The sequence below is a fragment of the Stegodyphus dumicola genome, chromosome 8, assembly GCF_044657685.1.
Source record: "Stegodyphus dumicola isolate Sdum_Otavi_A_Nest chromosome 8, ASM4465768v1".
Lineage (NCBI taxonomy): Eukaryota > Metazoa > Arthropoda > Arachnida > Araneae > Eresidae > Stegodyphus > Stegodyphus dumicola.
The window spans coordinates 167,195,582-167,339,760 of NC_140775.1; the positions used below are offsets into that span (position 1 = coordinate 167,195,582).

The following is a 144,179-nucleotide window of genomic DNA, read 5'->3' on the forward strand; positions in this document are numbered from 1 at the left end:
GAAGCTGGTAGCAGCGAGACTGGATCCGAGTTGCTCTTTGCCATACCACCAGGTCGGTTATTGATATTGAAATGAGAAGCTGGTAGCAGCGAGACTGGATCCGAGTTGCTCTTTGCCATACCACCAGGTCGGTTATTGATATTGAAATGAAAGTAATAAGAACGTGGCTTAAAAATTTATCCTCGGCTTTTTGCTTTCATTTAATATGTTCCCGTTCTTACTTCACAAGCACGAATACTTTGCATCCTCTATAGTTACGAGCAGCAGTATTTCTCATATGTTTTTAGTTTACTGCCCGCTTTTAGAAAATATTGAATGGTCAACGCCTTCCTGAGAACCCACATCTAAATTTTTTACAAAAATATAAAAGAAAATATAACATTAAAAAAAATCTGTGATGCTTCGGATTTTAGCGGTGATTCAAAAAGATCTGTTAGATTTTTTACGCTCTCGCTGCATTCGAATACTACCAATCTGCTGTTGGACTCATCCCTGCTAACCTTTTTTTTTTTTTTTTTTTTTTTTTTCTTCCGTCTTTCTACGAGCTTTCGTAGCTTTAATTATTAAGCATCTTTTTTTTTCACTTAAACCATATACAATTCAATAGTAAATCACAAAAATTTTCAAAAGCAGTATAGCAGCATATGTTTAGAATCCCCGATGCAGTGTTGAGTATTGGCATACATTTTATATTTTTTCATTTTCTCTGTTTATCATATCAGTTCAGTTTTCTTATTAAGAAGTGTTACAATATTTTTTTGTCTGTTTGTTAAAGTTTTGCATTAACCTTAATTATTAAATATAATGTTCTTCATACTTATGCCACATAAAATTCAATTAAACTGCAAAATCACAAAAAATTTAAATACAGCATATCTTTAGAATTTCCGACAGACGGTCTCGGAAATAAAAATTTTTCATTCCGTTTAATGTTACCATGCTTGTTTTGAAATAGTTGATCCTGTTAATATGAATTCCTGAAGGTTTTACAAAATAAGAAATAAAAAATAAACAAATAACTAAACTGAAAAAAAAAATCTAAAAGCTTTTATATTTTATATTAAGCCCAAAGGGGCGTTTTTTAACATTATGTATGTTACCTTTATTTATTAAACAGTATATATCTATGCACAGGGTATCGTTCTTAATTAATATTACGTGTCGCTGTTCCTTGTGAAGTTCTAGTCATGTTGAACTATAAAATTCAACTTACGGTTGAAAGATAGTTCATAAAACACTGTGTATCTACAAACATACTGTGTGTATAAAATGTGCAGTGATTTTAAACAGATGTAAACACTTTTATTGAACTTGCTCGTTGTTATCAAATCTTTCGGAGACAAATTTTAATTCTTATAATCGTGAAGATTTCAAATTGTAAATATACATATATGCATCTTTGATGATCACACTTCATAATCCAGTAATTACAAATAATATCCTTCCCTTTCTCCTCAGTTGCGAGATTGGGTTTAATATATACGTAGATAATTTTTACCCTTTGCTTTCTGCGTTCGTCGACAGTCTTCGAAGAATATCAGTATTTCAAAGCAGAAAAAGAATCATTTTACCTCTGTAGATATCAGCTCTAAACGATATATTCCTGAAAAAGCAGAGTAAGGGAAGATTGTTTTACTGCCATATAAACATCTTTTTCACTGCCCACCAATATCATCAGGCAATAGTTACCAGGCATCAATAGTTATCATCAATAGTTATCAGGCAGCCCCGATATCTCTTAGAGATTTATTCAGCCATCTGGGACTCCTCCAGCCAACGTTCTGCTCTTGTTTCCCCTTGTAAGTTTGGAAGAGAAAACAAGGTATTTTCCAAACTAACAACATTTATCTTGTTAATTTAGAAGCGTACCCCACTTGGTACTTTTCGTAACTGAAGTCTCTGGTTACTAATGGACAAACAGATACACGTATTGCTTTATTTTTTTAATACTCCGATTTTGTTGAAGGAAAGACCTTAAGATTTTCATCACTTCGTACTACTGCATCGCGTATACTAACTGCAAGTAATGAAGCTTTCAGCGGAAACGTGTGTTGACCTCAGACCTACAGCCGTGAGTAAAAAAAAAAAAATCTCTTCATTTGCATTTCGTCGTGTTGAGTGACGGAACAAAACGCAGCTATCTAAACTGAGTGCAGACGACAATGTTGCCGCCAAATGTAAATTTGGAGTCTGTTTTCTGTCACTGCTTTTAACAAGGAGGAGGAAATATGAAAGCAAGCATTAGAACTCGTATCTCACGAAGCTAACCATTTTTCTGAAGCCAATGCACGTGAGTTCGCGTGTTTTAACGCTATAAGACTACTCGTAAATATATTTTTAAATCTAACTATTTCAATTTACCTAATAGAAGATATGGCATGGAAGTTATCTCGCTAAAGCAGAGATCTTTGGCGTGATATTTCTATGATAAATATATCTTACATTCACATTAATTTAATTTAAATGTGTAAAGAAAATTATGAAGCTAGAATGTTCCTTATACGAATGAATTCAGTTAAATGCAGTTCAACTAGAAGTAATAATACGAAATAGTAAATTCTTCTGGTTCATAGTATTTCCCTTCGGATACATTGTTAATGCTTAAAACCGAAAGCGCAAAAGAAAAAAATCTTTAAAACAGCGGTTTTCACAGTATCCACAGGTGCTCCATGAAAATACAATAAATAAAAATTCATAACATTGAGAAACAAATAAAATTTGTGCTATTTTATTTATTAAATATCATATTCTTCGCACTTAAAACATAAAATTCAAATCAACAGCAATATTTCAAAGTAATTTTAAAATGATCATAGGTTTAGAATTTCCGATACATAGCCTCGCGCGCTGGAGATAAAAATGCTTTTTTTTCGTGCAGTGTTGCCACTGCCCGCTTTGAAATCGTTGAGTCTTTTAATCAAAAATTCGTTGTGTTATTCGAGTGTAGGGAAATATGAAATCGATAATAAAACAAATTTCAGTTTTTAAATTCAGGCTTTCAGATGCCCATATTTAGTTGAAGATTACGTTATTCAAAATTTGATGGCTGTAGGTACCGTTGTTTTATTACAATGCGAGAAAAATACATATATGCAAATATATGTATGTATGTTTCTCCAGGGCAATGATCAATGCTCAATAATGTATGTATGTTTCTCCATTGCAATGATCAATGCTTAATCTCCAGGCCGATGATCACTGCTTGGCTTGTGGGAAGTACGGAAATGCAGCTCATTTTATGGAAGAGTATGTAAATTGACCGAGAGTAAGATAACGAAATTTGGAAAAATAAATGAACAGAATGTAATTGAAAAAAGAAAATTCTTGAATAGCTATGCAACAGAAATTATGAGGATTCTGAATGAAAACAAGACTATCATAGAAATAGGATATTATATTGTTGTGTGCGTACGGGTTCGTTATGAAATGAATGCATAAGTCCGATTAAAAATGAACAAAAATTTATTATTATCACAACAAAAATGCTTAAATTTTCTCAAATTATCATGCAGTATTACAATATCTCACAGTAGTTATCTTTTAACTACTCAAATGTCCAATAGAACGTAATTCAAAACAGCTAAAAAAAGCTAATCCGCGAATTCGCTACAATTAACAAGAGCAGTTTTCTAAACAACAACAAACTAAGCAACTACCACGAACTGAGATGTTTTCCTCCTTTTATAAGATTTTAAAAATCATGCGCTAGAATTTTCTAGTACTTTTTCGAAATCAAAAAGAGATATTTATTTATTTAATGCACGCGCTCTTGTATTTTCAATTTTCCGCCTTAGCTTTCTTTTAATATTCGTCACGCGCTGCACTGCGCGAGAAATAAAACCATTTAATTTATAATTGAACTAACATTAGCTTTTTAAATACCAAATTCGTAACACTGCCCCCTTCACAAGGACTGCTAGTCCCGGGCAGTACAGTCCCTGGATTGACTGTACAGTCCCTGGATTGATCCTTCACTTACAACTGTGGCATAAATGCATTAATAAGCATTACATTACAATAACAAACAACATGAACAATAAATTCAATAAATAAAACAAATCAAATGCTATCAAATACAAATCAAATACTAAATACACATTTAGAAACAAAAAGGACCATAGTCTTACACTATTTACAATTATTTACATTATGTACTATGGCCATAGTAATGAGCTAACCTGTCGTAATGAACGACTTTAGGTTTAGAGTTCGAAGACTTACGAATCCGAACCACGACGTCATTCAGCCTGTTCAGGACTGTGTACGGACCATCCCAAGGTGACTGTAATTTTGGACAAAGTCCTTTAGGTCGAGTCGAATTCCGCAACCAGACCACATCTCTCGTGGAACTGATGTTCAGTAGCTCTTGTGTCGTAGCGGGTCTTCATCTTCTCCGTCGCCAAGTTGACTCGCTCTTGTGCAAAGTAGTGCATCGCTTCAAACCGGGCCTGGAGATCTTGAATACATTCCTCAGGCGATGAAGGAGCATCCGGAGGGCAACCAAACAAGAGATCACAAGGCAGACGAAGGTCACAACCGAAGAGCATCTGTCATGGGGAATAGCCGGTAGTCTCGTGGACAGCACTGCGGTAAGCCAGTAAAAACAGTGGTGATTTCTTGTCCCAATCCTGTTGGTTTCTGGAAACCACTAATGAGAGGTTATTAAGGATGGTTCGATTGAAGCTCTCTACCATGCCGTCCGACTGGGGATGCAATGGCGTCGTTTGAGTTTTGTCAATGCCGAGTATTTTGCATAGTTCTTTGATTACTGCAGAGGCAAAATTCCTTCCCTGATCGGAATGTAACTGAAGACGCACTCCGAACCTGGAAATCCAGTGCTGTATAATTACCTCAGCTACTGTGACATCCTCTTGATCAGGAATAGGATAAGCCGCAGGCCACTTGGTGAAGTAATCAAAGACAACGAGTATGTATTTGTTGCCATCAGCAGTTAGTGGCAGAGGTCCCAGAATGTCAAAGGCGATACTTTCAAAAGGCGCCCCTACGTTGTAACGTTGCAGCTTGCCTCGGCTGCGTCTCCTCGGTCCTTTCCGACCTGCACAGGCATCGTAAAATCGGCACCACTTTTGCACGTCATCCTTTGCATTATTCCAGTAAAAGCGCTCACGAACTCTCTGCAAGGTCTTCATTATTCCAAAGTGATCTCCTGCAGGGCTGCTAATTAATTCTTTAATGACATCAGGAATGCGGGATCTTGGAAGTATAAGTTGCCATCGGAACGTCTTCCCATCATCCGATTCGAATTTCTGGTATAACACGCCGTTTCTAATGTGAAGTGAATCCCAGAGTGCCCAGTATTGTTTTGTTGTAGGACTACAGATAGAAATGTCCTGCCAGGTAGGTTTTCTGTTTGATTACTCCATTTAGTCAATTATGGGTTTAATATCGCGGTCTTCCAGCTGGTCTTTCCTGACTTCATCATCACTCAACGGTTCTCGATCAGCCGATGTTGATGTTGTAATTTGTCTTGCGACCGGAGTCAGCAGCTCGTATTTCGCTTCCACCCTGGAACAATATCGGCAGCTTTCTTGGCAAGGTCTTATAGACAGGGCGTCGGCGTTTCCGTGTGATGATCCCTTACGATGACGGATAGTGATGTCATATTCTTGGAGTCTCTGTATCCACCTGGCTAGTTGACCCTCAGGATTCTTGAAATTTAAAAGCCAGGTCAATGATGCATGATCGGTGCGGAGCAGGAATTTTCTGCCGTATAGATAGTGATGGAACTGTTCTACAGCTTTGACTATGGCAAGCAACTCTTTCCTGGTGACACAATAATTCCTCTCCGGTTTAGACAGGCACTTGCTCCAGTACGCCACTACACGTTCTTGGCCGTCTATTTCTTGGGACAAAACAGCACCGACACTTTCATTGCTCGCGTCCGTGTCGAGAATAAATGGTCTGTCGAGCTGAGGATAAGTCAGGATTGGAACAGATGTTAAAGCTTCCTTTAAGTTGTTAAATGCATCTTCGCATTCTTTTGTCCACAAGAACTTTTGGTTGCTCTCTGTCAGCTTGTGAAGGGGACTTGCGATGGAAGAAAAGTCCTTCACGAATCTCCTATAGTAGGTGCAAAGCCCTAGGAAACTTCTCAATTGATGGATAGTTTCGGGACGTTTCCAGGATTTAACAGCTGACACCTTTTCAGGATCCGTGCACACACCTTCTGCAGAGATGACATGTCCCAGGTAAGTCACTTCCTTTCGGAACAATTTGCATTTAGCGGGACTCAGCTTCAGATTGGCTTCTGTCTGTTTTTGAAGCACCTTTCTAAGATTTTCTAGATGTTCTTCAAAACTCTTTCCAACGATGATGATGTCGTCCAGGTATATCAGACAGGCTTCGTAGGAAAGACTTTTCAAAACAGTCTCCATGAGGCGTTCGAATGCTGCCGGCGCATTACACAGTCCAAACTGCATCACCTTGAATTGACGAAGTAAAAGCCGTCTTTTCTCGGTCATCAGGATGTATTTCTACCTGCGAATACCGGGAGAGGGGCTTGAGACGCCGTGCGTGAAGGTTGGATCTGTGCGGCTCCGCTTTCTGGATTAATTACAACGGAAGGAATCAACTTAGATGCTAAATGTTATTGCACTGGATAGCCTAAGTCATCCTGCATACGCAGATACCAGTTCGAAGTTTCTACGTGCTCTGGTTGATTAATTATGAGGAAATTAAGTTATTAAACACGAGAGTTCCATTGTTATCGTATACGGCAGTTTTAGAACGACCATCGAGCAGCCTCCGCCGCCCGCCGCGGCAAGTGTCTTACATCGTTGGAAAGCCCTTGTACTAAGGATTACAGATATATAAGTTTCAAGACGGACTGACAATTAGAGCCAGAGATATGAATTTTTAAAAATATTCATTTTCGACCACGAGGCTGTGCATGCCCTCTGACCTTTCGCCAACGCCAACGGTCGTGAAGATTGCAGCTACCCCACGTGGAGTGAGATTCGCATCGCGATAAGGGAAAGGAATACGCTGGACTGAACCATTGTTTAATTAGCCATCGCAAATGATCTAATTACGATAATTGGTTAGAGACAACGGCATCGTTCCAGTCATTAGGAGTGCTACCCAAGTTTCTAAAATTGGTGAAAATCGGGTGATTAGTACGAAAGATATCACTTTCTCCCATTTTATTTGGATTTTGAACTTTGACGAGCGAAAGGAAACATCCGTCCAGATACCAATTAATTAAGACGAGTGATTACGCTGGTTCTACAGCGAAGTGTTGTTCCTGTGCCGAGTCTACGGAATTGTGCTGGTTCTTCCCTCTTAACAGGACTCTGGTTTTTGATATGCGGATGTCTACACCCATTATTACACTATTTAATTAGTGCTCACGCTATTTCATCTGTGAAGTGTGTGTTGGTGCCGCAATTACAGATTAGTGCTTCAGTGAAAATAACAGCTAACATTGGATTACTTTTTAAACACAAATGAAAAACAGAGATAATTAGCGCCCAAGGTATCTGAAAACTTTAACGTTGCTGATTTTTGGTTTTAAAGTTACAAAATTATTGAAGGTTTCAAGTCGTCGAAGAAATATATGTTGTGTACAATTATTGGATTACGCAGTTACAACAGCAATACTACTACAGAAGAAGCACAGATGAAATTTTAGCAGCCAAGGTAGGCGCTTAGCATTAATTAAGATCATATTTAACTTTTTTTAAAGTTCAGTTAATTAACTGTCTTTTTTACATGGACGCTATTATCTAAATAATAGGCCAGTTACCTTTTACCAGTTCATTCAAGTGTTGTTCACTTTTTGTTGAATTTCAAGTGTTTTATTGTCATATATTGCATAAATAATTTTTCATTGATACTTTTTGTCACATATGTTACTCACTGATTTATGGTCACAATTTGACTTTCATATTATTGACACATATTGTATTTTGATTTTCATTGATATTTCTTGTTGCATATTGACACACACTGATTTCATTGACACATTTTCACGTTCATGTCACATATCGAACACATACAACAATTAGAATAAGTGTGTAAGATAGGCTTTTATTGCAAGTGTAGATATAGCAAATTAATAGCATAAACGTGTATAATTTGCATATAGTGAACAGCGCAAGTGAATAGTGAGCCCATAGGGCAAGCGAATAGTGCATAATAACAGTGTAAGTGAATGGTGCATACTTATAGTGCAATTACATAGTGTGCATATAGTGATCAGTGCAAGTGAAGTGCATATTTATAGTGTCAGTGAATAGTGTGCTTACAGCGAATAGTGCAAGGTGAGATCGTGTATATAGTGAACAGCGCAAGTCATTAGCGCGTATTAATAGTGCAAGTGAAAAGTGTGCATTTGGTGAATAGTGCAAGTGATTAGTAATCAAGGCTTATGTGAGTAGTGCAAGTGTGCATATTATCAGCAAACAGTATACATGTGAATTGTGTATAAGTATTTAGTGTCACAGCAAAGCGTATTTTTGTGCATATAGTGTTCTCAAGTATAAACCCGTGCAAAACCAGTATATGTTCAGTGATAAACAGTATCTACTCAGTGTTATCAATAGTGCATATTCAGGATAACGCTACTTCGTGAAATACTTCAGTGATCATAGTGAAAATTAGTGCTTCACTCTTAGTGATTGGTGACATAGTTCTGAAGATCCCTGTAAGTTGTGATTCCTCGTGCATATCACACAGCCGGGATACACTTTGACATGTTGCGGCATTCTACCATTCCGGAAAACGCAGAAGCATCACCTTCCCAAGGAGCTTTTGATCCGGTGGCCTTACTTGACTCAGATCTTGCACAGAAAGCAAAAATATCTGCCTTAGCACAAGAAATACAAAAGATCTCAAATACTTACAGAGCAGGACGATATCTATTACCACAAGATCTCATAGATCGTCTGCAAAAATCTCTAGAAGTGCTACAAGGCTTAGCACTCGCGGGGCCAGAGTTTTGACAGAAACCGGCTTGTACTGAGGTAGGCACAAATACTTCAACCATTGTGTGTTGTACTGCGGTTCACACCCCTCCACCTCCTACGCACCAGCCTGTCACTGAGCAAATAGTACCACAGGCTCCGTTACCAATCCATCGTTTGCGGAGGTTCTTCTCAGATCCAGTATACCAAGCATTGTAATTAAATCTAAGTCCAAGAAGCCAACCGGTGATCTTAGACGGGAGTTGCAAAGCAAAGTCCCTATTACAAATATTCCAGTAACAGTCCAGAAAATCCAACCGACACCACAAGGAGGCTTGGAGGTCTTCTGCCAAACGACAGAGGAAATAAACCAGTTACAAGAACATCTGCAGAAAGCGGACATTGATATAGATATTAAATAGAGACAGCGCCGTCGACCACGAATTGCCATTCACAATGTCTCGGAGGGAACGAAGCCAGAGGATCTTATATCAGAGCTCAGTACAACGGCTGGCACCTCAGCAAAGCACTTCCAACCACTCTTCCTACTGCGGGAAAGACGGCCCAAAAACGTCAAGTGGGTCATTGAATGTACCGCAGAAGGATTTGCTGCTGTTATCAACATCAGGCGAATTTTGACTGGCTGGCAATCACACGCCATTACCGAATTCTTCGGCATACGTCGATGTTACAGATGCCAACGATTTGGCCACAACCAAGATGGGTGTCGATCCACAAAAATTTTCTGCGGATACTGCATACCAAAGAATCTGGAACACATCATACCAAAGAATGCACCGCCGAGCACCCCAATTGTATCAATTGTGGAGATTCCAACAGCAGATTTGGAACGCGATACAACTTTAACCACCCAGCCTATGCCCCAGAATGCGCCATATATCAACGGGAAATTGATACCATCCGCAGCATAACCGATTATTAGGGAACAACGACCTAATTCAACTTCTACTGATGCATAACATTTCCTTGATCAATAAAGAACTAATTATAAGAGTGGACCCAATAAAATTTTTACAGATAAACCTACAGCGTGCACGGGCAGCAGTCGCTCAGACGATACAGTACGCAATTGAAAATAAGATAGACATTATCCTTGGCCAAGAACCGTACACTAGAGAAGAAGAAGAAGTAAGAAGTTTTGGGCATTCTCCGTATCGAGAACTCAATCTCATTCCGGGTCCACTCCCCCTTCGGGCACATCATGGTGGTTCAACCTCCACTATTACCCTCCAGGAGAGCAGCGCACCGCCTGGGACGCACCCGGGGCGGCACCGGTCGTCTAATGCACCTACCAGTCGCTTGGGCGAGCCCGTCGCAGCGGGACATTACCCAGCGACCCCGGGGGAGACCCCCGGGTTACTAGAACCACGCCGCGCTAGGACGTGCCAGACTCCGAGGCCGGCCAATAAGTGTCCTTTCCCAGAGCCTTCAGAACCACCAAGTTCATAAATTTTATACCCCCGTGGCCGAGACTGCCTAGGTACAGATCCTAACCAGTAGCTTCGCAGAGTTCTCTACGTCGACCCCCGGGGGGTACACTAGAGAAGGGGCAGCAGTCGAATTCTCAATGCAATGGACGGTTTATCAGAAACCAAGTCATGACCATCCGCCCAGAGCGCTAATTGTATGTTGCAATCCGGACTGGTCTCCAACAGTAGCAGCACTGGAGCGAGATAACGTGGCAATACTATTCAAGATCCATTCGATGTCAATCCTCCTAACATCCAACTATTCTCCACCCACGGCAGATATAGAACCATCTACAAGATTTCTAAATAGAATTATGCAGCAATTCAGAATGCCAGACAAGATTTTCGCAGGGGATTTTAATTCCCACAACACAGCTTGGGGATACCGCACAACTGACGTCAAAGGCCAAGAATTGGAGGATTTTATATCTACCAACAACTTGATTCTTCAGAACACCACGGATGCACCGCCAACTTCTGATAGATCATTCGCAAAGGGGTGGCCAGATCTAACACTGACTACTCCACACACTGCACTCTACCTACAAAACTGGAAGGTCGAAGAAGATGAAAGTCTGAGCGACCACAAGTTCATCACCTTTTCACTCGAGAAACAGACCATTGTCTCAAAGATACGACGCTATAATCTTCCAGGACGGAAGATTAAAACATTTTCTAAGAAAATAAAAGACCAGCTAACACATTTAGACCAGACGCTACAGCAACTGACCACAACATCTGAACTGGAAGAATTCACGATAAAATTGCAAACGGTAATTCAGAACACATGCAATGAATGCTTACCTCTACGAAAGCCCAAGAAACTTCAGGGACTAAACTGGTGGTCTAGCACACTTAGAACCCAACAATCAAAATGCCGGGCACTCCGAAGGAGACTTAAAAATGAACGAAGGCTGGGAATTCAGTCAAATACCTTGACTGTCTTCCGACAGGAGAGGGCCGCGTACAAGCGCATGATAATTCAAGCGAAAATTGCATCTTGGCGAGACTTCTGCACTCAAACCAAAGAGATGTACGGTATCCATCACAAAATAGCCACAGCAAAAATCTTTAAACCGTCTCAACTACAAGTTCCCTCAACCCAGACCACCGTGGAGAGTCACACAGCAGATACTATTTGGGCTATCCTTAATACGGTATTTTGCCAGGACGACGCACAGCTTGACAAGAGTTGCAAGCTAACATACGTTCGGACACCACTATTCCAGAAACCGATGCAGATCGAGATATTACAACAGCAGAGCTGAAGCATATAATACACAACCTCCCAAAGAAAAAAGCTCCCGGCCCAGACGGCGTCGACTATGTAATAGCCAAAACAATAATCCTAGCTCACCCAATGTTTTTTGTAGTCTTCTTCAACAAACTGTTACATACGGGTACCTTGCCAAAGCCATATAAAATTGGACAGGTTATCCTTTTTCTTAAGAAAAATAGGAACCCTGACGATATGACTGCCTATCGGCCCATCTGCCTACTGTCGGCAATGGGCAAAGTACTGGAAAGGATAATAATGAACAGACTACAATACCATCTGCAAAAGAATGAATTCCTGAGTCCCAGACAATACGGATTTCGACCAGGAACCTCAACGATACATGCACTAACTAACATCAGAGATGCAATACTAGAAAATCGGAATAGCGGCCACCATACAGCAATGGTCAGCATAGATTTAAAGAGTGCTTTCGACACTCTATGGTGGCCGGCTATTTAAAGTGCACTTAGAAAGTCAAACTGTCCTAGTAACATCTATAATATCGTTTACCACTACCTAAAGGACAGGAGACTCCTAGCCGCCCATAATGCTGGAATCCTGGACATTGAACAAACGAGAGGTTGCCCGCAGGGGTCGTGCGCCGGGCCGCATTTGTGGAACTTAACTTTCAATGAAGTACTCTCCGCCACATGGCCGGCGCACACCCAAATCTACTCTTATGCTGACGATGCCACAATGATTGTCAAGGGCCGCACCAGGGAAGAGCTACAGTCGCATTGCGATGAAGTATGCCATCTCTTCTATGTTAGATGCACAAATCTAAAACTACAAATAGCGGACCACAAATCCAAAATCCTCCTGATCCCAAAGAAAGGCGGTTCACTCGAAAGACGCCCCACTATCAAATTAAACAGCCAAAGAATTAAAATAGTTAATAATTTAAAATACCTGGGTGTAACGTTTGACACAAAAAATGACCTGGATCCCCCACATTCAAGATCTTAAGCTACGCACCTATGCCATAGCCAAGCAAATGCGGCAGTTCTGCGGACACAATTGGGGACTAAACCCCCACATTCAAAAAGTATTGTATACAGCAGTAGTCGAGAAAATTGCAACATACGCGGCAGCTGTTTGGTCCCACCCAATGCAGGGTAGGAAGATCAAACATCTACATGCAATACAACGACTCTTCGCGTTGGGTATAACTCGTGCCTACCGCACAACTTCATCAGACGCGCTCAATGTTCTCGCAGGCTTTCTTCCACTTCACATCCGTGTCGAAGAGGAGGCTGCCAGACAAAATGTGCTGCAACTCAAAAAACCAATTACTTTTGACGAGGATTATTATCATCCGGAAGAATACGAGGGCACCAATAGACCACTACATGTGCACCCAGCAAGAAAAGGTGTGGGAGTCAAGGTTACCATCAATCCCATCATGACAAACCCTCATAAGTTTTATAACATCTTCACTGACGGATCTGAAATCGACGAAAATGGGGGGAACGCATACGTTGTTATGCGACAGGATGCAATTCATGCACAATGGAAGGCTCAATTACGGCCGCATAATAGCGTTTTTCAGGGAGAAGCGGTAGCGATTGCTGAAGCAGTTAACTACCTGCTCTCCCATGACATTCAAAACGCTACCATTAAAACCGACAGTTTATCGTCCTTACATGCGATAATGAACCCTAACCACGCCTCAAGAATTATACAGGATATCCAGGAAAGCCTGCGCCAAAGCAATAGGCACATTAAACTGGAGTGGATAAAGGCACATGTAGGCCATCTCGGCAACGAGATGGCGGATCTACTCGCTAAAGAAGCGGCACTAGGGCCGACAGACATACAAATTGAAATACCACGGCCGGTGTCATTACTAAAGAAATCACTGCGACTTAAAGCAATCGGCCTATGGCAGCAGGAATGGGACAGCAGCACCACTGGCAGACGTGTACATTACCATATCAGCTATGTGGACACAGCACGGAATGTCGCCAACACACAGCTGATAAGGTATGTCACGGGTCATGGACCCTTTCCGGTATATTTCCAAAGATTTGGACTTTGGCACACAGACCAGTTTACATGTGGTCACCTCGGCTCCCCGGAGCACTATCTAACAACATGTCCATTAACAGAGGGACACCACATCCGTATACCGACCGCCAACAGGCAGGCCTTTGGCAAGTTCCTAATCAAACAGCGGCATTTAGTTCTGAAAATCGGACGCATAATGAACAAACTAGTAGAACTGAACACTGACTTATGTCAAAACTAGCACACCGCGCAGACAAACTTGCCTCAAAAGCCTTAGAAACTGCACACACAGAGGTGCATGTAGATAATCTAACATACAAAACACTCCAGCCTATATAATAATAAGGAATATAATAAGGAATATCTGTTGTCACAGCGATGTTGTAGCAATGTAATTTTTACAACCGCAATTTATTTATTCCTCTTTTTAATGTATATAATATACATTTAATGTCAAACTGAATGCATCTTATAAATGTCAATGTTTGTACCGTGAATATTAATACTCCCTTTTTGCATAAATGTATATATGCTTAGTGTATGTCAATATAAATTTTATTTGCAGCGCAACTATGTGACAGTGTCATAATGTTTTAAATAACCACTACTTGCTATCTCCCGTTAAATGTACATTAAATGCTTTGCATTTGTACGTGCTAAATATGATATATAATTGTCTTAGCATTTATACCTGTAAGTCTGATATGTGGCCTAAGCAGCATTGCATAGGTAATATCATATCTTAGTAGTGTATCACAACTAATCCTATTAATATTTGTCTGTATCTGTTGTTATACTGTATATATTTATAATAATGAACTTCAATTGTCATAGAGACGATGTGACAATGTAATAGTAATAGCCTGTATCTGTTGCTATAACTGTATATGTTTATAATCAAGGTACAGTATTATTCCCTCCCCTATGCTGAGCTAATTAGTGTTATAAATATGAATGTTGTAATGTCATAATCATTGTCCACTTTCCTCTGTCTGTTTTAATTACCGCTAGATATTTGCAATGCAGTAATGTATGTCCTAATGCGCAGATGTATATGGCGCAGCTTTTATGTGAATCTATCATACCATACACGAATATGTCATTGTCTTATGTATATCTACAGGCCAACTGTACCTTAACCCATAATTTATATGTATTACCGATAAGTATTGTATGTAGTGCACTCCTTAATACCAATGTCAAATATGTATGTAATCTCCCATTATTCTAATAGCCAAACTCTAGATAAAGGTGGACGTGACGCTGTACCAATTAACCCAATGGTAAAGGGATGGTGCCCACGTCCCCCGTCGCATATCGCATACCTGCCAATACCCACTCTTTAAATCAAGTGTTGAGAACCACTTGCTTCCAGAAAGAGTGTCTAGAATGTCGTCAATTCTAGGAAGAGGGTAACAGTCTTTCTTCGTAACCTCATTCAACCGGCGATAGTGAACGCAAAATCTTGTTGAGCCATCTTTCTGACTAGGACGATGGGAGATGCCCATGGACTTACTGAAGGCTCTATGACATCGCCTTATTCCATATCTTTTAACAGTGTTCGCACTTCTTCCTGTTTAGCAAACGGTAGACGTCTTGGATGTTGCTTGATGATCGCCGGTATCTATTCTATGTTGTGTCAAACTAGTTCGACCCACGTCAGAAGACGAGCGGGAGAAAACAACTTGAAGATCTTTAATGACGCGATTGGCAGCATTCTTCTCTTCATCGCTTAATTGCGCATTCTGAAGTAACACTGATGTAATGCTTTCTGAAAACACGGATTCTTGGATATTACTCTCTTTCAACGCTGGTTACTGGAGTACATGCAGCAACCACTTCACCTTTCTTAATAACTCTCGCCTTCTCAGTTACATTGGCGACTCTCATCAGCAACTATAGAAAATTGGGATAACCGTTCTGGATAGGTCGACGAGTGTTGAGGCTACTAGTACTCCTCTTGGGCTATTACAGTTATTGGGATATTCTAAGATGCCGTAGCGGGAATTTCTATTTTCGGCTATGGATCCAGGAAGTAAAAACTCAGTTCTTGCGGGTAATGTGATATCGTCTTGAGCTATAATTTTGTGGATAGATTTCACTCCATCATTAGTTCCGAATAGGGCTATGTCCTCATATGCAAAATGCAATTCGTTATTTTTAAAGTCCAGGGAAAAATTTTATTTCCTTAGAAAGTCCAATCCGAGTATGCAAGAATCAGTGATCTCTGCTACATATGCCGTGTGATGGTAAGCGGCACTTCCAAACATGATGTTAACGTTTACTTTTCCGTCGATGTTGATCTTCTCACCGGACACACTCTGGAGGGTAACGCAGGGCTGCGTCCAGATAAGTTTGCTTCCCAGTTGTTGAGCCAAATCTTTTCGGATGATGGTAACGTTGGCTCCTGTATCTATCGTCATATTGCAGGGAATTCCATTAATATATCCTATTATGAAAAGTCCATTACTGCCGCCTCTCACTGCAGAAATCTGAAGCGCTGTAAACTGGGGCTTTTCTTATTCTGGCAACCTCTGCCCCGCGAGATGGCCACTAATTAGTTTCCCTGCTGTTTGTTAGGAGCGGTCTTAACATCCGTACCTTGGGGTGTTCTGCAGTTTCGTCGTATGTGTCCTTCAGCACCGCAGTTCCAGCACTTAACGGTCGGTTTCTTATCACCAATATTCCGTCTCAAGGCGTTCAGTTGTCTGGTTAAATCGTCTAGACGAGCGGTGACTTGATCCCCTGGCTCTTGGACTTGAGCAGCTCTGACTGGGTGGCGGTCTCGAAGAGTGGCTTGCTGGGCTGCCTCGAATTTCATGGCGTACACTAAAGCGCTTTTCAAATCTTTAACATCCGCCATTCCCAGTGCTTTCTGTATTTCAGGGTCCCGGATGCCATCGATGAAATATTGCAGCGACAGAATTTCCCTCGTTTCTCCCTGGCACTCCGTAAAGGCGAGGTGGGACAGCCTTTCGACATCCGTGGCGAGTTCCTGGAGTGATTCGGAGGGCTTCTGTTGACGGGATTTTAATTGAAGCCTGCTGTAGTCTTTTAAACATTTCTCGCCAAAGCGCAGCTCCAATGCGCCGGATAGAGCTTCGAAGTCAAGTCTTTGGTTTTCGAGAAGCGTCTGCAGTATATCCGCTGCGTCTGCTCGCAGAGAAGTGGCGCGATCACAGGCCTTAGCTTGGGAATCCCATCTATTCGCATCGGCAACTATAGAAAATTGGGTCTTATACACTTGCCAGGATGTCTTCCCATCATATGTGGATAACTTCAGAGGTGGACGAGCAAGCATCGGTAAGAATTTGAAATCATCACTCCTGTTCCCTGCCCACGCTACGAATTTCTTTAAAGTATCAATTTCTTTGGCAACTGCAGAAACTCTCTCATCAATTTGTTGTTCGATTTGTTGTTTAACGGAACAAACTCTTCCTTGTATTTCTTCTTTGACTGAATAAACTCTGTAACCTATTTGTTGTTCCACGGCCGAATCTCTGTCTTCTATTTGCTCGACTTTATTTTCGACAGCTCCTATTCTATCTTCCATAGCCTCAAATTTACTTTATATTACGCAGGTTATTTCCCTTTTCATTTCGTCTTGACCTGCTTCAATCTTTTCTTGTACAGCTTTTATGTCTTCTTTAAAAGTTACTTGACCAGCTTCCAACTTTTCGTGAACGGCTTCCATTTCCTTTTTAACGGATTCTTCCATCTTTTTATGACCAGCTTCCATCTTTTTCTGACCAGCTTCCATCTTTTTCTGACCAGATTTCATCTCATCTTTCATTTCTTCTTTAAATGCAGGAAAGGCTGATATCAGCTGTCTTAACTGCTCTTCCATCGCTCTTGTAATTGGCATTCAAACCCCACCGCTGCCACCAAAAATGGTTGCGTGCGTACGGGTTCGTTATGAAATGAATGCACAAGTCCGATTAAAAATGAACAAAAATTTATTATTATCACAACAATAACGCTTAAATTTTCTCAAATTATCATTCAGTATTACAATATCTCACAGTAGTTATCTTTTAACTACTCAAATATCCAATAGAACGTAATTCAAAACAGCTAAAGAAAGCTAATCCGCGAATTCGCTACAATCAACAAGAGCAGTTTTCTAAACAACAACAAACTAAGCAACTACTACGAACTGAGATGTTTTCCTCCTTTTATAAGATTTTAAAAATCACGCGCTAGAATTTTCTAGTACTTTCTCGAAATCAAAAAGAGATATTTATTTATTTAATGCACGCTCTCTTGTATTTTCAATTTTCCGGCTTAGCTTTCTTTTAATATTCGTCACGCGCTGCACTGCGCGAGAAATAAAACCATTTAATTTATAATTGAACTAACATTAGCTTTTTAAATAGCAAATTCGTAACAATATTTTTTAATTTTCCTTTTGTTTACGAGTTTATGTGTTGGGTGAGTGAGTTATGTGTCGTCTTATTATTTTTTTTTCTAATCGATTATGCTTATGATTTTCCTTATTTTGTATTGTGTGAGTGTATTTTTAAAGATACACAATCTGTGTTTTAATCTTTTGCCTTTATCTTTTAACTGTATTTTTGTTTGTCTGCGTCGGGTGTGCTGCGTTAATAATGTATGTATGTATGTATGTATGTATTTTAATTATGGCAAAGCACACTAGGGCTATCTACCTAAGAGGAGGGATGCCTTTCGTGGAGGAATTTCTAAGGGAAACTGGCTCGTATACACGTTACACATGGGGAAAACCACGAAAACGCCCATGCAGCCAGCCCGTTAATAATGAAGCCGACTATTATCGGCCCGGAGGGTTGCAGCTCACTCGTAAAGTAAACTAAACTAAACATACATGCAAATTCTTCATTGTTACTTTCTTTAAATGTTACACAGGGCTCTAATATTTGGTGGCAACAGTTTGAAAATAAACCGAGTTTTATAGTGAACCAATGCAAAACGCCAAAACGAAATAAATAGCCCTTCTGGGCTAATGCCATTTGGTCTAATAAGAAATAAAGAGTAGAAACTCAGAAAGAAGTAAAAAGTAAGTTCTAAAAGGAAACTGAAAAGTTGAATTTTGAATCGACTGTAGTAGACATCCGCCGTTGCACCCGTTGTTAGTAAAACATCCAATGTAATCGCATAGCTTATTAAAGCAAAACTTAAAAATAAATATTGTATCTTGTCCCAGCCGTTTTTTAGAGTAAACACATTTCAAAAGGAAATTTTATCTAACACTTAAAAGTTTCAAAGCGAAAGAAAATCATCACTGTCTATGGGCTGCGTTTAAATATAATCAGCTGTTGATTGATACTGGAAGAGATTCGGTTAGTTCGGCCGTTTTTGTATGCAGTGGGTAAAGATAGTTTTCCCTGCTCTCAAACTTAATTGTTCAGAAGAGCTCGGTATTCGAATGTAGAGACTAACCATCTCTCAGTTGTTCCTCCCATAACATTAGCTTATTATTAACTAACAGTCGTGCCGTCGTATGGCATTACAGTTCTCTTGTATGTTTTACTAGTAACTTCATTTAAGATTTTACTGCAATAGTCTGATTCAAATTTGTGAAAGCACTTTTGTGATACATGAAAAATTTTAAAATGAAATACATAAACATTTTAATTCTGTATTTGAAATATGCAGATGAACTTGATCGAAAAAGTTGTTCCCTTAGAAGATGCCAGTGTGGAGCATGCTCTGCACTCTCAACGAGACAGATTTACATCAGTCATTGACTGTTGCCTTCACATTGTTTTATTTCCGAATAGTCTATGTTCCTTATCTTTCACGACGTTATGTTTTCAAGAACTTAATATCTAGAGGTAAGCTTACCCCAGCTATTTCTGTGAGTAAAACGAAATGAAGCATTATACCCCCATTTCACAGTAGAATATTATTCAAATTAAAAAAAAAAAAGACCTAAAAGGTTTCAGATTTTATACCAAAGGGGTGTTTTTGTAACATTTTGTGTGTTACCTTTATTTATTAAATATCATGTTCTTCACACTTAATCCATAAAATTCAATTCAAGAGCAATATCGCAAAATAATTTTAAAATAAGAATATCTTTGGAATTTCCGATACACAGGCTCGCACGCTGGAGATAACTTTTTTTTTTCTGTGCAACGTTGCCATTGCTCGCTTTGAATGGACCCTGGAGTTGGTTAATCAAAAATTCGTCAAAGGTTTGCAAAATATGAAATCGATAATAAAACAAATTCCAAATTTCAAATTTGGTTTTCCACATGCCCATATTCGCAGTAGGATTACCTCATTCAAAACTCGATGGATCTATGTACCGTTTTTTTATGGCAATGCGAGAAAGATACATACATTTATGTAGATTTTTCATTATTTCATTTGTTCAAATATAATTCAGGACTCTAACATTTGGTGGCAACAGTTTGAAAAGGAAACCGGACATTTATAGTGAACAAACGCAAAATCGCAAAATGAAAACAATAGTCCTTCAGGGACAAAGTTCCTTTGGACTAATAAAAATCTTTCAGATTTTATATTACTCACAAAGGGACGTTTTGTTCATTTACATACACATTCACGTTTCGAGAGCATTTTGGCTAATAACCCTTTCGGCTAAAATATATAAACACAGCATATCATATCTTCAAAATTTCCGCTGGATAGTTTCAATTTGTAATATATCCGTAATACAATACGTAATATAAAACTTCAAATGGCTTATAGCAATAAAATTATTTGAACAATGTGTCTAACGTAACTAAATTATAAATTATTAATCTACGTATAGTAAATTAATTATTTTATGTTTTAAATGAAAGCTTATTTTTAAAAAATCTTTTTCAGAAATTTATTACTATTTCTTTAATCTCAATGGCAGGTTAGCAATGAAATTACTTAATTGAAAATCGTTTTTCAAACACGACTAATAATTATTTTATTAGTCGTTTCTGTTACGTGAAACAATCGGAAAATTTTCACATTGTATTGCCATCCACAGAGATTGTGTATGCAAAGTTGTGAGCTCGATAGCTTATCAGGGAATAGTTTAAGAATGGATAGCAGCATTTTGCCCATAGTGATAAATACCATGAAGGAATCAAGCCAAATCATACAAAAACACGGCTAGTTTTAAAAAAAAAATTCTAGAAAATTGCGTATTTAATGTTTTCTTGTAATACTTTTTTGAAAGAGGGTGAGGAAGTTTTATAATATTTCAAATGTCAAATATTTATAACAGATGCTTTTTTTTATATTAAAATGTTAAATTCTTTAAATTGTGATAGAACATTGCAGGCAAATTAAGAAAATGAATTCTTAAAAAAATGCTTCCTTGAAAAATGTAATAAACTTCTGAAATGAGAAAAAAATCTGAAATGTTTCAGATTTTAAATCACGACCAAAGAGGCGTTTTTTTAGCATTATTAAGGGACTTCTCTTGCCTTATTAGCATGGCTTCATGGTGTAGTGCATGCTCGACGCGAGAGGTTTGTGTTTCGGGTCCCGGCGAGGGCATGCATAGGACATTGCTCATTTTTCATGTCTTCTGCTTTCAAAATACCTAATGTCTCTTCAAAGTATTATTATGTATAATTTAAAACTGCAATTGGATAAATTATTTAAAAGAAAATTCTGAAGTTTTCTTGAGAATAGTTAACCATAATTATCAACCATAAATGATATATGGTTGATAATTTTTACATCATGATCATATATTGCATAAAAATTTTTACATAGTTGTTTTACATAATAATAATAATTTTTGCCTAATAATCTAAATTGGTTTACCTAATAATCTAAATAATGATAGATTTCGAATTTTACTTAAAATCTACGCCAATTTATGTCAGCTTTTACGACCTCTTTTTGCCTAATAGATAAAACGTGGCCTCCGGAGCTGAGGAGTGTCAGTTCCAGTCCTACAAGGGACGGTGTTCTGACGGAGTTTGGTTTTTTAAAAAATAAACTGTAGAGAATTTATCGTAAGGTTCAAAACAACACAGATTCTTATTCGTTTTGTTGAACATGACGATTGAAAACCGGTTTTTTTGTTGAGTTCATAACAATGAGGGAACGTGCTGAAAACGAATTTCAACAGATACTGTATGTTTCAGGTTCGGGCAATTTGTCCTTCCTATCGTGACAAACCGAATTCACTGAATTTTGTCCCTTGGACTGCTTTCCCCCCCTTTTCTGTTCCTTTTGCTTGCTTTCCTTTTTTTCCACACGAAATTAGTATTTATATTTCAATGATTACAAATCTGGTTTTTGTCTTCCAGCCGGTACTATGTGCATTATCTTTCTTAAATAACCAGCCTTTGGCACAATCTATAAGATAACGTGTGTAAAGTCTTTTTAGCTGACGCATGACTAGCAAAACAATGCTAGTATAAGGCTGGTTTTTTTATCTAATTAAAAAAAATTAGTAAGTTCTTAGTTTTAAACAACTGGTGACCAGTAAATAATTGAGTAAAAATTGAGGTAAACTATTATTTATATCGAAAGGAAGCTAACCATAAGCTGTGACATTTAAACTAAGACAAAATCCAATCTTAGAGTCTGAAGCACATTTTATAGACTATTTCTAGACATTATAATGGTTTCATGGTTTTTCCTTTATACAAATTGTACCCAAGCCAAAGATTTAATCTTTAAGTAAAGAGTAAAGAACACTGGCAAGACCACAGGCAAGAGAGATTTCGAAGCAGGAGAGATAAAAAATGAGCAGTACTCTCGCCAGGACTCGAACCACCGACCTCTCGAATACGCGTCGAGCGTGCTGACCACTACACCACGAAGGCATGCTAAGAAGGCATGAGAAATACCTTATAAGCTGTGTAAAATAGCAAGAAGTAAAACATATCAAATATCAATAGCTAACATTACACTCCCCAAAGACATTTTTACAGAAGAATATCCAGCTGAAAATGTAAGAGCTGTTATGATCAATAAAAAATTAGGCATAGTGTTTCTTAAATATTCTACAACAGACGTCCAACCAACATGGTGGATTGTGTTAGTGACGAGTTCTAAGCATGTCTGGATAATGAACTTCAAAAAGCGAAATTAGCTATCCTATCCAAACATAAAATTGTTGCGTGCGTAAGGGTTCGTTACGAAATGAATGCACAAGTCCGATGAAAAATTAACAAAAAATTATTATAATCACAAAAAATATGCTTAAATTTCCTCAAATATTCGTGCAGTATTACAATATATCACAGTAGTTATCTTTTAACTGCTCAAACGTTCAATAGAATTTAATTCAAAACAGCTGAAGAAAGCTAATCCGCGAATTCACTACTATCAACAAGAGCAGTTTTTTAAACAAACTCTTAGAACAACAACAAACTAACTAAATACTAAAAAGAGAGGTTTTCATCCTTTTATAAGATTTTTAAATCGCGTGCGAGAATTTTCTGGCACTTTCTCGAAATCAAAAAGACATATTTATTTCTTTAATGTTAAATGCACGTGCTCTTGTATTTTTAATTTTACGACTTAGCTTTCTTCTTTTAATATTCGTCACGCGCTGCACTGCGCGGGAAATAAAACCATTTAATTTACAATTGAACTAACATTAGCTTTTTAAATACCAAATTCGTAACACTGCCCCCTTCCCAAGGGCTGCACGTCCCGGGAGCACAATCCCTGAACAGGAAGCCAAACTTACAATTGTGGCATAAATGCAATAATAAGCATTACATTACAGTAATAAACAACATGAACAAAAAATCACTTGCCGAGTAAAAAATATGTTTTTTACTCTTGTTAGTAGCACTTTTAAAAGGTTTGTCATAATAATTTTTAATTTTTTGAAATTGAACGTATTTAAACTCACGTTTAGATTTACGAATTAGTTTCCCGTATAATGCAAGTTCTCTCTTGCATTCAATTTTTCTCTTAATTCTTTCTTCGCAATTAAGACCCCTGACCTGAGATCTGGATCTAGGAGCACGGACTCTCCTACGAGTACGAGCCAGTCTGTCACTCCACCAAGTGGCTAAAGATTTATTTTTCTTCTTAGATTTTAAAAGTTTTTCATATTTGAAGACAAAAACTCTTCCAGATCAAAAACAAAGTTATATAAGTCTTTTTTAGAGTCAGTATTTCCAAAAAGATGTATGAATTTTCTAATTTCTTTTTTCAGTTTATTACAAAAGGAACGAATTCGCTTTCTATCAGCCGAAAAAACAGTCATCAGAACTCAAAATTTCGATTTTTCTAATATCAGTCAAAATAAAACGATGATCGCTGTTTGATTCTGCATCAATAATATCAAGCTGAATGTGAAACTGATTCAAGGAGGAGGATTCGATTACAAGATCGGTCCACGCCTGTATACACACATGTATGTATGTACTCGCATAAGCCAAAAACGAGGAGATACACAGCGTTATATATATATACATTTCAGTTTATTACAATATATATATATATATATATTTGAATTTAACAAATATTCTCTATTCGTCTAAAGCTAATAATAAAATATTAAAATAAAATTTATTATTGCTGCGAACTAATTTACAATATCATTTAAATTCTAAGAGCATATGTAAATTAAGTGCATATATCTAAAACCATGAAAAAAAGTTTTTTCATGGTTTTAGATATATTTCATGGTTTTATATTTTTTCATGGTTTTAGATACGTGCACTTAAGTTACATATACTCTTAGAATTTAAATGATATTGTAAGTTAGTTCGCAGCAATAATAAATTTTATTTTTATATTTTATTTTTGCAATTAAAATTTTCTTAATTAAATTTTAATTTTATTTTAGTTTTACACGAATAGAAAATAGTAATTAAATTCAAATGTCATTTCTTGCAGCAATGGCGTAAGAGAATTATTTAAATTTAACTTTACTGTATTCTTGTTGAAACAATATATATATGTACTACACCTACTCTATTACTCAGCTCAGTGAGCTCACTTTTTTTAATTCTTGAACGTTTTAAATTGCACATGTATTTCTTTAAAAATGATTGAATTATGCTCTTCTTATCTTCGGGTTCAGGTTTTTATACCTTTGCAGAAATGTTTGTTTTAGTTCTGGTTTCATCAACAGATGGTTCCAGCAGCTCATCTACTATCCAGGCTTTCTTATCTAATCATTATATGTCATCTCGCTTATTTGCGCTTTTGCAGCTGAGGATGATAGTTCGGTAAAAATATCGAAACTTTTTCTGTGAAAATTTAAAAATATAACGCTGATTTTTGTTGTTTGATTTCTAAATTAATATTTGTTCGGCGTGTTACTGTATTTTAATTATATTTAAAGAAACCAAATAATGAAGAATCTGCATAAATGTATGTATGTTCCTCGCACTGTGATAAAACAACGGTAACTAGAGCCATCAAATTTTGAATAACATAATCTTCCAACGAATATGGACATCTGGAACTCCTAATTTGGAATTTATTTTATTATCTCGTTCATATATTTTCTAAAGCTTTAACGAATTTTAGATTAACAAACTGAACGATTTAAAAGCAAACAATGATAACACTGTGAGAAAAAAATTATAATCTAGTGTGCAAGATTGCATATCGGAAATTATAAAGATATGCTCTTTTAAATATTTTGTGATATTGCTATTGAATTCAATTTTATGGTTTAAGTGCTAAGAACATGATTTTTAATATTTAAAGGTAACACAAAAATGTGTTAAAAAGGCCCCTTCGGACGTAATATAAAATCTGAATACTTTCAGATTTATCTCTTTTTTTTTTTTTTTTTTTTTTAAATTTTATTTTGAATGTTATGTTCCAGATAGTAAAACATTGTGGTCTTAACAAAATCTAGTTTTAAGGGCTATTCCTTTTATTTGAGGTTTATGTAACACATCTACAACTGTGATGAGTTTTATTAAGCTAAATCTTAAATACTGAGAGTATATTTAGATTTCTGAAAAGGACATCCTTAATTTCATAACGGAATTAAACAGTAGGGACTGTAAAGTATGGCAGTGGGAAGTACCAAAATTTTCCTATGGACTGAGAAGTCACCAGTTATATTGGAAGAAATTAATGTATCATTGCCCCAACTTTACAGGACGAGGAATTAGCAATATTTCCTATTAAGAAAGAAATTTAATATAAAAACTACATCTAAATGCCGGACAAAATGTAGCATAAGCATAATTATAGATAAGAAACTGATGAACACAGCAAACTATAGATTAGATATTGATGAACTTAAGGTAGCGAGCTTGAAAACTAATCTAAAATACGACTTGCCACTACACGATTTATATGAGTGAAAAAAAAAAAAAAACATTTTTAAGGAGGAGACGATATATTGGAGCTGATATATTTACTTAAAAAGAATTTTCATATTTAACAAAAGCATTGTTACGCTTATACTAAAGGATGAGTTCCTCGATGTCTTTACGAAAAAAATGTACATGTTCATTCTAGGTGAATCTACTAATATTTCTGGGCAAAATACATTAGTGTACTTTGTCTCATTCTTCAGAGTGAATATAAATATATATGTATGTATATGTATATTTGGATACAGAATTGTATCACAAAATCTTGAACTTGTAAACTACAAAAAAGAGAATAAAGAATAATAAATAAAAATGCGCTTAATTTATCTTGCATGGTTAATCCATGAGCTATAAAGGCCTGTCCACACGAGGACGCTCCCGACGTACTTGACGTAACTTTTTTGACGCCGGCGTAAATTCGCAGGACGCAGAAGACGTAAAACTGAGTACGCTCCTGTTCAGCTTTTTCGCCCGCGACGCGCGCGTATAGCCAATAGCCGACCGAGTTCTTATCACGTGTCATAATCAGAAAACCTTCTTGCTTACCCGTTTCAATATGGCATCAGAGCCACACAGAGATGAGTTTTTGCTTAGAAATATAACTGTATACAGCAATAAAATAATCAGTATTGTTCACGCCATCTTCAGATTTCTCAAACCGTACATATTAGTGTACATTTAAAATTTTTATTAAAGGGAAAAACTGTATACTTATAAAGCAATGATCCAACCAGTATATCCATATGCTTCACCTATTTATAACACCGTAAGTAATAGGAACCTAAATAAATTACAATTTCTACGAAATCAAAGTTTCTGCCTTACAAAATTCTCCTTAATTATTATAAATATTGGCTATAATATTATAAATACACCAAAAACTAACTTCAGCAATATAATAACTTCTAAAATAAAGCAGTTGACTGTGAAAGAGTATTCAATAAAATACAATTACGAAATTTTGGAGGAAAGTTACAATTTGTCTCATACAGCAATCATTTATTGAAGTTTAATTAAATTACCTTTGCAGCGACTTCTACTTGTTACATTATTTTTCACAAACACTGCTATCACAGATAGCTGAGTGGTCAGCGCGCTGCTCTAGTGGCGGAGGAGTGGAAAGGTGGCAAGTTCGTACCTCACCCGTAGGCGGTATAATTCAGTTAGCTTTTCTCATTTTGAAACGTGTTTCTTATATTTAATCATGAATCATTATATTCTTATTTTACCTATTATTATTGTTTTCATTTCTTATTTTATTCATTATCATTATTGTTTTTAATTTAGTTTAAAAATGTGCAGTGCAAATAGAAATCCTTATGTAAAAATATATCAGCATCTCTTTATCATATATCATCTATAAATTCTCTCTTTATTTTTACTTTATTGCATATTTTATCATGCACATAATTTCTCATAAACTGTCCAAAGTTTGAACCTCATTCTAAATTCAAAAATAAATAAAAAGAAAAACAAAAGACCGAGGGAGAGCGAGTTAAAAAATATGAAATTGGTTTTATTATATGGTGGATGGTGTATATAAAGAGAATTAAGTAATTTAATTCTCTTTATATACTGTATTCCAAACAAATTTTATAAATCCTAATTTTCATACGATATAGAATCTGCAAGTCTGTCAAACAGGTCGATACTCATCCTGAAGGAATTAAAAAACAAATAATATACCCCCTCCCCCCAAAAAAATGAAGTCAATTCCTACTTAGGTCCACAAAGAAAAGTTTTAAAATACAAAAATAAATAAATAAATAAATAAAAATACAAACATAATTTTTTTAATTAAAAATTAAAAAAATTTTAATATGTGAAAAAGCTGTATTAAATTCAAGTGTCATTCACTGCAAGTTTAAAAAATTGTATTTGAACTTGAGTGGATGAATAAAAAGCATTTTATGTACTGAAAATTTGAACAAGATATAGGGAGAGTGTGAGCTAACAGTAGGAATTTAATAATTCCAGATATTCCTTTCGCAAACAAGGCAGTAAAAAAAAAAAAAAAAAAAAAAAAAAAAATCTCTTTGAACAGGTCGCTCTAAATAAATCTTTCGGACCCATTCTTGCCATTTTTTGCGGTTTTGCCTCTGCTTAATAATTGCACATAATAGTAAAGTTTCAGCTACAAAAAAAAAAAAAAAAAAAAAAAAAAAAAAATCATCTGATTCGGACAACTTGCCGCAAACATGCAGAAGAACAGCGAAGTAATAAGATACAGCTCTGTTGACGCTATATCACAGCGTCACGTGATTTTTGCGCAAAATAATTCTATTGGTTAAACGCAGTCTTCGCAAGCATACTCGTTTGGACGCTTTTACGCTGGTAACGTAACAGCGCGTTCGTCAGCTACGTTTCGAGCGTACTCGTGTGGACGGGCCTTAAGACGTATATCCTGTAGCCCTCTGGAGTTGCGTACTTAGCATATCACTCTGATACAGTAGCGGCTCTAGGGGAACAATAACACGGAACAGGTTCCTACGGCTAGAAAGGGCAGCCCATGCTGTCCCGGACGGTAGTGGCTTAGCCATTCGAGTGGAGTAGCGCGAATGCCAGGAACGCGGTGTTTATAGTTTGCTTCCCGCCTTAGTGGCCTCCGAGATCCGAGGTCAAAGAATACATAGACTTTCTTTGCCGAGGTGAGGAAAAGCACCGGTGGCTGGATTCTACCTTGAATGTTAAAAGGGAGAGTAGTTCTTAAAGTCTATGTTGCGTGTTTGAGGACCCCGTAGCGTACCAAGTGATTTTGTATTATCTTTCTTTTTACGCCTTTTTCGGACAACATTTTTCGATTTTTCCTCCCGCCTAACTCGGAGGTTTTCGCAGGATGTCAACTTATTTGCATTTAGTTGCAGGAAAGGTTAAGCATGATTTGATTGATATCTCATCAATGTGACAAGTACAGGGTGCATCAATTCTCACGTATGCGTTCCAGATTACTTTCCCAGCTACAATCGGGTACTGGAAGTTTAGTCACGGTAATTCCATCGATAAAATCAAAAGAAATTTAAGTAGATATTAAAAATTAGGAGCCTGGGGATCGAGACAGCACGTTGAGAGGCAGCTCCAAGTAGCTATGCGTCTGGTATAGAAAACACCAGTTGCAACATTCAGCCAGTCCATTGCACTGTTAATGTAGCATACGGTTTTGCTTCTTACGATCTGTCGTCTTGGCCAAAGAACCCATAGTTATCGATCGGCATAAAAAAAGATTTCAGTTACAATTTAACCACACTGGATAATTATGATAAAATTTTGTTTTGTTACTTCATTCTACGAAGTAAAAAGGAAGTGTTGTAATCGCGAAAAATTTCGGGCATCATATTTCAATGAAAATATACATTTTGACCGCTATCGAATGCAACTTAACGATGTTTTCGCGTGACATCCATACGTAAGGATAGAATAAAAGACTCTTTTCCACTAAAAACATTATAAAATTGATTTAAAATGAATTCTGAGAAGATCTTTTTTGTGGCGTCTGTAGGTAGGAATGTATTTCGCATAACTCAAAAACGAGTAGACTCAGAACGTTGAAATTTTGTATATAGGACTCCTATAACATGTAGATGCGCACCTCCTATTTTGGTTGCAATCGCCTGCACCAAAAGCATATATATATATATATATATATATATAATTGAAACAGAAATTATAAAGCTAACAAGTAATGAGACGTAAGACCTATTTGGTCTTAAATTTTTTTTTGCGCATAATGCTGCAAAAAGATATGAAATAATAGTAGGTAGAAACATTGCAGCGATCTTGCTAAAAAGTTACCAGGAGCTGTAGCTCCACGAAATAGTTCAACGCTGTATTACTAAAATATGAACTAAGAAGAAATTTTTTTAAAAAAATTAAAAACTGAAAAAAAAAAACTGTAAACACGCGAAAAAAACTGTTAAAATTAATGTTGGAAGAAATGCGAATGCACGAAAAAATTAATCTGACCGTTGTGAAATGTGAAAAGTTAATACACATAAAAAATAGATTGACGGAAAAAAATATCAAAACATAAAATGCAACAATTAAAATGAAAACATAAATTGCAAAAATACAAAAATACAATTAAATTAACCCACTCGTACCCTCAACCAGGCTTTTCAAGGGAAAAATGACTGAGTGTCGAACTAGGCTAAATACCATTACGCGTTTCGCCGAAACAGACCATTGAAGCTCTTGTTTGATGCGAAAAAAAATTTTTTAATATGAAACATGAATAGTGCCGAATAAATCTTTTTTAGAGTTTCACTGCTCTGTTCCTTTTTCCCGACGCGTCCGCTGAAAAACACATTAGGGTGTTAAAATATAAATGCAACTCCGAGCAATGTAAAATTAAAATCAAAATAAAATAAATAGCGGTCTGCTATTAGTCAAAAAAAATTACAACAACGTACGGGCTGGTCCTGCATAGCTTAAAGAAGATAGTGAAAGAAAGAGAATAGTATAAAGAGAATGGTACTGTAATCAAATTAATATGCAATTAAATTAGCAAGAGAACATACGTCGTTGGGTCTTATTAGGACCAAAAAACACAGACAAAAGAAATGAAAAAAACTGACCTAGGAGGTGCCGTCCTTTGCATCGCGAAAGATTTGAAAAGGGTGCAAATCCCCTCCGTGTCCTACCAACCTTCCTTCTCGTCGTGTGACGTAGGTGGGTGAAACAATCAAATCTACATAGGCCAATGGGCTGAGATTGTAGTTTTGGCGGGAACTCCTGTCCCCCCTTTTTTATAGAGGGTGTGACAGACGCGAAAAGACACGGAAAGAATACAAAATGGCGTCAGTCAAGTTGTTAGAAGAACAAAACTGCTACAAATAAGTGAAAATGGCTAATTCAGCTAAAATTACTTATTTTGGGCCACAAAAGAAAGAGGAAATTGGAAAAAAGTCATTTGTTAATAAAAAGTCGTCATTCTTCAAGTTAGAGGGCGGTCAAACTACTATGAAAAATGAAAAGGCCCGATTTGTTAATAATAGTAGAATTTGGCCATCTAAGCAATTTAAAACTATTAAAACAATAGTATTAAGTTAGTGCCAAAATAAGTATAAGTATAGTGCCAAAATCTTTGGAGGAAAGAAAATGTATTTACGAGAATAATCTGTACATTTATACAATTTTTACATTAGATTATCTGAATCAGCCATCCACTTTATACCGTCCCATTGGGCTTTAAGCATAAAATTTCATTATCCAAAACAAATAATCAAAAATTGGTAAGGCTAATGCCAGCTTTTTTAAGGTATTTTTAATTATTTTATGAGGAATTCGGTTATTTTTCAAAATTGTGACGAAGTAAAGTATTTCTTCTTGTAAGTGTTCTGTAGTATTACATATTCTTTTTATTCTAAGTAGCTGTGAAAAAAATTGTATTAATGATGATTCTTTTGGAAATATTAGAATTCCAGTTGGTTAACTTCAGTGTAGAAAAAGTGAATTCTCTCCTCTTGTCGTAGACTTTAATAAAATTGTAATCAATAATATTTAGGTCAAGGTATACTACATTATTTTGCACTGTATTTGTATTATTTAGTTTTAAGCAAGTTGGGTAGATATTAGCAGCTTCTATTTTGTTATGGTTGTTAAAGGCTATGATATCATCAATGGAAGGATATATGTGTTGGTAAAATTTATGTTCTTCTTTATTTAGTGAACAGACAAAGGTCAATTCTTTTGTGAAAAGGAATAATTCACACACAGCGCTTAAAAAATTTCCTCCCATTGGGATCCCTTGAATTTGTTTGAAGATGCTATTGTTAAAGAGAATAAAATTATTGAAAAGCACGCTCGAAAGAAAAAGTTGCCATTTTTCGGTATCAATTATTGTCGAAATCTGTGGATATATATTTATATATATTATTTATATATATAGCCACTCTCTTACTCGGCTCGGTGAGCTCAATTTTTTTTATTCCTGAATGTTTTAAATTGTGCAAAGATTTCCTTTAAAAATTATTGAATTCTGTTGTTCCTATTTTCGATTAAGATTTTTATACCTCATAGTTAATCTGCATGCAATAATTGCAGAATTATCAGAAATTTAAAAGTTGTTTAAATGCAGCTAAGCCTAATTGTTGTTCTCCGTAGCAGCGGTATTTGTTTACATTTGAAGCTTAGCAGAATAGTGAATTAAGTTTCTGCGTCTTTAGTGTCTTTTTGCGGAGTGGGACCAAAATTAAACTTTCATTTTTATGCACCTAAAAATCTGACTTTTTGCCTGTTGGCCGAATTGCTGGTTTCTGCGTAGAAACTGTTATTTTAATTGTAAAAAAACTTTTTTGATTGTTTGAAATGTATTTGGTATATTATTTTTTTTCTCTCTATTTTTCAATTCTTAATAAAGATATTTTGAGGTTTTATATATTTTTGCCATGCGGAGAACTCAGAACAGAATTAATTGAATGAGAAATATGCCTCTAATGAAATTCGAGGAAATAAGTTTAAAGGAAATGCAGGAAAATGTGCATATAATTTAATATTCCGTTCTAAATTAACAATAATTTAGTTTTTAGGTGAGCCTAAGCCTAATTTTTGTTTAATATTTGTTTTGTTTGTTTAATATTTGAGCATGTGGTCATAGCAGCCACATTTGTTTACATTTGAAACTTTGGAGAATAGTGGATTTGTTGAAAATCTAGAGAAACTAAGCTTAGCAACAACAAACTAATATCTTCTTTTAGTATTGCTTGAATTGAATTGAATTGCATTGATTTATGCTTAATTCATTCTGGAATTATCATTTAAGTTATTAGCTTGTTTTTGATAAAAAAAACTGTAGTTTTAATTGTAAAAAATTTTTTCTCAATTGTTTTAAATGTACTTAGTGTTTTATGTTTTTTCTATATCTTTCAATTTTTAATGAAAATATTTTGAACGTTTATGTATTTTTGCCTTGGCTTGAGAACTGAATTAATTAATAGTGCATGGCCACTAGGTAAGCGGCCCTGAATTGTCAGTGAAACTGTTTCTTTTTTATATAATTTTATATAATTATTATAGTACATGAATAGAGCATGTGGTCATTCTTCAGATGATACAATCTTTGTTCACCCTGAGTTATAAATGAATGAGATATAACGCTGTTAAGTGAACCAAGCGCCGAATTGTCACTATGGTAAATATAGTGAACGTTAAAAGTGCATTTATTCTATTTTGGTTTATCCGCTATCGACGAAGTAAATTTAATTCAAAACTCGTTAATTGTTAATTCAATATGTTTAAATGAAATGCATGAAAGTTGCGTAGGAAGTCATGTGGTGTACACGCCAGATTTTTTTCTTACATACGAATGAAATCTTCCAAGTACAGTGCGTTAAAATGTAAAATATCTTTCAAATTAAATTGACTCTAAAATCAAGTTTTTTCTAAAAGCTGAGCTTCATCGTTTTCCATATCCCCCTTTATGCTGATTCATTTTCGTTGTTTATACCGTTAAATAACTAAATCGCCCTTTCATATAATTCAATATTCATTCAAAGTAATATGGATTTATCAGGGCTATTTTCATCTCAAAACATAGATGGAACTAAATATATATTTGTAATAATAAAATTCTATAGTCAAGAATACACTTAAAAATTTAACTGTATGTTCTTTTCATTTTTAATGGCGACGGTCTCTTATTTGAAAGTACGTGGAATTAAATCCACAGCTCCGTAGTCAAGTTGTTTTTCCTGCCTTTTCTACACGTACAGTTATAGAATGTTCTGGAGGTATTTAAAGCGAACTGGATTGGCTGACGAGGCTGATGTCATTTCTTGGAAGCTCCGCCTTTCCAGAGGCTATAAAAGAACTCGCGAAAGAATATCGGGGCTTTTTCTTTAATGTAACAATGCAGTAAACTTCATACAAAATGTTATTAGTAATTCTTTTTTATTTACTCCGGAGATATCACCGGCTATCTTTAACAGAGTTATTAAACGCATCCTCACTAAAAATAAAATTCAATTAAAATAAAATTCAAATTAGTCATTTTGATGACATAATTGTTTACTTTTCTTCCAAAGAACAACATCTAAAGCATTTGAGTGAATTTTTTGAAATATTTATTGAAGAAGGTATTAAATTGAACCAAAGTAAATGTGTCTTTGCGAAAGATAAAATCAATTTTCTAGGTTATGAAATTAGAAAGGGTAAAGTTACCCCAGATAACCAAAATATTGAAAGTATTAAAAATTTGAAATATCCAAGTAATGTAAAAGAACTACAAAGAGTGTTAGGCAGTGTAAATGTTTATCATAGATTCATACCTAATTATGCTAAATTAAGATCTCTAAATAAATTATTGGAAAAAGATGTACCATGGCATTGGGATGATCAATGTCAAACTGCGTTTGATGAACTGAAAAATGTTCTTATTTCAGAACCAGTCTTGCAATTGTATGATCCAAATAAACCTTGTCATGTTTTTGTTGATGCATGACAGATTGCTGTGGGAGCTGTTTTGAAGCAGCCAGATGAAAGTAATATATTACACCCAGTTTCCTACCATTCTAGAGCTTTAAAAGATTACGAAAAAAATTATGCAATTACAGAACTTGAATGTGTAGCTATTGTTGATGCATTAGATAAATTTTATTACTATCTTCACGGTCAGAAATTTACAATCCATACCGAACATGCAGCCATTGTTTGACTTAAAAATGTTAAGAATTTAAGAGGCAGATTATTCCGTTGGTCACTCCGACTGAGTATGTTTGATTACGAAGTTCAATATCAAAAAGGCTCTACAAACGTTGAAGCTGATATGCTTTCTAGACAACCTGTTTCTCACCAACTCCAGCATTCTGTGTATTTACTTAATCGTGATGAAATTATACAACAGCAAAAAAGTGACAATATGTGTGATAAAAAATATGTAGAAATAAATGATTTGATGGTAATTAAGAAGAAAAAAGGTTATAAAATTGTGGTACCAAAATCGTTAAGATTAAAACTATTAACTGAAAGTCATGAAAAATTCGGACATCCAGGTATTCATGCTATGTTAAATTTAATCACTCCACAATATTATTGGCCCTACATTAGTAAAGATATTGGAAATTTCGTGAAACATTGCTATGTTTGTCAAATTAATAAAAAGAAAAAAACCAAAAAATTTGGACTTATGCAAGTAGTACCCCCAACTGATAAACATTTTGAATGTCTTTCTATTGATACAGTCGGTGGTTTTAATTATTATAATTCTACAAAAAAATATTTACATCTTGTGATCGATCATGCCACAAGATATGCCTGGGCTTTTCCATCTAAAAGTGCAACTACAGAAACTTATGCTAATATTTTGAAACAAATTTTCCAAATTCAAGTCCCCGAAAAAGTCCTTAGTGACCGCAATGCCGCATTCACCTGCAATAGATTCAAAAAATTTCTTAGAAATTATAATGTAAAACAACTTCTACCTACTGCCCCTCCCCCCCCAGACAAATGGGAAAGTAGAGCGTGTGAACCAAACCCTAGTAACCCGTTTAAGATGTAAAGTAAATTCTACATCATCGAAAATTCCATGAACGAAAATTTTGGATCAAGTTATTAGTGAATATTATAATTCTCCTCATTCGGTAACTAAATTCACCCCTGCATAACTTTTACTCGGAAAACTTCCTTTCGATTCTTCCCTAGATCAAAATACTTAACCTCCGGTTGGCACAGCGAGAAAATTAGCTAAAGAGAGAACTATTGAATATCATAAAAAGAATAAAAGTCGTTATGACACAAAATTTGCAGATGTGGATTTTCAACCTGGTGATCTAGTTTTGTTTGATGAATTTGAATTTCCGAATACACGTAAATTGACAGCTCCCTATTCTGGACCATACCAAATTGTCAAAACATTATCTGAGGGTAATTATGAAATTGATAAAAAGAATTACCACACAAAGAAATCTACTGATATTTTCCATGTTGCCAGACTACGACACTACCAAGACCCAGAAAATTTTAAACTTCATCACCAATAGGTAGACACACCTTTTGGTAAACGCTCAACTGAGGTTGCTACTAAAGGTAATCAGAGCACCTCTAATTATTTAATGACTAATTTTCTGTGTGTTGTTTTGTAAATTTGTATTTATTTTGTATTTATGTGTTAATTTTTTGGCAACGACATTAATGGTAATTATAAAATACTATTGTATTTGAAAATTGTGCTGAACGACAATGCAGTATATGACATAATTGTCATTGTCGATAGTAAAAGGTAAAATACGAGTAAAATTATTGTGTAAAATGATTATTATCAAAATAAGTGTTTTATATGAATAAGTAGTCAAAATGAAATACTGTAAACAAACTAAAAGTCAAAAGAAAATGTTAAGAAATTAGTCAAGTATTGCAATTGTCAATGATATGAAGAAAAAAATAGAGGAATACCTCACCTCAAATAGAAATTAAAGCCACGGCGAACTGGAAATGAAAGATTTGTAAAATACGAACTGCTCTAAAGTTTTGCAGCAATCCTGGATCCAGAACTGAAACTGTTCTCGAGAAATGTGTTCCCAATACTGCATGCATGATGTTATTTTTCTTTATTTTCCATAAATGTCAATATATTAAGGTATATTATTTACAATTTCATATATTGATATTATTATTGACTGTGTTATAGTGAGAGTGTCTATTTAAGATTAATATTATTATAACTCGAATTCTGGATGCGAGTTTGGAATCATTTTTTGGAAGCTCCGCCCTTTCGAGAGGCTATGAAAGGACTCGCGCAAGAATATCGGGGCTTTTCTAATGTAACAATGCAGTAAACTTCATACAAAAGTTATTAGTAATTCTTTTTATTTACTCCGGAGATATGAATTTTGTAACTGCTATTTCTCTTGAATAATAATAAATGGATCCTGTTTTTTAAACTTATCGTTTGATTATTTAAGCTACGACTAAAGCTGATACATCACATATACATATATATATATATTAAGTGCATATATGAAGATTGTATAATACCGAAATGTTCCATCATTTAATATTATGGATTTTGTTTTCTCACGTTCAGAGATAATAAAAAATCATACTGATGAAGATTCAAACAACTCATGCAACATTAAAAAGAAAATTTTAAATCATGCAATGTATTTATTTATTTCTGAATAAATGTTACACGTTCAGAAAATATTAAATTTTAACACACTTTGCTTCAAGCTAACGCATAAAGTGAGTTAGAAACAATATTTGAGGCTGAAGTTACAGAACTCAAATCAATTGGACCAATATTTGACGAATTCAAGATATGCACAAGGGCTGACAAAACTTCTAACAGAACCTGGACGAGCACTTCACATCCGGAAAGATCTGAAGACGAAGAACGAACTTGAGACGACAGACTTGAAATAACTGAAGACAATGCGTTAGCATTGAATGCACCACCAGAAGCAAGAGCAGAAGCTGCAGAAGAAACTCGGGACGAAGATGGAGCCGATGACAATCGCGAAATAGTCGAATATACAGTTGAACTAACAGAACTACTAGCAGCAGAAGATGCAGTAGCAGCACTAGTTCCGTATCCTCTGCGGCCGTAACCTCCTGAACCGAAAGCAGAAGCAGCAGCAGATGCTAGAGCAGCAGCATCGGTAATGAAGTCAGAGCCTCGTCCTCTTGCACCAGATCCTGCTCCAGTAGCAGACGCAGCAGCAGATCCACCAGAACCAGCTCTGTATCCATCACCTAATCCGCGTCCTCCATAGCCTGACAAAGTAAAACATATTTTAACATAAATACATGAACGCATTAATCGGGATGTAAAAAATAGGGAATAAGTTCGCAACTTTTACATTCATACGATTTAGCATTCAGGACTGGCTACAATTATGTCCTGAGTATATGTCCAGGCATGCAATGCTATTGAAGTCATAAAATATAAATCCTTTTCCAGGGGGCTGGGACATATATGTCCTGCACGTTCACTACTTTAAATGTGTCTCAAGAAATTTCATTAAGCTATGGAGATTTAAAATTTACTCCTTATAATGGATTAGCAAGTGCAAGACCCTGTCTATTTGTTTATCTGTTCCTTTCATTTAAAATAAGTGACTAAATGGCCATAATACGTTCGAAATTGGCCCCTATAGCCCACGGGAAAAGGTTAGATATTTTTCGTTTGCGTTTCATATTACTTCAGACAACCCAGAAATATATAACAGAGATAGAGATAAAATAAAGAAACGCGAAAAAAATACTAAAAAAGTCATAGATATGTTCAAATAAGGTCATTAGTTTCGAAAAGGCGCACCTTGATTTAGCAACTAAGAGAAATTGTCGTAAGCAGTTTCAGATGAAAATTCCTTGATAGCAGATTTCATTCGACGATTATTATGACCATTCAGAAGCATCCAGATAATTTAACTAGCGTTTTCAATGAAAAATTTATTCCATTTGAATTACAAAGAAAGTGTTTTAAATTTGAAGTTTAACTATTTTGACAAAAATTAATAGAAAGACCTTGTCTGATAATGCATAAGATAAACGTTTTAACTCCAAAGATAAAGGGGATAGGTGATTTGAAAAGTTTAAGGAAGCAGGTTTATTTAAAATTTTCGAAAATATTCATGGAGTTTCTGAAAGCTTCGAATGGTGAGTACAGAGGTAAAACCATAAACTAACATGACAATTGATCATTAGTTACCTGATTAAATACATACATAGCATGTTATGCAACAGAGCATGTATGTAGCATGTATATGTATATATATAAATATACCCTGTTACATAATATACCATATACATACAAACATATATATGCATTAAAGGTAACAAATAAGATATTTAGAACAAAATCCATAAAAACGGAAAAGAAATACAATAGTAGTAATCGTAAGTAAAGCTCGAAATTAAGTCATATGTAACTTCAGATTAACTAAACCTGCAATCCAATAATATGATATGTATAAATGAATTATTATACAGCTACATTTACAGAAACCCATTGAGATATTCTTCCAACGAAGTAATTTAAAGTTTGAGAGGAAAATTTTACATATAATTTCTCAGTTCGAAATTTACCAAAACAAAATGGCATCTAAAAAATTCAATAAATACGTGAGATATATTAGCAAAAGTAATAAGACACAAGCGACAAACTAAAATAACAAAAACAAGAGATCTGAAAAATTGTTTAATCTATTATAGCTTATCCGAAAGAAACGTAAATAAGAAGATATTTAAATTAAGGGTAAAGTAGAATAAATCTGTATGCGAGGAAGTTGAAAAAAAAATTTGAGATGTTAATATGGTGGTCAGTGTTTCCCGCTTATACCTAACGTATACCTTCGTGAAATTCTCGATGCCAAACAAACACCAAACTTCAAAATCAAGAACTAATTATTCTCACAAATGTCCAATTAAGTTTTCTACCTCACTCTGTTCCAGAGCTTTTAGAAAGGATAAAAATAATTAACCACTAAGAAAAGGAGTCTCTGATATTAAAGTGATCGAAATAAAGATGCGTGTTATGAAACGTATAATGGCATAGACATATTAACATCAGTTAACTATCTTTTAATACGACAGGTAGTTTGAAACTACTCGCTAATTCATGAAATCGATTAAGCAGGATATTCTAAAACTAATTACATCTGACTTGAGGGTCCCTGCAAAGGCATAACGCAGTTGCAGTAAAATACTCGGCTGTATTTGTATACAAGTTCAAAATAAACGGACAGTTTTGAAAAATAAATTATTTAGCTATTTACTTAGGCAAAAATTGCACTAGAGGAGGGAAAGACACCTACATTAGATTATTAAAACTAAAAAGTTAAATCTTTTCTGGACAAGGAAAAACGTCAGGGAATATATACAAGTGACGCAGTGCCAAAATTGTTTGAGATTCGGACACTCAAAAAAGTTTTGTAAAGAAGACCAATGTTGTCATAAATGCGGGAAAACAGAGCACTTTATAAGCGACTGCCCCTCCAAAAAGGATAGATGTAGAAATTGTAAGAAAGCAAACCAAGACTACGGTCTTAAATTAGATTATAAACATAACAGTAGAGATAATGAATGTCCTAGTAAACAAAGAGAATTAGAGATAATTAGAAGAAAAATAAACTATGGATAAGTTCCTAATAACGCAAATCAATCTACAGCACTCGAGGGGTTGAAGTTTACAGTTAAAAACGGACTTAGAAGAAAAAGAGCAAGTATTTATAGCTTGCATACAGGAGCCATTCCTTATAAAAGATAAACTATGCGGCTTCCCACAAAAATATAGACTCTATTATAAAGATAAGGGAGCAAAAAGTGCGATAATCATAACAAATCCAAAAGTTCCAGCCTTAGAATTTTATACGTCCGAAGAAATAGTGGCGGTTAAAATAGACGGGGAAATTCCATTTCTCATAATATCAGTCTATTGACCCCTGCGCAACGATTTAGACCCAATATTAACAGAATTAGAGAACAGGATAAATGTAACAAATTTATCGATAGTGATATGCGGTGACTTTAATGCGAAGAACACACTATGGGGTCCCAATCAAACACACCCAAGAGGCCAAAGATTAGGGGACTTTATAGCCGTGACAGGCTCGCCAGTCATCAATCAAGCAGACAGCTCTCCCACCTTCTCAGGGGCGAGAGGCAACTCGTGGATAGATGTAACACTGCTAATCCAGAAGAGTCAACTACACATAGAGAATTGGGAGGTTGACGCCAGGGAAACACTGAGCGACCACCAAGCAATAAACTTCCAAATTCAAAACCAGTTCCCGAACACAGGGCCTACAAGGCGAATGAAACTAAAAGCCACAAATTGGCTGTTTCTTAAAAGGGACATCACACAAATATCAGAGGACATTAAAGTGACAGATGAAGAGGAGGAGTTAAATTCTCAAATTCAATTAACATCTTTAAAACTCAAAGATGCCTATCAAAACAATGTTAAGTGCCCCGCTAGTAATACCCAAAATACCCAGCGTAAAACCAGAGGAGGTACAAAGACCTGGTGGTCACCACACCTCACGGAGCTAAGACGTAAAGTCAGACGCTTCAGGATAATATTTCAAAGATCCAGAGGTCAGGACAGGAAGAATAAGAGACAGGACTATAAAAGGGTAGCGGCGCAATATAAGAAACAAATATTCATAGAGAAAGTAAAATCATGGGATAATTACTGAGAATATTTGAAGATATCATCCCCCTTTGGGACATACTTCAGCATAGCCAAAGGTAAGGCTTATAACCCTCATCTGGTAAAATATCCAGCAGGTCTAAAATGGATCCGCAAGGGTATAAAACTTATAGTCGATAATAATACAACTTTTGTAAAGGATATCATGGCAGCATGATACCCTCATCCAATGTCTGATCTACGACTCATGTATTCTCATTAGCACTGTATATATGTAAATATTTAACTTAACGTATTCTTATCTTTGTATTTTTGAAAATAGTAATAATAAAGTTAAAAGTAAAATTAAGAGGATCTTGATTTCGATCCTCAAATAAAACTATTTGCTGGTGAGATCAATACTCCCGACAAATCTTCCAGTCACTGAGACGCACTATCGTGCTGAGCTATGGAGATTTCGCCGCAAAGGCCCTCCAAGATACGATGTTCAGCCGTAAGGCATATAACTACATGACGGCACCCACAAAGACTAAGTACCAAAAGAGCCAATTCAACTAAGCACAAACGGGTTGCAGCACACTTCCGCCTGATACGGAGGGGAAAAAACAAAGTGTTCACGTGGATTCAAAACCATTTACGGGCAATAACGACCGGTCCGCTCAAACCTCTTCCTCCCGCCTAATACGGAGGAAGTCTCCCCCGACAGAGGGGGAGAAAACAGGTTTCCCATAGTTGCGTTAATTCGCAGGAGTGGGTAGTAAAAATAATTAATTAATACCTCCAGCGGCAGCCGCGGCCGCAGCAGCGGCGGCGGCAGCGGCAGCAGCTCCTTCGCCTTGTCCTCCAGCTCCACGGCCTGCTCCAGCAGCAGAGGCAGCAGCGGCACCGCCAGCAACCTCTCCACCTCTGCCTCCGTAACCACCTCGTCCAGCAGCGGCTGCAGCTGCAGTAGCGGCAGCAGCAGCAGCAGCTCCAGCGCCTCTTCCTTCACCGCCTGCACCACGTCCTGCTCCACCGGCAGATGCAGCAGCAGAAGCACCGCCCTCACCTCCGTAGCCACGACCGTATCCTCTGCCTCCATATCCTTTAAAAGACACGAAGATTTTATTTAAGGGTCAAGCATCGTAAGTAAACATACTAAAACTTAATAATTCGAAGAAGAATCATTTCGAAATTTTTCCTGACAGTTAAAATAGGAGACGAACAATTGTTCCAAAACAGTATTATCAATTTTGTGTCTTTCGGCCATAAAATCACATCATGTTCGGATACCTAATAAGAGTTTTTTTTTCGTGCGTGACATTCTCGTAAAAGTTAACCAAACTTGTTTTGGTTATTTGAATGTTAAATAGTAAGTAGGGATTGACGTTAAATAAACCTTCCGATTACCTAAACGTTCAAGATAGTTAAGAAATATCATATGTTAGTTACAAAGAATCTCTACACAGGTATAAATTAATATGTTATGTATAAATGTTTTATTTAGACAGCTGCATCCACCACAAATAAAAGCTTTAATCTTGGAAAAACTTAATAGTAAGTTAATATTTAAAAAAATAGGAAGTTTTGAGATCGAAATTTTAAAATATACCTCCTTAATTCGAATTATATGGAAAATAAGTATCTTACCAAATACTTCACTTCTTAGTTTTTAACAAACTATTCAAAGTAAGATGATAGAGAAGCTTAGAATTGAAATAATCAGAAAAGGAGATCTAACGGTAAACGTAATATATTATATTTTATACGAAAGGAAAAAGAACAGGAAGATATTTAAAATGAACGGTAATGTAGATTAAATTAATATACCAGGAAGATAATAAATATTTCAGATTCTAATCTGGTTGGACATAAATAACATTTATATGAAAGACCTATCTGTGTCAATTTCATGGCGTTAAGTCAAACAGCAAGCCTTAAAATCCGAACTAATTATTCGAACAGATGTCCAATTACGTGTTCTTCCTCAGGCTTGTTCTAATGTGTATAAAAGGGATCAAATTATTTCAACTCTAGTTGTAAGCGTTCCAGACATCAAAATAGTAGAAACAAACGTGCATTTTATGAAATTCTTAATTACCTAGTCAAATGAAGGGTAACTATATGTTGTTACTCTACGTAGTTTGAAACATCTTTCAAATTCACAAAACAGATTGAGCTGCGTATCCTGACAGAGGTTAGAGTTTAACTGATTTGAGTCTCGCTGCAGAGGTATAAATTATTTGCACTAAATTCCTCACTTGCGTTCTATATACTGTTAACATCACGTAATATTCAGCAGACAATTCGTACAAGTTAAACACTTCCATAAAAAAAAGGAGTATTTAGAAGTCGAAATTATTTATCGATTTACTGAGGCAGAAATTGCACTCGAGCAGGAATGATAGCTAAATATTAAAAATTTCGACGATAAAAATTACTTTAAAACTTATTCAGAAATGTTTTTAAAATTAAAATTTATTTCAGCGTCTATTGCGTACACACATCAATAGAGTTTGAATGTTTATTGGACATTGTTGCGGTTCCGATTGAGCACTAAGAAACCAGAAGGTGATTTCAATAATCGCAATCAGTTGCAAATTAAGCTAACAAAACGATGATGCCGTTTATTAAGCTCTTCCGGCTAGATAGGAATTACTGTCGGGTAAAGCAATTAGTACAGGAATTAGGGCTTTGCGTAAAGCGCTTTTAATAAGGTAGAACTCAAAGCAGGCTTATGTTTAAAATTCCGCATGGTTTTAAGTGAAATAAGGAGGAACTAAATACCTTCAGCGGCAGCCGCAGCAGCAGCAGCAGCGGCGGCGGCAGCTGCAGCAGCTCCTTCACCTTCACCTCCAGCTCCACGTCCTGCTCCAGCAGTAGAGGCAGCAGCGGCACCGCCAGCACCCTCTCCACCTCTGCCTCCGTAACCACCTCGTCCAGCAGCGGCTGCAGCAGCAGCAGCGGCAGCGGCAGCAGCAGCTCCAGCGTCTCTTCCTTCACCGCCCATACCACGTCCTGCTCCACCGGCAGATGCAGCAGCAGAAGCACCGCCCTCACCTCCGTAGCCACGACCGTATCCTCTGCCTCCATACCCTTTAAAAGACACGAAGATTTTATTTTAGGGTCAAACAACGTTAGTAAACATACTAAACCTTATTCATAATTCGACGAACAATCGTTTCGATATTGTCCTGACACTTAATTAAGGAAACGGTCAATTGTTAAAAATCAGTATTATGAAATTTGAGTTTTTCGGCCATAAAATCACATCATGTTGGGATACCTAAGAAAAGTTTATTTTTCATGCGTGTCATTCTCGTAAAAGTTAATTTAACTTGCTTTGCGGATTTGATCGTTAAATAGTAAGTATGGGATTGACGTTAAATAACACTTCCGAGTACCTAAACGTACAAGATACTTAAGAAATATCATATGGTTAGGGACAAAGAATGTCTACAGTAATATCAATTAATATGTTATGTATAAATGTTTTATTTGACAGCTGCATCCACCATAAATAAAAGTTTTAATCTCCGAAGAAATTAAGGCAATATTTAAAAAGAAAAAAATAGGAAGTTTTGAGATCGATGTTTTAAAATATACCTCCTTAATTCGAATTATATGGAAAATAAGGATCTTACCAAATACTTCACTTCTTATTTTTTAACAAACTATTCAAAGTAATATGATAGAGAAGCTTAGAATTGAAAAAATCAGAAAAGGAGATCTAACGGTAAACGTAATATATTATATTTTATCCGAAAGGAAAAAGAACAGGAAGATATTTAAAATGAACGGTAATGTAGATTAAATTAATATACCAGGAAGATAATAAATATTTCAGATACTAATCTGGTTGGACATAAATAACATTTATATGAAAGACCTATCTGTGTCAATTTCATGGCGTTAAGTCAAACAGCAAGCCTTAAAATCCGAACTAATTATTCGAACAGATGTCCAATTACGTGTTCTTCCTCAGGCTTGTTCTAATGTGTATAAAAGGGATCAAAATATTTCAACTCTAGTTATAAGCGTTCCGGACATCAAAATAGTAGAAACAAACGTGCATTTTATGAAATTCTTAATTACCTAGTCAAATTAAGGGTAACTATATGTTGTTTCTCTACGCAGTTTGAAACATCTTTCAAATTCACAAAACAGATTGAGCTGCGTATCCTGACAAAGGTTAGAGTTTAACTGATTTGAGTCTCGCTGCAGAGGTATAAATTATTTGCACTAAATTCCTCACTTGCGTTCTATATACTGTTAAGATCACGTAATATTCAGCAGACAATTCGTACAAGTTAAACACTTCCATAAAAAAAACGGAGTATTTAGAAGTCGAAATTATTTATCGATTTACTGAGGCAGAAACTGCACTCGAGCAGGAATGATAGCTAAATATTAAAAATTTGGACGATAAAAATTACTTTAAAACATATTCAGAAATGTTTTTAAAAATAAAATTTATTTCAACGTCTATTGCGTACACACATCAATAGAGTTTGACTGTTTTTTGGACAGTGTTGCGGTTCCAAGTGACCACTAAGAAACCAAGAGGTGATTTCAATAATCGCAATCAGTTGCAAATTAAGCTAACAAAACGATGATGCCGTTTAGGAAGCTCTTCAGGCTAGATAGGAATTACTGTAGGGTAAAGTAATTAGTACAGGAATTAGGGTTTTGCGTAAAGCGCTAAGGTAGAACTCAAAGCAGGCTTATGTTTAAAATTCCGCATGGTTTTAAGTGAAATAGGGCGGAACTAAATACCTCCAGCGGCAGCAGCAGCAGCAGCAGCGGCGGCGGCAGCGGCAGCAGCTCCTTCGCCTTGTCCTCCAGCTCCACGTCCTGCTCCAGCAGCAGAGGCAGCTGCGGCACCTCCAGCACCCTCTCCACCTCTGCCTCCGTAACCACCTCGTCCAGCAGCGGCTGCAGCAGCAGCTGCGGCAGCGGCAGCAGCAGCTCCAGCGTCTCGTCCTTCACCGCCCATACCACGTCCTGCTCCACCAGCAGATGCAGCAGCAGAAGCGCCGCCCTCTCTTCCGTAGCCACGACCGTATCCTCTGCCACCATACCCTTTAAAAGACACGAAGCTTTTATTTAAGGGTCAAACAACGTTAGTAAAGATACTAAACCTTATTTATATTTCTACGAACAATCGTTTCAAAATTGTTCTGACAGTTAAGTTGGGAAACTGTCAATTTTTCGAAAACAGTGTTATCAACTTTGTTTTTTTCGGCCATAAAATCACACAATGTTGAAATACCTAATAAAAGTTTGTTTTTCGTACAGTAATATCAATTCATATGTTATGTATAAATGTTTTATTAGACAGCGGCATCCACCATAAAAAAAAGCTTTAATCTCGCAACAAATTAAGGTAATATTTAAAAAAAAATAGGAAGTTTTGAGTTCGAAATTTTAAATTATACCTCCTTAATTCGAATTATATGGAAAATAAGGATCTTACCAAATACTTCACTTCTTAGTTTTTAACAAACTATTCAAAGTAATATGATAGAGAAGCTTAGAATTGAAATAATCAGAAAAGGAGATGTAACGGTAAATGTAATATATTATATTTTATCCGAAAGGAAAAAGAACAGGAAGATATTTAAAATTAATGGTAATGTAGACTAAATTAATATACCAGGAAGATAATAAATATTTCAGATTCTAATCTGGTTGGACATAAATAACATTTATATGAAAGACCTATCTGTGTCAATTTCATGGCGTTAAGTCAAACAGCAAGCCTTAAAATCCGAACTAATTATTCGAACAGATGTCCAATTACGTGTTCTTCCTCAGGCTTGTTCTAATGTGTATAAAAGGGATCAAAATATTTCAACTCTAGTTATAAGCGTTCCGGACATCAAAATAGTAGAAACAAACGTGCATTTTATGAAATTCTTAATTACCTAGTCAAATTAAGGGTAACTATATGTTGTTTCTCTACGCAGTTTGAAACATCTTTCAAATTCACAAAACAGATTGAGCTGCGTATCCTGACAGAGGTTAGAGTTTAACTGATTTGAGTCTCGCTGCAGAGGTATAAATTATTGCACTAAATTCCTCACTTGCGTTCTATATACTGTTAAGATCACGTAATATTCAGCAGACAATTCGTACAAGTTAAACACTTCCATAAAAAAACGGAGTATTTAGAAGTCGAAATTATTTATCGATTTACTGAGGCAGAAACTGCACTCGAGCAGGAATGATAGCTAAATATTAAAAATTTGGACGATAAAAATTACTTTAAAACATATTCAGAAATGTTTTTAAAAATAAAATTTATTTCAACGTCTATTGCGTACACACATCAATAGAGTTTGAATGTTTATTGGCCAGTGTTGCGGTTCCGATTGACCACTAAGAAACCAGAAGGTGATTTCAATAATCGCAATCAGTTGCAAATTAAGCTAACAAAACGATGATGCCGTTTATTAAGCTCTTCCGGCTAGATAGGAATTACTGTCGGGTAAAGCAATTAGTACAGGAATTAGGGCTTTGCGTAAAGCGCTTTTAATAAGGTAGAACTCAAAGCAGGCTTATGTTTAAAATTCCGCATGATTTTAAGTGAAATAAGGAGGAACTAAATACCTTCAGCGGCAGCCGCTGCTGCAGCAGCGGCGGCGGCAGCTGCAGCAGCTCCTTCACCTTCACCTCCAGCTCCACGTCCTGCTCCAGCAGTAGAGGCAGCAGCGGCACCGCCAGCACCCTCTCCACCTCTGCCTCCGTAACCACCTCGTCCAGCAGAGGCTGCAGCAGCAGCAGCGGCAGCAGCAGCTCCAGCGTCTCTTCCTTCACCGCCCATACCACGTCCTGCTCCACCGGCAGATGCAGCAGCAGAAGCACCGCCCTCACCTCCGTAGCCACGACCGTATCCTCTGCCTCCATACCCTTTAAAAGACACGAAGATTTTATTTTAGGGTCAAACAACGTTAGTAAACATACTAAACCTTATTCATAATTCGACGAACAATCATTTCGATATTGTCCTGACACTTAATTAAGGAAACGGTCAATTGTTAAAAATCAGTATTATGAAATTTGAGTTTTTCGGCCATAAAATCACATCATGTTGGGATACCTAAGAAAAGTTTATTTTTCATGCGTGTCATTCTCGTAAAAGTTAACTTAACTTGCTTTGCGGATTTGATCGTTAAATAGTAAGTATGGGATTGACGTTAAATAACACTTCCGAGTACCTAAACGTACAAGATACTTAAGAAATATCATATGGTTAGGGACAAAGAATGTCTACAGTAATATCAATTAATATGTTATGTATAAATGTTTTATTTGACAGCTGCATCCACCATAAATAAAAGTTTTAATCTCCGAAGAAATTAAGGCAATATTTAAAAAGAAAAAAATAGGAAGTTTTGAGATCGATGTTTTAAAATATACCTCCTTAATTCGAATTATATGGAAAATAAGGATCTTACCAAATACTTCACTTCTTATTTTTTAACAAACTATTCAAAGTAATATGATAGAGAAGCTTAGAATTGAAAAAATCAGAAAAGGAGATCTAACGGTAAACGTAATATATTATATTTTATCCGAAAGGAAAAAGAACAGGAAGATATTTAAAATGAACGGTAATGTAGATTAAATTAATATACCAGGAAGATAATAAATATTTCAGATACTAATCTGGTTGGACATAAATAACATTTATATGAAAGACCTATCTGTGTCAATTTCATGGCGTTAAGTCAAACAGCAAGCCTTAAAATCCGAACTAATTATTCGAACAGATGTCCAATTACGTGTTCTTCCTCAGGCTTGTTCTAATGTGTATAAAAGGGATCAAAATATTTCAACTCTAGTTATAAGCGTTCCGGACATCAAAATAGTAGAAACAAACGTGCATTTTATGAAATTCTTAATTACCTAGTCAAATTAAGGGTAACTATATGTTGTTTCTCTACGCAGTTTGAAACATCTTTCAAATTCACAAAACAGATTGAGCTGCGTATCCTGACAAAGGTTAGAGTTTAACTGATTTGAGTCTCGCTGCAGAGGTATAAATTATTTGCACTAAATTCCTCACTTGCGTTCTATATACTGTTAAGATCACATAATATTCAGCAGACAATTCGTACAAGTTAAACACTTCCATAAAAAAACGGAGTATTTAGAAGTCGAAATTATTTATCGATTTACTGAGGCAGGAACTGCACTCGAGCAGGAATGATAGCTAAATATTAAAAATTTGGACGATAAAAATTACTTTAAAACATATTCAGAAATGTTTTTAAAAATAAAATTTATTTCAACGTCTATTGCGTACACACATCAATAGAGTTTGACTGTTTTTTGGACAGTGTTGCGGTTCCAAGTGACCACTAAGAAACCAAGAGGTGATTTCAATAATCGCAATCAGTTGCAAATTAAGCTAACAAAACGATGATGCCGTTTAGGAAGCTCTTCAGGCTAGATAGGAATTACTGTAGGGTAAAGTAATTAGTACAGGAATTAGGGTTTTGCGTAAAGCGCTAAGGTAGAACTCAAAGCAGGCTTATGTTTAAAATTCCGCATGGTTTTAAGTGAAATAGGGCGGAACTAAATACCTCCAGCGGCAGCAGCAGCAGCAGCAGCGGCGGCGGCAGCGGCAGCAGCTCCTTCGCCTTGTCCTCCAGCTCCACGTCCTGCTCCAGCAGCAGAGGCAGCTGCGGCACCTCCAGCACCCTCTCCACCTCTGCCTCCGTAACCACCTCGTCCAGCAGCGGCTGCAGCAGCAGCTGCGGCAGCGGCAGCAGCAGCTCCAGCGTCTCGTCCTTCACCGCCCATACCACGTCCTGCTCCACCAGCAGATGCAGGAGCAGAAGCGCCGCCCTCTCTTCCGTAGCCACGACCGTATCCTCTGCCACCATACCCTTTAAAAGACACGAAGCTTTTATTTAAGGGTCAAACAACGTTAGTAAAGATACTAAACCTTATTTATATTTCTACGAACAATCGTTTCAAAATTGTTCTGACAGTTAAGTTGGGAAACCGTCAATTTTTCGAAAACAGTGTTATCAACTTTGTTTTTTTCGGCCATAAAATCACACAATGTTGAAATACCTAATAAAAGTTTGTTTTTCGTACAGTAATATCAATTCATATGTTATGTATAAATGTTTTATTAGACAGCGGCATCCACCATAAAAAAAAGCTTTAATCTCGCAACAAATTAAGGTAATATTTAAAAAAAAATAGGAAGTTTTGAGTTCGAAATTTTAAATTATACCTCCTTAATTCGAATTATATGGAAAATAAGGATCTTACCAAATACTTCACTTCTTCGTTTTTAACAAACTATTCAAAGTAATATGATAGAGAAGCTTAGAATTGAAATAATCAGAAAAGGAGATGTAACGGTAAATGTAATATATTATATTTTATCCGAAAGGAAAAAGAACAGGAAGATATTTAAAATTAATGGTAATGTAGACTAAATTAATATACCAGGAAGATAATAAATATTTCAGATTCTAATCTGGTTGGACATAAATAACATTTATATGAAAGACCTATCTGTGTCAATTTCATGGCGTTAAGTCAAACAGCAAGCCTTAAAATCCGAACTAATTATTCGAACAGATGTCCAATTACGTGTTCTTCCTCAGGCTTGTTCTAATGTGTATAAAAGGGATCAAATTATTTCAACTCTAGTTTTAAGCGTTCCGGACATCAAAATAGTAGAAACAAACGTGCATTTTATGAAATTCTTAATTACCTAGTCAAATGAAGGGTAACTATATGTTGTTTCTCTACGTAGTTTGAAACATCTTTCAAATTCACAAAACAGATTGAGCTGAGTATCCTGACAGAGGTTAGAGTTTAACTGATTTGAGTCTCGCTGCAGAGGTATGAATTATTTGCACTAAATTTCTCACTTGCGTTCTATATACTGTTAACATCACGTAATATTCAGCAGACAATTCGTACAAGTTAAACACTTCCATAAAAAAAGGAGTATTTAGAAGTCGAAATTATTTATCGATTTACTGAGGCAGAAATTGCACTCGAGCAGGAATGATAGCTAAATATTAAAAATTTCGACGATAAAAATTACTTTAAAACTTATTCAGAAATGTTTTTAAAATTAAAATTTATTTCAGCGTCTATTGCGTACACACATCAATAGAGTTTGAATGTTTATTGGACAGTGTTGCGGTTCCGATTGACCACTAAGAAACCAGAAGGTGATTTCAATAATCGCAATCAGTTGCAAATTAAGCTAACAAAACGATGATGCCGTTTATTAAGCTCTTCCGGCTAGATAGGAATTACTGTCGGGTAAAGCAATTAGTACAGGAATTAGGGCTTTGCGTAAAGCGCTTTTAATAAGGTAGAACTCAAAGCAGGCTTATGTTTAAAATTCCGCATGATTTTAAGTGAAATAAGGAGGAACTAAATACCTTCAGCGGCAGCCGCAGCAGCAGCAGCGGCGGCGGCAGCTGCAGCAGCTCCTTCACCTTCACCTCCAGCTCCACGTCCTGCTCCAGCAGTAGAGGCAGCAGCGGCACCGCCAGCACCCTCTCCACCTCTTCCTCCGTAACTACCTCGTCCAGCAGCGGCTGCAGCAGCAGCAGCGGCAGCGGCAGCAGCAGCTCCAGCGTCTCTTCCTTCACCGCCCATACCACGTCCTGCTCCACCGGCAGATGCAGCAGCAGAAGCACCGCCCTCACCTCCGTAGCCACGACCGTATCCTCTGCCTCCATACCCTTTAAAAGACACGAAGATTTTATTTTAGGGTCAAACAACGTTAGTAAACATACTAAACCTTATTCATAATTCGACGAACAATCGTTTCGATATTGTCCTGACACTTAATTAAGGAAACGGTCAATTGTTAAAAATCAGTGTTATGAAATTTGAGTTTTTCGGCCATAAAATCACATCATGTTGGGATACCTAAGAAAAGTTTATTTTTCATGCGTGTCATTCTCGTAAAAGTTAACTTAACTTGCTTTGTGGATTTGATCGTTAAATAGTAAGTATGGGATTGACGTTAAATAACACTTCCGAGTACCTAAACGTACAAGATACTTAAGAAATATCATATGGTTAGGGACAAAGAATGTCTACAGTAATATCAATTAATATGTTATGTATAAATGTTTTATTTGACAGCTGCATCCACCATAAATAAAAGTTTTAATCTCCGAAGAAATTAAGGCAATATTTAAAAAGAAAAAAATAGGAAATTTTGAGATCGATGTTTTAAAATATACCTCCTTAATTCGAATTATATGGAAAATAAGGATCTTACCAAATACTTCACTTCTTTTTTTTTAACAAACTATTCAAAGTAATATGATAGAGAAGCTTAGAATTGAAAAAATCAGAAAAGGAGATCTAACGGTAAACGTAATATATTATATTTTATCCGAAAGGAAAAAGAACAGGAAGATATTTAAAATGAACGGTAATGTAGATTAAATTAATATACCAGGAAGATAATAAATATTTCAGATACTAATCTGGTTGGACATAAATAACATTTATATGAAAGACCTATCTGTGTCAATTTCATGGCGTTAAGTCAAACAGCAAGCCTTAAAATCCGAACTAATTATTCGAACAGATGTCCAATTACGTGTTCTTCCTCAGGCTTGTTCTAATGTGTATAAAAGGGATCAAAATATTTCAACTCTAATTATAAGCGTTCCGGACATCAAAATAGTAGAAACAAACGTGCATTTTTTGAAATTCTTAATTACCTAGTCAAATTAAGGGTAACTATATGTTGTTTCTCTACGCAGTTTGAAACATCTTTCAAATTCACAAAACAGATTGAGCTGCGTATCCTGACAAAGGTTAGAGTTTAACTGATTTGAGTCTCGCTGCAGAGGTATAAATTATTTGCACTAAATTCCTCACTTGCGTTCTATATACTGTTAAGATCACGTAATATTCAGCAGACAATTCGTACAAGTTAAACACTTCCATAAAAAAACGGAGTATTTAGAAGTCGAAATTATTTATCGATTTACTGAGGCAGAAACTGCACTCGAGCAGGAATGATAGCTAAATATTAAAAATTTGGACGATAAAAATTACTTTAGAACATATTCAGAAATGTTTTTAAAAATAAAATTTATTTCAACGTCTATTGCGTACACACATCAATAGAGTTTGACTGTTTTTTGGACAGTGTTGCGGTTCCAAGTGACCACTAAGAAACCAAGAGGTGATTTCAATAATCGCAATCAGTTGCAAATTAAGCTAACAAAACGATGATGCCGTTTAGGAAGCTCTTCAGGCTAGATAGGAATTACTGTAGGGTAAAGTAATTAGTACAGGAGTTAGGGTTTTGCGTAAAGCGCTAAGGTAGAACTCAAAGCAGGCTTATGTTTAAAATTCCGCATGGTTTTAAGTGAAATAGGGCGGAACTAAATACCTCCAGCGGCAGCCGCAGCAGCAGCAGCGGCGGCGGCAGCGGCAGCAGCTCCTTCGCCTTGTCCTCCAGCTCCACGTCCTGCTCCAGGAGCAGAGGCAGCTGCGGCACCTCCAGCACCCTCTCCACCTCTGCCTCCGTAACCACCTCGTCCAGCAGCGGCTGCAGCAGCAGCTGCGGCAGCGGCAGCAGCAGCTCCAGCGTCTCGTCCTTCACCGCCCATACCACGTCCTGCTCCACCAGCAGATGCAGCAGCAGAAGCGCCGCCCTCTCTTCCGTAGCCACGACCGTATCCTCTGCCACCATACCCTTTAAAAGACACGAAGCTTTTATTTAAGGGTCAAACAACGTTAGTAAATATACTAAACCTTATTTATATTTCTACGAACAATCGTTTCAAAATTGTTCTGACAGTTAAGTTGGGAAACCGACAATTTTTCGAAAACAGTGTTATCAACTTTGTTTTTTTCGGCCATAAAATCACACATTGTTGAAATACCTAATAAAAGTTTGTTTTTCGTACAGTAATATCAATTCATATGTTATGTATAAATGTTTTATTAGACAGCGGCATCCACCATAAAAAAAAGCTTTAATCTCGCAACAAATTAAGGTAATATTTAAAAAAAATAGGAAGTTTTGAGATCGAAATTTTAAATTATACCTCCTTAATTCGAATTATATGGAAAATAAGGATCTTACCAAATACTTCACTTCTTAGTTTTTAACAAACTATTCAAAGTAATATGATAGAGAAGCTTAGAATTGAAATAATCAGAAAAGGAGATGTAACGGTAAATGTAATATATTATATTTTATCCGAAAGGAAAAAGAACAGGAAGATATTTAAAATGAACGGTAATGTAGATTAAATTAATATACCAGGAAGATAATAAATATTTCAGATACTAATCTGGTTGGACATAAATAACATTTATATGAAAGACCTATCTGTGTCAATTTCATGGCGTTAAGTCAAACAGCAAGCCTTAAAATCCGAACTAATTATTCGAACAGATGTCCAATTACGTGTTCTTCCTCAGGCTTGTTCTAATGTGTATAAAAGGGATCAAAATATTTCAACTCTAATTATAAGCGTTCCGGACATCAAAATAGTAGAAACAAACGTGCATTTTTTGAAATTCTTAATTACCTAGTCAAATTAAGGGTAACTATATGTTGTTTCTCTACGCAGTTTGAAACATCTTTCAAATTCACAAAACAGATTGAGCTGCGTATCCTGACAAAGGTTAGAGTTTAACTGATTTGAGTCTCGCTGCAGAGGTATAAATTATTTGCACTAAATTCCTCACTTGCGTTCTATATACTGTTAAGATCACGTAATATTCAGCAGACAATTCGTACAAGTTAAACACTTCCATAAAAAAACGGAGTATTTAGAAGTCGAAATTATTTATCGATTTACTGAGGCAGAAACTGCACTCGAGCAGGAATGATAGCTAAATATTAAAAATTTGGACGATAAAAATTACTTTAGAACATATTCAGAAATGTTTTTAAAAATAAAATTTATTTCAACGTCTATTGCGTACACACATCAATAGAGTTTGACTGTTTTTTGGACAGTGTTGCGGTTCCAAGTGACCACTAAGAAACCAAGAGGTGATTTCAATAATCGCAATCAGTTGCAAATTAAGCTAACAAAACGATGATGCCGTTTAGGAAGCTCTTCAGGCTAGATAGGAATTACTGTAGGGTAAAGTAATTAGTACAGGAGTTAGGGTTTTGCGTAAAGCGCTAAGGTAGAACTCAAAGCAGGCTTATGTTTAAAATTCCGCATGGTTTTAAGTGAAATAGGGCGGAACTAAATACCTCCAGCGGCAGCCGCAGCAGCAGCAGCGGCGGCGGCAGCGGCAGCAGCTCCTTCGCCTTGTCCTCCAGCTCCACGTCCTGCTCCAGGAGCAGAGGCAGCTGCGGCACCTCCAGCACCCTCTCCACCTCTGCCTCCGTAACCACCTCGTCCAGCAGCGGCTGCAGCAGCAGCTGCGGCAGCGGCAGCAGCAGCTCCAGCGTCTCGTCCTTCACCGCCCATACCACGTCCTGCTCCACCAGCAGATGCAGCAGCAGAAGCGCCGCCCTCTCTTCCGTAGCCACGACCGTATCCTCTGCCACCATACCCTTTAAAAGACACGAAGCTTTTATTTAAGGGTCAAACAACGTTAGTAAAGATACTAAACCTTATTTATATTTCTACGAACAATCGTTTCAAAATTGTTCTGACAGTTAAGTTGGGAAACCGACAATTTTTCGAAAACAGTGTTATCAACTTTGTTTTTTTCGGCCATAAAATCACACATTGTTGAAATACCTAATAAAAGTTTGTTTTTCGTACAGTAATATCAATTCATATGTTATGTATAAATGTTTTATTAGACAGCGGCATCCACCATAAAAAAAAGCTTTAATCTCGCAACAAATTAAGGTAATATTTAAAAAAAATAGGAAGTTTTGAGATCGAAATTTTAAATTATACCTCCTTAATTCGAATTATATGGAAAATAAGGATCTTACCAAATACTTCACTTCTTAGTTTTTAACAAACTATTCAAAGTAATATGATAGAGAAGCTTAGAATTGAAATAATCAGAAAAGGAGATGTAACGGTAAATGTAATATATTATATTTTATCCGAAAGGAAAAAGAACAGGAAGATATTTAAAATTAATGGTAATGTAGACTAAATTAATATACCAGGAAGATAATAAATATTTCAGATTCTAATCTGGTTGGACATAAATAACATTTATATGAAAGACCTATCTGTGTCAATTTCATGGCGTTAAGTCAAACAGCAAGCCTTAAAATCCGAACTAATTATTCGAACAGATGTCCAATTACGTGTTCTTCCTCAGGCTTGTTCTAATGTGTATAAAAGGGATCAAAATATTTCAACTCTAGTTGTAAGCGCTTCGGAAATCAAAATAGTAGAAACAAACGTGCATTTTATGAAATTCTTAATTCCTTAGTCAAATTAAGAGTAACTATATGTTGTTACTCCACGTAGTTTAAAACATCTTTCAAATTCACAAAACAGATTGAGCTGCGTATCCTGACAAAGGTTAGAGTTTAACTGATTTGAGTCTTGCTGCAGAGGTATAAATTATTTGCACTAAATTCCTCACTTGCGTTCTATATACTGTAAATATCACGTAAAATTCAGCAAACAATTCGTACAAGCTAAACACCTCTATAAAAAAACCGAGTATTTAGAAGTCGAAATTATTTATCGATTTCCTGAGGCAGAAATTGCACTCGAGCAGGAATGATAGCTAAATATTAAAAATTTCGACGATAAAAATTACTTTAAAACTTATTCACAAATGTTTTTAAAAATAAATTTATTTCAGCGTCTATTGCGTACACACATCAATAGAGTTTGAATGTTTTTTGGACAGTGTTGCGGTTCCGATTGACCACTAAGAAACCAGAAGGTGATTTCAATAATCGCAATCAGTTGCAAATTAAGCTAACAAAACGATGATGCCGTTTATTAAGCTCTTCTGGCTAGATAGGAATTACTGTCGGGTAAAGCAATTAGTACAGGAATTAGGGCTTTGCGTAAAGCGCTTTTAATAAGGTAGAACTCAAAGCAGGCTTATGTTTAAAATTTCGCATGATTTTAAGTGAAATAAGGAGGAACTAAATACCTTCAGCGGCAGCCGCAGCAGCAGCAGCGGCGGCGGCAGCTGCAGCAGCTCCTTCACCTTCTCCTCCAGCTCCACGTCCTGCTGCAGCAGTAGAGGCAGCAGCGGCACCGCCAGCACCCTCTCCACCTCTTCCTCCGTAACCACCTCGTCCAGCAGCGGCTGCAGCAGCGGCAGCGGCAGCAGCAGCTCCAGCGTCTCTTCCTTCACCGCCCATACCACGTCCTGCTCCACCGGCAGATGCAGCAGCAGAAGCACCGCCCTCACCTCCGTAGCCACGACCGTATCCTCTGCCTCCATACCCTTTAAATGACACGAAGATTTTATTTTAGGGTCAAACAACGTTAGTAAACATACTAAACCTTATTCATAATTCGACGAACAATCGTTTCGATATTGTCCTGACACTTAATTAAGGAAACGGTCAATTGTTAAAAATCAGTATTATGAAATTTGAGTTTTTCGGCCATAAAATCACATCATGTTGGGATACCTAAGAAAAGTTTGTTTTTCATGCGTGTCATTCTCGTAAAAGTTAACTTAACTTGCTTTGCGGATTTGATCGTTAAATAGTAAGTATGGGATTGACGTTAAATAACACTTCCGAGTACCTAAACGTACAAGATACTTAAGAAATATCATATGGTTAGGGACAAAGAATCTCTACAGTAATATCAATTAATATGTTATGTATAAATGTTTTATTTGACAGCTGCATCCACCATAAATAAAAGTTTTAATCTCCGAAGAAATTAAGGCAATATTTAAAAAAAAAAATTGGAAGTTTTGAGATCGATGTTTTAAAATATACCTCCTTAATTCGAATTATATGGAAAATAAGGATCTTACCAAATACTTCACTTCTTATTTTTTAACAAACTATTCAAAGTAATATGATAGAGAAGCTTAGAATTGAAAAAATCAGAAAAGGAGATCTAACGGTAAACGTAATATATTATATTTTATCCGAAAGGAAAAAGAACAGGAAGATATTTAAAATGAACGGTAATGTAGATTAAATTAATATACCAGAAAGATAATAAATATTTCAGATACTAATCTGGTTGGACATAAATAACATTTATATGAAAGACCTATCTGTGTCAATTTCATGGCGTTAAGTCAAACAGCAAGCCTTAAAATCCGAACTAATTATTCGAACAGATGTCCAATTACGTGTTCTTCCTCAGGCTTGTTCTAATGTGTATAAAAGGGATCAAAATATTTCAACTCTAGTTATAAGCGTTCCGCACATCAAAATAGTAGAAACAAACGTGCATTTTATGAAATTCTTAATTACCTAGTCAAATTAAGGGTAACTATATGTTGTTTCTCTACGCAGTTTGAAACATCTTTCAAATTCACAAAACAGATTGAGCTGCGTATCCTGACAGAGGTTAGAGTTTAACTGATTTGAGTCTCGCTGCAGAGGTATGAATTATTTGCACTAAATTTCTCACTTGCGTTCTATATACTGTTAACATCACGTAATATTCAGCAGACAATTCGTACAAGTTAAACACTTCCATAAAAAAAAGGAGTATTTAGAAGTCGAAATTATTTATCGATTTACTGAGGCAGAAATTGCACTCGAGCAGGAATGATGGCTAAATATTAAAAATTTCGACGATAAAAATTACTTTAAAACTTATTCAGAAATGTTTTTAAAATTAAAATTTATTTCAGCGTCTATTGCGTACACACATCAATAGAGTTTGAATGTTTATTGGACAGTGTTGCGGTTCCGATTGACCACTAAGAAACCAGAAGGTGATTTCAATAATCGCAATCAGTTGCAAATTAAGCTAACAAAACGATGATGCCGTTTATTAAGCTCTTCCGGCTAGATAGGAATTACTGTCGGGTAAAGCAATTAGTACAGGAATTAGGGCTTTGCGTAAAGTGCTTTTAATAAGGTAGAACTCAAAGCAGCTTATGTTTAAAATTCCGCATGATTTTAAGTGAAATAAGGAGGAACTAAATACCTTCAGCGGCAGCCGCAGCAGCAGCAGCGGCGGCGGCAGCTGCAGCAGCTCCTTCACCTTCTCCTCCAGCTCCACGTCCTGCTGCAGCAGTAGAGGCAGCAGCGGCACCGCCAGCACCCTCTCCACCTCTTCCTCCGTAACCACCTCGTCCAGCAGCGGCTGCAGCAGCGGCAGCGGCAGCAGCAGCTCCAGCGTCTCTTCCTTCACCGCCCATACCACGTCCTGCTCCACCGGCAGATGCAGCAGCAGAAGCACCGCCCTCACCTCCGTAGCCACGACCGTATCCTCTGCCTCCATACCCTTTAAATGACACGAAGATTTTATTTTAGGGTCAAACAACGTTAGTAAACATACTAAACCTTATTCATAATTCGACGAACAATCGTTTCGATATTGTCCTGACACTTAATTAAGGAAACGGTCAATTGTTAAAAATCAGTATTATGAAATTTGAGTTTTTCGGCCATAAAATCACATCATGTTGGGATACCTAAGAAAAGTTTGTTTTTCATGCGTGTCATTCTCGTAAAAGTTAACTTAACTTGCTTTGCGGATTTGATCGTTAAATAGTAAGTATGGGATTGACGTTAAATAACACTTCCGAGTACCTAAACGTACAAGATACTTAAGAAATATCATATGGTTAGGGACAAAGAATCTCTACAGTAATATCAATTAATATGTTATGTATAAATGTTTTATTTGACAGCTGCATCCACCATAAATAAAAGTTTTAATCTCCGAAGAAATTAAGGCAATATTTAAAAAAAAAAATTGGAAGTTTTGAGATCGATGTTTTAAAATATACCTCCTTAATTCGAATTATATGGAAAATAAGGATCTTACCAAATACTTCACTTCTTATTTTTTAACAAACTATTCAAAGTAATATGATAGAGAAGCTTAGAATTGAAAAAATCAGAAAAGGAGATCTAACGGTAAACGTAATATATTATATTTTATCCGAAAGGAAAAAGAACAGGAAGATATTTAAAATGAACGGTAATGTAGATTAAATTAATATACCAGAAAGATAATAAATATTTCAGATACTAATCTGGTTGGACATAAATAACATTTATATGAAAGACCTATCTGTGTCAATTTCATGGCGTTAAGTCAAACAGCAAGCCTTAAAATCCGAACTAATTATTCGAACAGATGTCCAATTACGTGTTCTTCCTCAGGCTTGTTCTAATGTGTATAAAAGGGATCAAAATATTTCAACTCTAGTTATAAGCGTTCCGCACATCAAAATAGTAGAAACAAACGTGCATTTTATGAAATTCTTAATTACCTAGTCAAATTAAGGGTAACTATATGTTGTTTCTCTACGCAGTTTGAAACATCTTTCAAATTCACAAAACAGATTGAGCTGCGTATCCTGACAGAGGTTAGAGTTTAACTGATTTGAGTCTCGCTGCAGAGGTATGAATTATTTGCACTAAATTTCTCACTTGCGTTCTATATACTGTTAACATCACGTAATATTCAGCAGACAATTCGTACAAGTTAAACACTTCCATAAAAAAAAGGAGTATTTAGAAGTCGAAATTATTTATCGATTTACTGAGGCAGAAATTGCACTCGAGCAGGAATGATGGCTAAATATTAAAAATTTCGACGATAAAAATTACTTTAAAACTTATTCAGAAATGTTTTTAAAATTAAAATTTATTTCAGCGTCTATTGCGTACACACATCAATAGAGTTTGAATGTTTATTGGACAGTGTTGCGGTTCCGATTGACCACTAAGAAACCAGAAGGTGATTTCAATAATCGCAATCAGTTGCAAATTAAGCTAACAAAACGATGATGCCGTTTATTAAGCTCTTCCGGCTAGATAGGAATTACTGTCGGGTAAAGAAATTAGTACAGGAATTAGGGCTTTGCGTAAAGCGCTTTTAATAAGGTAGAACTCAAAGCAGGCTTATGTTTAAAATTCCGCATGATTTTAAGTGAAATAAGGAGGAACTAAATACCTTCAGCGGCAGCCGCAGCAGCAGCAGCGGCGGCGGCAGCTGCAGCAGCTCCTTCACCTTCACCTCCAGCTCCACGTCCTGCTCCAGCAGTAGAGGCAGCAGCGGCACCGCCAGCACCCTCTCCACCTCTTCCTCCGTAACCACCTCGTCCAGCAGCGGCTGCAGCAGCAGCAGCGGCAGCGGCAGCAGCAGCTCCAGCGTCTCTTCCTTCACCGCCCATACCACGTCCTGCTCCACCGGCAGATGCAGCAGCAGAAGCACCGCCCTCACCTCCGTAGCCACGACCGTATCCTCTGCCTCCATACCCTTTAAAAGACACGAAGATTTTATTTTAGGGTCAAACAACGTTAGTAAACATACTAAACTTTATTCATAATTCGACGAACAATCGTTTCGATATTGTCCTGACACTTAATTAAGGAAACGGTCAATTGTTAAAAATCAGTGTTATGAAATTTGAGTTTTTCGGCCATAAAATCACATCATGTTGGGATACCTAAGAAAAGTTTATTTTTCATGCGTGTCATTCTCGTAAAAGTTAACTTAACTTGCTTTGTGGATTTGATCGTTAAATAGTAAGTATGGGATTGACGTTAAATAACACTTCCGAGTACCTAAACGTACAAGATACTTAAGAAATATCATATGGTTAGGGACAAAGAATGTCTACAGTAATATCAATTAATATGTTATGTATAAATGTTTTATTTGACAGCTGCATCCACCATAAATAAAAGTTTTAATCTCCGAAGAAATTAAGGCAATATTTAAAAAAAAAAAATTGGAAGTTTTGAGATCGATGTTTTAAAATATACCTCCTTAATTCGAATTATATGGAAAATAAGGATCTTACCAAATACTTCACTTCTTATTTTTTAACAAACTATTCAAAGTAATATGATAGAGAAGCTTAGAATTGAAAAAATCAGAAAAGGAGATCTAACGGTAAACGTAATATATTATATTTTATTCGAAAGGAAAAAGAACAGGAAGATATTTAAAATGAACGGTAATGTAGATTAAATTAATATACCAGGAAGATAATAAATATTTCAGATACTAATCTGGTTGGACATAAATAACATTTATATGAAAGACCTATCTGTGTCAATTTCATGGCGTTAAGTCAAACAGCAAGCCTTAAAATCCGAACTAATTATTCGAACAGATGTCCAATTACGTGTTCTTCCTCAGGCTTGTTCTAATGTGTATAAAAGGGATCAAAATATTTCAACTCTAGTTATAAGCGTTCCGGACATCAAAATAGTAGAAACAAACGTGCATTTTATGAAATTCTTAATTACCTAGTCAAATTAAGGGTAACTATATGTTGTTTCTCTACGCAGTTTGAAACATCTTTCAAATTCACAAAACAGATTGAGCTGCGTATCCTGACAAAGGTTAGAGTTTAACTGATTTGAGTCTCGCTGTAGAGGTATAAATTATTTGCACTAAATTCCTCACTTGCGTTCTATATACTGTTAACATCACGTAATATTCAGCAGACAATTCGTACAAGTTAAACACTTCCATAAAAAAACGGAGTATTTAGAAGTCGAAATTATTTATCGATTTACTGAGGCAGAAACTGCACTCGAGCAGGAATGATAGCTAAATATTAAAAATTTGGACGATAAAAATTACTTTAAAACATATTCAGAAATGTTTTTAAAAATAAAATTTATTTCAACGTCTATTGCGTACACACATCAATAGAGTTTGACTGTTTTTTGGACAGTGTTGCGGTTCCAAGTGACCACTAAGAAACCAAGACGTGATTTCAATAATCGCAATCAGTTGCAAATTAAGCTAACAAAACGATGATGCCGTTTAGGAAGCTCTTCAGGCTAGATAGGAATTACTGTAGGGTAAAGTAATTAGTACAGGAATTAGGGTTTTGCGTAAAGCGCTAAGGTAGAACTCAAAGCAGGCTTATGTTTAAAATTCCGCATGGTTTTAAGTGAAATAGGGCGGAACTAAATACCTCCAGCGGCAGCCGCAGCAGCAGCAGCGGCGGCGGCAGCTCCTTCGCCTTGTCCTCCAGCTCCACGTCCTGCTCCAGCAGCAGAGGCAGCTGCGGCACCGCCAGCACTCTCTCCACCTCTGCCTCCGTAACCACCTCGTCCAGCAGCGGCTGCAGCAGCAGCTGCGGCAGCGGCAGCAGCAGCTCCAGCGTCTCGTCCTTCACCGCCCATACCACGTCCTGCTCCACCAGCAGATGCAGCAGCAGAAGCGCCGCCCTCTCCTCCGTAGCCACGACCGTATGCTCTGCCACCATACCCTTTAAAAGACACGAAGCTTTTATTTAAGGGTCAAACAACGTTAGTAAAGATACTAAACCTTATTTATATTTCTACGAACAATCGTTTCAAAATTGTTCTGACAGTTAAGTTGGGAAACCGTCAATTTTTCGAAAACAGTGTTATCAACTTTGTTTTTTTTTCGGCCATAAAATCACACAATGTTGAAATACCTAATAAAAGTTTGTTTTTCGTACAGTAATATCAATTCATATGTTATGTATAAATGTTTTATTAGACAGCGGCATCCACCATAAAAAAAAGCTTTAATCTCGCAACAAATTAAGGTAATATTTAAAAAAAAATAGGAAGATTTGAGATCGAAATTTTAAATTATACCTCCTTAATTCGAATTATATGGAAAATAAGGATCTTACCAAATACTTCACTTCTTAGTTTTTAACAAACTATTCAAAGTAATATGATAGAGAAGCTTAGAATTGAAATAATCAGAAAAGGAGATGTTACGGTAAATGTAATATATTATATTTTATCCGAAAGGAAAAAGAACAGGAAGATATTTAAAATGAACGGTAATGTAGATTAAATTAATATACCAGGAAGATAATAAATATTTCAGATACTAATCTGGTTGGACATAAATAACATTTATATGAAAGACCTATCTGTGTCAATTTCATGGCGTTAAGTCAAACAGCAAGCCTTAAAATCCGAACTAATTATTCGAACAGATGTCCAATTACGTGTTCTTCCTCAGGCTTGTTTTAATGTGTATAAAAGGGATCAAAATATTTCAAGTCTAGTTGTAAGCGCTTCGGAAAACAAAATAGTAGAAACAAACGTGCATTTTATGAAATTCTTAATTCCTTAGTCAAATTAAGAGTAACTATATGTTGTTACTCTACGTAGTTTAAAACATCTTTCAAATTCACAAAACAGATTGAGCTGCGTATCCTGACAAAGGTTAGAGTTTAACTGATTTGAGTCTTGCTGCAGAGGTATAAATTATTTGCACTAAATTCCTCACTTGCGTTCTATATACTGTAAATATCACGTAAAATTCAGCAAACAATTCGTACAAGCTAAACACCTCTATAAAAAAAACCGAGTATTTAGAAGTCGAAATTATTTATCGATTTCCTGAGGCAGAAATTGCACTCGAGCAGGAATGATGGCTAAATATTAAAAATTTCGACGATAAAAATTACTTTAAAACTTATTCAGAAATGTTTTTAAAAATAAATTTATTTCAGCGTCTATTGCGTACACACATCAATAGAGTTTGAATGTTTTTTGGACAGTGTTGCGGTTCCGATTGACCACTAAGAAACCAGAAGGTGATTTCAATAATCGCAATCAGTTGCAAATTAAGCTAACAAAACGATGATGCCGTTTATTAAGCTCTTCCGGCTAGATAGGAATTACTGTCGGGTAAAGAAATTAGTACAGGAATTAGGGCTTTGCGTAAAGCGCTTTTAATAAGGTAGAACTCAAAGCAGGCTTATGTTTAAAATTCCGCATGATTTTAAGTGAAATAAGGAGGAACTAAATACCTTCAGCGGCAGCCGCAGCAGCAGCAGCGGCGGCGGCAGCTGCAGCAGCTCCTTCACCTTCACCTCCAGCTCCACGTCCTGCTCCAGCAGTAGAGGCAGCAGCGGCACCGCCAGCACCCTCTCCACCTCTTCCTCCGTAACCACCTCGTCCAGCAGCGGCTGCAGCAGCGGCAGCGGCAGCGGCAGCAGCAGCTCCAGCGTCTCTTCCTTCACCGCCCATACCACGTCCTGCTCCACCGGCAGATGCAGCAGCAGAAGCACCGCCCTCACCTCCGTAGCCACGACCGTATCCTCTGCCTCCATACCCTTTAAAAGACACGAAGATTTTATTTTAGGGTCAAACAACGTTAGTAAACATACTAAACTTTATTCATAATTCGACGAACAATCGTTTCGATATTGTCCTGACACTTAATTAAGGAAACGGTCAATTGTTAAAAATCAGTGTTATGAAATTTGAGTTTTTCGGCCATAAAATCACATCATGTTGGGATACCTAAGAAAAGTTTATTTTTCATGCGTGTCATTCTCGTAAAAGTTAACTTAACTTGCTTTGTGGATTTGATCGTTAAATAGTAAGTATGGGATTGACGTTAAATAACACTTCCGAGTACCTAAACGTACAAGATACTTAAGAAATATCATATGGTTAGGGACAAAGAATGTCTACAGTAATATCAATTAATATGTTATGTATAAATGTTTTATTTGACAGCTGCATCCACCATAAATAAAAGTTTTAATCTCCGAAGAAATTAAGGCAATATTTAAAAAAAAAAATTGGAAGTTTTGAGATCGATGTTTTAAAATATACCTCCTTAATTCGAATTATATGGAAAATAAGGATCTTACCAAATACTTCACTTCTTAGTTTTTAACAAACTATTCAAAGTAATTTGATAGAGAAGCTTAGAATTGAAATAATCAGAAAAGGAGATGTAACGGTAAATGTAATATATTATATTTTATCCGAAAGGAAAAAGAACAGGAAGATATTTAAAATTAATGGTAATGTAGACTAAATTAATATACCAGGAAGATAATAAATATTTCAGATTCTAATCTGGTTGGACATAAATAACATTTATATGAAAGACTTATCTGTGTCAATTTCATGGCGTTAAGTCAAACAGCAAGCCTTAAAATCCGAACTAATTATTCGAACATATGTCCAATTACGTGTTCTTCCTCAGGCTTGTTGTAATGTGTATAAAAGGGATCAAAATATTTCAACTCTAGTTGTAAGCGCTTCGGAAATCAAAATAGTAGAAACAAACGTGCATTTTATGAAATTCTTAATTCCTTAGTCAAATTATGAGTAACTATATGTTGTTACTCTACGTAGTTTAAAACATCTTTCAAATTCACAAAACAGATTGAGCTGCGTATCCTGACAAAGGTTAGAGTTTAACTGATTTGAGTCTTGCTGCAGAGGTATAAATTATTTGCACTAAATTCCTCACTTGCGTTCTATATACTGTAAATATCACGTAAAATTCAGCAAACAATTCGTACAAGCTAAACACCTCTATAAAAAAACCGAGTATTTAGAAGTCGAAATTATTTATCGATTTCCTGAGGCAGAAATTGCACTCGAGCAGGAATGATAGCTAAATATTAAAAATTTCGACGATAAAAATTACTTTAAATCTTATTCACAAATGTTTTTAAAAATAAATTTATTTCAGCGTCTATTGCGTACACACATGAATAGAGTTTGAATGTTTTTTGGACAGTGTTGCGGTTCCGATTGACCACTAAGAAACCAGAAGGTGATTTCAATAATCGCAATCAGTTGCAAATTAAGCTAACAAAACGATGATGCCGTTTATTAAGCTCTTCCGGCTAGATAGGAATTACTGTCGGGTAAAGCAATTAGTACAGGAATTAGGGCTTTGCGTAAAGCGCTTTTAATAAGGTAGAACTCAAAGCAGGCTTATGTTTAAAATTCCGCATGATTTTAAGTGAAATAAGGAGGAACTAAATACCTTCAGCGGCAGCCGCAGCAGCAGCAGCGGCGGCGGCAGCTGCAGCAGCTCCTTCACCTTCTCCTCCAGCTCCACGTCCTGCTCCAGCAGTAGAGGCAGCAGCGGCACCGCCAGCACCCTCTCCACCTCTTCCTCCGTAACCACCTCGTCCAGCAGCGGCTGCAGCAGCAGCAGCGGCAGCGGCAGCAGCAGCTCCAGCGTCTCTTCCTTCACCGCCCATACCACGTCCTGCTCCACCGGCAGATGCAGCAGCAGAAGCACCGCCCTCACCTCCGTAGCCACGACCGTATCCTCTGCCTCCATACCCTTTAAAAGACACGAAGATTTTATTTTAGGGTCAAACAACGTTAGTAAACATACTAAACCTTATTCATAATTCGACGAACAATCGTTTCGATATTGTCCTGACACTTAATTAAGGAAACGGTCAATTGTTAAAAATCAGTATTATGAAATTTGAGTTTTTCGGCCATAAAATCACATCATGTTGGGATACCTAAGAAAAGTTTGTTTTTCATGCGTGTCATTCTCGTAAAAGTTAACTTAACTTGCTTTGCGGATTTGATCGTTAAATAGTAAGTATGGGATTGACGTTAAATAACACTTCCGAGTACCTAAACGTACAAGATACTTAAGAAATATCATATGGTTAGGGACAAAGAATCTCTACAGTAATATCAATTAATATGTTATGTATAAATGTTTTATTTGACAGCTGCATCCACCATAAATAAAAGTTTTAATCTCCGAAGAAATTAAGGCAATATTTAAAAAAAAAATTGGAAGTTTTGAGATCGATGTTTTAAAATATACCTCCTTAATTCGAATTATATGGAAAATAAGGATCTTACCAAATACTTCACTTCTTATTTTTTAACAAACTATTCAAAGTAATATGATAGAGAAGCTTAGAATTGAAAAAATCAGAAAAGGAGATCTAACGGTAAACGTAATATATTATATTTTATCCGAAAGGAAAAAGAACAGGAAGATATTTAAAATGAACGGTAATGTAGATTAAATTAATATACCAGGAAGATAATAAATATTTCAGATACTAATCTGGTTGGACATAAATAATATTTATATGAAAGACCTATCTGTGTCAATTTCATGGCGTTAAGTCAAACAGCAAGCCTTAAAATCCGAACTAATTATTCGAACAGATGTCCAATTACGTGTTCTTCCTCAGGCTTGTTCTAATGTGTATAAAAGGGATCAAAATATTTCAACTCTAGTTATAAGCGTTCCGGACATCAAAATAGTAGAATCAAACGTGCATTTTATGAAATTCTTAATTACCTAGTCAAATTAAGGGTAACTATATGTTGTTTCTCTACGCAGTTTGAAACATCTTTCAAATTCACAAAACAGATTGAGCTGCGTATCCTGACAAAGGTTAGAGTTTAACTGATTTGAGTCTCGCTGTAGAGGTATAAATTATTTGCACTAAATTCCTCACTTGCGTTCTATATACTGTTAAGATCACGTAATATTCAGCAGACAATTCGTACAAGTTAAACACTTCCATAAAAAAACGGAGTATTTAGAAGTCGAAATTATTTATCGATTTACTGAGGCAGAAACTGCACTCGAGCAGGAATGATAGCTAAATATTAAAAATTTGGACGATAAAAATTACTTTAAAACATATTCAGAAATGTTTTTAAAAATAAAATTTATTTCAACGTCTATTGCGTACACACATCAATAGAGTTTGACTGTTTTTTGGACAGTGTTGCGGTTCCAAGTGACCACTAAGAAACCAAGAGGTGATTTCAATAATCGCAATCAGTTGCAAATTAAGCTAACAAAACGATGATGCCGTTTAGGAAGCTCTTCAGGCTAGATAGGAATTACTGTAGGGTAAAGTAATTAGTACAGGAATTAGGGTTTTGCGTAAAGCGCTAAGGTAGAACTCAAAGCATAAAATTCCGCATGGTTTTAAGTGAAATAGGGCGGAACTAAATACCTCCAGCGGCAGCCGCAGCAGCAGCAGCGGCGGCGGCAGCGGCAGCAGCTCCTTCGCCTTGTCCTCCAGCTCCACGTCCTGCTCCAGCAGCAGAGGCAGCTGCGGCACCGCCAGCACCCTCTCCACCTCTGCCTCCGTAACCACCTCGTCCAGCAGCGGCTGCAGCAGCAGCTGCGGCAGCGGCAGCAGCAGCTCCAGCGTCTCGTCCTTCACCGCCCATACCACGTCCTGCTCCACCAGCAGATGCAGCAGCAGAAGCGCCGCCCTCTCCTCCGTAGCCACGACCGTATCCTCTGCCACCATACCCTTTAAAAGACACGAAGCTTTTATTTAAGGGTCAAACAACGTTAGTAAAGATACTAAACCTTATTTATATTTCTACGAACAATCGTTTCAAAATTGTTCTGACAGTTAAGTTGGGAAACCGTCAATTTTTCGAAAACAGTGTTATCAACTTTGTTTTTTTCGGCCATAAAATCACACTATGTTGAAATACCTAATAAAAGTTTGTTTTTCGTACAGTAATATCAATTCATATGTTATGTATAAATGTTTTATTAGACAGCGGCATCCACCATAAAAAAAAAGCTTTAATCTCGCAACAAATTAAGGTAATATTTAAAAAAAAAATAGGAAGATTTGAGATCGAAATTTTAAATTATACCTCCTTAATTCGAATTATATGGAAAATAAGGATCTTACCAAATACTTCACTTCTTAGTTTTTAACAAACTATTCAAAGTAATATGATAGAGAAGCTTAGAATTGAAATAATCAGAAAAGGAGATGTAACGGTAAATGTAATATATTATATTTTATCCGAAAGGAAAAAGAACAGGAAGATATTTAAAATTAATGGTAATGTAGACTAAAGTAATATACCAGGAAGATAATAAATATTTCAGATTCTAATCTGGTTGGACATAAATAACATTTATATGAAAGACCTATCTGTGTCAATTTCATGGCGTTAAGTCAAACAGCAAGCCTTAAAATCCGAACTAATTATTCGAACAGATGTCCAATTACGTGTTCTTCCTCAGGCTTGTTGTAATGTGTATAAAAGGGATCAAAATATTTCAACTCTAGTTGTAAGCGCTTCGGAAATCAAAATAGTAGAAACAAACGTGCATTTTATGAAATTCTTAATTCCTTAGTCAAATTAAGAGTAACTATATGTTGTTACTCTACGTAGTTTAAAACATCTTTCAAATTCACAAAACAGATTGAGCTGCGTATCCTGACAAAGGTTAGAGTTTAACTGATTTGAGTCTTGCTGCAGAGGTATAAATTATTTGCACTAAATTCCTCACTTGCGTTCTATATACTGTAAATATCACGTAAAATTCAGCAAACAATTCGTACAAGCTAAACACCTCTATAAAAAAAACCGAGTATTTAGAAGTCGAAATTATTTATCGATTTCCTGAGGCAGAAATTGCACTCGAGCAGGAATGATAGCTAAATATTAAAAATTTCGACGATAAAAATTACTTTAAAACTTATTCACAAATGTTTTTAAAAATAAATTTATTTCAGCGTCTATTGCGTACACACATCAATAGAGTTTGAATGTTTTTTGGACAGTGTTGCGGTTCCGATTGACCACTAAGATACCAGAAGGTGATTTCAATAATCGCAATCAGTTGCAAATTAAGCTAACAAAACGATGATGCCGTTTATTAAGCTCTTCCGGCTAGATAGGAATTACTGTCGGGTAAAGCAATTAGTACAGGAATTAGGGCTTTGCGTAAAGCGCTTTTAATAAGGTAGAACTCAAAGCAGGCTTATGTTTAAAATTCCGCATGATTTTAAGTGAAATAAGGAGGAACTAAATACCTTCAGCGGCAGCCGCAGCAGCAGCAGCGGCGGCGGCAGCTGCAGCAGCTCCTTCACCTTCTCCTCCAGCTCCACGTCCTGCTCCAGCAGTAGAGGCAGCAGCGGCACCGCCAGCACCCTCTCCACCTCTTCCTCCGTAACCACCTCGTCCAGCAGCGGCTGCAGCAGCAGCAGCGGCAGCGGCAGCAGCAGCTCCAGCGTCTCTTCCTTCACCGCCCATACCACGTCCTGCTCCACCGGCAGATGCAGCAGCAGAAGCACCGCCCTCACCTCCGTAGCCACGACCGTATCCTCTGCCTCCATACCCTTTAAAAGACACGAAGATTTTATTTTAGGGTCAAACAACGTTAGTAAACATACTAAACCTTATTCATAATTCGACGAACAATCGTTTCGATATTGTCCTGACACTTAATTAAGGAAACGGTCAATTGTTAAAAATCAGTATTATGAAATTTGAGTTTTTCGGCCATAAAATCACATCATGTTGGGATACCTAAGAAAAGTTTGTTTTTCATGCGTGTCATTCTCGTAAAAGTTAACTTAACTTGCTTTGCGGATTTGATCGTTAAATAGTAAGTATGGGATTGACGTTAAATAACACTTCCGAGTACCTAAACGTACAAGATACTTAAGAAATATCATATGGTTAGGGACAAAGAATCTCTACAGTAATATCAATTAATATGTTATGTATAAATGCTTTATTTGACAGCTGCATCCAGCATAAATAAAAGTTTTAATCTCCGAAGAAATTAAGGAAATATTTAAAAAAAAAATAGGAAGTTTTGAGATCGATGTTTTAAAATATACCTCCTTAATTCGAATTATATGGAAAATAAGGATCTTACTTCACTTCTTATTTTTTAACAAACTATTCAAAGTAATATGATAGAGAAGCTTAGAATTGAAAAAATCAGAAAAGGAGATCTAACGGTAAACGTAATATATTATATTTTATCCGAAAGGAAAAAGAACAGGAAGATATTTAAAATGAACGGTAATGTAGATTAAATTAATATACCAGGAAGATAATAAATATTTCAGATACTAATCTGGTTGGACATAAATAATATTTATATGAAAGACCTATCTGTGTCAATTTCATGGCGTTAAGTCAAACAGCAAGCCTTAAAATCCGAACTAATTATTCGAACAGATGTCCAATTACGTGTTCTTCCTCAGGCTTGTTCTAATGTGTATAAAAGGGATCAAAATATTTCAACTCTAGTTATAAGCGTTCCGGACATCAAAATAGTAGAATCAAACGTGCATTTTATGAAATTCTTAATTACCTAGTCAAATTAAGGGTAACTATATGTTGTTTCTCTACGCAGTTTGAAACATCTTTCAAATTCACAAAACAGATTGAGCTGCGTATCCTGACAAAGGTTAGAGTTTAACTGATTTGAGTCTCGCTGTAGAGGTATAAATTATTTGCACTAAATTCCTCACTTGCGTTCTATATACTGTTAAGATCACGTAATATTCAGCAGACAATTCGTACAAGTTAAACACTTCCATAAAAAAACGGAGTATTTAGAAGTCGAAATTATTTATCGATTTACTGAGGCAGAAACTGCACTCGAGCAGGAATGATAGCTAAATATTAAAAATTTGGACGATAAAAATTACTTTAAAACATATTCAGAAATGTTTTTAAAAATAAAATTTATTTCAACGTCTATTGCGTACACACATCAATAGAGTTTGACTGTTTTTTGGACAGTGTTGCGGTTCCAAGTGACCACTAAGAAACCAAGAGGTGATTTCAATAATCGCAATCAGTTGCAAATTAAGCTAACAAAACGATGATGCCGTTTAGGAAGCTCTTCAGGCTAGATAGGAATTACTGTAGGGTAAAGTAATTAGTACAGGAATTAGGGTTTTGCGTAAAGCGCTAAGGTAGAACTCAAAGCATAAAATTCCGCATGGTTTTAAGTGAAATAGGGCGGAACTAAATACCTCCAGCGGCAGCCGCAGCAGCAGCAGCGGCGGCGGCAGCGGCAGCAGCTCCTTCGCCTTGTCCTCCAGCTCCACGTCCTGCTCCAGCAGCAGAGGCAGCTGCGGCACCGCCAGCACCCTCTCCACCTCTGCCTCCGTAACCACCTCGTCCAGCAGCGGCTGCAGCAGCAGCTGCGGCAGCGGCAGCAGCAGCTCCAGCGTCTCGTCCTTCACCGCCCATACCACGTCCTGCTCCACCAGCAGATGCAGCAGCAGAAGCGCCGCCCTCTCCTCCGTAGCCACGACCGTATCCTCTGCCACCATACCCTTTAAAAGACACGAAGCTTTTATTTAAGGGTCAAACAACGTTAGTAAAGATACTAAACCTTATTTATATTTCTACGAACAATCGTTTCAAAATTGTTCTGACAGTTAAGTTGGGAAACCGTCAATTTTTCGAAAACAGTGTTATCAACTTTGTTTTTTTCGGCCATAAAATCACACTATGTTGAAATACCTAATAAAAGTTTGTTTTTCGTACAGTAATATCAATTCATATGTTATGTATAAATGTTTTATTAGACAGCGGCATCCACCATAAAAAAAAAGCTTTAATCTCGCAACAAATTAAGGTAATATTTAAAAAAAAAATAGGAAGATTTGAGATCGAAATTTTAAATTATACCTCCTTAATTCGAATTATATGGAAAATAAGGATCTTACCAAATACTTCACTTCTTAGTTTTTAACAAACTATTCAAAGTAATATGATAGAGAAGCTTAGAATTGAAATAATCAGAAAAGGAGATGTAACGGTAAATGTAATATATTATATTTTATCCGAAAGGAAAAAGAACAGGAAGATATTTAAAATTAATGGTAATGTAGACTAAAGTAATATACCAGGAAGATAATAAATATTTCAGATTCTAATCTGGTTGGACATAAATAACATTTATATGAAAGACCTATCTGTGTCAATTTCATGGCGTTAAGTCAAACAGCAAGCCTTAAAATCCGAACTAATTATTCGAACAGATGTCCAATTACGTGTTCTTCCTCAGGCTTGTTGTAATGTGTATAAAAGGGATCAAAATATTTCAACTCTAGTTGTAAGCGCTTCGGAAATCAAAATAGTAGAAACAAACGTGCATTTTATGAAATTCTTAATTCCTTAGTCAAATTAAGAGTAACTATATGTTGTTACTCTACGTAGTTTAAAACATCTTTCAAATTCACAAAACAGATTGAGCTGCGTATCCTGACAAAGGTTAGAGTTTAACTGATTTGAGTCTTGCTGCAGAGGTATAAATTATTTGCACTAAATTCCTCACTTGCGTTCTATATACTGTAAATATCACGTAAAATTCAGCAAACAATTCGTACAAGCTAAACACCTCTATAAAAAAAACCGAGTATTTAGAAGTCGAAATTATTTATCGATTTCCTGAGGCAGAAATTGCACTCGAGCAGGAATGATAGCTAAATATTAAAAATTTCGACGATAAAAATTACTTTAAAACTTATTCACAAATGTTTTTAAAAATAAATTTATTTCAGCGTCTATTGCGTACACACATCAATAGAGTTTGAATGTTTTTTGGACAGTGTTGCGGTTCCGATTGACCACTAAGAAACCAGAAGGTGATTTCAATAATCGCAATCAGTTGCAAATTAAGCTAACAAAACGATGATGCCGTTTATTAAGCTCTTCCAGCTAGATAGGAATTACTGTCGGGTAAAGCAATTAGTACAGGAATTAGGGCTTTGCGTAAAGCGCTTTTAATAAGGTAGAACTCAAAGCAGGCTTATGTTTAAAATTCCGCATGATTTTAAGTGAAATAAGGAGGAACTAAATACCTTCAGCGGCAGCCGCAGCAGCAGCAGCGGCGGCGGCAGCTGCAGCAGCTCCTTCACCTTCTCCTCCAGCTCCACGTCCTGCTCCAGCAGTAGAGGCAGCAGCGGCACCGCCAGCACCCTCTCCACCTCTTCCTCCGTAACCACCTCGTCCAGCAGCGGCTGCAGCAGCAGCAGCGGCAGCGGCAGCAGCAGCTCCAGCGTCTCTTCCTTCACCGCCCATACCACGTCCTGCTCCACCGGCAGATGCAGCAGCAGAAGCACCGCCCTCACCTCCGTAGCCACGACCGTATCCTCTGCCTCCATACCCTTTAAAAGACACGAAGATTTTATTTTAGGGTCAAACAACGTTAGTAAACATACTAAACCTTATTCATAATTCGACGAACAATCGTTTCGATATTGTCCTGACACTTAATTAAGGAAACGGTCAATTGTTAAAAATCAGTATTATGAAATTTGAGTTTTTCGGCAATAAAATCACATCATGTTGGGATACCTAAGAAAAGTTTGTTTTTCATGCGTGTCATTCTCGTAAAAGTTAACTTAACTTGCTTTGCGGATTTGATCGTTAAATAGTAAGTATGGGATTGACGTTAAATAACACTTCCGAGTACCTAAACGTACAAGATACTTAAGAAATATCATATGGTTAGGGACAAAGAATCTCTACAGTAATATCAATTAATATGTTATGTATAAATGCTTTATTTGACAGCTGCATCCAGCATAAATAAAAGTTTTAATCTCCGAAGAAATTAAGGAAATATTTAAAAAAAAAATAGGAAGTTTTGAGATCGATGTTTTAAAATATACCTCCTTAATTCGAATTATATGGAAAATAAGGATCTTACTTCACTTCTTAGTTTTTAACAAACTATTCAAAGTAATATGATAGAGAAGCTTAGAATTGAAAAAATCAGAAAAGGAGATCTAACGGTAAACGTAATATATTATATTTTATCCGAAAGGAAAAAGAACAGGAAGATATTTAAAATGAACGGTAATGTAGATTAAATTAATATACCAGGAAGATAATAAATATTTCAGATACTAATCTGGTTGGACATAAATAACATTTATATGAAAGACCTATCTGTGTCAATTTCATGGCGTTAAGTCAAACAGCAAGCCTTAAAATCCGAACTAATTGTTCGAACAGATGTCCAATTACGTGTTCTTCCTCAGGCTTGTTCTAATGTGTATAAATTTGATCAAAATATTTCAACTCTAGTTATAAGCGTTCCGGACATCAAAATAGTAGAAACAAACGTGCATTTTATGAAATTCTTAATTACCTAGTCAAATTAAGGGTAACTATATGTTGTTTCTCTACGCAGTTTGAAACATCTTTCAAATTCACAAAACAGATTGAGCTGCGTATCCTGACAAAGGTTAGAGTTTAACTGATTTGAGTCTCGCTGCAGACGTATAAATTATTTGCACTAAATTCCTCACTTGCGTTCTATATACTGTTAACATCACGTAATATTCAGCAGACAATTCGTACAAGTTAAACACTTCCATAAAAAAACGAGTATTTAGAAGTCGAAATTATTTATCGATTTACTGAGGCAGAAACTGCACTCGAGCAGGAATGATAGCTAAATATTAAAAATTTCGACGATAAAAATTACTTTAAAACATATTCAGAAATATTTTTAAAAATAAAATTTATTTCAACGTCTATTGCGTACACACATCAATAGAGTTTGACTGTTTTTTGGACAGTGTTGCGGTTCCAAGTGACCACTAAGAAACCAAGAGGTGATTTCAATAATCGCAATCAGTTGCAAATTAAGCTAACAAAACGATGATGCCGTTTAGGAAGCTCTTCAGGCTAGATAGGAATTACTGTAGGGTAAAGCAATTAGTACAGGAGTTAGGGTTTTGCGTAATGCGCTAAGGTAGAACTCAAACCAGGCTTATGTTTAAAATTCCGCATGTTTTTAAGTGAAATAGGGCGGAACTAAATACCTCCAGCGGCAGCCGCAGCAGCAGCAGCGGCAGCAGCTCCTTCGCCTTGTCCTCCAGCTCCACGTCCTGCTCCAGCAGCAGAGGCAGCTGCGGCACCGCCAGCACCCTCTCCACCTCTGCCTCCGTAACCACCTCGTCCAGCAGCGGCTGCAGCAGCAGCTGCGGCAGCGGCAGCAGCAGCTCCAGCGTCTCGTCCTTCACCGCCCATACCACGTCCTGCTCCACCAGCAGATGCAGCAGCAGAAGCGCCGCCCTCTCCTCCGTAGCCACGACCGTATCCTCTGCCACCATACCCTTTAAAAGACACGAAGCTTTTATTTAAGGGTCAAACAACGTTAGTAAAGATACTAAACCTTATTTATATTTCTACGAACAATCGTTTCAAAATTGTTCTGACAGTTAAGTTGGGAAACCGTCAATTTTTCGAAAACAGTGTTATCAACGTTGTTTTTTTAGGCCATAAAATCACACAATGTTGAAATACCTAATAAAAGTTTGTTTTTCGTAGAGTAATATCAATTCATATGTTATGTATAAATGTTTTATTAGACAGCGGCATCCACCATAAATAAAAGCTTTAATCTCGCAACAAATTAAGGTAATATTTAAAAAAAAAATAGGAAGTTTTGAGATCGAAATTTTCAAATATACCTCCTTAATTCGAATTATATGGAAAATAAGGATCTTACCAAATACTTCACTTCTTAGTTTTTAACAAACTATTCAAAGTAATATGATAGAGAAGCTTAGAATTGAAATAATCAGAGAAGGAGATCTAACGGTAAATGTAGTATATTATATTTTATCCGAAAGGAAAAAGAACAGGAAGATATTTAAAATTAATGGTAATGTAGATTAAATTAATATACCAGGAAGATAATATATATTTCAGATTCTAATCTGGTTGGACATAAATAACATTTATATGAAAGACCTATCTGTGTCAATTTCATGGCGTTAAGTCAAACAGCAAGCCTTAAAATCCGAACTAATTATTTGAACAGATGTCCAATTACGTGTTCTTCCTCAGGCTTGTTCTAATGTGTATAAATTTGATCAAAATATTTCAACTCTAGTTATAAGCTTTCCGGACATCAAAATAGTAGAAACAAACGTGCATTTTATGAAATTCTTAATTACCTAGTCAAATTAAGGGTAACTATATGTTGTTTCTCTACGCAGTTTGAAACATCTTTCAAATTCACAAAACAGATTGAGCTGCGTATCCTGACAGAGGTTAGAGTTTAACTGATTTCAGTCTCGCTGCAGAGGTATAAATTATTTGCACTAAATTCCTCACTTGCGTTCTATATACTGTTAACATCACGTAATATTCAGCAGACAATTCGTACAAGTTAAACACTTCCATAAAAAAACGGAGTATTTAGAAGTCGAAATTATTTATCGATTTACTGAGGCAGAAATTGCACTCGAGCAGGAATGATAGCTAAATATTAAAAATTTCGACGATAAAAATTACTTTAAAATTTATTCAGAATTGTTTTTAAAAATAAAATTTATTTCAACGTCTATTGCGTACACACATCAATAGAGTTTGACTGTTTTTTGGACAGTGTTGCAGTTCCGAGTGACCACTAAGAAACCAAGAGGTGATTTCAATAATCGCAATCAGTTGCAAATTAAGCTAACAAAACGATGATGCCGTTTAGGAAGCTCTTCAGGCTAGATAGGAATTACTGTAGGGTAAACCAATTAGTACAGGAATTAGGGTTTTGCGTAAAGCGCTAAGGTAGAACTCAAAGCAGGCTTATGTTTAAAATTCCGCATGTTTTTAAGTGAAATAGGGCGGAACTAAATACCTCCAGCGGCAGCCGCAGCAGCAGCAGCGGCGGCGGCAGCGGCAGCAGCTCCTTCGCCTTGTCCTCCAGCTCCACGTCCTGCTCCAGCAGCAGAGGCAGCTGCGGCACCGCCAGCACCCTCTCCACCTCTGCCTCCGTAACCACCTCGTCCAGCAGCGGCTGCAGCAGCAGCTGCCGCAGCGGCAGCAGCAGCTCCAGCGTCTCGTCCTTCACTGCCCATACCACGTCCTGCTCCACCAGCAGATGCAGCAGCAGAAGCGCCGCCCTCTCCTCCGTAGCCACGACCGTATCCTCTGCCACCATACCCTTTAAAAGACACGAAGCTTTTATTTAAGGGTCAAACAACGTTAGTAAAGATACTAAACCTTATTTATATTTCTACGAACAATCGTTTCAAAATTGTTCTGACAGTTAAGTTGGGAAACCGTCAATTTTTCGAAAACAGTGTTATCAACTTTGTTTTTTTCGGCCATAAAATCAAACAATGTTGAAATACCTAATAAAAGTTTGTTTTTCGTACAGTAATATCAATTCATATGTTATGTATAAATGTTTTATTAGACAGCGGCATCCACCATAAAAAAAAGCTTTAATCTCGCAACAAATTAAGGTAATATTTAAAAAAAAATAGGAAGTTTTGAGATCGAAATTTTAAATTATACCTCCTTAATTCGAATTATATGGAAAATAAGGATCTTACCAAATACTTCACTTCTTAGTTTTTAACAAACTATTCAAAGTAATATGATAGAGAAGCTTAGAATTGAAATAATCAGAAAAGGAGATGTAACGGTAAATGTAATATATTATATTTCATCCGAAAGGAAAAAGAACAGGAAGATATTTAAAATTAATGGTAATGTAGACTAAATTAATATACCAGGAAGATAATAAATATTTCAGATTCTAATCTGGTTGGACATAAATAACATTTATATGAAAGACCTATCTGTGTCAATTTCATGGCGTTAAGTCAAACAGCAAGCCTTAAAATCCGAACTAATTATTCGAACAGATGTCCAATTACGTGTTCTTCCTCAGGCTTGTTCTAATGTGTATAAATTTGATCAAAATATTTCAACTCTAGTTGTAAGCGCTTCGGAAATCAAAATAGTAGAAACAAACGTGCATTTTATGAAATTCCTAATTCCTTAGTCAAATTAAGAGTAACTATATGTTGTTACTCTACGTAGTTTAAAACATCTTTCAAATTCACAAAACAGATTGAGCTGCGTATCCTGACAAAGGTTAGAGTTTAACTGATTTGAGTCTTGCTGCAGAGGTATAAATTATTTGCACTAAATTCCTCACTTGCGTTCTATATACTGTAAATATCACGTAAAATTCAGCAAACAATTCGTACAAGCTAAACACCTCTATAAAAAAAACCGAGTATTTAGAAGTCGAAATTATTTATCGATTTCCTGAGGCAAAAATTGCACTCGAGCAGGAATGATAGCTAAATATTAAAAATTTCGACGATAAAAATTACTTTAAAACTTATTCAGAAATGTTTTTAAAAATAAATTTATTTCAGCGTCTAATGCGTACACACATCAATAGAGTTTGAATGTTTTTTGGACAGTGTTGCGGTTCCGATTGACCACTAAGAAACCAGAAGGTGATCTCAATAATCGCAATCAGTTGCAAATTAAGCTAACAAAACGATGATGCCGTTTATTAAGCTCTTCCGGCTAGATAGGAATTACTGTCGGGTAAAGCAATTAGTACAGGAATTAGGGCTTTGCGTAAAGCGCTTTTAATAAGGTAGAACTCAAAGCAGGCTTATGTTTAAAATTCCGCATGATTTTAAGTGAAATAAGGAGGAACTAAATACCTTCAGCGGCAGCCGCAGCAGCAGCAGCGGCGGCGGCAGCTGCAGCAGCTCCTTCACCTTCTCCTCCAGCTCCACGTCCTGCTCCAGCAGTAGAGGCAGCAGCGGCACCGCCAGCACCCTCTCCACCTCTTCCTCCGTAACCACCTCGTCCAGCAGCGGCTGCAGCAGCAGCAGCGGCAGCGGCAGCAGCAGCTCCAGCGTCTCTTCCTTCACCGCCCATACCACGTCCTGCTCCACCGGCAGATGCAGCAGCAGAAGCACCGCCCTCACCTCCGTAGCCACGACCGTATCCTCTGCCTCCATACCCTTTAAAAGACACGAAGATTTTATTTTAGGGTCAAACAACGTTAGTAAACATACTAAACCTTATTCATAATTCGACGAACAATCGTTTCGATATTGTCCTGACACTTAATTAAGGAAACGGTCAATTGTTAAAAATCAGTATTATGAAATTTGAGTTTTTCGGCCATAAAATCACATCATGTTGGGATACCTAAGAAAAGTTTGTTTTTCATGCGTGTCATTCTCGTAAAAGTTAACTTAACTTGCTTTGCGGATTTGATCGTTAAATAGTAAGTATGGGATTGACGTTAAATAACACTTCCGAGTACCTAAACGTACAAGATACTTAAGAAATATCATATGGTTAGGGACAAAGAATCTCTACAGTAATATCAATTAATATGTTATGTATAAATGCTTTATTTGACAGCTGCATCCAGCATAAATAAAAGTTTTAATCTCCGAAGAAATTAAGGAAATATTTAAAAAAAAATAGGAAGTTTTGAGATCGATGTTTTAAAATATACCTCCTTAATTCGAATTATATGGAAAATAAGGATCTTACTTCACTTCTTAGTTTTTAACAAACTATTCAAAGTAATATGATAGAGAAGCTTAGAATTGAAAAAATCAGAAAAGGAGATCTAACGGTAAACGTAATATATTATATTTTATCCGAAAGGAAAAAGAACAGGAAGATATTTAAAATGAACGGTAATGTAGATTAAATTAATATACCAGGAAGATAATAAATATTTCAGATACTAATCTGGTTGGACATAAATAACATTTATATGAAAGACCTATCTGTGTCAATTTCATGGCGTTAAGTCAAACAGCAAGCCTTAAAATCCGAACTAATTGTTCGAACAGATGTCCAATTACGTGTTCTTCCTCAGGCTTGTTCTAATGTGTATAAAAGGGATCAAAATATTTCAACTCTAGTTATAAGCGTTCCGGACATCAAAATAGTAGAAACAAACGTGCATTTTATGAAATTCTTAATTACCTAGTCAAATTAAGGGTAACTATATGTTGTTTCTCTACGCAGTTTGAAACATCTTTCAAATTCACAAAACAGATTGAGCTGCGTATCCTGACAGAGGTTAGAGTTTAACTGATTTCAGTCTCGCTGCAGAGGTATAAATTATTTGCACTAAATTCCTCACTTGCGTTCTATATACTGTTAACATCACGTAATATTCAGCAGACAATTCGTACAAGTTAAACACTTCCATAAAAAAAAGGAGTATTTAGAAGTCGAAATTATTTATCGATTTACTGAGGCAGAAATTGCACTCGAGGAGGAATGATAGCTAAATATTAAAAATTTCGACGATAAAAATTAATTTAAAACTTATTCAGAAATGTTTTTAAAATTAAAATTTATTTCAGCGTCTATTGCGTACACATCAATAGAGTTTGACTGTTTTTTGGACAGTGTTGCAGTTCCGAGTGACCATTAAGAAACCAAGAGGTGATTTCAATAATCGCAATCAGTTGCAAATTAAGCTAACAAAACGATGATGCCGTTTAGGAAGCTCTTCAGGCTAGATAGGAATTACTGTAGGGTAAAGCAACTAGTACAGGAGTTAGGGTTTTGCGTAATGCGCTAAGGTAGAACTCAAACCAGGCTTATGTTTAAAATTCCGCATGTTTTTAAGTGAAATAGGGCGGAACTAAATACCTCCAGCGGCAGCCGCAGCAGCAGCAGCGGCAGCAGCTCCTTCGCCTTGTCCTCCAGCTCCACGTCCTGCTCCAGCAGCAGAGGCAGCTGCGGCACCGCCAGCACCCTCTCCACCTCTGCCTCCGTAACCACCTCGTCCAGCAGCGGCTGCAGCAGCAGCTGCGGCAGCGGCAGCAGCAGCTCCAGCGTCTCGTCCTTCACCGCCCATACCACGTCCTGCTCCACCAGCAGATGCAGCAGCAGAAGCGCCGCCCTCTCCTCCGTAGCCACGACCGTATCCTCTGCCACCATACCCTTTAAAAGACACGAAGCTTTTATTTAAGGGTCAAACAACGTTAGTAAAGATACTAAACCTTATTTATATTTCTACGAACAATCGTTTCAAAATTGTTCTGACAGTTAAGTTGGGAAACCGTCAATTTTTCGAAAACAGTGTTATCAACGTTGTTTTTTTAGGCCATAAAATCACACAATGTTGAAATACCTAATAAAAGTTTGTTTTTCGTAGAGTAATATCAATTCATATGTTATGTATAAATGTTTTATTAGACAGCGGCATCCACCATAAATAAAAGCTTTAATCTCGCAACAAATTAAGGTAATATTTAAAAAAAAAATAGGAAGTTTTGAGATCGAAATTTTCAAATATACCTCCTTAATTCGAATTATATGGAAAATAAGGATCTTACCAAATACTTCACTTCTTAGTTTTTAACAAACTATTCAAAGTAATATGATAGAGAAGCTTAGAATTGAAATAATCAGAGAAGGAGATCTAACGGTAAATGTAGTATATTATATTTTATCCGAAAGGAAAAAGAACAGGAAGATATTTAAAATTAATGGTAATGTAGATTAAATTAATATACCAGGAAGATAATATATATTTCAGATTCTAATCTGGTTGGACATAAATAACATTTATATGAAAGACCTATCTGTGTCAATTTCATGGCGTTAAGTCAAACAGCAAGCCTTAAAATCCGAACTAATTATTTGAACAGATGTCCAATTACGTGTTCTTCCTCAGGCTTGTTCTAATGTGTATAAATTTGATCAAAATATTTCAACTCTAGTTATAAGCTTTCCGGACATCAAAATAGTAGAAACAAACGTGCATTTTATGAAATTCTTAATTACCTAGTCAAATTAAGGGTAACTATATGTTGTTTCTCTACGCAGTTTGAAACATCTTTCAAATTCACAAAACAGATTGAGCTGCGTATCCTGACAGAGGTTAGAGTTTAACTGATTTCAGTCTCGCTGCAGAGGTATAAATTATTTGCACTAAATTCCTCACTTGCGTTCTATATACTGTTAACATCACGTAATATTCAGCAGACAATTCGTACAAGTTAAACACTTCCATAAAAAAACGGAGTATTTAGAAATCGAAATTATTTATCGATTTACTGAGGCAGAAATTGCACTCGAGCAGGAATGATAGCTAAATATTAAAAATTTCGACGATAAAAATTACTTTAAAATTTATTCAGAATTGTTTTTAAAAATAAAATTTATTTCAACGTCTATTGCGTACACACATCAATAGAGTTTGACTGTTTTTTGGACAGTGTTGCAGTTCCGAGTGACCACTAAGAAACCAAGAGGTGATTTCAATAATCGCAATCAGTTGCAAATTAAGCTAACAAAACGATGATGCCGTTTAGGAAGCTCTTCAGGCTAGATAGGAATTACTGTAGGGTAAACCAATTAGTACAGGAATTAGGGTTTTGCGTAAAGCGCTAAGGTAGAACTCAAAGCAGGCTTATGTTTAAAATTCCGCATGTTTTTAAGTGAAATAGGGCGGAACTAAATACCTCCAGCGGCAGCCGCAGCAGCAGCAGCGGCGGCGGCAGCGGCAGCAGCTCCTTCGCCTTGTCCTCCAGCTCCACGTCCTGCTCCAGCAGCAGAGGCAGCTGCGGCACCGCCAGCACCCTCTCCACCTCTGCCTCCGTAACCACCTCGTCCAGCAGCGGCTGCAGCAGCAGCTGCGGCAGCGGCAGCAGCAGCTCCAGCGTCTCGTCCTTCACTGCCCATACCACGTCCTGCTCCACCAGCAGATGCACCAGCAGAAGCGCCGCCCTCTCCTCCGTAGCCACGACCGTATCCTCTGCCACCATACCCTTTAAAAGACACGAAGCTTTTATTTAAGGGTCAAACAACGTTAGTAAAGATACTAAACCTTATTTATATTTCTACGAACAATCGTTTCAAAATTGTTCTGACAGTTAAGTTGGGAAACCGTCAATTTTTCGAAAACAGTGTTATCAACTTTGTTTTTTTTGGGCATAAAATCAAACAATGTTGAAATACCTAATAAAAGTTTGTTTTTCGTACAGTAATATCAATTCATATGTTATGTATAAATGTTTTATTAGACAGCGGCATCCACCATAAAAAAAAGCTTTAATCTCGCAACAAATTAAGGTAATATTTAAAAAAAAATAGGAAGTTTTGAGATCGAAATTTTAAATTATACCTCCTTAATTCGAATTATATGGAAAATAAGGATCTTACCAAATACTTCACTTCTTAGTTTTTAACAAACTATTCAAAGTAATATGATAGAGAAGCTTAGAATTGAAATAATCAGAAAAGGAGATCTAACGGTAAATGTAATATATTATATTTTATCCGAAAGGAAAAAGAACAGGAAGATATTTAAAATTAATGGTAATGTAGACTAAATTAATATACCAGGAAGATAATAAATATTTCAGATTCTAATCTGGTTGGACATAAATAACATTTATATGAAAGACCTATCTGTGTCAATTTCATGGCGTTAACTCAAACAGCAAGCCTTAAAATCCGAACTAATTATTCGAACAGATGTCCAATTACGTGTTCTTCCTCAGGCTTGTTGTAATGTGTATAAAAGGGATCAAAATATTTCAACTCTAGTTGTAAGCGCTTCGGAAATCAAAATAGTAGAAACAAACGTGCATTTTATGAAATTCTTAATTCCTTAGTCAAATTAAGAGTAACTATATGTTGTTTCTCTACGCAGTTTGAAACATCTTTCAAATTCACAAAACAGATTGAGCTGCGTATCCTGACAGAGGTTAGAGTTTAACTGATTTCAGTCTCGCTGCAGAGGTATAAATTATTTGCACTAAATTCCTCACTTGCGTTCTATATACTGTTAACATCACGTAATATTCAGCAGACAATTCGTACAAGTTAAACACTTCCATAAAAAAAAGGAGTATTTAGAAGTCGAAATTATTTATCGATTTACTGAGGCAGAAATTGCACTCGAGGAGGAATGATAGCTAAATATTAAAAATTTCGACGATAAAAATTAATTTAAAACTTATTCAGAAATGTTTTTAAAATTAAAATTTATTTCAGCGTCTATTGCGTACACATCAATAGAGTTTGACTGTTTTTTGGACAGTGTTGCAGTTCCGAGTGACCATTAAGAAACCAAGAGGTGATTTCAATAATCGCAATCAGTTGCAAATTAAGCTAACAAAACGATGATGCCGTTTAGGAAGCTCTTCAGGCTAGATAGGAATTACTGTAGGGTAAAGCAACTAGTACAGGAGTTAGGGTTTTGCGTAATGCGCTAAGGTAGAACTCAAACCAGGCTTATGTTTAAAATTCCGCATGTTTTTAAGTGAAATAGGGCGGAACTAAATACCTCCAGCGGCATTCGCAGCAGCAGCAGCGGCAGCAGCTCCTTCGCCTTGTCCTCCAGCTCCACGTCCTGCTCCAGCAGCAGAGGCAGCTGCGGCACCGCCAGCACCCTCTCCACCTCTGCCTCCGTAACCACCTCGTCCAGCAGCGGCTGCAGCAGCAGCTGCGGCAGCGGCAGCAGCAGCTCCAGCGTCTCGTCCTTCACCGCCCATACCACGTCCTGCTCCACCAGCAGATGCAGCAGCAGAAGCGCCGCCCTCTCCTCCGTAGCCACGACCGTATCCTCTGCCACCATACCCTTTAAAAGACACGAAGCTTTTATTTAAGGGTCAAACAACGTTAGTAAAGATACTAAACCTTATTTATATTTCTACGAACAATCGTTTCAAAATTGTTCTGACAGTTAAGTTGGGAAACCGTCAATTTTTCGAAAACAGTGTTATCAACGTTGTTTTTTTAGGCCATAAAATCACACAATGTTGAAATACCTAATAAAAGTTTGTTTTTCGTAGAGTAATATCAATTCATATGTTATGTATAAATGTTTTATTAGACAGCGGCATCCACCATAAATAAAAGCTTTAATCTCGCAACAAATTAAGGTAATATTTAAAAAAAAATAGGAAGTTTTGACATCGAAATTTTCAAATATACCTCCTTAATTCGAATTATATGGAAAATAAGGATCTTACCAAATACTTCACTTCTTAGTTTTTAACAAACTATTCAAAGTAATATGATAGAGAAGCTTAGAATTGAAATAATCAGAGAAGGAGATCTAACGGTAAATGTAGTATATTATATTTTATCCGAAAGGAAAAAGAACAGGAAGATATTTAAAATTAATGGTAATGTAGATTAAATTAATATACCAGGAAGATAATATATATTTCAGATTCTAATCTGGTTGGACATAAATAACATTTATATGAAAGACCTATCTGTGTCAATTTCATGGCGTTAAGTCAAACAGCAAGCCTTAAAATCCGAACTAATTATTTGAACAGATGTCCAATTACGTGTTCTTCCTCAGGCTTGTTCTAATGTGTATAAATTTGATCAAAATATTTCAACTCTAGTTATAAGCTTTCCGGACATCAAAATAGTAGAAACAAACGTGCATTTTATGAAATTCTTAATTACCTAGTCAAATTAAGGGTAACTATATGTTGTTTCTCTACGCAGTTTGAAACATCTTTCAAATTCACAAAACAGATTGAGCTGCGTATCCTGACAGAGGTTAGAGTTTAACTGATTTCAGTCTCGCTGCAGAGGTATAAATTATTTGCACTAAATTCCTCACTTGCGTTCTATATACTGTTAACATCACGTAATATTCAGCAGACAATTCGTACAAGTTAAACACTTCCATAAAAAAACGGAGTATTTAAGAGTCGAAATTATTTATCGATTTACTGAGGCAGAAATTGCACTCGAGCAGGAATGATAGCTAAATATTAAAAATTTCGACGATAAAAATTACTTTAAAATTTATTCAGAATTGTTTTTAAAAATAAAATTTATTTCAACGTCTATTGCGTACACACATCAATAGAGTTTGACTGTTTTTTGGACAGTGTTGCAGTTCCGAGTGACCATTAAGAAACCAAGAGGTGATTTCAATAATCGCAATCAGTTGCAAATTAAGCTAACAAAACGATGATGCCGTTTAGGAAGCTCTTCAGGCTAGATAGGAATTACTGTAGGGTAAACCAATTAGTACAGGAATTAGGGTTTTGCGTAAAGCGCTAAGGTAGAACTCAAAGCAGGCTTATGTTTAAAATTCCGCATGTTTTTAAGTGAAATAGGGCGGAACTAAATACCTCCAGCGGCAGCCGCAGCAGCAGCAGCGGCGGCGGCAGCGGCAGCAGCTCCTTCGCCTTGTCCTCCAGCTCCACGTCCTGCTCCAGCAGCAGAGGCAGCTGCGGCACCGCCAGCACCCTCTCCACCTCTGCCTCCGTAACCACCTCGTCCAGCAGCGGCTGCAGCAGCAGCTGCGGCAGCGGCAGCAGCAGCTCCAGCGTCTCGTCCTTCACTGCCCATACCACGTCCTGCTCCACCAGCAGATGCAGCAGCAGAAGCGCCGCCCTCTCCTCCGTAGCCACGACCGTATCCTCTGCCACCATACCCTTTAAAAGACACGAAGCTTTTATTTAAGGGTCAAACAACGTTAGTAAAGATACTAAACCTTATTTATATTTCTACGAACAATCGTTTCAAAATTGTTCTGACAGTTAAGTTGGGAAACCGTCAATTTTTCGAAAACAGTGTTATCAACTTTGTTTTTTTCGGCCATAAAATCAAACAATGTTGAAATACCTAATAAAAGTTTGTTTTTCGTACAGTAATATCAATTCATATGTTATGTATAAATGTTTTATTAGACAGCGGCATCCACCATAAAAAAAAGCTTTAATCTCGCAACAAATTAAGGTAATATTTAAAAAAAAATAGGAAGTTTTGAGATCGAAATTTTAAATTATACCTCCTTAATTCGAATTATATGGAAAATAAGGATCTTACCAAATACTTCACTTCTTAGTTTTTAACAAACTATTCAAAGTAATATGATAGAGAAGCTTAGAATTGAAATAATCAGAAAAGGAGATCTAACGGTAAATGTAATATATTATATTTTATCCGAAAGGAAAAAGAACAGGAAGATATTTAAAATTAATGGTAATGTAGACTAAATTAATATACCAGGAAGATAATAAATATTTCAGATTCTAATCTGGTTGGACATAAATAACATTTATATGAAAGACCTATCTGTGTCAATTTCATGGCGTTAACTCAAACAGCAAGCCTTAAAATCCGAACTAATTATTCGAACAGATGTCCAATTACGTGTTCTTCCTCAGGCTTGTTGTAATGTGTATAAAAGGGATCAAAATATTTCAACTCTAGTTGTAAGCGCTTCGGAAATCAAAATAGTAGAAACAAACGTGCATTTTATGAAATTCTTAATTCCTTAGTCAAATTAAGAGTAACTATATGTTGTTTCTCTACGCAGTTTGAAACATCTTTCAAATTCACAAAACAGATTGAGCTGCGTATCCTGACAGAGGTTAGAGTTTAACTGATTTCAGTCTCGCTGCAGAGGTATAAATTATTTGCACTAAATTCCTCACTTGCGTTCTATATACTGTTAACATCACGTAATATTCAGCAGACAATTCGTACAAGTTAAACACTTCCATAAAAAAAAGGAGTATTTAGAAGTCGAAATTATTTATCGATTTACTGAGGCAGAAATTGCACTCGAGGAGGAATGATAGCTAAATATTAAAAATTTCGACGATAAAAATTAATTTAAAACTTATTCAGAAATGTTTTTAAAATTAAAATTTATTTCAGCGTCTATTGCGTACACATCAATAGAGTTTGACTGTTTTTTGGACAGTGTTGCAGTTCCGAGTGACCACTAAGAAACCAAGAGGTGATTTCAATAATCGCAATCAGTTGCAAATTAAGCTAACAAAACGATGATGCCGTTTAGGAAGCTCTTCAGGCTAGATAGGAATTACTGTAGGGTAAAGCAACTAGTACAGGAATTAGGGTTTTGCGTAAAGCGCTAAGGTAGAACTCAAAGCAGGCTTATGTTTAAAATTCCGCATGTTTTTAAGTGAAATAGGGCGGAACTAAATACCTCCAGCGGCAGCCGCAGCAGCAGCAGCGGCGGCGGCAGCGGCAGCAGCTCCTTCGCCTTGTCCTCCAGCTCCACGTCCTGCTCCAGCAGCAGAGGCAGCTGCGGCACCGCCAGCACCCTCTCCACCTCTGCCTCCGTAACCACCTCGTCCAGCAGCGGCTGCAGCAGCAGCTGCGGTAGCGGCAGCAGCAGCTCCAGCGTCTCGTCCTTCACCGCCCATACCACGTCCTGCTCCACCAGCAGATGCAGCAGCAGAAGCGCCGCCCTCTCCTCCGTAGCCACGACCGTATCCTCTGCCACCATACCCTTTAAAAGACACGAAGCTTTTATTTAAGGGTCAAACAACGTTAGTAAAGATACTAAACCTTATTTATATTTCTACGAACAATCGTTTCAAAATTGTTCTGACAGTTAAGTTGGGAAACCGTCAATTTTTCGAAAACAGTGTTATCAACTTTGTTTTTTTCGGCCATAAAATCACACAATGTTGAAATACCTAATAAAAGTTTGTTTTTCGTACAGTAATATCAATTCATATGTTATGTATAAATGTTTTATTAGACAGCGGCATCCACCATAAAAAAAAGCTCTAATCTCGCAACAAATTAAGGTAATATTTAAAAAAAAATAGGAAGTTTTGAGATCGAAATTTTAAATTATACCTCCTTAATTCGAATTATATGGAAAATAAGGATCTTACCAAATACTTCACTTCTTAGTTTTTAACAAACTATTCAAAGTAATATGATAGAGAAGCTTAGAATTGAAATAATCAGAAAAGGAGATGTAACGGTAAATGTAGTATATTATATTTTATCCGAAAGGAAAAAGAACAGGAAGATATTTAAAATTAATGGTAATGTAGATTAAATTAATATACCAGGAAGATAATATATATTTCAGATTCTAATCTGGTTGGACATAAATAACATTTATATGAAAGACCTATCTGTGTCAATTTCATGGCGTTAAGTCAAACAGCAAGCCTTAAAATCCGAACTAATTATTTGAACAGATGTCCAATTACGTGTTCTTCCTCAGGCTTGTTGTAATGTGTATAAAAGGGATCAAAATATTTCAACTCTAGTTATAAGCGTTCCGGATATCAAAATAGTAGAAACAAACGTGCATTTTATGAAATTCTTAATTACCTAGTCAAATTAAGGGTAACTATATGTTGTTTCTCTACGCAGTTTGAAACATCTTTCAAATTCACAAAACAGATTGAGCTGCGAATCCTGACAAAGGTTAGAGTTTAACTGATTTGAGTCTCGCTGCAGAGGTATAAATTATTTGCACTAAATTCCTCACTTGCGTTCTATATACTGTTAAGATCACGTAATATTCAGCAGACAATTCGTACAAGTTAAACACTTCCATAAAAAAACGAGTATTTAGAAGTCGAAATTAATTATCGATTTACTGAGGCAGAAACTGCACTCGAGCAGGAATGATAGCTAAATATTAAAATTTTCGACGATAAAAATTACTTTAAAACATATTCAGAAATATTTTTAAAAATAAAATTTATTTCAACGTCTATTCCGTACACACATCAATAGAGTTTGACTGTTTTTTGGACAGTGTTGCGGTTCCAAGTGACCACTAAGAAACCAAGAGGTGATTTCAATAATCGCAATCAGTTGCAAATTAAGCTAACAAAACGATGATGCCGTTTAGGAAGCTCTTCAGGCTAGATAGGAATTACTGTAGGATAAAGCAATTAGTACAGGAATTAGGGTTTTGCGTAAAGCGCTAAGGTAGAACTCAAAGCAGGCTTATGTTTAAAATTCCACATGTTTTTAAGTGAAATAGGGCGGAACTAAATACCTCCAGCGGCAGCCGCAGCAGCAGCAGCGGCGGCGGCAGCGGCAGCAGCTCCTTCGCCTTGTCCTCCAGCTCCACGTCCTGCTCCAGCAGCAGAGGCAGCTGCGGCACCGCCAGCACCCTCTCCACCTCTGCCTCCGTAACCACCTCGTCCAGCAGCGGCTGCAGCAGCAGCTGCGGCAGCGGCAGCAGCAGCTCCAGCGTCTCGTCCTTCACCGCCCATACCACGTCCTGCTCCACCAGCAGATGCAGCAGCAGAAGCGCCGCCCTCTCCTCCGTAGCCACGACCGTATCCTCTGCCACCATACCCTTTAAAAGACACGAAGCTTTTATTTAAGGGTCAAACAACGTTAGTAAAGATACTAAACCTTATTTATATTTCTACGAACAATCGTTTCAAAATTGTTCTGACAGTTAAGTTGGGAAACCGTCAATTTTTCGAAAACAGTGTTATCAACTTTGTTTTTTTCGGCCATAAAATCACACAATGTTGAAATACCTAATAAAAGTTTGTTTTTCGTACAGTAATATCAATTCATATGTTATGTATAAATGTTTTATTAGACAGCGGCATCCACCATAAAAAAAAGCTTTAATCTCGCAACAAATTAAGGTAATATTTAAAAAAAATAGGAAGTTTTGAGATCGAAATTTTAAAATATACCTCCTTAATTCGAATTATATGGAAAATAAGGATCTTACCAAATACTTCACTTCTTAGTTTTTAACAAACTATTCAAAGTAATATGATAGAGAAGCTTAGAATTGAAATAATCAGAAAAGGAGATCTAACGGTAAATGTAATATATTATATTTTATCCGAAAGGAAAAAGAACAGGAAGATATTTAAAATTAATGGTAATGTAGATAAAATTAATATACCAGGAAGATAATATATATTTCAGATTCTAATCTGGTTGGACATAAATAACATTTATATGAAAGACCTATCTGTGTCAATTTCATGGCGTTAAGTCAAACAGCAAGCCTTAAAATCCGAACTAATTATTTGAACAGATGTCCAATTACGTGTTCTTCCTCAGGCTTGTTCTAATGTGTATAAATTTGATCAAAATATTTCAACTCTAGTTATAAGCGTTCCGGACATCAAAATAGTAGAAACAAACGTGCATTTTATGAAATTCTTAATTACCTAGTCAAATTAAGGGTAACTATATGTTGTTTCTCTACGCAGTTTGAAACATCTTTGAAATTCACAAAACAGATTGAGCTGCGTATCCTGACAGAGGTTAGAGTTTAACTGATTTGAGTCTCGCTGCAGAGGTATAAATTATTTGCACTAAATTCCTCACTTGCGTTCTATATACTGTTAACATCACGTAATATTCAGCAGACAATTCGTACAAGTTAAACACTTCCATAAAAAAACGGAGTATTTAGAAGTCGAAATTATTTATCGATTTACTGAGGCAGAAATTGCACTCGAGCAGGAATGATAGCTAAATATTAAAAATTTCGACGATAAAAATTACTTTAAAATTTATTCAGAATTGTTTTTAAAAATAAAATTTATTTCAACGTCTATTGCGTACACACATCAATAGAGTTTGACTGTTTTTTGGACAGTGTTGCAGTTCCGAGTGACCACTAAGAAACCAAGAGGTGATTTCAATAATCGCAATCAGTTGCAAATTAAGCTAACATAACGATGATGCCGTTTAGGAAGCTCTTCAGGCTAGATAGGAATTACTGTAGGGTAAAGCAATTAGTACAGGAATTAGGGTTTTGCGTAAAGCGCTAAGGTAGAACTCAAAGCAGGCTTATGTTTAAAATTCCGCATGTTTTTAAGTGAAATAGGGCGGAACTAAATACCTCCAGCGGCAGCCGCAGCAGCAGCAGCGGCGGCGGCAGCGGCAGCAGCTCCTTCGCCTTGTCCTCCAGCTCCACGTCCTGCTCCAGCAGCAGAGGCAGCTGCGGCACCGCCAGCACCCTCTCCACCTCTGCCTCCGTAACCACCTCGTCCAGCAGCGGCTGCAGCAGCAGCTGCGGCAGCGGCAGCAGCAGCTCCAGCGTCTCGTCCTTCACCGCCCATACCACGTCCTGCTCCACCAGCAGATGCAGCAGCAGAAGCGCCGCCCTCTCCTCCGTAGCCACGACCGTATCCTCTGCCACCATACCCTTTAAAAGACACGAAGCTTTTATTTAAGGGTCAAACAACGTTAGTAAAGATACTAAACCTTATTTATATTTCTACGAACAATCGTTTCAAAATTGTTCTGACAGTTAAGTTGGGAAACCGTCAATTTTTCGAAAACAGTGTTATCAACTTTGTTTTTTTCGGCCATAAAATCACACAATGTTGAAATACCTAATAAAAGTTTGTTTTTCGTACAGTAATATCAATTCATATGTTATGTATAAATGTTTTATTAGACAGCGGCATCCACCATAAAAAAAAGCTTTAATCTCGCAACAAATTAAGGTAATATTTAAAAAAAAAATAGGAAGTTTTGAGATCGAAATTTTAAAATATACCTCCTTAATTCGAATTATATGGAAAATAAGGATCTTACCAAATACTTCACTTCTTAGTTTTTAACAAACTATTCAAAGTAATATGATAGAGAAGCTTAGAATTGAAATAATCAGAAAAGGAGATCTAACGGTAAATGTAATATATTATATTTTATCCGAAAGGAAAAAGAACAGGAAGGTATTTAAAATTAATGGTAATGTAGACTAAATTAATATACCAGGAAGATAATAAATATTTCAGATTCTAATCTGGTTGGACATAAATAACATTTATATGAAAGACATATCTGTGTCAATTTCATGGCTTTAAGTCAAACAGCAAGGCTTAAAATCCGAACTAATTATTTGAACAGATGTCCAATTACGTGTTCTTCCTCAGGCTTGTTCTAATGTGTATAAATTTGATCAAAATATTTCAACTCTAGTTATAAGCTTTCTGGACATCAAAATAGTAGAAACAAACGTGCATTTTATGAAATTCTTAATTACCTAGTCAAATTAAGGGTAACTATATGTTGTTTCTCTACGCAGTTTGAAACATCTTTCAAATTCACAAAACAGATTGAGCTGCATATCCTGACAGAGGTTAGAGTTTAACTGATTTGAGTCTCGCTGCAGAGGTATAAATTATTTGCACTAAATTCCTCACTTGCGTTCTATATACTGTTAACATCACGTAATATTCAGCAGACAATTCGTACAAGTTAAACACTTCCATAAAAAAACGGAGTATTTACAAGTCGAAATTATTTATCGATTTACTGAGGCAGAAATTGCACTCGAGCAGGAATGATACCTAAATATTAAAAATTTCGACGATAAAAATTACTTTAAAACTTATTCAGAAATGTTTTTAAAAATAAAATTTATTTCAACGTCTATTGCGTACACACAGCAATAGAGTTTGACTGTTTTTTGGACAGTGTTGCAGTTCCGAGTGACCACTAAGAAACCAAGAGGTGATTTCAATAATCGCAATCAGTTGCAAATTAAGCTAACAAAAGGATGATGCCGTTTAGGAAGCTCTTCAGGCTAGATAGGAATTACTGTAGGGTAAAGCAATTAGTACAGGAATTAGGGTTTTGCGTAAAGCGCTAAGGTAGAACTCAAAGCAGGCTTATGTTTAAAATTCCGCATGTTTTTAAGTGAAATAGGGCGGAACTAAATACCTCCAGCGGCAGCCGCAGCAGCAGCAGCGGCGGCGGCAGCTGCAGCAGCTCCTTCACCTTCTCCTCCAGCTCCACGTCCTGCTCCAGCAGTAGAGGCAGCAGCGGCACCGCCAGCACCCTCTCCACCTCTTCCTCCGTAACCACCTCGTCCAGCAGCGGCTGCAGCAGCAGCAGCGGCAGCGGCAGCAGCAGCTCCAGCGTCTCTTCCTTCACCGCCCATACCACGTCCTGCTCCACCGGCAGATGCAGCAGCAGAAGCACCGCCCTCACCTCCGTAGCCACGACCGTATCCTCTGCCTCCATACCCTTTAAAAGACACGAAGATTTTATTTTAGGGTCAAACAACGTTAGTAAACATCATAAACCTTATTCATAATTCGACGAACAATCGTTTCGATATTGTCCTGACACTTAATTAAGGAAACGGTCAATTGTTAAAAATCAGTATTATCAAATTTGAGTTTTTCGGCCATAAAATCACATCATGTGGGGATACCTAAGAAAAGTTTGTTTTTCATGCGTGTCATTCTCGTAAAAGTTAACTTGCTTTGCGGATTTGATCGTTAAATAGTAAGTATGGGATTGACGTTAAATAACACTTCCGAGTACCTAAACGTACAAGATACTTAAGAAATATCATATGGTTAGGGACAAAGAATCTCTACAGTAATATCAATTAATATGTTATGTATAAATGTTTTATTTGACAGCTGCATCCAAAATAAATAATAGTTTTAATCTCCGAAGAAATTAAGGCAATATTTAAAAAAAAAAAATAGGAAGTTTTGAGATCGATGTTTTAAAATATACCTCCTTAATTCGAATTATATGGAAAATAAGGATCTTACCAAATACTTCACTTCTTATTTTTTAACAAACTATTCAAAGTAATATGATAGAGAAGCTTAGAATTGAAAAAATCAGAAAAGGAGATCTAACGGTAAACGTAATATATTATATTTTATCCGAAAGGAAAAAGAACAGGAAGATATTTAAAATGAACGGTAATGTAGATTAAATTAATATACCAGGAAGATAATAAATATTTCAGATACTAATCTGGTTGGACATAAATAACATTTATATGAAAGACCTATCTGTGTCAATTTCATGGCGTTAAGTCAAACAGCAAGCCTTAAAATCCGAACTAATTATTCGAACAGATGTCCAATTACGTGTTCTTCCTCAGGATTGTTCTAATGTGTATGAAAGGGATCAAAATATTTCAATTCTAGTTATAAGCGTTCCGGATATCAAAATAGTAGAAACAAACGTGCATTTTATGAAATTCTTAATTACCTAGTCAAATTAAGGGTAACTATATGTTGTTTCTCTACGCAGTTTGAAACATCTTTCAAATTCACAAAACAGATTGAGCTGCGTATCCTGACAAAGGTTAGAGTTTAACTGATTTGAGTCTCGCTGCAGAGGTATAAATTATTTGCACTAAATTCCTCACTTGCGTTCTATATACTGTTAACATCACGTAATATTCAGCAGAAAATTCGTACAAGTTAAACACTTCCATAAAAAAACGAGTATTTAGAAGTCGAAATTATTTATCGATTTACTGAGGCAGAAACTGCACTCGAGCAGGAAAGATAGCTAAATATTAAAAATTTCGACGATAAAAATTACTTTAAAACATATTCAGAAATATTTTTAAAAATAAAATTTATTTCAACGTCTATTGCGTACACACATCAATAGAGTTTGACTGTTTTTTGGACAGTGTTGCGGTTCCAAGTGACCACTAAGAAACCAAGAGGTGATTTCAATAATCGCAATCAGTTGCAAATTAAGCTAACAAAAGGATGATGCCGTTTAGGAAGCTCTTCAGGCTAGATAGGAATTACTGTAGGGTAAAGCAATTAGTACAGGAATTAGGGTTTTGCGTAAAGCGCTAAGGTAGAACTCAAAGCAGGCTTATGTTTAAAATTCCGCATGTTTTTAAGTGAAATAGGGGGGAACTAAATACCTCCAGCGGCAGCCGCAGCAGCAGCAGCGGCGGCGGCAGCGGCAGCAGCTCCTTCGCCTTGTCCTCCAGCTCCACGTCCTGCTCCAGCAGCAGAGGCAGCTGCGGCACCGCCAGCACCCTCTCCACCTCTGCCTCCGTAACCACCTCGTCCAGCAGCGGCTGCAGCAGCAGCTGCGGCAGCGGCAGCAGCAGCTCCAGCGTCTCGTCCTTCACCGCCCATACCACGTCCTGCTCCACCAGCAGATGCAGCAGCAGAAGCGCCGCCCTCTCCTCCGTAGCCACGACCGTATCCTCTGCCACCATACCCTTTAAAAGACACGAAGCTTTTATTTAAGGGTCAAACAACGTTAGTAAAGATACTAAACCTTATTTATATTTCTACGAACAATCGTTTCAAAATTGTTCTGACAGTTAAGTTGGGAAACCGTCAATTTTTCGAAAACAGTGTTATCAACTTTGTTTTTTTCGGCCATAAAATCACACAATGTTGAAATACCTAATAAAAGTTTGTTTTTCGTACAGTAATATCAATTCATATGTTATGTATAAATGTTTTATTAGACAGCGGCATCCACCATAAAAAAAAGCTTTAATCTCGCAACAAATTAAGGTAATATTTAAAAAAAAAATAGGAAGTTTTGAGATCGAAATTTTAAAATATACCTCCTTAATTCGAATTATATGGAAAATAAGGATCTTACCAAATACTTCACTTCTTAGTTTTTAACAAACTATTCAAAGTAATATGATAGAGAAGCTTAGAATTGAAATAATCAGAAAAGGAGATCTAACGGTAAATGTAATATATTATATTTTATCCGAAAGGAAAAAGAACAGGAAGATATTTAAAATTAATGGTAATGTAGACTAAATTAATATACCAGGAAGATAATAAATATTTCAGATTCTAATCTGGTTGGACATAAATAACATTTATATGAAAGACATATCTGTGTCAATTTCATGGCGTTAAGTCAAACAGCAAGCCTTAAAATCCGAACTAATTATTTGAACAGATGTCCAATTACGTGTTCTTCCTCAGGCTTGTTCTAATGTGTATAAATTTGATCAAAATATTTCAACTCTAGTTATAAGCTTTCTGGACATCAAAATAGTAGAAACAAACGTGCATTTTATGAAATTCTTAATTACCTAGTCAAATTAAGGGTAACTATATGTTGTTTCTCTACGCAGTTTGAAACATCTTTCAAATTCACAAAACAGATTGAGCTGCGTATCCTGACAGAGGTTAGAGTTTAACTGATTTGAGTCTCGCTGCAGAGGTATAAATTATTTGCACTAAATTCCTCACTTGCGTTCTATATACTGTTAACATCACGTAATATTCAGCAGACAATTCGTACAAGTTAAACACTTCCATAAAAAAACGGAGTATTTACAAGTCGAAATTATTTATCGATTTACTGAGGCAGAAATTGCACTCGAGCAGGAATGATACCTAAATATTAAAAATTTCGACGATAAAAATTACTTTAAAACTTATTCAGAAATGTTTTTAAAAATAAAATTTATTTCAACGTCTATTGCGTACACACATCAATAGAGTTTGACTGTTTTTTGGACAGTGTTGCAGTTCCGAGTGACCACTAAGAAACCAAGAGGTGATTTCAATAATCGCAATCAGTTGCAAATTAAGCTAACAAAAGGATGATGCCGTTTAGGAAGCTCTTCAGGCTAGATAGGAATTACTGTAGGGTAAAGCAATTAGTACAGGAATTAGGGTTTTGCGTAAAGCGCTAAGGTAGAACTCAAAGCAGGCTTATGTTTAAAATTCCGCATGTTTTTAAGTGAAATAGGGCGGAACTAAATACCTCCAGCGGCAGCCGCAGCAGCAGCAGCGGCGGCGGCAGCTGCAGCAGCTCCTTCACCTTCTCCTCCAGCTCCACGTCCTGCTCCAGCAGTAGAGGCAGCAGCGGCACCGCCAGCACCCTCTCCACCTCTTCCTCCGTAACCACCTCGTCCAGCAGCGGCTGCAGCAGCAGCAGCGGCAGCGGCAGCAGCAGCTCCAGCGTCTCTTCCTTCACCGCCCATACCACGTCCTGCTCCACCGGCAGATGTAGCAGCAGAAGCACCGCCCTCACCTCCGTAGCCACGACCGTATCCTCTGCCTCCATACCCTTTAAAAGACACGAAGATTTTATTTTAGGGTCAAACAACGTTAGTAAACATCATAAACCTTATTCATAATTCGACGAACAATCGTTTCGATATTGTCCTGACACTTAATTAAGGAAACGGTCAATTGTTAAAAATCAGTATTATCAAATTTGAGTTTTTCGGCCATAAAATCACATCATGTGGGGATACCTAAGAAAAGTTTGTTTTTCATGCGTGTCATTCTCGTAAAAGTTAACTTGCTTTGCGGATTTGATCGTTAAATAGTAAGTATGGGATTGACGTTAAATAACACTTCCGAGTACCTAAACGTACAAGATACTTAAGAAATATCATATGGTTAGGGACAAAGAATCTCTACAGTAATATCAATTAATATGTTATGTATAAATGTTTTATTTGACAGCTGCATCCACCATAAATAAAAGTTTTAATCTCCGAAGAAATTAAGGCAATATTTAAAAAAAAAATAGGAAGTTTTGAGATCGATGTTTTAAAATATACCTCCTTAATTCGAATTATATGGAAAATAAGGATCTTACCAAATACTTCACTTCTTAGTTTTTTACAAACTATTCAAAGTAATATGATAGAGAAGCTTAGAATTGAAATAATCAGAAAAGGAGATCTAACGGTAAACGTAATATATTATATTTTATCCGAAAGGAAAAAGAACAGGAAGATATTTAAAATGAACGGTAATGTAGATTAAATTAATATACCAAGAAGATAATAAATATTTCAGATACTAATCTGGTTGGACATAAATAACATTTATATGAAAGACCTATCTGTGTCAATTTCATGGCGTTAAGTCAAACAGCAAGCCTTAAAATCCGAACTAATTATTCGAACAGATGTCCACTTACGTGTTCTTCCTCAGGATTATTCTAATGTGTATGAAAGGGATCAAAATATTTCAACTCTAGTTATAAGCGTTCCGGATATCAAAATAGTAGAAACAAACGTGCATTTTATGAAATTCTTAATTACCTAGTCAAATTAAGGGTAACTATATGTTGTTTCCCTACGCAGTTTGAAACATCTTTCAAATTCACAAAACAGATTGAGTTGCGTATCCTGACAAAGGTTAGAGTTTAACTGATTTGAGTCTCGCTGCAGAGGTATAAATTATTTGCACTAAATTCCTCACTTGCGTTCTATATACTGTTAACATCACGTAATATTCAGCAGAAAATTCGTACAAGTTAAACACTTCCATAAAAAAACGAGTATTTAGAAGTCGAAATTATTTATCGATTTACTGAGGCAGAAACTGCACTCGAGCAGGAAAGATAGCTAAATATTAAAAATTTCGACGATAAAAATTACTTTAAAACATATTCAGAAATATTTTTAAAAATAAAATTTATTTCAACGTCTATTGCGTACACACATCAATAGAGTTTGACTGTTTTTTGGACAGTGTTGCGGTTCCAAGTGACCACTAAGAAACCAAGAGGTGATTTCAATAATCGCAATCAGTTGCAAATTAAGCTAACAAAACGATGATGCCGTTTAGGAAGCTCTTCAGGCTAGATAGGAATTACTGTAGGGTAAAGCAATTAGTACAGGAATTAGGGTTTTGCGTAAAGCGCTAAGGTAGAACTCAAAGCAGGCTTATGTTTAAAATTCCGCATGTTTTTAAGTGAAATAGGGCGGAACTAAATACCTCCAGCGGCAGCCGCAGCAGCAGCAGCGGCGGCGGCAGCGGCAGCAGCTCCTTCGCCTTGTCCTCCAGCTCCACGTCCTGCTCCAGCAGCAGAGGCAGCTACGGCACCGCCAGCACCCTCTCCACCTCTGCCTCCGTAACCACCTCGTCCAGCAGCGGCTGCAGCAGCAGCTGCGGCAGCGGCAGCAGCAGATCCAGCGTCTCGTCCTTCACCGCCCATACCACGTCCTGCTCCACCAGCAGATGCAGCAGCAGAAGCGCCGCCCTCTCCTCCGTAGCCACGACCGTATCCTCTGCCACCATACCCTTTAAAAGACACGAAGCTTTTATTTAAGGGTCAAACAACGTTAGTAAAGATACTAAACCTTATTTATATTTCTACGAACAATCGTTTCAAAATTGTTCTGACAGTTAAGTTGGGAAACCGTCAATTTTTCGAAAACAGTGTTATCAACTTTGTTTTTTTAGGCCATAAAATCACACAATGTTGAAATACCTAATAAAAGTTTGTTTTTCGTACAGTAATATTAATTCATATGTTATGTATAAATGTTTTATTAGACAGCGGCATCCACCATAAATAAAAGCTTTAATCTCGCAACAAATTAAGGTAATATTTAAAAAAAATAGGAAGTTTTGAAATCGAAATTTTAAAATATACCTCCTTAATTCGAATTATATGGAAAATAAGGATCTTACCAAATACTTCACTTCTTAGTTTTTAACAAACTATTCAAAGTAATACGATAGAGAAGCTTAGAATTGAAATAATCAGAAAAGGAGATCTAACGGTAAATGTAATATATTATATTTTATCCGAAAGGAAAAAGAACAGGAAGGTATTTAAAATTAATGGTAATGTAGATTAAATTAATATACCAGGAATATAATATATATTTCAGATTCTAATCTGGTTGGACATAAATAACATTTATATGAAAGTCCTATCTGTGTCAATTTCATGGCGTTAAGTCAAACAGCAAGCCTTAAAATCCGAACTAATTATTTGAACAGATGTCCAATTACGTGTTCTTCCTCAGGCTTGTTCTAATGTGTATAAATTTGATCAAAATATTTCAACTCTAGTTATAAGCGTTCCGGACATCAAAATAGTAGAAACAAACGTGCATTTTATGAAATTCTTAATTACCTAGTCAAATTAAGGGTAACTATATGTTGTTTCTCTACGCAGTTTGAAACATCTTTCAAATTCACAAAACAGATTGAGCTGCGTATCCTGACAGAGGTTAGAGTTTAACTGATTTGAGTCTCGCTGCAGAGGTATAAATTATTTGCACTAAATTCCTCACTTGCGTTCTATATACTGTTAACATCACGTAATATTCAGCAGACAATTCGTACAAGTTAAACACTTCCATAAAAAAACGGAGTATTTAGAAGTCGAAATTATTTATCGATTTACTGAGGCAGAAACTGCACTCGAGCAGGAATGATAGCTAAATATTAAAAATTTCGACGATAAAAATTACTTTAAAACATATTCAGAAATGTTTTAAAAATAAAATTTATTTCAACGTCTATTGCGTACACGCATCAATAGAGTTTGACTGTTTTTTGGACAGTGTTGCGGTTCCGAAAGACCACTAAGAAACCAAGAGGTGATTTCAATAATAGCAATCAGTTGCAAATTAAGCTAAAAAACGATGATGCCGTTTAGGAAGCTCTTGAGTCTAGATAGGAATTACTGTAGGGTAAAGCAATTAGTACAGGAATTAGGGTTTTGCTTAAAGCGCTAAGGTAGAACTCAAAGCAGGCTTATGTTTAAAATTCCGCATATTTTTAAGTGAAATAGGGCGGAACTAAATACCTCCGGCAGCCGCAGCAGCAGCAGCGGCGGCGGCAGCGGCAGCAGCTCCTTCGCCTTGTCCTCCAGCTCCACGTCCTGCTCCAGCAGCAGAGGCAGCTGCGGCACCGCCAGCACCCTCTCCACCTCTGCCTCCGTAACCACCTCGTCCAGCAGCGGCTGCAGCAGCAGCAGCGGCAGCGGCAGCAGCAGCTCCAGCGTCTCTTCCTTCACCGCCCATACCTTGTCCTTCTCCACCGGCAGATGCAGCAGCAGAAGCACCGCCCTCACCTCCGTAGCCAAGACCGGATCCTCGGCCTCCATAGCCTTTAAAAGACACGAAGATGTTATTTTAGGGTCAAACAACGTTAGTAAACATTCTAAACATTCATAATTCGACGAACAATCGTTTCAAAATTGTCCTGACACTTAAGTTATGAAACGGTCAATTGTTAAAAATCAGTATTATCAAATTTGAGTTTTTCGGCCATAAAATCACATCATGTTGGGATACCTAATAAAAGTTTGTTTTTCGTACAGTAATATCAATTCATATGTTATGTATAAATGTTTTATTAGACAGCTCAATCCACCATAAAAAGAAGCTTTAATGTCGGAAAAAATGAAGGTAATATTTAAAAAAAAATACGAAACTTTGAGATCGAAGTTTTGAAATATAAATCCTTAATTCGAATTATATGGAAAATAAGGATCTTACCAAATACTTCACTCCTTAGTTTTTAAGAAACTATTCAAAGTAACATGATACAGAAGCGTAGAATTGAAATAATCAGGAAAGGAGATCTAACCGCAAAAGTAATATATTATACTTTATCCGAAAGGAAAGAAAATAGGAAAATTAACGGTAATGTAGATTAAATTAATATACCAGGAAGATAATAAAATTTTCGGATTCTAATCTGGTTGGACATAAATAACATTTATATCAAAGACCTATCTGTGTCAATTTCATGGCGTTAAGTCAAACAGCAAGCTTTAAAATCCGGAACGAATTATTAGAACAGATGTCCAATTACGTGTTCTTCCTCAGGCTTGTTCTAATGTCTATAAAAGGGATCAAAATATTTCAACTCTAATTATAAGCGTTTCGGACATCAAAATAGTAGAAACAAACGTGCATTTTGTGATATTCTTAATTACCTAGTCAAATTAAAGGTAACTATATGTTGTTTCTCTACGTAGTTTGAAACATCTTTCAAATTCACAAAACAGATTGAGCTGCGTATCCTGACAAAGGTTAGAGTTTAACTGATTTGAGTCTCGCTGCAGAGGTATAAATTATTTGCACTAAATTCCTCAGTTGCGTTCAATATACTGTTAATATCACGTAATATTCAGCAGACAATTCGTACAAGCTAAACACTTCCATAAAAAAACGGAGTATTTAGAAGTCGAAATTATTTATCGGATTACTGAGGCAGAAATTGCACTCGAGCAGGAATGATAGCTAAATACTCGTATTAAAAATTTCGATGATAAAAATTACTTTAAAACTTATTCAGAAATGTTTTTAAAAATAAAATTTTATTTCAGCGTCTATTGCGTACACACGTCAATGTAAAAGAACGTTTTTCGTCTTCTGTTGCGTACACACATCAGGGTACCGTTCTTGAATATGAACGGTTGGCTTTAGACTGGATGTCATACGCTGCACGTCTTTACTAAAATCCGAAAAGATGTTCTAAATGCTTTTGCTTTGGCCACACCAGAAAATTTTGTAAATTTGTGTTACACGGTGGTCTATGCTACCTCAATCATGAAAGACGGGATTGCAAGAATGAGAATCTTGGATGCTGTAATTATTTAGAATATAGTGAACATTATGGTATAAATTATGACTGTGCATATGATTCTTTCCTCGTACCTGCTCGGTATTCAAGGAAGAAGTTATGTATCTCAGAGATCATCTTGACATTTCGTTTTATTTATCCTTTAATTTATACTTGCACTTCGATGGGGACTCTTTTTGTGTTGATAAAACTTGTTTGTTGAATTTCATTATAATTTATATCTACTCAAGATTCATCGGGGAAGATTTACTTATTTGTATCCCTCCCCGTTGTGTGTAAGTATATTAAAGTAGAGAAGGAAGAGTTTAACTTGTATATAGAAAATTAATTTAACCTGTACATTGACATTTTATCTGTACATATAAATTTTATTTATATTTTGTTTAATGAATTATATTGTAAATGGTTTGATTTTGATCTACATTGGTTTTAAATATTTGGATTTTTATATGAAGATTTTAAATACAAACTTAAAACATTGCGCAGCTGCAGCGTTCCAACTCTCGTGTTTAGATAAAATTGTACAGTTTGCGCCTGACTTCTTAACCCTGCAGGAGCCTTGTTGTATTGGGGATAACCTGGCATATCAGAGAAGAGAAAGGCGGGTTGTAAACGCTAAGGACGGAAGAACTGCCATAATTATTGCTATCGAGAAAATTAATTTTTATGTGAAATATATTTACGATTCAATTACATGTGTCAGCTGCATTATACAAGAAGACACGCTTTCTATTGTTTCTATATATTTCTCTACTGCGGAGAACATAGAAGATCATCTAATACGTGTAGAGAAGGTACTGATAGATTTATCAAATAATTTTATTATATTGGGAGATTTTAATTCTAAGCATTTTAAATGGGGCTCGTCTATCATTCTATCATTGATCAAAGAGGAATTTTAACTATGGAGTATATTTTACAATTAGATTTGATTCTTTTTAATGAAAGTGATCCTTTGCAAAATTTCGTGTCATCAGTTGGCACCGGTTGGACAGATCTGGTCCCGAGTTCAATTGGTACGTATACAGAGAACATTAAAATGGAGATTTTAGAGAATGAGTCTCTTAGTGATCATCGTTACATTACTGTTGAGACGGACAGTGAATCTGAGTTAGCACAAAGTCGAGTTATTTATTTTAGGCATAAGTGGAAAGTGGGGAAGTTTGTCAAGAAGTTACTACCATATTTCCGTGTCTTCGAAGATAATACAAATTGATTGTATAGATCGTATTGTATTTCGTTATTTATACAATATATTGTATAAATAATTGTCACAGTAAAGAGGAATTAAATTTGGTAATTTTAGAATTTGAGTCGCATGTTTAGGAAGAAATGTCTAAGAGACTGGTGATTAAATCTAAATCAAATGGAAAAGATTCGTCTTGGTGGACCCCTTCCCTTCAGAAATTAAAGAGACATGTTAGAGCCCGTAGAAAGATTATTCAAATTCCTGATCTGCCGGAGTCGGTGAGAACCGAAAAGAGAGTAAACTACAAAAAGCATTTGGCGCTTTAAATAAGAGGGCCATAAAGAAAGCGAAATAGGATCATAAACAAAATTTCTTTTGCGAAGTATGGAGTACTATGATCAAATTTATCTGAGTATTCTTGATCAAGAATGTAAAATCTTGATCTTCATCTTCATCTTGTATCTTGATCAAGAATGTAAAAGTAATTTTTTCGGCTCTATTGTGTACGCAAACCACTAGAATTAGAATGTATTTGGTACCGTTTTCGATTTCGAATGATCACTGAGAAACCAAGAGGTGATTACATTAATCGCAATCGGTTGAAAATTACACTAACAAAATGAGGGAGTGAATGAGTGATGGAGGACGTGGGCACCACACCTCTACCATATTGGTTAATTGGTGTAGCGCCATGTCCACCCTTATCTAAAGCAATCTTGGTACATTTAGGTACGCATTGCTAAATGCTTATAAGAATAGTTCATTCTTTGGTACATATTGCTTAACATTAATGAAAATTGGAAACTGGTACACATTACTGAGGATTTGTTATTAAACTTCTTGTATTTTATTTATTGCTATATACTCGTTGTTGCACCTGTTCATGGATGCTTATTTATTGGATGTTATTGATAGACGTTATGCAACTTGACAAAACTAACAAAATGATGATGTGCTTTAGAATACTCTTCCAGCTAGAGAGGAATTACTGCCGGGTAAAGAAATGAGTATAGGAATTAGAGTTTACCGTAGAGCGCTTTTAATAATATAGATCTCAAAGCAGGTTTATGTCCAAAATTCTACATGTTTTTAAACAAATTAGGGCGGAACTACATACCTCCAGCGGCAGCCGCAGCAGCAGCAACGGCGGCGGCAGCAGCGCCTTCTCCATGTTCTCCAGATCCACGTCTTGGTCCAGCAGCAGAGGCAGCAGCGGCACCGCCAGCACCCTCTCCACCTCTGCCTCCGTAACCACCTCGTCCAGCAGCAGCTGCAGCAGCGGCGGCAGCGGCAGCAGCTGCAGCAGCTCCAGCGTCTCTTCCTTCACCGCCAGCACCACGTCTAGCTCCACCTGCAGAAGCTGCAGCAGAAGCACTGGACTCACCTCCGTAGCCACGACCATATCCTACGCCTCCATAACCTTTCAAAATACACAAAGTTTTTATTTAAGCGGACACAACATTAGTAAACGTACCAAATCTTTTTCATAATTCGACGAAATTCTTCCTAACTGCTTAAGTTAGGAGACGGACTTTTGTTGAAGAACAGTATTATCAACTTTGAGTTTTTAAGTCTGAGACCATTTTTCGAATTTTGTCAATGTTTGGTAAATTTGTATGAAATTTGGTGAATAAATTTTGTTATTTGGGAGAGAAACACGCAAACGTTAAATTGAAAATTAAGAAAAAAGATGTAACTGAGTTTGGCGCAGATATTCAATAAAACACTTTCGATTCTAGGAATCTAATCCCTCTTCTTCAGGAGCAGTATCTCTTAGAAAAGGGACTTACAGTGGTTCCCAGAAGTGTTTTTGCACTTTATGAATTTGTACGTTTAATTCTGACTTTTTTGTGTTTTATAACATTAAAAAATGTCAGATGGCATAGATAAAAATTTGCGAGAAAAGTGATCGTACACCAATGCAGTTTCGTAAATCTTTATAAATAAAATTATCGTACGCCACATTTTTTTTACTTTTGTATTTTGATAATATTTAAAATTTCGCTTGGCTTTATGTTTTGCTTGCTTACTTCATTATACTTTATTTAATATATAAAAGTGTGTCGTAGTCGTAAGTAAACAATTTATACGAAAATTGGTGTTGGTGTTTTTAATTATGGCAAAGCACACTAGGGCTATCTGCCTAAGAGGAGGGATGCCTTTCGTGGAGGACTTTCTAAGGGAAACTGGCTCGTATACGCGTTACGCATGGGGAAACCACGAAAACGCCCATGCAGCCAGCCCGTTCGCGGGATTCGAACCTCGGACCGAACTACCAGTGTTCAGCGTCTTTACCGCTCGGCCGCTGGTGGGCTTTATACGAAAATTGATAATTTTCATCATAAGGATAGAAAATTGATCTGGAATACCGCTTAATTAATAAATTTATCCCATCGAACAGTGAAGAATATGACAAATCAATTTTAAAAAGAAAATCGGATTCAAAATAAAAAAGTGGTCATCTGTCAAAGTTAACGTGATCAGAGATTTATGGTTAGAAAATTTGTGAAAAATCCACGTTTGAGTGCTGTAAAGATTTCTACATAATTTAATGAAAAATATTTACATCACATAAATTCTTCTAATAGCGCTCAGATGAGCGTGACTACATGAGCGCTCTGCTAGAAGAAACTTTTTTGTAAAGTGCAAAAGAAACAGAAACCTTATTCTTTTCTTCGCAAAATCAACAGCAAATAAGCCTAAAGCGTACTGAGAAGATAAAAATGAGGAACTTAATCCTAAGAACTTGGTTGAAACAGTAAAGCATGGCAATGGATAAATTGTTTTTCCTGAGGTCCATATCAGCATCAGGTTTAAGTAAATTAGTATTTATTGATGGCGTAATGAACCATGCTCTTTATTTAAATATTTTAAAAACGATAATTTAAAATTATCCGCTCAAAATATGGGTATTAGCAACACTACTTCTATTCTTTAGGATAAAGATCCTAAACGCACGGCCTCTCAACGTTCGCTTTTAGTGTGTTCATAATTGTTCCCAGGTTCTAAAAACAACAACTCAGTCACTAGATCAAAACCCGATAGAACACACTTGGAGAGAATTAGTGATTAGAGTACGAAGACACCACATAAAACGAGAATCGAACTAAAAACAGGAATGATGGAAGGATGGAGAAACACTGATAAAGATATTAAAAAAAAAAAAAAAAAAAAAAATAGTCAACTCTATGCTCAGGCGTTTGATGCTACAAGATATCCTAAAAAATACTAACTAACAGAAATGCTATATGTGCAAATTTCTGTCACAGAAATTTGTATTTACGTATAAGTGTACGGAGATTTTTGCGAGATAACTTTTCTTTTACGTTTTGATTACCGATTTTCCAACAACCATTTACCATGTTCTATTTCTCGAAGTATACTTATAAGTAAAAGTATAAAAATAAAATGTATTTTGTTCTTTGCTCCGTAAGATAATTTCTTTTGCAGTGACAAGAAAGTTAAAAAATCTCGAGGAAGGAACAAATGTCTCAGTTAGTATGATAGATGAATGCGAATGAAAAGAAAATTCAAATCAATTGAAGAAGATTTGATTAGATTCTGAAAAGTAGTTTAAATAATTCCCTCAATCATGCAGTACAGGATTCGGACGTGAACATGTACTATTCGTTTCCGCAGTGACTAAAAGAATCGATTCTGGAATCGATAAAGAAAATCTGGAATAACTGGCTTTGAGCAGGTGATACATTCCCAGACCTTTCCTTTAGCTTCATTTAATAGGTAGGAGGTAAACCTCTTCTTCAATTCTAATTTAATTAGGAGTTTTACAGAATTAAAAGTCATATGGTTATTAATGGTTTGTAGAATAGTCGTTCCTTTCTTTGCCAGGAAATCGCCCCTTTCATTTCCCTCAGTGCCACAATGAGCAAGAATTAACTGCAAGACAACTGAATCTGCCAGAGTGTTGAGAAACTTCCTATATTCGTCAATTCGTTTGGAAGTACAAAATTTGTTGTTGGAGATAGCCTGCAAAGTGACTTTGCTATCGGACAAAATAACAGCCTGAGCGAAATTACTCTTCCGAGTGCTCAACTGATTCAAAGCAATAAATATAGCCTCAATTTAACCATCAAAACTGGTAGTACCTCTTACCACTTCCTTATAGAATGCAAAATGGTTAAAATAGATTCCTTCACCAGCTCCAGTACCTCACTGAATCATTGATCCATCGGTGTAAACATGGGTCCAGATATTAACGGCATTCTTCTCTGAATAGTTTCATACACAATGGCTCGGACCTGGGCAGTGGGCATTTCACTCTTTTCTATTCTCTTGTCAAGTCCCCGCTGCCTCAAAACGTAAAAAGGGGAAAACATGTAGCTCTTTTAGAGCTCGCCCACTGACAACTCTTGTTGGAAGCGTGCCAAGAATGCCCTATTCTCATTTTAGTGAAGAAAAAAATGTTTATCATCCCATATTAAATGTGAGTTTAAATTTGATCATTTCTCAACTTTTTCAGATTTTTTATTCTAAAATTTTATTTTTAGTTCTATGTAGAAAGAATGTTTTAAGCAAACTCAAAACTACAGTTCTAAAAAATCTATCCTATATCTATCGTAAATCATCCTGAGAATGAGCCGATTCTTTCGATCCCGCTGCTCGTTCCTTTCTTTAATCTCTTCCCTCCATTCTCGCTAACAGTTCTCGATCCCACTGTTCATTCGATTCCTTCCGCTCTTCGCTCCCTCCTTCCTAACCCTCGATTCAATCCAACTTCCAGGTCTTTTCATCGAGGATGAGCAGTGTATCATAAAAAAGAACCAATTCAGTTCGAAGAGTGAATAAGTCTGGTCTGATCCCATAGAAGAGTGGTCATGTTCATCTCTATAAAGGACCTAAAAATCCCTAATAATATTCACATGCAATATTTTGTTAACAAGACCCACCAGTTGATAATAGCCCTCCATTATTTTCAAAAGCAAAACATTCATAATTTTCTTTTGAAAAACATATGATTCATCGCAAACCCAATTCAAACTGGATTTTCGTTTAAAAATACTTCAATTGCAAAAAAAACCAATAGTCTTCAAAATCTTCAAACTCAAATTTTGTCTTTCCACTTCATGAAACTCACAGAAGCATTTTCTAGAAAAATAATTCTTACACTCATAAAGAGAGATTCCTTCTTTAAATTATAAAAATTCAGGTGAAATAATTTCAGGGAAAAAGACTCTTCAGAAAATGAAATGTTAAGAAGCTCGATGATTGTGAATCTACAAATGTATGGTTGAACACAGAATTGACGAATGATTTAAAGGCACTCAGAATAGCAGAATGATTTAAAGATAATCTACTTAATTTAGATATCATACTTACCTAGATACTGCCGAAATGCAACGTTATTGCCAAATTGTTAGATCAAGATAACTATTGTTTAAATCATAAAATAATAACATGATTCAAGCATATTATAATAAAACAGGCTCATCAAAGCAAAATCTTCAAACAAAATCATGTACCATATATTTTGCCCTGCAGAAATACCTAACATTCAAATACATCGTGAGGGATATGACGTTTTCTACATGCTTGAAAGCAAACACCTTTAATTACAAATTAAATAATTTAATAATTTATTTTGGAGGGTACTTCTGTTATTGATGAGAGAGAGAGAGATGTGAAACATACCTCCTGCAGCAGCAGCGGCGGCAGCAGCACCAGAATCTTCCCGCTGTCTTCCTGCCCCAGAACCTGATTCAGCAGAAGCAGAGGCAGCAGCACTAGAACTAGGTCTGTAACTACCAGCACTAGAAATAGGTCTGTAACTACCACCATAACTTTGTGGTGCTCCAGCAAAACCAGCGGCAGAAGCAGCTGCGGAGGATGCGCTTGCACCATAACCACCTCCTGTTCCGGAGACTTCGTTTACACTCGCTTGAGTAAACATACTTATCAATTCGTTCATTTCGTTTAAGAATACTTGATCTACTGTGCCCGTGGTCTGCAAAAATGCGCTTGCCAATGCATCAATAATTGCTCCAGTTTTGACCGAGAGGGATTGTCCTCCCTCTCCAGACGCAGCTATTTCTGCTACTGAAGAGGCGAAAGCCATATTCAGAGCTTGTAGCTTGGATTTGGAGCTTTTATTCGAGCGAGCACTTCTCTCGATGGCGTCCATAATGGTATCGCTGATGGATGATATATCATCCATTTGGTCATACGAAAATGCCCCAGATCCTTGGAGTTGTTGCGTAAACGCCTGTAGTAAACCTTCTGCCGTGCTAGGGTTCCCCCATATGTCAGCTGAAGCTCCTAAAGCAGGATAAACCTGCATGCAAGTGAAGAAGAGCACAAAAGCTATTCGAGTTAGCCACCCCATGGCTTATGATAGCTTTGGGTCGTTCTCGAATGTATGCTTTCCAGTTGTGCGGCAGCATCTTTTATACCGAGAAAATCGTGACTTGATCTTAGTTGTCGTGTCTCAAAAGCAGCTAATTCAACAATTTCGTCACCACCTGTTTCTCTAGAGCTTTCTAGGTGTCGCAGGCGGGGCTTGAATACCAAGAAGCAGCTGCTTTCCGTGCGTCTGAGAATTCATCTGACGTAGTGTGTGGGTAGAAAACTCAGGTTAGCCATTTTAAAACCCTTATCGCTAAATATTAATTTTTGTTGAATTTAGTTGCAGGAACTATGTTAGATGAATTTAATTTCTGAGTTTAATCACTTACGGTTTCTGCTCCACGTTTCGACAGAAATTTATTATAATTTTAATAATGAATATTTTCAATAAATTTAGAAATAAAGAATTCTTTCCGTCTAAGAAACGCAGATTTTGAACTTCTTTTACAGTTTTAGAGTCATTTGCTTTGAAATTACGTTCTACAGTTATACTTAGAATTAAACCAAACAGTGAAATGATTAAATTCATCATATATGTTCTGAAATTTTCAGTGTTTTCGTGAAATATTAACATTTTTCATATTCTTTAAATTCAAATATGTATCCTTATTAACGTAAGATGACTATTTTAGGAGTAATTTCTTATAACACTTTATACTATTTCTGACTTGATGTTTAAGCTCCTCTCTCATTTTCGATAAATGTATGATAAAATCCGTTCTGTGAGCAGCAGAAGGAAGTGTATATAATTTCGGGGACCGAATAATGACAAATGTTTTGGTAAGGTATTTTAATTTTTACTGTTATATTAAGAAATATTTTAACTTTGATATAAATAAAAAAATTCCTTCTAGCACCTATCATTTTAGAAAATGAATTTTATTACATTAAATTAAATATAATTTACTAAGACTTTGAGAAATTAAACTTAGAATGTGCTTTGCGTCGCACATATAATCTGAACTGAGATTCCTCTATGTATTTAATATGAAGATAAATTTCCTTTCAGAACTGCCTCCTAAAGTCTCACGTCTTTTGTATTAGACTAATTAATTAGTCAAGTAATAATATTATAAGTTATTTTCTTCTTAATGCGTATCTTCTTAATTTAATTAAAAGCACGTCCGTCAGGAATTCCGGAGTTCGAATCCCGTCGAGAGCACTGCACATATTTAATTTTTTCTGCTTCCATAAATGTAATGACTTTACACGTGCATCAAACAAATCTTGTAAGGAATTGATTGATTATACTAGATAGCTTTCTATACCAAAAAAAAAAAAAAATCATATTATTTAATTATAGAAAAATTGCGCAGCCCCTTACACTGTTAGATTAAATTTCTGAAAGGCCTTAGGCAAAGTTTAATTTGGGGTTCCATTGATATCACTCGCCACTTTCTATCTTCCAGTTGCTCCAAGGCGTTATTTTCAGTGAAAACGTTTTGTTACCTCAGCAAGTCATAAATAATGTTACTTAAAAAATTTTATTAAAAATATAAAATACAGACAATAATACAATAATAATAAAGTAATAAAAGTAGGTTCTAGTATATAATAAAAAATATATAAAAATACGTATAATTAAAATCCTTAACCAGCACTTAAATATTTTTAAATTTCGTTTTCTGGATTTAAATTCAAAAAATAAATCAATACTATCTTTAAATAATTTTTAACCCATTTTAAAACAGATACGAATCTTTATCCTGTTGCATTGCTTGCAAATATAGTTTAATAGAATCGTAATGATACTTTAGTACTAAGAAGAAGTGATGTAGTTTATTTACTTCTTTTAATGAAATAACAGACCTCATTTGCTAATTTTATTTCCTTGTTATTATATTATCTTAGTTCATTGTTTAATACTTCATTACAAGTTCGCGACAGATTTGTCACAGGCCGCGTATAATGTTGTTATGTTAAGGTCTGTGCGAACAGTCATATTAATAATATTAATATAATTATACTAATACTATATTCAAATTAATATAATTAAATTAAACAGTCAAATTAATTTCATTTTCATCAAAAACTCATTTCCGTTTCTCAGGTGTCAATTTTAATATCACAGTTAATTCTTCATTTTCATTATATTTATCCCGTAAATCAGTCCATTTTCATTATGTTTATCCCTGCACGTAGGCCGAATTCACGATCTGAAAGCAGCTAACGGGTCGATTTTCCCCCCAGAAATGATACGGGTTTTTTTTAACAAATCTAAATTTTAAATTTTTCTTAATAAATATTTATCAAATCATACACAAAGAGTAATACTAATGAAACAAAGAAAACATTTGCAGTTTATTTTTTGTCTGAAATCTAAAGCAATAGCAATAAATTTCTGATGGTTACTCCATAAGCTATTTCTCCCGCCTTCTTAGCATGCCCTAGCAGTGTAGTGGTCTGCTCGCTGGGCGTGTATTCGAAAGGTCCGTGGTTCGATTCCCGGTGAGGGCATTGCTCCTTTTCCATGTTTCTGGCTTCGAAATAACCTAATGTCTTTACAATGTGCCTGAACTAAAATGGTAGTGAACGATGATTCTCCCCACCCAGGATTTGGTGACTGGGTCCTCTAAAACTCCAGTCGCCCTTTAAAAGAAGGAGTATATAAGTTATTTCTACAGCCTTCGTGCTGTGGTGGCTGCACACTGGGTGCATATTCCAGAGGTCCGTGGTTCGATTCCCGGCGAAGGCGTTGCTCATTTTTCATCTCTCCGGCCTCGAAATAACTTAATGTCTCTAGAGCTTTTTGTAATTCTAACGAACTGACAGCAGAAGATTAAATTTTTTAGGCTGATATTTATGTCAAATAATTCTAACACTAAATATCTTACGCAAACTAAAACAAATTACGCAAACTTTCCAAGTGGGACAATACTTAAGAAAAATAATGATAAAATATTCTCTTCCTTTTATTACATTTTTCTCTGACACATACAGAAAAATATATATATCTGCGTGTAAATGACAATAAACTTCCTTATTTTCTACTATAGCTTTCAGCTACGCAACCTCATTGCGTTTCGATTTTGATAAATTTGTAATCTTGGGATACAATTTCTAGAAACTATCTTTATCACGTATTGTAGGAGCTCATCTGTTACTCCGCTTTTTTAAGACTTTCTAGAGTTTATTTAATTTGTTGTTATTTTATGTTAAGGATCTTTACTGATACTTCTTTCTTTCCGTTTTCTCACTAGAATGCAAGTTAGCTCGCGTATGTTTAAGTGAGTGTTTGAGGTGGTTTAGACACGGCCTGCCTTGCCTAGTCAAAGCCATGTTGCTAAGTGCGCTGTTCTAAGATAAACAGTTCCTGTCTAAATAGAAAACGGGCATCTGAAATCAGTCCAGATTACACGAGAGATAGAGGAGCTCAACTATTCAGATATACCGTGAGTGACAGGCTGTACAAAACTGCTGTATACAAGAAAATCCGTTATTAATGTCCAACTAATTCAGATTGCGAAAGGCGTCCGGTTTCAATGGTGCAGATATTATCATGATTGGAGTATACTATGAAATAAAGCCGAATTGTCTTAACTTATAAGTCTTCTTTTTCCTTGAAGAGTGACTCCAGACTTGATGTGATCAGGAGCTGGGAGCAAAACACAAACACACACACACACACACACACAAAAAAAAAAAAAAAAAAAAAAAAAAAAAAAAAAAAAAAACATAAAGAACTGAAAAAAAGCCATAAAGAACATCGGTACAAAGATGGTAGACTGCAGTATCATTTTGAATGGCCGCACGGTTTTTACTAGTGAAACTATGAATGCTGAAATATACAGAGATGAGGATTCTGTTACTAACGGTCAATTTCCTTAGAAATGTAATAGTGTCTTCCTGGTGGACTGTTGTATCTTTCGCGCTGCATTAGTGATCGAATATCATAAGAGGAAGGTATCCATTGGATACAGCGTCTTGTATATTCTTCAGATTTAAAACCGATAAAATATGTGTGGGACTCAATAGAACGCAACTTTCGATCTTCCAGGTGCTCCAAAGCGTTATTTACAGTGAAAACGTTTTGTTAGCGCAGGAAGCCCTGGATGATGTAATACACGACAGAGAATATCGCTATAAAGCTTACATTTTGGTCAGTGTTGACTGCGCACCTTATTATGTTTTTAAGTGTGTGCCTAATAAGGTCTAACAACAAATATTCCCTACCCACTTTTAATGTTCTGCTTAGGTAGAGGCTGAAAGTAATGTTCTTCAAATCTTGCTTGACTAATAAGCAAGTTATCGCTCCAGTGTAAATTAAGATGGCAAAGACAAAGGAGTTAATAAAAGAATTAATAAGATAACTTTTTTATTGAAAATATGTTCTGCTTAAGCTGGCTCAAATATTTAAAGGCGTGCTGTTAATGTCGGCTACCAAACTGGCTAATGCTGGCATAACCACCGGCATAATCACCGGAGATAGGACGTAACTGTAATTGAGGCTGGCAAGAGTTCTAATTCTAAGACATTCAAATCTTCATCTTAAATGATTTTACAACTAATTTCCTAAAATACATTCTGGTGATGACTACGGAAAGAAGAAGCTATAGTAAAGATTCATATCATAATAAATATTTAATTAACATAGATGTTTCACATTTTATATGTTATGTACTACATCATTATTATATTTATTTATTTATTTACCAATTTTTGTAGAACTTGAAGATTTGCCAGGCAAAGTAAAATAATATCTTGTGACAATTTCATGTCCTTTTCTGCAAAATCTGTCAATTTACATGTGCTTTTGGAATTCCTTCTTTAATGTTTCGCTGTATATATAACTGGTTAGAGTGCATTCAGAAAGTGAGCGTTTTTCAGATTAGTAACTGTAGTTCAATGGTATTAAATGACTAGGAGAAATTCACCTTTTACAATCATTTCAGTGAAAACAGCACTGAATGACCAATACATTTCAGGGCACAAATTTTAAATGTTTCATTGGTCCAGTAAAGTGCTTCCATACCATTTTAGATATAAAACTTTGAATTATTTTTAGAACAGCGTGGTGTTCTGTAGATTCGAGTCTGAACTGTGTAATAACAAAATGTTAAAAATAGGTAAAAATGGTATTTAAAAAAATTCATTCTCTACGCTTGCAACTCTAGCCAAACATAAAAACTATACATTAGTCTTAAATAATTCTCTCTTTTTACTTCCTCAGACGAAACGAAAGAAGTATTGTAATCAGGAAAATTTTCGGGTGTCATATTTTAACGACAATATCCATTTTGACCATTGTCAAATCCATTTGAACGAAGTTATTGCATGGTATATATCCGTACGAACAGAATAAAGAACTCTTTTTCCAAAATGGATTTAAAATGGATTCAACAGAGACTTTTGCGTGACGTCTCTACATGCGTATGTATGTATGTAGTATCAAGCATAATATATATATATATATTTGTTACAGAGCTCAGTGAGCTCACTTTTTGTTTCTTATATTTTGGGAAATTGCGCACGTTTTGCTTTTGAAGTGATCAAATTATAGTTCTTATGTTTTGGGGTAAGGTTCCCATACCTTTAAGTACTCTGCCTGCAATATTTGTAGAATAATCAGCAATTTAAAGTTCTTTGAATGGTACTAAACTTAACGATGTCGACCCTTGTTTGCATTTGAAACCTTTAGGAGAATAGTGAGTTAAGTCAGTTTCGGCACCTTCAGTGTCTTTTTGCCGAGTGGGACCAAAAGTAAATTTTCAGTTCTGTGCTATATTTAAAATTCTGTCGTTTGGTCTGCTGGTGAATTGTTGTTTTTGAGTAGACATTTTAATTTTAATTGTAAAAATTGCTTTAACTGTTTTTAACTGTGTTTGGTATTTTTTTTTCTGTATTTTACAATTTTAATGAAGATGTTTTGAAGTTTTATGTGTTTTTGCCTTGCCACGAAGTGAAAACTGAATTAAGTGAATGAGAAATATATCTCTAATTAAATTCGAGGCTTAAATAAAATGCAGCAAAAAAAGTGTATTATTTAACAGGCTGTGCAAGGAAGTCATGTGGTGTCCAGATCAGATTTTTTTAAACACAACGAACAATTTATTGCTTTAAATATTGAGCCAAATGGCATAATATTTCAGTACTATTCGTTTGAATAGGTGAGAACGATTTCTCGCTCTCTAGATAAATGCAAGCACATTAGATATTAGGAACGTAATAACGTAAAAGAAAATATTTAGGTGTAGGCAATAAAAAACAAAACAAAAAAACAAAACCGAAAATTAAAATAAAACGCTCCATTTTAACTGTATTGAAAATATGTCGTATTTGTATTCCAATACGTTCTTTGTCAAAAAAGCCAACATTTTCACAAAACGCTAAAATATAAGTTAAATGATTGCAACGGCATGAGATGAAAATGCTCATATTCGTACTCGCTCTTCACCTTCCTAATGCACACGACATCTCACATAACCTGAGTTAAAACAATACGTCAAGTAATGATTGTTAGAGGTATTAAAGCAACACGAATTAGCATATTATTTGTAAATTTTCAGGACTCGTTTTGAAGGTCTAAATATAAGATCTTCTTGTTCAGCTGTTACGAATGTTACAGAATCTTAGAGAACGTTAATTTTTTTGGAAAGTGCTTTAATTTAAACATGTACATTTTGACAAAGTTTTCGGACACATCGCTGACATGCGGTATTTTTGTAAATATCTACTGCATTCATGAACTGTTCAAATCAGAACGCAGAGAATGATAGCACATCAGAGAGAGAATGTTGTTTCTACCTGCCTAATATATTAAACAGAGATGTAACTACTAATAACTATTACTATTTTAAAATGAGGAAGTAATTTAAAAAATCGTATATCACAGTCAGAAATGTTTATTAGACATACAGTGAACTAATATAATAGGAAAAGAATATGTTTCACGTGTTCCTTATCATAGGCTAATATACATTTATCAGACTGCTTTGTAATATACAGCTGATTCTGATCATGTATTTCTTGTTTCAGGAAATTACATTTTTCCGTCATAGAGCCAATGTAAATAAAATTTAACAAGCATAAAGTCTTAAAGGGGAAAACCTTAAAGTCTGAAATTGAAACTAAATGCTTAATAATTTTATGCGTTACGAATTAGATTAAGTTCAAGTTTTTGGATTAATTGCATGAATGTTATTTTGATATCTTGGCGCTAATATCTGGCGTTAGAACATGGTTGCCACAGATTTAGATATTTTATTTAATATTCTATAGACTTGGCCTCGTTTCCTTCTGTTTTGCTGTAAAGTTTATGACTGATTTCCCGGACTCGGATTGGGATTTCGATATTGACGTCAGTTTATGGCTTTGTTTTGGACTGCTAAGTTTAGATCAACTGAGAAACAAAATGCAAATCCATCAAAGATTCGTGATGAGGAGAGGATACACCTGTTTCATAGGAATTTGAAACTTAGTCTCTTCCTTAATTTTAGATAATATTATGCAGCCATAAAAGATATTCGAAGCGCAATCTAAATGCTTCAGAGTCTGCAGATGCAAAAGCGCCACCTGGACAGATCTTTCTCTTTTTAGCTTTCGAAAATCAAAGATTTCGGCCATATTGGCTCCTACATATGTCTCTAAACTCTAATTTTTGGCTAAATGTACCTTATCTTCCGAAATATGCTGACTCCAAACTTTTAGCTATTGTTTTCTTTCTGCTGAAAATACCTCCTGCATAATCTTCAATACTCGTAAATGGCGATCAGGATTAGGCCTCAATTAGAGTTTTCTGAACTTAGCAAAAACTCGCCTTAAATTATTAAAATAAATTATATTCAAAAAACGTTTTGATCATTTCCCATGAATTAGTAAACATCTGTTAAACTGGTCTTTCTAATCATAATAAAAAACTCATATTTAATAAACACAAATATAATAACATATTAGGGGTAAATCAATAGACTCTTCGTAGCATAATCATCAACATGCTTCAGGCTTAGTTTGGTCCTTTACGTCATAAAAAAAGTGTTATAAGGTATTTCTATATCCTTCTTAGTGGGAAATGGGACTATTCGTCGTGGCCGTTTCGCCGTCAAAACATATATCTCTTTACATAACTGTATTATATCTTGCCGTATTATATTAAGTTGAATTAAATTAATAACTCTGCTTAGTTTAATAATTTAATAAACATTTTACATAAAATAATATATAAAATGTTTTTGTGCACAGTTTTATAGAAATGCACCGTTACACATGACATATTAAGCGAGTAATGTGCTAACAAGATTCCAGAGTAATTCCGTTTTCCATTCAGATTTTTATAAGAATGTGAATTTCCTGCTTATCTGAGTGATTTCTCTGAACTAGCCGATTAACGTTCAAGAAAGTTTGGCTAACTATGTAAATATTGCACCCGCCTAATTTTAAAACCCGTAATATAACTTCTGTTATATCAGAAGTTTAGTCCCAGTTCTCTTTGATACTGACATAATTTTCCAACTAACTGTGTGTAATTTCTTTATATCTTATTCTTGTAAATAACGATATATATTACAAGCAACCTTACGTATACAAAAGGTAAACAGAATTATTAAGCTAAATAAATTTAATGCGAGTATAATACGACAAGATATAATACAGTCATGTAAAGAAAAGAATGTCTTGACGGCGGAATGTCTTGACGACGAATTATCCCGACGGCGAAATGGCCACGGTGAAATGGCAACGGCGAAGAGTCTTAGACCCTCTTACCATGCCTTCGTGGTGTAGTTGTCAGCCCGCTCGACGCGTATTCGAGAGGTCCGTGGTTCGAATCCCGGCGACGGCATTGCCCATTTTTCACATCTTCTGCTTCGAAATAATAGATATCTCTACATTATAGCTTATATATATACATTATAGCTTATATATATACATTATAGCTTATTATAACTCTACATTATATATCTTTCCATGACTGTTACCAATTAATATTATCTAGAGCTCATTAACAGTAGAGCGCTGAACACTAATAATTGGATTCGTGTAAAACTCCACGCCAATGCGATCATTGCATGGAAGATTTCATGCTTTTTCCCTAACATAGCGTAGATATAAGTCAGTTTTCATTTTCCTTAGAAAGTCTTCCACGAATTTATTTCTCCCCTTAGGCAGTGATGCCATTCATTATTATAACAAGACTTCCGGGATTGTTCAAGTCAGTTCCGCGTTTAAGCGTTGTGTTTCTGCTTCAGGCTTCCTGACAGATTTTGCAAATAGTCAACGCATTTCTATAGGGAGTCTCGTTCTGGACGCTTTGTTGATTAATGCTAATCCAAACTCTAGGATAAGTGATAAGTGATAAGTGACGGTGGACGTGGGCACTGTCCCTTTGCCGTAAAGATTAATCAGTATAGCACTATCAGGACTTGTGTTCCTCTTTACTTGCTTTGGAAACATGAACTGTCCTGACTCGGAACAGGGAGCTTACTCAAGCTATGTTCAATAAATTGTGAAGTAGACAATACACACAGGAAGGTATACGAACCCCTTTATTTTTCTATCTTTACAGAGGTTTCCGGAACTTCGGAATACAGAGACCAACCACTTGTGGTCTGAACGTAAGAATATAAAACTGCTAACTAAATTTCTAACTAAAACTAACTTTGGATTAATCTACAAGTGCCTAACATTAAGATTGGCCGTTATTTAACAAAAATCCGTATGTAGTACAGAGAGCTGCTAAAACTACGATACGTTTGAATTTATCAAGAGGACTAAACCTCTTGCCTTGAAGGCAACCAGCAAACGAGTAAAACTACTATGGCAAGCGGCCTGCTTCTAATAACTCCTTCCTCTCTCTCTTGGCAAAATGTCACAACTTAAGTACTTGGCGTTAGCAAGACAAATTTGCATAAATAAGTTAAAGCTTTTAATTCTGGCCGGAAGTAGAAAATAAGAAGTGATAGTAAAGATTTAAAATAAAATAAACGTTAGTAAAACTTAGGATCCTTACATACTTCCCGCCAGAGTTAATTAGTTTGAAACTGAGGTCTAAAACGACCTTGTTGAAAACTTTTAGCTCTAAAATCTAACGCGAGGCCAATCTTTTACAAACATTTCTCACTAGAAATTAGAAATTAAAAAAAGTCGTTTTTACATTATCAACTCCATGGACAAGATTTTTCATCTGTACTGCATCTATAAACAGGAGTTTCTTAGTTGAAATCTGGTTCCTTCCAGAGATCTGGAAGGAAAACTAGTTTAATGAAATGTTACACAATTAAATGGCAAGTAACATGAATACTTATATTTCTCTTTTAACATTCTTATTTCATTCATGACGTTATTTAATTATCTCCCGGTGCTCTCTGACATGTGTTGTAAAGAAAAACACGAAACACGAGCGTGTCTATGTACAAGTGTTCAACACTACCGCCTGCAATCAAAACACTAACGTGTTAAAATTCAAGATAACAAGACCTCAGAACACACCTTATATTTATCTCTAAACCCTGAGGTACTATTCTGAAAAGTGGCTAACTCTGAAGTTTAGAGTCAGAAAGCCTAACTACATTCATTCAACCTTTAACACATATTCACAATAATTTGCTCTTTTTACAGTCACACGAATAAGTTAAAATTTTTTGGCATTACTCTAATATTTTCACTTTTAACATATCACAGTATTTCTTAACTTTTAGGATAACAGTTCACATTGTATATAAGGACATATTAACATGCCGTTAATTTTACGCATTTTAAAACGTACATTAGTAGTGCATTGTTAACTTCTATTCTTTTCGAAGCAATTGCCAATTCTTCTACATTGAAATACTACATTTCAAAAGTCTTTCAGACTAAAACTTCATTCTTGCCAGAATCTTTTAAATAAAATTTTATACAATAATTTTTGCAATTTTCTTAAGGTACCTTTCTCGTAGATTATCAATGCTTTTACAATATTCAAGTATTTACACATTCCTATTATACATTAATTTTAGTTTTACTCGCGAGTAATTGAAAAACAATACCAAAATAGGTAACAACTCATTTCTCGCCTTTTTGGCGATAAAGGTAGGCCTCACATCAGGTAAAACTTCTTGAATTCTGCCACTTGCAGTAAGAATGAAAAATTAACTTAAGGTTTCAAAGTAAAAAAGTTTTACTTATCTTTGTGATATTCAGACATCCTTTTTTCTGCCCAGTCCTGGAAGGTAGCAAAGATTAGCGTTTGGTTTATCTTCCTTCTTGTGCGGGTTCGCCCTTCGGTTCCTTCCTCCATGAGCATTCTTTTCCTTCCAGTTCGGTCACCCTTGAAGACCTTCTTTTTAGCCTCTGCCTGTGGTCTCGGGGGTTTGATGGCAGCTGGTCTTGGCGGAACCGGGACAACTGTCTCTCGTTCTTGCCTGGATCTCGTTGCTGGCTGTTCAAATTTTTCTTGCTTCTTTGCATCTGCAGCTGGTCTTCCTTCATCAATTCGTCGACATTTGTGGGCCCACCAGCGGCCGAGCGGTAAAGACGCTGAACACTGGTAGTTCGGTCCGAGGTTCGAATCCCGCGAACGGGCTGGCTGCATGGGCGTTTTCGTGGTTTTCCCCATGTGTAACGTGTATACGAGCCAGTTTCCCTTAGAAAGTTCTCCACGAAAGGCATCCCTCCCCTTAGGCAGATAGCCCTAGTGTGCTTTGCCATAATTAAATACGCCACACGTCGACATTTGCTGCGTAGACTCTTTTCCGATGGGTAGATCTTCCGTTTTGGAGCCGTGTTATAGTTGCTGTCATTTCTCCTGGCTCTCTTTGCATTAGTCGTACTTCTCCCTTCTTCATTCTGGGGGTGGTCGTGCCCTCTCTTTTCTGGTCGGTGGAACGGCTTCTTTTTCTTGTTACCTTCAGTTTTCCAACGGGGGAACTTTCTTTTCAATTGCTCCTGTCTACTAATGGCTTGCCCTTGTGATTGTGGTTGTTCCACTTCTGGAGCTTTTGCCTGCCGTGCCGGATCCTGCAAAAGATCTTGAAATTTTGGCATTTTATTACGATTATAAAATGGTTTTATCTGGTCAACGTTTGCGGTGCATGTTTCACCATTCCTGGCTTTTAACACCACTACAGCCTGAGTTACTTTTTCTGTGACATATGGTCCTTCAAATCGTGGATAAAATTTGGTAGTTTTATCTTCTGGTGATGAAGAAAGTGAATGCTTAATTTTTAACACTTCATCCCCTACTTTATAAGTTACTCCACGTCGTTTCATATCATAATAAAGCTTCTGTTTTCTCTGTGCTACTGCAGTGTTCTTTCTTGCTTCTTTAATTAATTTTTCTATATCACCCATTTTAAATTCTGGGACTCTTTGTTGAACATAAAATAATTTATCTAACGGCGTTATAATCTTTCTGCCTAAAAATAACTCAGCAGGAGTTTTGCCCGTCGTATCATGTTTTGCGGTCCTAAGGGCGAAAGCTAATTCATTGACATAGTTATCCCAGCTTTTATGAAAATTTTTAACATAACTACGGATAATTTTCACTATATTTCTATTGACCCGTTCCGCTATATTTGATTGCGGCCGATACGGGACCATTTTTAAATGACGTATGCCCAGTTTTGGCACATGTCTTCAAATATATTACTTACAAATTGAGGACCATTATCCGATATAACTTTTAGGGGCGCCCCGTATTTTAAAATATATTTATTTAAAATAGAATTAGTAACTAATTTCGCGGAGGCTCGTTTTAAGCGAACAATTTCGGTCCACTTACTAAAATGATCAACCATAACAAGGAGATATCGACATTTATTTAACTGACTTTTTGGGAAAGGGCCCAATAAACCGATGCCAATTATTTCATTTGGAAATTCCGATTTAATGCTATTTAGAAACCCGGCCGGGCGGAAATTAATATAATTAACTGCTTGACATGTTGGGCAGGACTGGACATACGCCCTTGTTAACTTTTGCAGCTCAGGAAAATAAACTGCTTCGCGTACGCGTTGGATGGTTTTTCGAATACCAGCATGAGAAGCTAAAGGGGAGTCATATAACTCCTGCGGTATATTTAATCTAAGACTAGCTGGGATAACAGGTCGAAATTCGTTGCTGGAATTCGTAGTTTTTGTATAAAATAATAGACAATCTATTAGTTCCTAATGGGCCGCCCTATTTCTTATCGCCACAATATCTTGGTGGCTAAAATTTTCAGGATCCTTTAAATAATCACAAATATTTTTAAATTCAGGATCCTTACCCAGTTCGGTTATTACAGTTTCTCGGGAATGTATCGTACATGCTGTGAGCATTGCCACCTTTACACTATTACCTTCTTCATCTATTTTTATTCTGGATAGGGCATCTGGTACGATATTTTTCTTTCCGGGGGTGTGCTTAATTACCAGATTATACTCTTGTAACTTGAGTGCCCATCTTATTAACCTTTGGGATAAGTTTTTCTCTGAGTACAATCTAGTTACCGCCGCATGATCAGAATACACTGTTATTGGCGCCCTTCTAAAATAGACTCGGAAATTTTGCACTGCTAACAAAACTGCAAGTGCCTCTCTCTCAGTCGCGGAATAATTTCTTTGTGTTTGATTTAAAGTTCTACTAAAAAATGCCACGGGCTGCTGATTTTGCGAAAGTACCGCTCCTACCGCATAATCCGAAGTATCCGCTGAAATTTCTAAATTCTCATCGTTTTCAGGAAATTTCAAAACAGGGGCTTGCGTTAATGCTTGCTTTAATTTTTCGAAAGCACTATTGGCTTCGGCCGTCCACGAGAATCTTGCCTTTTTCCCTTTTAGTTTTAACAATGGTTCAGCAATAGCTGCAAAATCATTTATAAAGGACCTATAATATGAAAAAATTTCCTAGAAAAGAAGAGAGCTTCTTCGCCGTATTTGGCGGCGGATACTTTTGCACAGCGATTACTTTTGATTCGTCCGTCTCGATTCCTTTCTGAGATATTTTGTAACCTAAGTATGTTAATTCAGGGCTGAAAATTTGCACTTTTCGACCGGCCTCATTTAATAATGAAAACAACCTGTCTTAAATCTTGTACATGTTGGTCCAGATTATCACTAGTAATAATCATATCGTCTAAATAGATAAATGTGGTCTCTCCTAGAACAGGCCTCAGCACAATGTCCATACATCGCTGAAATGTTGCCGGTGCCCCTGAAAGGCCAAACGGCATACGCAAGAATCATAAGTGCCAGACATGGTTATAAAAGCAGTCTTAGGCTCATCTTCTGGTTTAACCCCTATTTGAAAATAACCAGTCGTTAAGTCTAGCGTAGTCATATATTTGGTAGAAGTTATGTTCCTTAGAATTTCTTCAATAATAGGTAACGGATATACAGGATATTTAGTCATGGAGTTTAATTTACGATAGCCAATTGCAAAACGCCACCTTTTCGGATGTGTTACCGGATAGTAATTATTTTTCTTACATAACACAACCGGGCTAGCATAACTACTTGAGATGGGCGTTATGATCTTTTTACGTAACATATCTCGAATGTGTCACTCTATAATTTTTTCTTTATTCTTATCATACCGATATGGTTTGTGGCGTACTGGCAGTGAATCTCCGATGTCGATACTATGGTTAGTAACTTGAGTAAATCCGGGAATATCACTAAATAACGAAGCAAATTCACTTACCACTTGGCGAATTTTTTGTTGCTCTCCCGTAGGCAGGTGGTTGAGATTTAACGTCGGTGGTTCTCTTTTTTCTTTTCGAACTGGTTTCATCGTCAGCTTAAGGGACGCTTCGTTAAAATCCAGCGTTGCTTCTGCCTCTGGAAGAAAATCTATCCCTAAAATGACATGTGCTTGTAAATTTTTTACGGTAAAAAACATGATCTTTACTTGCTCGTCCGTGATACGAATATATAATTTTACTTTACCTATGCATTTGCATCTTTCTCCCTGCGCAGCTAACACTGTCGTATTATCCGAATTATATATGCGGTATCTACGGAAATACTTCTTAAAAAAATCTTCTGCCACACAGGAACACTGCGCGCATGTATCCAGGAGTGCGGTGGCTGGGATGTTGTTCACCAAAACTTCAATCTTTGGAAGAGTCAAATTTTTCACCACAACGGTATTTAACTTGAAAAAAGAGGGGTTTTCTTGGCCTTCCGCACCCTCCCGTCAGCAGAAATCCGTTTTAGTTTAAATTTTCTTTTTTCCTTTCCATGCTTTCCTTCTTTTTCCGCTGGCGTTCAGACTTTTTTCTGGCTTACTATTGAAATGTCGACGTTCGCAGGTTGTTTTTAGATACTCAGGTTTCCTTGCCCACTGATTCGATTTGCTTCCGTAGCCGTGTTCTTGCCTTTGCTGTGGTCTTGGCGCACCAAATTGGCTTCGTTGCTCATACTGGCGTATTCTTTCAATGTCCGCCGTTCTTCTACTTTCGAACTGGATTGCTAGCTCAAATAACTTTTTCAATGCAGTCGGATTCCTTAATTCAATAAAGTCTTGTACTTGGGGAAGTAACCTCGGCAAAATCACTTGGATTATCTCAGGATCCAGACGGTTTCCATACAAGAGTTTAAAGACATGAATTTTTCTTAAAATAAAGGTGGAAAAATTATCGATCCGTTGCTGGTATATGTTGAAGAGTTCGTTTCTAATCTTGCACGATCTCTTAAGACAGGGAAGGCTTTTACTAAGGCAGTCTTAAAATTTTCGTAAGTGTAGGTGGAACTTCCCGCTTGACCCAAGAGGCTTCTGCCTATACATTTGAACCAATTAAGCGCTTGGCCCCTCAAAGCGCTGGTAGCTAAGGTGACTTTCTGGAACTCATGGACTGGATACAGCATGAAGTGGTCATCCAATTTTTCCAAAAAACTGGTTACCGGTGAGTTTCCATTAAATGTTGCTTCTAGTTTCATCGATGCGCTCATGGTCTGTACGATGCACACAAATCCTTCCAGGGCGGCAGCTGGCATTTCTGGATTCTGAGCCCCTTCTGAGGCACCACAGGTTCTTCTTGAACCTCGGCCATGGTTATTCTTCTTCGTCGGGCGCCACTATCAGGACTTGTGTTCCTCTTTACTTGCTTTGGAAACATGAACTGTCCTGACTCGGAACAGGGAGCTTACTCAAGCTATGTTCAATAAATTGTGAAGTAGACAATACACACAGGAAGGGTATACAAAACCCTTTATTTTTCTATCTTTACAGAGGTTTCCGGAACTTCAGAATACAGAGACCAACCACTTGTGGTCTGAACGTAAGAATATAAAACTGCTAACTAAAACTCTAACTAAAACTAACTTTGGATTAATATACAAGTGCCTAACTTTAAGATTGGCCGTTATTTAACAAAAATCCGTATGTAGTACAGAGAGCTGCTAAAACTACGATACGTTTGAATTTATCAAGAGGACTAAACCTCTGGCCTTGAAGGCAACCAGCAAACGAGTAAAACTACTATGGCAAGCGGCCTGCTTCTAATAACTCCTGCCTCTCTCTCTTGGCAAAAAGCCACAACTTAAGTACTTGGCTTTAGCAAGACAAATTTGCATAAATAAGTTAAAGCTTTTAATTCTGGCCGGAAGTAGAAAATAAGAAGTGATAGTAAAGACTTAAAATAAACGTTAGTAAAATTTAGGATCCTTACAGCATAACGTCCACTCTTATCTAAAGTTGGCTAGAGAGGAGCCTCACGAGAGCTATACATTTACATGTACACTATACTTTGTACTTGGCATTACTTGGTAATACATTAACAAATAAAACTGTACACAAATTCTATCTTTGTTTACATTGTTGGGAGTGACTTTACATAAATTCTATCTGTGTTTAGATTGTTGGGAGTGACTTTACATAAATCTGCGTGTTGGATTATTAGAATTGCTGTGGCAATTATGCGAAAATGCTTGTGAGGTTTAACCTCCTGGGGCGTAAATATTTATACACTACAAGTGTTCAGAAGGCAGCTACAACTAAATTTCTACTGTACACGTATGATTTATGCTATACACTACATTTTACTCATTTATGACATTGTAAATTATTATTCGGTACATCTATAATTTGGTAATATATACACATTATGCGATACGACATGGGCATATCATCTGTCAATTAATGGGCAAAGAATGGTATCACACTTAACATTATTTGATATTACATTTGCAATTAATGCATTGCGCATATTCCTCACTGATATGACGTTGTCAGGAGTGACTTTGCTAGGTTACGTATTAGAACATTATGAATGTTCCGGCAATTTTGCCAGTGAGCTTGGGAGGGCGTACTTGCAGGGGCTTGTACATATATACCACTGGTGCTCAAAAGGCGGCTACATCTAAATTGCTGCAATAAGTATATGATGTATGCTATACATATGCATATTTGCATATTCTTGACTTTACCTATTATTATTCGGTGCGGTCTATAAGTTCAACAATATGTACATTTTACGATACAAAATTGACATTAATATTACAGTTTATGAGGTAATTAAGAAATTATACTTAACATTAATTGACATTCGTATAAATAGTGCTGTGCATATACATATTTACATAATTATGAGATTGCATGTCTTATATACACTGGTGTGCAAAAATTAAGGACGAGACGGTTTTTTCAATATAACTTTGTACAAAAGCTTTCCAAATCAACACAATTAATACCGTAAGATCCCCAATACGTAAGGAGATGAGTAATGTAAGCAACACTTACTAAAAGAGAAATCAGAGGGATAAAGAGAAGCTTTTTTGAAAACGTTGCATGGAGCGCAATGCGACTGAAGGCCGAAACATTCCTGTGATGTGTGTCCAGCAAGAAACATCCGGTCTTTAATAGGGAATATGATCTCCCCTGACTGCTAGGCAGGTTTCACAGCGTCTGCCCATGCTAAGAATGAGGGTGTCAATGAGTTGTTGAGGCATTGCTGCCCATTCGTCTTGCAACGCCAATCGAAGCTCCGGAATCGTTACTGGTGGTAAGGTACGAGCTGCCAAGCGTCTGCCTAGAAAATCCCATACATGCTCGATGGGATTGAGATCCGGAGTTCGTGCCGGCCAATGCATACGTTCAATATCCTCACTCTCTAAGAGCTGTTCGGCAGCTACTGTGCGATGACATGGTGCATTGTCGTCCATGAAAAGCAACTGCGGACCCATAGCGCCTCTAAAAAGACGCACATATGGAAGAAGAATCTCGTTACAATAACGGGTCCCGTTGACTGAACCTGCGTCGAACATGTGAAGTTCTGTACGACTACCAAGCATGATGCCTCCCCAAACGAGAACACCGCCACCTCCATACCTGTCCCTTTCAATGATGTTCGAGGGATGATTGCGGCTTCCCCGCTCTCTCCAGATGAGTATGCGATGAGAATCGCTACTCAGACTGAATCTGCTCTCATCTGTAAAGAGTAATCGTCTCCATTCATTTTCTCTCCAATTCCGGTGTTCCCGGGACCACAGAGAACGCCTTCTCCGAAGGGCAGGCGTTAGAGGTACACACCGTACAGGGCGTCGTGCAAACAAACCACCACTGTGCAGTCTTCTGGCCACGGTAAAACGCGATATCGGTCGTCCAGTCGCCTGTGTCGTGTGTCTAGCGATTTCTCCCGCTGTCTGCCGCCTGTTTCTTCTGGCCTGTAAGGCAATATACCGGTCATCTGTGGGTGTGGTTCCTCGTGGACGACCACTACTAAACCCCCGGATAGCTGTTCCTGTAGTTTGAAATTGTCACCAAAGTCTTGAAATGATGCTGTGAGCAATTCCGAACTCTGCAGCCATACTTGTCACACTGCGGCCTTCCTCCAACTTCCCAATGATTCGACCTCGGGTAAAAGCATCCAGATGTCGTCTAACAGATTGATTATTCGCCATTTCTCGCTGAGGCAGCAACTCGGTGTGATTTTGATTGCTATACGGCGTGCAATCTCTGCAAGAAATACTTATCTTACACCGACAACATGCTTTATACTACTCAGACACTCCCCCATTACGTCTACCTGCATATCTGCGCATGTGCTACCGTACATCACCTTACTTAATCTTCTGATTGGTCTTTCTGTCCGCTCTGCCTCTTCGTTCAGCTGATATGCTAATTTTTCGACTTAGTCCTTAATTTTTGCACACCAGTGTATACACTATGCGATACGGCATTGACATATATGAGATTTATATATGAGATTTGACATAATAGTGGTATTACATTACCATTATTGACATTGCATTTACGAACTACATTATGCAGATTCAACTCTGTAAATACATTGTCAGGAGTAACATATAGAACGCATTTATAACACTATATTTGCTCTTGCTTTTATGTGATTGAGCTTTAGGATGGCGTACAGGCAGACCTGACGGGTTGGAGTCCCGCATTAGGCTTGGTTGTCTGAGTATGTCATTCACTCTTTTCGCAGTTGTAACCACGTTTTACCTTGTGTGGCGCACTTGAACAAGAACTTGAATTGTGCATTAATCGGTGACTAGACAGCTAAATAACCGATGGATTCGGCTATTTCCGACGAATGCTTGGGAAGCAAGTCTCCGATCATTTAAAGCAAAAATTAGGAAACTAGAGTACTTTATAATAGCTTTTAAAAGAGATGTTTGACTTCTGCTCCAACAAAATTTTCGACTTAAAATATCAAAAATGCTATTAATATTGACACAGAATTTTAAACGGATTATTTTGAAAAATACTCTGGCAGGGGTTAACGCAGCAAAATAGTTTTGCAGAAAAAATGCTTTAATGAAGAGAATTACATAATAACAAGATACTCACGGAAATATTATACATAGAATACTGTGAAACAGTTGGTAATTTATATAATATACAAAACACAAAATTAAAAACCGGGACAAAATTTATTGTTATTTTCTTATTTCCAGAGCAATCATGCTTCTTTCAAATATCTAGTTCTGAGCTCTTATGGAAAATATTCACTGAAATGCAAAATGCTCAGATTAAATAATATAGAGCATAACAAAGCAAATGAATGGTATCTGTCTAAAGGGATGAACATCTTCGAGGAGGAATTTCAATTAAAACTATAATTATGAAAATTTTCATTGAGGCTAATATACCTATATAGACATTCCTACACACACTACGGGGAATACTCTAGAGATGTTTCTGCACAAAATTCTGAAGACATTTTATAAAGCTTTAAATGGACATAATTCTATAGGAATATTGCTTTACAAAACCGTATAGAAATTTTATAAAAACCTTATAAAACGGCTCTATATAGAAATATTCAAAATTTATAAACTGTAATCTAAGCAAGTTTTTAGTTTCTAATACGCTATGGGGGATAGAGAAGAGTAAAAATAAACATTTTATTATGTGTTGAATAGATTTTGAGTGGGATTATTTGCTTTTATTTTCCCTCAAGTTTAATAACTTTTAGCTTCTAAATTCAGGAAACACTTCCTGAAATATTTTGTGCAGTACGGCTTACGTAATAAAAAATTAAAACTTTCAAAAGCATAAAGTCAATTTAAAATATAAAATCAATTAAAAGATTAAATTCATGTTGATAATTCTAAAATTTTCATCCCTGAATTAATTGCTTTAAATTATAGTATACTTATCACTCATAAGAGAAATGGCTACATTTAATTAGGTTTTATTATTTAAAATGTATTTATTTTCATTTAAATATACTTTGAAATCAAAATAGTACTGAAAATTTTATTAGAGGAAAAGATCACATTTATTCCAAACGTTCTTATTCGACCATCCAAGTCACAGATCATTTCAATTAGGTTATAAAATTCCATTCAAAAATGAAAATTCAATCCAAAATTCCTTTCTTTTAATTCCAAAAGAAAATTTTGCTGATTTTATAGTGTTTTTAAATATTTAAAAGCGTGTAGAAATTCTTTTCATTACAAACTAAAGCAAGGAACCTTGTTTGAATTTCATCATAATTATACTCCAATTTTCTATAAACTGGATTCTGATATTTTCAGTAGAATTTTGTTATTAGTTGGTTCTATACAGGTTTCATAAAATTCTACAATTGAAGGTCTTTTGAAACCGCACAAAGTTTTATAGAATCTCTGCATAAATCATTGTAGAACATCTACACATATCCTTACATAATTATACTTAGATTCTTTTTTTAATTCTACAGGTAATCACTAACTTATTTAATAGAAAACTGGGATAAAATTACAAAATATTCTGTTGTGCTACTGCTAAATTTCATTTGTCTGATTTAATCATAACCTGCCCACGAATTTTATAGTGGCAACGAGTACTTTGCGGCATCAGTAGTTAGCATGAGTCTTGAGCAACATATAGCTGACACTACGATTTTGCCCAGTTTCACTCCGGTTTTAAAGGAGAGAGCCCCGGAGGAGAATTTCTAGGGTCTCCCACCTTTCTTTCCTTACCAGCAACTTTCGGGTAGCTCTATATTTTGAGTGTCCCCATAATGTACAGACACTATACATTCACTCACATCCATGCCTTATCCGGAATTCGAATCCGGATCCTTCGGTACGGCAGTCAGCAGTTCTAAGAAATTTGATATATATTTTATATAGACATTCCCATAAGGTTAGTTGTATTCAAGTTACAAATGGGGAAAATCACGAAGAAATATGCGGCTCATCGGGATTTGAATCCATGTCGACCCACTAGTGTTCAGCGATTTTATCTGTCCGCTGCAATACAGCCAGCCTTTCAATGATTAATAATACGCGAGCAATTTAAAAGATCCCAGCTAAAGGTAAAAAATTTAAAAGCTACAATAATCACGGCACTTAATATTGCTGAACTGTGTGAAGATATGATTCTAAATTATAAAGCTAAAAGAGGAATTGAGCAATTACCTCAAGTGGATAAATATCAAATAAAATGTAATGATTTCCGCAGTTGTTTTCTTTGAGATGAGTAGTTAAGTGTTAATAAATAGCAGTTGATTTATTACTTTTCTTTACTTATTTGTCCAAAGGGGCTTTGTTGCTGAAGGACTATGGTTTTCGTTTTGCGATTTTGCGTTGAATCACTATAAATGTCCGTTTCACTTTTCAAACTGTTGCCACCAAGTGTTAGAGCCCTGCATTATATTTGAAGAAATTAAATAATGAAAAATCTGCATAGATGTATGTATATTTCTCGTATTGTCAGAAAACAACGTTACATAGAGTCATCGAATTTTGAATGACGTAATCGTCCTACGAATATGGGCATGTGGAAGACCAAATTTAAAATTTGGAATTTGTTTTATTATCGATTTCATATTTTGTAAAACTTTAACGAATTTCTGAGTAAGAAACTCTACGATTTAAAATCGAGCAATGGCAACACTCTATGGTGGGCAAAAAAGACCTTTCTATCTTCAGCGGGCGCGGAGCTGTGTATCGGGAATTCTAAAGATATGCTCATTTTAAATTATTTTGCTACATTGCTATTGAACTGAATTTTATGATTTAAGTGCAAAGAGCATGATATTTAATAAATAAAGGTAACACACGAAACGTTAAAGAAAACGCTCCTTTGGACGTAATTTAAAATCTGAACCTTTCAGATTTTTTGTGTTATTAATTTATTTTTAATTATAACATAATAATGTTGTTATTTAGTGTTTAATAATGCTATTAATTTATTCATTTATCTTTTAAAATTTACCTAAATTATTTTGTGCTCATTAGCTTCGGGATACCCTTGCTCAGTCTCTTTCGCATAACATGCGCAAGACATGTTGTAATCTAGTATTTGTGACATTTGTAAGTTGTAGTGTATAGGAAGCTTTTAATTGTGTAGATCATTGGAAAGCAAAATTATGCGTGGCGTTGGAAGTGTGAGGTACGTTTTAGTAAAGGAACACTTGCAGAATTCAAGCATTATTCGAAACTATTATTAGTATTATTGTACTTTTTTTGTTATTTTAAAAAAGCTGAATTTCTGATTCAAAATATATCCTGGATTATGTTTCATTAAGAATATTAATAAAAGGGATAGAAAATAAATGAAGTACTATTCTACTATTTTCCTAGTTAAAAAAGTGATCGACATATTTCCATACTTCAATAAGGAACACTTTGTGGAAAGTATAACAATGCTTATATATCAGGGTCCTGAAGATGATGACTGCAATTTGGGGAAGACAAAACTGCAACCAAGCAGTTTAGTCTGAAAATAAGCTGGTGGGCATATTGACTAAATATACTTTTACGTGCGTACAGGTTCGTAATTGTACGTATGCACAAAGAACTGATGATAGCTTGATAAAATTTATTTTCCCAAAAGAAACACTTTACAGTTCTGGATTTCCACAAAAGTACTCGTGCAACTCTTCTCCAATATGACAAAGCTTAGTCAGTATTTACAACATCAAGCTACCTACAGCGTTAAACACAACGGAATGAAAAGCCAGCTAACTGAAACCCGAACGGAGATCTCTTAGTACTCTTATGTCCACTCTGAACTAAACAACTGAGAACTGACGTTCTCTCTGGTCATATAGTTTCTCTCCGGCGACTGAGGAATTTCCAGTACCTTCCATTTCTTGAAATTACTGGAAACCATATACGGTTAAAATTGCATATAAGAGTTACTGTTACAGTTACATATAGGGATCAATTAATATTTATCCAGTTACATCATCAATTACAGTTAGACATGGACCGGACCAAAATGTCGCCAAATTTGGAGAATTTGATCGATTTCTCGCCAAATTTCTCGACAAAAATTAGTTCTCCAAACCAAAGCTATCTTTAACTATTCTCACGTCTTCAACTACGATATTCTCTTCGATGATCGCAATGTGCGTCCCCTGGTAGCACACACTATTATGGATGGAGACCACTAGTTCCTATCCTTGCTGCTCAATCGGTGGCTGTTGATACTTCCATTCTATCAGATTTAAACTGTGTTGTTTTCTAAGTTGTTTGGACCTATTCTTATGATGCTGTACTGACTGATGTTTATCTTGTACTGACCGATGTTGTATTGTAAATAAGTTTTTTGGGTTGAATTAGTGTTGTTATTTTGTAGTATTGATCTTTTTGCTGTATAGTAGTGTTTTTTGAATCACTTGCATTTGCCATTCTGAAGAATTGTCTCTGGATCCTTTCGCATTTTTCTCCATTCTTGTCATGTTTTATTACCTTTCAGATATCTTAGGCCTTTTTTTCCTTGGTACTTCTCTCCTTGTCTTTTCCTCCGACTTCTCATCAGAGATGATATCCTCGTCCGTATTTTACTATGCCATGTGACCAGGGCTTGATTTCATGAACCGGCAACGTTGCGAGTGTCTAAGTCAATGCTATCTTGGTTATATCTCGTCAATTAAGCGACATAACCACTTACCACTTCACGATACAACCGTTCACGTTACATTGTACAAAATTCGTAACAATACAGTGCTAAAATTTAAAAAAGAAAAAAACTTTTCAATAATAAAAGTACAGAATGTTTACGTTTCGATAGAAGTAATCATTATTAGATTATCCAAAAAAATATTCTTTGATAGTAAAAACTTAAATTTTTAAAGAAAAAAAATTCTTGTTTTAAATAAAATTAATAGACTGTTATTTTTTAATAGACAAACAAATTTCAATTATAGAACTGATATAGTGTTTTTGTACTTCCATTCCTAGCCATTGGCTAATTATTAAATATACCAGCATGGCCAAATGATTTTCTGAATTCATACAACCAAAATTTCTAAATGTAAATGTGCGTATAGATAAGTAACACGATATTTAAAGTTTTTAAAACTGAAGGGGAAATTTGTCTTAACACACATCACATTATTCTATCTCTAAATTAGAATAATAATTTCGAATAACAACAGCAATAAGAAAATAGCTATAAGAATGACTACTATATTATAAATTGATAAGTTTGATGGAGCTTTATTCAATATGTATGTCTACTAAAGTTGAATAATTGTCTAATTTTCAAATTTACATTGGTGTGTTTCGTTTCTAATATTATTCTCTTTTGCTGAAAGGCAAAGTACACTTTGGCTAACCAGCTGCCGAACGGTAAAACCGCTGAATACTGGTGGTAACCTCGGGAAGCGGAATTGCTGCATGGGCATGTTCTTGGCTTTTCTCTTGTATGACATAGACACAAGCTAGTTTCTCTTAGAAAGTCTTCCATGAACGCATCTTTCCTTATTAACAGGAAGTTCTCGTGAGCTTTGCCACAATCAAACAAACCAAACACAACTTAGATTTATGAACGCGCAGTTTGTTACTGAACTGGAGCAGGAAAATCGCTGAATACCGGTAGTTCCGACCTGGCTTCGTTTCTAGCCGAACATGCTGGCTGCATGAGCATTTTCCCCATGTGCAACGTGCACGCGAGCAAGTTTCTCATAGAAAATCCTTAACGAAGGCTTTCCTCCTCTTAGGCAGATAGCTGTAGTGTGCTTTGCCATAATTAACAAAACCAAACGAAACCAGTGCTGAATTGCTATTTGCAAATTAGAAGTATTCCGATATGAAAATATGGTTGAAAACGACGCATATATTTTTTTTTCACTTTATTATAGTTACATGTTTCCTGTAAGTGATTTCCTAACAAAACAGATGAAAGAACGCAAAATTTAAAAGAAACTGATTAAAAGCCTAAACAGCTAAATTGGACTTGCAGCTATATTAATTATCATTAACTGTGACAATTTCTTCATTTCGAATATCTTTTTAATTCCGCCAGTTCTTTTTTAAATGAGAAAAAATAAGAAAATCTAAGATAGGAGAAAGCCTGAAAATGAAACGTATAAGAATAGAAAAAGGAAAAAAAAAAAAAAAAAAACAGTCGCCGTTGGAAGACAGGTGTAAGTCCTCGTAGATAAATACAGCGGTCATATAATAAAAATATAAACATTAGCGTCATCGGTCTACTGTAAATAAAACATACAAAAATTTTAAGTTTTATTTAACCAATCAGAGTTTAAAGCTTTTGACCAATCACAGCAAATTATGGAGCATTCCAATTTGGGCAGAGATTGCGGAGACTCGTAAATTAGATTACTCACACTCTGCGATCCTGAGAGTATCAGGTAAAATAAATAAGGTTTGTAATGCTTTCAGCATTTATATTTTTAATTTAAGGTTGTTTAACTTTATTCTTATAGTCTTTAGAGAATATCAGAGTTCATCCCAGAGTTTTCTTCAACTTGAATACTCCCTTATCGTAAAACATTTGTTCCGTTTAAAGGGTAAACGGATTCGTTAATTTTCTAAATTTGTTTTGCAAATAAAAAGAGAAATTTTGCCGGGTTTTCACACAATATCAATTAAAACACTATTAACATTTGTTAAATTTCGATGGTCCTAATAATTCTAAAGTTGGTTTCTAAATAATAACTGAAATTTTACAAGATTTTAGAAGAATTAAAAAATATCTGAAATGTTTCATATTTTAAATTACGTCGAGAGGGGCGCTTTCTTAACGTTTTGTGTGTTACCTTTATTTATTAAATATCATGTTTTTTGCATATCATGTTTTTTTAGTTCAATAGCAATCTCGCAAAATAATTTTAAAATGAGCATATCTTTAGAATTTTCGATACACAGTTCGCTGCGCTGGAGATGAAAAAGTTATTTTTGCCCCGTAGAGTGTTGCCATTGCAAGCTTTTAAATCGTTGAGTTTGTTACTCAAAAATTCGTTAAAGGTGTACAAAATACGAAATCGATAAAAAAACAAATTCGAATTTTCAAATTTGGAATTTCAGATGCACATATTCGCAGTAGGTTTACGTCATCCAAAATTGGTTGGCTCTAGGTACCGTTGTTTTACCACAATGCGAGAAATATACATACATTTATGCAGTTTTTCATTATTTAATTTCTTCAGATATAATGGAGGACTCTAAAATTTTGTGGCAACAGTTTGAAAAGTGAACCGATATTTATAGGAGTCCGACGCTAAATGCCAAAACGAAAATAATAGTCTTTCGGGACTCAAATCCCTTTGAACTAATAATTCAATGTAACAAAATATTTATTAAATTTTTAGGCTAAATAGATTTATTCATTTCCAAAACTGATTTTTTTGTGCAAAAATTAAAACTTTTTAAGATTTGAAACAATTGCAGGTAAGTAAATTCGCAACACATAGTGCAATATCCGACATTAGTATGTTTGAAAAATATCTAAACTGATTTTGCAAAGTTTTACATTAATTATGTTTTAATCGTATCGCTGTTAAAACTCACATCCAAGCGGAAATTTTGCAAATTTTACAAAATATAAAGGCAATACTGCCAGATATTTTGCAATACATTCAACTGCACTTGTAAATTAAATGAGAAATTATTTTTATTATTTGAATTAAAAGGTTTAGTGGAATTTTCTATCTTTTTCTCCTTTCCATATTCAACTTACTAAGTGTGAAGATTAATTTTATTATAACAACAGAAAATATGCATTTCGTCAGTCCAGAAAAGGAAAAGAAAATTATACCGTAAATTCCCAACACTTAGTTGTAGATTTATTTCTTTAGATATAGATCCTAGACGTATATTCAAAATTAATTAATCTACAGTTGCATTTAAAATTACAGGTTCTAGAATTCCTTCAGAATAGTTTAAACTTTGTCGATGGTATAATTTGTAAAACCAAAATTTAATTTTTATTTGATAAATATAGAAGACTTCTAATTACTAAAATATTTCCAACGATTTAATCAAGAAAAACTGGAAAAGTAATTCTAAACATTTATGTAAAACATTTGGGGCGATATTAAGTAACATTCGGAATTTTTTTTTTCTTTTTTTTTTTTTTCTTTAAGACATTATTAACGATAAAATTCAACGCTAAATGAACTCTAATTTAAGGAGCAGCTACAAAATAAATGCACTCGGTTTGGCTTAAGGACTTAGATATCTTGAAAAGATAGCATTTGTTATTTATTTATTATTGTTCACTTGAAATTATTTATTAAATATATATCTAAGAAATTAGTATCTGGAGATATATCAAACCTTTTAAATTTTTAATCAGTAGGGAAAATGAATGATTTACTAACTAGAAAGCTTCTTCTAGATGGAACACATGAAAAAAATAGAAAAGAAAAGATTTAGGTTTTAGGTAACCTCATTCTATTCGCAAAGTGGAAAGCATTCTCAGATAATTATGCGCCTTAATCTATCTGAAAATATACTGGCATGTCAGCTGTGAATGTTTAAACAAATGAAACCAAGATAATCTCTTTTGTTTTATTGTGAGTTTCTATTTTCACTTATGGTGTTTGTCACTATAATCGAAAGTTTGTCAAGTATTTTTAACCCACTTGTCCGAAAAAGTAGTTCAAAGTCCGAAAACACACTGATTGTAAATGACAATGCAACGTGGTAAAGCAAGCGTTTCAAAATTTGACTTATAGTTTTTTAAATTTAACGTTTAGATCATATCTCTGTTTAAGGAATAAACTAAAGATCTCGGAATTTATTGTTTACACCATCAGAGAAAACGGAAAAATAATTTAATTAAATTTGACTAATACTTTAACGTCGTTGCTTAATATTTTGGCAAAAGCGCTCAGTTTCTTTTCCCGCTGTTTGGCATTTGCAGTTTTAAAATTTTAACAACTAAAACTGTATCGGTGATAAAATTTTCAACTTCCCATAGATTATAAAACCAATTTTTCGCCCTCTTTTAAAACAAGAAAGATAAAAAAAAAAATTATTTGCATGATTTTCCACATTAAAAAAAATTGATGGGACCATATGACTTTCTTATACGGCCTGTTAAATTATACGTGTTTTCTACTGCACTGCATTTGATCTTATTTCGTCGAATTATTATAACTAAATAAAAACATCCATCAAGACAAACTGAAAACGACGGGAAAATCTGAAAATTTTGAAACTAAGTATTCCGGTCAATTTTTGTCGCACGGAAGTCAAACTTCTTGTAATTTATTTTTTCGTAACGAATATAAAATTTCTTAAATATAACTATAGAAACCAGGAGACCGCATTAAAAAGTAGATTTTATTAATAATCATCCAAAATTAATTTTTGTTAATATGACACTGCCAGTTTCCGTCATTTAAACATTTTTGTAATTTTGTTGCACTTAAATTAAAAATTTTTTCCTCGAATTATTCTAACTTAATTAACCAATTCCACAAGGCAAGCTGAAAATGATATCAAAAATTGCAGATTTTGGAATTCAATATCTCGGTCAGTTGCGTCGTTTAAAACACTTCTGCAACTGGAAGTATATCACTAAGACCCACTGAGAAAATAAAAGTCGGATAAACACTTTTAACCCGGATATGAGGATGTATCTCTGTATAAACGTTTGGGACTGCGGATCGCAATAAAAATACGAGGTGCACAACTAGGTATTATAGCAGTTCCCTATAAAAAATTCAACGTTCTACGACACTTCTAGTTTTTGAGTTACGCGAGATACATACATACGTAGATATGCACGTACAGACGACACGAAAAAAATGCCTTTTTTATCAAGTTAACAATCGGCTTTTGTAAACAGAGTCCTTTATTTTGTCCATACGTAGAGACGTCATGGAATAAAGTCATCCGTATGGTTTCGGGAATAGTCAAAATGAATATTTCAGTTGAAATATGATACCCGAAACTTTTCGCAGTTACAGTTCTTTTTTTTTAATTTCGTACAAGGAATAAAAAATAATATATAATACAGTGCGAAACAGAATCGCTTCTCTTTCGGCACGGGTGGCAGACGTAGTTTTAAGGCTCTCTTGCTTGTATTACTGTGGTCATAAGTCTTTCTCGTTAGCTTCTTTTATTCTAAAGGAGCAATTTGTCCAGACGGACTATTAATTTCGTTTTGGCATTTTGCGTTAATTCACTAAAAGCATTGTTTCACTTTTCAAATTGTTGTCACCAAATACTATTGCCCTGCATTATATTTAGAGAAATTAAATAACGAAGAATCTGCATGAATGTACGTATGTTTCTCACATTGTGATAAAACAACGGTACCTAGAGCCATCAAAATTTGAATAACGTAATCCTTTATGGAATATCGGAATGTGTGAGGCTTAATTTGAGTTTGAAATTTGTTTTATTATTGATTTCATATTTTGTAACACTTCAACGAATTTTTCATTAACAAACTAAACGATTTCAAAGCGTGCAATGGCAATACTGTACGAAAAAAAAAAAATTTATCTCCAGCGCGCTACGCTATGTATCGGAAATTCTAAAGATATGCCCATTTTAAGAATATTTTGCGATAGTGCTATTGAACTGAATTTTATGGTTTAAGTGCGAGAAACATGATATTTAATAAATAAAGGTACCACACAAAATGTTAGGAAAACGCTCTTTTGGACGTAACTTAAAATCTGAATCATTTCAGATTTATTTATTTTTGTTGTTCATTTCAGATGGTCATCTACATTCTTCGAGAAAGTATTTCATTTTAAGAATTCATTTTGTTAATTTTCCTGGAATGTTATGTTTGGGGATTTTAATATAAAAAAATTATCTGTTATAAATACCCGAAATTTGAAATATTATAAAACTTCCTCACCATCTTTCAAAACAATAATTACAAGAAAATATTAAGTACGAAATTTTCTAGAATTTTCTTTTTAAACTAGCCGTGGTTTGTAAGTTTTGGCCTAATTCCTTCATGGTATTTATCACTATGATCAGAATTCTGCTATCCATTTTTAAACTATTCCCTGATAAGCTATCGAACTCTGATTTTGTACACAGACTCACTGCGGACACTAGTTTGATTCATAACCTGTCGTTGATTCACTAGTTTCATTCATAACCTGTCGTTGAGATTAAAGATATGGCAATAAAAATATTAATTTTTTAAAAAAAATAAGCTTTTATTTAAAACATAAAATAATTAAATAACTAGAAATAGATTAACAATTTATAATACAGTTAAGTGGGAAAAAGTGATCAATATAATTTTCTTGCTAGAATTCCTCTGCACTTTTATTACGGATAACAAAAGCATTGAAGCCTAAATAACGAAATCTGTTAATTTGATTGCATTTTCAAAGGTATAAACCATTGCATTATAAATTTATCAAGAGCGGCCCACACTTTAATTATTTGGGATGCAAAAATGTAGACGAATTGTATAACAAATATTATTTAATCCGTTTTTCCCTCTAAACTATATGATTTTTTCATTTTAATTTATTAATTGTTTTACGTTCTTATATAAAAGAAATTTAAAAAAAACTTTTTAAATATTTTTTAACATCTTTCCTAAATCAGATTTAAAATTTGAGTATGCGTTCTGCATGATTTAATCGTATGGGGAATTCGCTGTGGCTTCTGTTTTTGTCTAAGTAGCACCCTGAAAAGGAAATCTTGACTTCGAATGTACTCTAGTGTTCTGAGGCTTTAGTCGCTAGACCGGATGTAGAAGTTGCTTTTATATGTCTCCTTTTAGATATTCACTTACCAAATTGACGAGAAAGAAAGTCTAATTTACGCCTTTTGATTCAATTACATGACGATGTTTATGTTCCCTTTAAGATGAGATTTCTGTTAACTTTTTCATATTTCTATTTCCAACAGTTTCTTCTAGTTTTGTTGAGATTTTCTAATTTGAGCAAAGTTCTTTAAAAGCCTGTGTTTAAGAGATTAAATTTAATAACATATTCATTTTAGGTATGAAGAGAATTTATGCATTTTATAATTAAAAAAAACACCTTCGTATACTTTTCACCTTCATATATATCAGTGAAAGATATATACCTTCATATACTTCATCTGCACAGAGTTATTCTTACGAACTCTTAAAGTTGCTTTGCAGCTGACATATATAACATTTCAATTAGATCTGCAGACGCAAGTAAAACAATGTATATATGTGTGTGTTGTGTCACCTTTCTTAGCGCAAGTGATGGCCTTGCAACTGAGAAAAGCAATTAACTCTAAATATTATGTAATACAAATTGCTTCCACTAATTTCCAGAATTTCAGTTTCTCGGAGGGAAAGGGTCTTTATGTTCGCCTTCTTCTGAATTGTTACAAAATGCATAATGAAGAAGCATTAATTACTTTTAAGTACTTTTGAAAAACCCATTCAGGTCAACTTTTGAGATAGTCACTGGAAACCAATATTAAAATTAAATTGAAATCACCATCTAATATTTATTTTGTAAGGTTTTGTTTAAGTCATAAATTCTTGTTTTAATTTCTGTATTCTTTCCTTTCGTTGTTCCATCCAATTCTGCTAATTCTGCAGTTTTGAACATTCAACAAATTTAAAGTGGATTTTTCAACATTCAGTATACGTTGAGGTATGTAATTTGAGAGAAAGGGATTACCTAATAACTTGCATTATCCTCTGTTGAAATTTATAGTAGCATGTCATTGCAATGATAACTTACCAATTTTTGTTAAATAAACATATTTCAATGAAATATGAACCTCCGCAAATATTAAATAAACTAACTAATCTCGAATTTAATTTAATTACTCTCTAATTAGCTGTGATTTTGAGTT

The 144,179-nt window shown here is 35.9% G+C and overlaps 2 protein-coding genes and 1 long non-coding RNA gene across 4 annotated transcripts in view; 1 reads left to right on the forward strand and 2 right to left on the reverse strand.

Annotated features, from left to right (window-relative positions):
* Nucleotides 1-37,025: 37,025 nt before the first annotated feature.
* LOC118196043 (uncharacterized) lies at nucleotides 37,026-99,200 on the reverse strand. Its single transcript, XM_085823045.1, has 25 exons — nucleotides 99,170-99,200; nucleotides 98,674-98,979; nucleotides 96,842-97,147; nucleotides 94,864-95,169; nucleotides 93,032-93,337; nucleotides 91,202-91,507; nucleotides 89,372-89,677; nucleotides 87,543-87,848; nucleotides 85,724-86,017; nucleotides 83,895-84,200; nucleotides 82,075-82,368; nucleotides 80,103-80,408; nucleotides 74,472-74,777; nucleotides 70,668-70,973; nucleotides 66,857-67,162; nucleotides 64,869-65,174; nucleotides 61,055-61,360; nucleotides 59,072-59,371; nucleotides 57,090-57,389; nucleotides 51,440-51,745; nucleotides 47,625-47,924; nucleotides 45,789-46,094; nucleotides 43,800-44,108; nucleotides 41,812-42,117; nucleotides 37,026-37,654 (listed from the first exon to the last, which is right to left on the reverse strand). The coding sequence occupies exons 1-25, from the start codon at nucleotides 99,198-99,200 to the stop codon at nucleotides 37,107-37,109; spliced, it is 7,578 nt and encodes a 2,525-aa protein (XP_085679171.1). The 3' UTR covers nucleotides 37,026-37,106.
* Nucleotides 99,201-100,641: 1,441 nt separating this feature from the next.
* On the reverse strand, nucleotides 100,642-111,824 carry LOC146996024 (uncharacterized). Its single transcript, XM_085823047.1, has 4 exons — nucleotides 111,103-111,824; nucleotides 106,571-106,873; nucleotides 102,478-102,780; nucleotides 100,642-100,955 (listed from the first exon to the last, which is right to left on the reverse strand). The coding sequence occupies exons 1-4, from the start codon at nucleotides 111,791-111,793 to the stop codon at nucleotides 100,642-100,644; spliced, it is 1,611 nt and encodes a 536-aa protein (XP_085679173.1). The 5' UTR covers nucleotides 111,794-111,824.
* A 25,845-nt stretch (nucleotides 111,825-137,669) lies between these two features.
* The window catches only part of LOC118196044 (uncharacterized), a 9,976-nt gene continuing 3,466 nt past the window's right edge, over nucleotides 137,670-144,179 (forward strand). The window contains exon 1 of one of the 2 annotated variants that reach the window (XR_015042803.1): nucleotides 137,670-137,772. This is a non-coding gene — a long non-coding RNA (uncharacterized LOC118196044). The remainder of the gene's footprint in view (nucleotides 137,773-144,179) is intronic. The other variant, XR_004759367.2, reaches the window with a different exon arrangement.

Coding starts and splice junctions, on each gene's coding strand:
- LOC118196043 (XM_085823045.1), bottom strand. CDS start 99,200: ATGACACGCATGAAAAACAAACTTTTCTTAG. Junction 97,148..98,673: donor TGCTGCGGCTGCCGCTGGAG/GTATTTAGTTCC, acceptor TGTCTTTTAAAG/GGTATGGTGGCAGAGGATAC. Junction 87,849..89,371: donor TGCTGCGGCTGCCGCTGGAG/GTATTTAGTTCC, acceptor TGTCTTTTAAAG/GGTATGGTGGCAGAGGATAC.
- LOC146996024 (XM_085823047.1), bottom strand. CDS start 111,793: ATGGGGTGGCTAACTCGAATAGCTTTTGTGCTCTTCTTCACTTGCATG. Junction 106,874..111,102: donor CGCCGCTGCTGCTGCAGGAG/GTATGTTTCACA, acceptor GTATTTTGAAAG/GTTATGGAGGCGTAGGATAT. Junction 102,781..106,570: donor TGCTGCGGCTGCCGCTGGAG/GTATGTAGTTCC, acceptor TGTCTTTTAAAG/GCTATGGAGGCCGAGGATCC.